Source organism: Lutjanus erythropterus, chromosome 8 (assembly GCF_056507025.1).
Source record: "Lutjanus erythropterus isolate fLutEry1 chromosome 8, fLutEry1.hap2, whole genome shotgun sequence".
Taxonomy (NCBI): domain Eukaryota; kingdom Metazoa; phylum Chordata; class Actinopteri; order Lutjaniformes; family Lutjanidae; genus Lutjanus; species Lutjanus erythropterus.
The window spans coordinates 13785605-13929783 of record NC_139324.1 but is presented as its reverse complement, the minus strand read 5'-3'; the positions used below and the strand labels follow the sequence as shown (position 1 = coordinate 13929783).

The window sequence follows — 144179 nt, the reverse complement described above, 5'->3', positions numbered from 1 at the left end:
AAAGCAAGAGGTGTGAGTTTGTTTCCAGAGTCAGTTTTAACATTCAGTGACAGTTGTTCCTTATGACTAACTATAGACCAAGCTCCTGCTGCCCTCTGCTGTCAGGAAATAGTCTTGTTATTCAGATGTTTTTGCTTATTGAGTGTCTAAATATAAAGAGTGCAAAACAGGGGTCTCAGACTTCCCCCAACCCCTCCAGCCTGAGACATGATGTCAAAAATATAATCTGGCCTGCAAAATTTTATTTCATTTTTTCAAGTTTGTTCGTACCAATTTGAACTGTCCCTCAGTTTAATACAATTTAAATAAGAACACAATTTTTTAAAAAAGTGTATGTTTGTATATCTGAGGGATTATATGTTGCAATTTACTGATATTGTTTTCCCAGAGAAGAATAGCTTGTTCGCTATCAACAAACCCTGTGTGAGAGCAGATTAACAAGTTATTAAGTGACTTTTCTGATCAGTTACATCACAAACCAAATATGTATATAAAAATGTATGTATTGTGACAAAAATATGTTAGTGATGGAAACAAAAAAGTAAATTTAAGAAATATTGCAAGTTTGAGTTTGAGAATTTCCCTTATGTGCAATTGTTACTTCTTTTCTCGTTCTATGACAAAAAAAACTGTGAAGGGGAAAGAATTAATCCACCTCTGAGACACTGACCTTCTCCTCTCCTCTCCTCAGACGCTGGAACCAGGAGCGTACCCCGGCTTCTCCTCCCTGTCTCCACCAGAGCAAACCACCCCCGTCCAACCACGAAACCCTGAACTGGAGCAGAGAGCAAAAGCTATGAGAGGACGAATGTGAGTACATCACTACTACCATCAGGTTGACTTAAACTGTGACTGCTAACACAAGTGCTGCTTCTTCTTCAAGAGGCCGACTGTGATAACTTGCCCTCAGCTGATGTAACAGTGCTGTGTTTATTCTGCTCAGGTTTGTTCTGAACGAGCTGATTCAGACAGAGAAGGACTATGTCAAAGACCTGGGTATCGTGGTGGAGGTGAGACACCCACTGCTAAGGGAACATACACATACACTTCTGTGCTTATCTATCTGTCCTGCATCCTCCATTCAGCACTCCTGATTCTGTATAGACAATGTGATCCCATTAAGTAGACTTTCTTTTTGGTCATTTGTTAAATTGGCACCTTACACTGTAATTGGTAAACTTACAATGAGCCCAGAATCTCTGAAAAATGAGACTTTGATATGAACAAATATGGCAAAAACCTTAGTAATCTCTCTGCACAACAGGACTATTCTGTTGTAACGAGATGTAAAATATTCCTCAGGAATTTTGATGTTAATTTGTCATCACTAATTTGGATTATGACATGATGACTTATGATGATATATGCATGCATGTGGATTCGGATAAACTCAGCCCCGTTCCATGCGTCACTAGAGCAGAGCAGCCTGCTGACCTTTCTGTGACCCTGCAGGGCTTCATGAAGAGGATTGAGGAAAAAGGCGTCCCCGATGACATGAAAGGAAAAGACAAAATTGTCTTTGGGAACATCCACCAGATATTCGACTGGCACAGAGAGTAAGTTCGGCTTTGCCGTCCAGAGGCTGGAAGAGGTGGGGAGGTCAAGAACTGTTTGTACCTGCTCACTAATAGCGTCCCTCTCATGACTCTGTCAGGTTCTTCGTGGGAGAGCTGGAGAAATGTCTCGAAGACCACGAACACCTTCCTGAGCTCTTCATCAAACATGTGAGTAAAACTGTGTGATGATAATGGTGTCGTCGTTCTTCACAATTTATTTAACCTGAAAAAATCCCTGCTCTCCCTGTGCTCTGCTGTCTGAAAAATGTATTGTGTTTGTGTTACAGGAGAGAAGACTCCACATGTATGTGGTTTACTGTCAGAATAAGCCTAAGTCAGAGTTCATCGTAGCAGAATATGACACATATTTTGATGTAAGTGATGCTTTGACTCTATGTGCAGTTGTGTTCTGTTTAAAATTAAAATGGTATCTCAACTAAATGTTCTGAGACTTCAGTCTTCAGCCCAGCTTTCTAATTATCTGTTATCTGTTTTTATTGTTAATGTATCTGTGCAATTCCATTAATTGACTGAAAAGCCTGTTCTGTGTCATATCTGGTGTATTTGATACTCAGACACACCCAAACATTTCACAGAAAAATGAATCAGACAAATAGATGAGAACCCTGTTGGTGTTTGCATTCCAGGGAATCCAGCAGGACATCCAGTCCAGGTTGACCATCAGTGACTTCCTCATCAAACCAATCCAGAGAATCACCAAATACCAGCTGCTACTAAAGGTAACACATTCGGTGCACAGTATTTTTAGAGAGCTGACTGTAAAGAGACAAGCAGTCGTGTGTCGCAAACTGTGGTAAAAACTCTGCCTGAGACACATATTCTGATTGTGCTGTATATATGTCCAAAAACTGCTCCTGAATATTGGCCTATCCAACATGTCCTTATTGCAAAATGTTACATTTGGAATAAGGCCAATTCAGTATATCCAAACAGAATAACCGGTTTACATGACCTGTATCAAATTTGAAATATATATATATTATTGTGTTAAATATGATTTACCATAGAACCTGTTTCAATTTCAAGTAAAACAGGAAAGTGTGCATATTTATTCCACACAGCTGTGTGAAATTCAGGATAAAGAATATATTGAAACTGTAGTGAACAGAATTTTCAGTGTCTTGAGTGTTAAAGTTGTGGTCATGTTTCTTCTCAGGACTTCCTGAAGTTCAGCTCCAAGGCAGGCATGGACTGCGAACAAATAGAGGTAAAAACACAATTTAAAGTGCTGAAATATCACAGTTTACACGACACATACAGTATCATTTTTTTTTAGTCCTGTCTAAATTCAGAGCTGAAGAAGATTTAATTTTTTGTGTTATTACATGTTGATATGGGTGGATGTTTGTTCCCATGCATTGTTCTCCCCATATGTGAGATACACACCTGAAATGAAAAGATAATGGAGAATTTAAATCCTTCTCTGTGGCTCTTGCAGAAAGCAGTAGATTTGATGTCTCAGGTCCCTAAACTGTGTAATGACATGATGAATTTGGGTCGGCTGCAAGGATACGAGGTACGTTCACTTCTTACACATTCCAGTACATCCTCCACCTTTCTTTATTTTTTTTTTAATCTTTGTTAACTCCCCTGACTGTAAAACCACATGATCATGTCAAAAACTTGGGTGTGATTTTAGATGCTGATCTTAACTTCCAGAAGCACATCTCTAATATTTCTGACTTTTCTGACTGCCCTCAGAAATATATCAAAAGTTAGATGCTTCTTGTCTCAGCCGGACTCTGAACAGCTGGTTCACACTTTTATTTCCAGTAGGCTAGATTACTGTGATGCACTTTTTTCTGGACTGACAAAGCAGACAGCAGCTCCTTCCCATGTTGTTGACATGCTCACTGAGTGAGAGATCCCTTAGATCATCAAATAAAAGTCTCCTCACTGTACCTAAAATCAACTCCAAGTCAGCTTATGGTGCTTTCAGTCATTATGATCCTCTGGAGCTCTCCTCCACATGAACTGCGGTCTGCTACAACAGTGTTCTCTTTTAAAAACAAACTAAAAACATATCTTTTTTTCAAGCTTTTAGTTTTAGGAATTTTATTTGTTTTAGGAATTAGTATTATTATTGCTATTATCTCCCAACAATGATAATAATAATCTTATTTTGTTTGTTTTTATCATGTTCTTCTTGTTTTTATATATGTAATACGCTTGTTGTATAAAATGTGCTATATAAATAAAGTTGACTTGACTTGACTTATTACTGCCAATACATTAATTGTGTCAACCAATCCAATTTCTCTGCAGGGTAAACTGACTTGTCAGGGCAAACTGCTGCAACAGGAAACCTTCTTTGTGACAGAGCAGGACGCCGGCGTCCTGTCACGCTCCAAAGAACGACGGGTTTTCCTCTTTGAGCAAATTGTCATCTTCAGTGAGTTGCTCAGGAAAGGATCGTCCACACCCGGTTACCAGTTCAAGAAGAGCATCAAGGTACGCAGAGGATGTGCTTCTTTTTCTCTGACATAACATTATGATGCACATTTTACAGGTATAATGTGTAACATTTCTGCATTAAAATATCTCAAAATGGCAAGATTCGTGTTATATATTTAGTTGAATTGTGTGCTTAACATTATCTCAATGTTAGGTAGCAGTGCGTTTCATTTGGTCACCAGTCAGTGGCATCCCCTTTACCTCCTCTAGTTGCTTTAACGTTCAGGAAATATGGGAGACACCAGATGATCCATCAGAATGAAACAGGAAGTCGGCAAATGTGACAAAATGTAATCTGAATAAATCTATTAAATTACCTCCGTAAACATGATTTCAGTCTGGGTCACATCAGATTTTAATCATCTATGGTGGCTGTCTAACAAAAAAGACAATCGCTCTCCATTGATCCTGCCCTTTCTGTGATATAATCCATTTGAAAAATCTATAACACAACCTGAGACACTCTGCTGCAAAAACCCTGCTTAAACAGGGTATTAAGTTGATTTTTAAATAATTCCATTGATCTATAGTGAATAGTTGATAGTCGTTCAGCTTAAATTTGTTCTATAAAGGTCAGAGAAAATACTTGTCCTGACTCCAGTCTTTGAAAAAAAGTTTTCCACCAATTTCCAAACACATTGGACCAAAAACTGTCTCCGTGTGAGAGCAGTGTGTGTTTGGGCAGCTGTTAAACAGGCAGTGAGTGAGAGGATTTCTCCTCCTCTATTATCCTCCTGGTGGCTCTGTGATCACTGAACTATCTGGTGATGTCACCCAGGAGATATACAGCCACCTGTGTGCCTGCAGGCAACAATGGTCATTTACTGTTTGTAAGTTATATTGTACTGTTGTAGGGTTTTTAACACCCTTTAATATTTATCAAAACCTAGTGCAAAATATGGTTTATACTACAAACAAAATGGGGTCAGTTTGGCCTAATTGGAGACTGTTCAATCAATCAAACTTTATTTTTACAGCACATTTCATACAGGTGAGTGCAATTCAAAGTGCTTAACAGATGATTGGCAAACAAATAAGACGGAGCAAGTGAAAACCATAATAGAGCAAAATAAAAACTATAGATGACATGGCATTTAAAATCAAAGAATAAAACTGCTGACAATTACACACAATGAAATAGATTTAAAAGTGAAATTAATATAATGGAGTTAAATAGAGCCTAGACTAAGAACTAGATGACATAGATTAAAAAGATAAAAGAAAATAAGAACAGATAGAAAAATAAAATACAGTGAATGTCAATTAATCACTGTTAATCAAAAGCAGTGCTGAAGAGGCAGGTTTTAAGTTTGCCTTTAAATTTCAACACTTCCTGTTGGCATCAGATCCTCAGACTGTTCCAGAGGCTCAGAGCTTAAGTGCTAAAATCTGCCTCACCAAAGGTTTTAGTCCTGTACTTTGAAACTATCAGTTTAAAAAAAAAAAACATCAGTTATATGGTACATAAAACAAATAAATCTATAGATTATAATCACACTAGAACTGCTTTGTCTTTGCCTGCCCTCACCCACAGGTATCCTACTTGGGTCTGGAGGACAGCGTGGATAATGATCCCTGTAAGTTTGTCTTGTCGTGTCGTGGCTCGTCGGAGCGTTTCACCTTGCAGGCCGCCAACGTTGACATCAAGCAAGTCTGGGTCCGACACATTCAGGAAGTCCTGGATGCTCAGAGCAACTTCCTGTCTGGTGAGAAAACACACACACACCTCTACAATATTCTCGTCTGAAGTACAACATCCTTTTCCATCCTTTAGCTTAGCATTCTGGTGTCTGTTAAAGAAATTGATTTTATACATGAAAGAAACCTTTAAGATGCTTATTATATTCATCTTGTTTAGTATTTACTGATATTATTCCATAGTTAGTTGTGTTTCATGGTTCAGCTGTTGTTCCACTTGGATGCTCAAAGAAAATGTTTCCTCACTATGACCTCTTTTGAGCAAATCTCTGCAAGTACATTTTCATGCAGTTATACAAACAGGTCAGCAGAAATGTAAAATGTCTATGTAATGGGTTAAAATATGCTAAAATATTGTTGTACTGAAGCTTCGACCCAACAGACAGGATCCAAAACTCTCATTCTTGTCCAGAGGTGGAAAAACAACAAAACATCTGGAGAGTCAACAAATGTGAAATGAGGAAATGTAAGTGAGGAATCTGAACGTTCTACCTGTGTGTGTTTGTAGCTCTCCAGTCTCCCATCGAGTACCAGAAGGAGAAAGGAGGAGCAGGCAGCAGTTCCTCACTGACCAGGAACCGCTCGTCCTCGGGGAACCGGCCCACCATGTCCTCTCACAGCCGTCCGTGCTCAGCAGTCGGGCTCAGCGACAAGGAGGGAGAGAGGGGGAGGAGCCAGATGAAAGTGTCTACCTCCAATGGTGGTTCGACATGTTTCGACTCCAGGGTGAGTTCCTGCAGCCTGGACACACACCTGCTGGCTCTTAAAGCCTTACACTAGCACTGTTTTTCATTTGTTTAGGTTTCTTAGTATATGTATAAGTTTTCAGACTTTTTAAGGGTCTGTATTTGAGATAGACCAGTCCTCTTCATTTTGCACTAGCATTGTCTTAACTTCGCCTTTAACTGCAGAGTGCAGCAGACAGCTGGTGAACTAGGGCATGAAGCACACTTTTTCCCTTTGTGCTGTCTGTGAGTCTGTTACTTGTCCCTAAAAGCCAAGGGTAAAATCTGGGCTACTGCAGGTGTAGCAGGGTACTGTGTGGAGTTATATATATATATAGACCTACGCAAGCTGTTCTTTTTTTGGCCTACTTCGACTGAAAAGCTTTTGCTCTCTGCAGGAGGCTGGATAGCTCTGCTCACTCTGTCATTTACAGCCTGCCAAGTTCTACATTGAAGTACCTTGACCCTTGTCAAGAGAGAGTTGTTCCTAAGAACAGCCACGAGTTCAAATGACACTCACCTTGAATAGAACAAAAGACTACATTATTAAAGGCTATTTAGTATGACAACCTTTAAAAGTTGTGCCCCTTTGCTGAGCTTTTGAGACAGAGACAGGTGACAAATTAAAGCAAACAACTTTGATAAATGAGTGAAGAAACATAACAAATACAAATCTTTCCACACAAGAGCACAGCCTGGTCCAATTAAGCAATTAACATCCAATCATGCTTTATGGTGTGTGTAAAATACTAAGCAGGCCGAATTGATTCTGATTTTTTTATCGGCAGGAGGAGACATGACTTTGAAAGAGGGTTCATTGTTCGATCATGGATGGCAGGAGCTTCAGACTCCAAAGACCACTTTAAATGGCTAGTGTTGTGATAGGAGCAGAGATTAAAGCAACATCTGCATTTAGATCTATGTGACAGACAGTAGAGTAGATAGTTAGGGTAATTCTTTTTGACGGCACACATTTTAAGACCGTGGTGCTCCTGCATTAGTGTGATATGTAAGCAGTCCTCCCTCAAGTGACTGAGAGTGTCAGTGCAGGATGTGATCAGACTGTTAGCAAGAACAACCTGTCTACAATTACATCTAGAGGGATGTACAGGGTTGTACTTCGCCCAGAATCAAAGAGGTTTCCTCTGAAAAATGGCACACTTGCACTGACACTCGTTTTTGTAGATGGAAGTTGTTGGCAACCAGGTTCTGCTGATTATCCGGGATAACCAAGACACTGTTCCTGAGGAGAAAAGTTCCTGTTGCAAACTGGAGCATGAGTATTACTTACAGATTGCTTGTTTGATATTGTTGAGCAGGGGTCTCAAACTCAGATTGGCTTGGGGCCACTGATGGCATTATTATCTCACGGAGTAGTTTCTTTGTGTTTTTATATACATTGGTTAGCTGTGCATTGGACACAAGCTCAGCAACTTTTGTGTTACTTTGAAATGATCATTAACACCCCTAATTAAAAAAATCATTAGCTGAGCAGTCAAACACAGCTGAGTATGTGGTGAAAACTGCAGCTCTGCTATGTAACTGAGCATTAATGTCACTTGATAATCTGCTCTGGCACTGTGTTTGCTGATAAAGAAATATTGTTGAACAGGCCATTCTTTTCTGGACATAGAATATCAGTGAATTGCACTATACAGAAAAAACATACATACAATACATTTTTAAAAATGTAAAAATGAAATGAATGTGTTTGTATTTCAGTTGTATTCAATGGATTTAATTGATGAGTAGTTAACATATGTTATTAACATAATGTTAGCAGGTTGGAGGACCACCAGCAGTTTGAGACCCCTGTAATAGAGAGTGATCATTTAATTGAGGGATTACTTTGAAAAGACACCTTGAGCAGAACTATGACACTCTGACTGTCATTGTTTTTCCTCCTCCTCCTCGGTCCTGACCTCCCTCTGCTCCTCCTCAGGTTTGGGTCGGCTATAACGGCATCATAGCCGGCAGGACTGTTATCCAGCCCACGTAGACACACCATAACCTTGTCCTCAATTGTCCTCATCCTCTTTTCCCTTCGCCACTTCCATCTTTTCTTCGGCCTCCTCCTCTGTGTGTTTTCCTCTTGTGTCTTCTGTGTCCTCTTTCTGCCATCCTTTCCTCTCCTCCTCAGGACAGTGACGGCGGCTGCAACGGCGTCTCCTCCACCATGCTGGTCACTCAGGACTACTCGGCGCTCAAGGAGAACGAGATCTGCGTCAGTCAGGGAGAGACTGTTCAAATCCTGGCCACCAATCAGCAGAACATGTACCTCGTTTACCGGCCGGCCAACACCCAATCGCCTGCAGCGGAGGGCTGGGTGCCGGGACACGTCTTGGGTCCGCCCACAAAGTCTATAAAAGACTCTTCTTCTACTTCCTCCTTCTCAGCAGCAGTGGCTGATGCCAACAACATCAAGTAAGTCCCCCACCCACCCAGCACTTGTATACCTGCAGACAGACGCACTTCTGGTTGGGCTCGACACCAAGCACTCGGATGGGATGAGAGAATTGTGGAGACAAAGCTCTGTCTACCCGTTTTTGTTTGTTTTGTTTGTTTTTTTGATAGTCTTTTGAATCAGCTCCTATCCCTAGTTCCTAACTGCTCACTGCCCTCAACCTCAACCCCCACCCACAAAAAAAAAATCTATACTTTCCCTTCCTCCTCCCGGTAAGAATGAACTCTTGGACCTCATAGGAGACTTTTTCTTGTTGCTCCTCAGAGGTAAAAGGTACAGAACTGCTCTCTTACTGTCCGTCAAGCTGCTGCAGTGACAGTTTTATTTCTGAGCCATTGTCACTTGACGGCTCTGTGGCAACTACATGAAAACCGAACACAAACACACACACATACACACACACTGATCATATTCCATGTAAAACGAGTACTGAGGATTTATCCTGCAGAAATAGACTGGATAGAAAATCTTGTAACTTGTAGCTGACTCTGGAAACCAGAGAGAGAAAACACTCATGTGGAGCTAAAACCGGACTCTTATTTCAGTTCCTAACACCCTGCTTTTTCTTCTTTTTTGTATATATTTTTTTCTTTTTACTGTTTTTGGAAAGAAAGAAAAAAAACTCACCTGGGGCATTCAGGTGGACTCAGCCCCATTCTCCGCAGTGGAGAAGATTTATTTTGTTGTCTGTGGCAATCTATACAGAAGTTTGTGTTTATTCCTCTTGTTGTTCTTGTTGTTGTTGTTGTTGTTTTTCTGCCTTGTTAATTATTATTTTATTTTACGGACAAAGTTGGATTTTTTTCCTCCTTCATGTTGATTTTTGTTTATGTCAGCAGTTCACTGTACAAAGTAAATGGTTTTTCAACTGAGGCTCTAGAACATTCCTGTTTAAAAAAAATCCCTTTTGCACTATTTAAGATAAGAAAAAAATATGAATGAAGTCAGGCTGTGCAATATGTTGCATTTAATGGCAACGGTCAGCATTGTACTGTTGGTAGTCTAATAATATTGATTTTAAATGTATTTTAAATATGTAAAATAAACCTTTTGGACTTGAGCATGAGTTAGCAAAGCGATGTGAAGGTGAAGTTGTTTTGTTCTGCGTTAGGCTGAAGATGATTAACAGTTTGTAGTTTTTAATATTTGTAAATAAACTACAACACTAAATGTGAAACTGAGCCGTCTGCCTACTTCTGTGTGCACTGACATACCATCAGATTAGATTTTTCTGTTTAAGGTGAGAGGGAGAGATTCAGGAGTCAAGTGACTAAAGGTGTTGGCTTAGATTAGTAGAAAGAAGACAACAAACATAAAATCAACAATTATACAGTATTATTATATGTTGTATTTTAAAGGTTGTATTATATCTATAGAAGGAAAGGTGAACAGATAAAGCAGGTTTTTATATATTAAGATTTAATGACTCTAAAGTGTAGAAAACATCTAACATCAGTGAGGGTTTCTTCACTGAACACCAGAGCAGATATAAAAACTTTGTTTGCACCTTTTCCCTGTATGGTTCATTTCAACTTTTTGTATTTGTTGTTACTGTAGTAACTTTTTTTTTTTTGACGTTCTTTGTTTCTGTTTTTACTAACCTCAACGGTTTGACACTCCACAGAAAGAACAAACTCAAAAACATTAAAGTTTAACAGTAACACTCGAAAATGTTCAAGTTAGTCTGATCTTGTTTTCTCTCCTGTGTTTAGGACTGAAGAACAGATGTAACAAAATGTTTTGCCGGGATAACCTTTTTTTTTTTTTTTTTAATAATATGTAGGATTACAGTCGTGTCTCTTTTTTTCGGCTATAAATGTATTTAGATCTGTGCTTAAGTCTGCCAGTTCCATTAGTTAAACTAGCCAAAATGAAGACATGGCAAATGTTACATAATGTGCTAAAACACAACATGTACTTTGTGTTTATAGTGCATGGAGAAATTAAAAATCACCTGAAAGAAAACATGCATGCTTTTATTCCTATTTAGAACATGTGATAATAATGCAATTCAGCATCTTGTGACCAAAATGAGTATTACACAACAAACACTCCTGACAAAAACGCGTTTTTTTGTTTTTTTTTTGTAACTTGGCAAATTGGCAATTTTTTTCCACCTTTTTTTCCAAAACAAAAAAAAAGATAAAGGAACGTAGAGGGATTATCCTGGCAAAAATATTTATTCACCTGTTCTTAGGTCATAAACGCAGGACAAAGAAACACTAGATCAGACTTGAATGAATGAATCACCAGATTTTTTCTCACTTGCCTCTCAGGGCTTCTGTAATTTGGCACAAACTGTGGCAAATTCATTTTGGAGACATTTTCTGAAAGAAATAAGGGTTTGCCCTCATTTCTTCACTATTCATGTACAACAGTAGATATGTGAAACATAAATGAACATAAAATAGTTACCAGTCTACAAGAGACACAAGTGTTGAACTATTAAAAGGTTAGAGTTTTGTCTCTGGTTGTATTAACAGAGAAGGTACAGTATGTTTCTGTTTCTCTCTCCTCCTGCCTAACTTCATCTCTGTCTCAATAAAACGAGTCCTTCTGTCACTCTGTCCCTCCTCTCCTGTATCTTAACGGACCAGAAGAGTCTGGCTGCAGCCTCAGGCATCAGTGACTCTGTGAGGACCCTCTGCTACAACACATGACAAAACAAACATTTACACATAGTGACAGACAGGATAGAAGCAGTACTGCTAGCAGTAGTTAAAACCTTGGGAAGTTGATGATGAGACGCTAACTGATAACTGATCCTAACAGTACGTTCCTTTGTGGCTTTACACCCCGTCCTCATCGCAGGTCATCAAATACAGATGTCTTTATCACACCCCTTGGTGTCTCACACTGATGTGCAAGGTACCCTTTAGAGATAAACGTGCCTCTGTCTGAACTTTTTTCAAATTAAGATTATATATTTATTTATATTTAATTCGGAGTTTATATTAACAAAGTTGGTATCAGTCTGGACTTTAAATATCTTGTTATTGTACTATACTCAGGTAAATATGGGTCAACGTATTCATGTCATATTTACATTTTCCATTTTATTTATGTTAAATAAGTAACTAAAACCAAGCTTATCTGAAAAGTGAATATTTGAACATACATCAGCATGAGAAGAACAACCTAAAATGACAGAAACCTCCTTTGGGAAACATTTAGCTGACGTCTGCTTTGATTTTTAGTTTAGACCATGTCCCATCTGCTAACATGAGAGGGTGGGTTTTATGATGTATTCTGCAGCCAGCCACCAGGGGGTGATTGAGATTTCTTTGGCTTCAGTTTTGAGGAGGCTGTTTTTGTTTAGCCCATCCTTTATACATGTCAGTGGAACTAAACCATCATTATTGTATGGCAGACCAGTGTTTTTTCCGCTATGATCCAGTCAAAATATCTGCTATGACAGTGATCTATCTTACCTTTGCATGTATAGAGTGAAAATGCAACAAGATGGCAAGAAAAAAGTTGGACATATGAGAAATTTTTTCAGAATAGATATTCATTTCATGAAACTTGATGCCACAATAACTTCTAGCAAACTTCCAACCACTTGATATCTATAGAGGGTTCTGAGAAAGTCCTGACCTGACAGCCATGTTGGTTCTGTAGCCAGACTAAGCTGGACACCACTGACCTCCTCTCTGATTGGCTGGTTGATGTTTCTCGTTCCTGTACCGTACAGGAAGTCTCTGTCGTGGAATACACTGCGTGCCAGGAAGCGCGCTGAAGCCAAGGACGTCTCCTCGGTGGGGATCAGAGGTCAGGAGAATGGCCTCCTTCGTAAACCCAAAGAAACCACGCCCCCTCCCCCGCTCGCGTCCCCTGCCACCAGGGCGAAGGGCAAAGTGAGTAAAGCAGGCCGACGGCGCACGCTGGTGGTGTCATATGTGTGTGCCGAATCCCCTCACCTGCCCCTTGCCCCACTTGTTATTTTAATTTTTTCCTCTTAACCCGTGTGTGTGCACGCGCATGAGTGTGTGCAAACCTACAAACACACACAGTAGCTGCTGTGTCTCTATTTGCCTCCAGCAGTGGTTCTCAACCAGCATCAGACATGAGTTTACTTTTATTGACAGTACTGGGTTCAGTGCATTTTGTATCTGTGGATCAAGTTGCTGGTAAAAGCACTGTGACTGATCCGTACTAAGATCCAACTTTCTCCTGTCTCCTGTCCTCTTTGTTGAAAAGAAAACAACATTTTGCAGGTGGTTAGAAATATTGTTGAGGGCCTGTTAAAGTGACATATAATCACATCTAAAGCCAAAGCTAAAGCTTTTGTTAGCAAAACCCTAGCAAAATGATCATCAATATTTATCAAGCTAGTTACATCTGATAGCTAATATTAGCAAACTGCTAGCTTACTAGCTAATCAAAAGTTTGCTGACAATAGCCAACTTAAGATGTGTCAATATGTAGCTTTTACAGCAACATCTTTTAAAAATCTGGTTTTCTTTTCAACATAGACGAGTAGAGCACGTAGCATATCTAAATACAGGAAACAGGAAAGGAGAAATTTGACCAAGGACAAAAAGGGGCGGGACTTAAGAAGGGTCAATTACTCAGCCAACCCGCACATAAAGGTTGTCATAAAAAGATGATTATTTTGGGTTAAATTTATGTTAAAGAACAGAAAGAATCTATACAAAAGCTGTTTGTGGATTTACTTACCTGTGAGCAAATCCACCAGTCATAACAATTATGCTGCATTTAATTGATTCTGGTGCAAATTTTCATGCTATAAATGTTGGTGTGAACAGGCCTTACGGTTTAAGATGGCTGGGGACAGTTTAAATAAGGTTAAAAAACTAAATATGAAAAATGAAGTATAAAAATATGCCGACGGTTGAGAACCATGAAAGAACAACATTGCAAGTTTTGTTTACCCCAAACCCTCAAATGCACTGACTGGAAAATAAAGTCTGATTTCTTTTTGTGTTTTTGCGTTGTGATTTCTTTCTCCTTCCTTGTGCATGGATAGAGGTAGAATTCAATGATTTACTGATTTAAGTTTGAATTTGTTTTACTCTTCTGTGTTAACCAGTGTTTCCTGTAGTGATCTAACACGGAGCTCACCAAAAAAGTGTTGCGTGTATGTGACATCATCCAACAACAGCGTGAACAGATGTCAGTCCTCATGATATTTACAGACATTTCTGACATGAAGGATGTTGGTGATGTACAATACAAGGTTTAATTTGAAAGTTCCCAATGTGAGGGAAACAGATTTCCCATCATGTATCTAAATTCACAGCATTTGTTCATCTGTACCAGATCCTTTCATTTTCTATAGCCTGAAAGGGTTCCTTCATGACTGAGATCTGCTTCAGTATGTGCAACTAAGAATGCCAAAGACAGGGACGAGCTCAGATCATGCTGATCAGTCGAATTTAGAGCACTTTTATCCTTTAATGTGATGCTTAGAGTTGTCTCTGGGTTTAGTCTTTGTTCCTTTTGTTTGTGTCAACAGAACATGGGTCCTTCTTTTGGCTGAGTGAGAGAAACTTTGACATAGATATGTTAGACTCTATGGAAAACATGTATGTTTGGTCTGTGACATCAATATAGATGTTTCTAAGACATAAACTGTAAATAAAGATGGACAACGCAACTCCACTTCTACTGTAAAGGAAAAAAAATGAGTACGAGTGCTGCCATCTTGTGTTGGTGATGTCATTTGGAGCCAGAGTCTGCACAATAGATGAGTCTGGAGCCGTGGAATCGAGGTCCCATCCATATATCTGACCCACTTAATCATGAGCAGAGCTCAGTTGTCAATCTTGATGTGAAACCCCCTTTTTATAGCAACTAAAACCAAGATAAATAAAAACTTGAACACACATCAGTGTGATAAGGACTACCAAACTACTAATATGACAGAAGCTGTTTTTGGTAAAAATTTGTTTGACGTGTTTAATGTTTTAGTTTGGCCCATGTCCCATCTGCAAACATGGAAGGGGTGGGATTTATGACCTATATAGCAGCCAGGCACCAAGGGGTGATCCAGATATTTTGGCTTCACTTCCGGGGAACTGTTGTGTTATTCATCTTTACAGTCAATGTTTGAAGCCAACAGATGTACCTCTTGGCAGCGTCTTTGTAATTTAATGGAATCCTTTTCTTTTTTTTCATCAGCTGATATGAGATGAATAAGCATAAGACTGCATAGGTGACTTGTAGGGACACTTGTTGGTCAAGCAAATTCTACACCACTCTTTAAGCCTTAATATTTTTGTTGTGGAACATTAATTGATCAACATTTGTTTACTTAAAATGGAGCTTAAGGGTCAGATTCCTTTGGTAAACCTTGAATGGCTGTTTTTCTAGATGAGTGCCATTTCCTTGGAGCCAGCATTTAGTGGCCATAAGGGGAATTACACTTTAAAGAACTTCTGTATTGACTGAATCTGTTAATAGTGGCTGATTGCTCCTTGACAAAGAGTGATGTTAAGCCATTCTTCCCAAGAAGGAAAGGAAAATAGAGAGGATAATGGAGCTGTGATGTAAAGCTAAGTAAATGGCTCTCAGGTGAGTATCAGCCAAACCTATTCAGAAACCCTCTTCAGCAGACCAGATTAAAGTATTTCCCGTTTCCTTCTTTTAAACTACAGAGTAAGAATCACACATACTCCTGATATTCTCTTCATCTGCATCACTTCATTTTTCCACTTTTTTAATTTCCACTTTCTCTCATACTTACCTCCATCTTTGATATTTCTCCTCCATATTTGAATCTGAATTTCTTCTCTCATTCCTCTCCTCTTGTTCCCCCTCTGCTCTCTTCCTCATCCTCCTCTTTGAGCTCCATCCACTTATTTAATTTTTACTCCTCATTTACTGCCATTATTCTCATTTTCTTCTCTTCTTTGTTACTAATTTCTTCCATTTTCTTTGTTTCCTTTTGCTCCTCCCTTACTCTCTACCACTTTTTAAATCCTGGATCTCACTCTCTCCCAATCTTCTGCTTTCCTCCATCATTTCCCACCAGGAGGTTCACACTTCAGATGAGTCAGACTGTGATGATGATCTTGACCCAAAGACGGGTATGGAGGTATGCACACACAACTTATTTATTGAAAAGTCTTGTGACTTGACTGTGGGAATATTGCATGGAGTTTATGTAGTGACATTACAAAACCAGATTATTTTGTCTTCAAAAATGTCTCAGACGGGGAAATGGCAGAGAATAAAATAGTTTAAGAGTATTAATGTGGACACAAAACATGAACTACAGCATTAGAAATAAAGTTTTAAGAAGTGATACAGTTACAGTTTTTTTTGTGTGTGTTATGTGTTAAAAAACTAAATCTCACATACATTTTCACTTTGACCTCATCTGTTTTGCAGCTTCTCAACCCAAACTTCATCCAGGAAGGTAAGAGACACATCTGAGTCAGCTTATCTTCCAAAACATTAGGGTTTTTTTTTTCATTTTTTTAGCTACAGCTACTTCAGTTTTTGTTCCTGGGTGTTAAGAGATGCGTGATCCAGAGGTGTGAAAATTCAAAAGCTTCTCAAAAACCTAAACATGAAGTTGAAACAGATGCTCCAGCACACATCTTAGCAGCTGCAGAGCATAATGTTGTTTAGCTTCCTATATCCACAATACTCATACCCATAATATTTCCAGTTATTAAAGCATGCCACAGTTGCCAATATCATGTTTTAAAGGGATAGTTTTCATTTTGTCAAGTGGGGTTGTATGAGGCACTTATCCAGAATCAGTGATTTACTGACTGTTCATGTCAGAATGCCCCCAATTTGGACAGGCAGCAGAAATACCACCACAGAAGCTAACCAGAAGCAGAAAACTGTATTTTAGCTACCTAAAAAAACTGTATTAGTTTAAAACTACAGCAAGGAACATTCATATTTTGTTCATTTTGGAGACCCCAGTGAACAAAACTGTTTCCACCACCATAACCACAAAATATACTGTCAAAAAATAAATATCTCTAAATGAAAATCCCCTCCTGCATCATTTTAATTGGCTAATTATACTCACTGTAACTTTGCCTGGGAAAATATAAACATGGACTTGTCTCATCTAATTTCAAAGAGAATCTGACCGGTGGCAGCCATCAAGAAAAACTATATAGAATTGTCTTGTGGATAGTCTCATTTGTTTATATCGGTGATATGGAGGCAACAGTCATAAATCAACAGACATAAGTCTATTTCATAAGCATATTATATATATATATACATACATACATATATATATATATATATATATATATATATATATATATATATATATATATATATATATATATATATATATATATATATATATATATATATATATATAATATTAGATGTAGCTTCTTACGCTGCTTCTCCAGATTGGGGGCATCTCAGACGCTACCAACTGTAAGTAATAAGCTGACTATATATAAGTATCTCATAAAACTCACTGTCAAAACACCTGAATTACCCCTTTATATAGCCTGATTCATTTACATTTACATTTACATTTATGCATTTAGCAGATGCCTTTATCCAAAGCGACTTACAAAAAGAGGATTAACAATCAAGCTGATTCATGAATTACACTGGAAGACCAGTGATGAATTATATTATTACACATTATACTGGTCTGATTCCCAAAACTGGGCCATTAACTAGGCTGACGGCCACATCCCCAATGACTAGCCAAACTTGGCAGCCATACAAGCCAAAACCAGATATCATTTAATCCATGCAGTGCCTTATTTTTATTGGATACACATAGTGTATTCAATGAATTAAGGTACATAAAGTACATTTTTAAGGTACATTTCTAAATAGACATTGGTGTAAGAGCTAAAGAGCTGGTATTTAGTGGTGTGTTTTCTGTGTGCAGTGGCTCCAGAGTTCCTTGTCCCTCTATCAGACGTGGTGTGTGCGTTCGGTGAGACTGTAGTCCTCTGCTGTAAAGTCTGTGGGCGCCCCAAACCCTCCGTCACCCTGAAGGGCCCTGACCAGAACCCAGTGACCAGCAACAGCCGCTTCACCATAGACATCAGGTAACACCATGTGCTTGAGTGTTGTAGTTTCCTTTGTTTTATACTGACTGTAGTTGGGGGTTTAATGTAGTCATCATCATCTTCTTCTTCTTTCCCTCTACTATATCTTGTCTTCTCTTTACGCCCTACTCTTTCTTTTCCTCGTTCATCTCTAATCCTATTCCTTCCTCCTCCTTTATTCCTCTCCTCCAGGGATACAGGTGACATCTTGTTGAAGATCTGTAATCTGATGCCTCAGGATACTGGGATCTACACTTGCGTTGCTGTTAACGACCACGGCTCTGCCTCTTCCTCCGCCTCCATCAAAGTGCAAGGTAACGTGCGTGGATTAAACTGAGCATCTCACCTTAATAATCCTGGTCAGCGATACATTAGTCTTGGTATTACTGTTTGTATACACTTTTGTTGTAGTGTGTCCCTAATTACCTTCTAATTACATCAAATGATATTCAGTCCAAACAGAGCAGCTGCAGTGATTTGCTGACTGTGTGCTTGTCTTTTCTGTTTCCTGCAGGTATCCCAGCAGCCCCTGGGAGACCAGTGGCCCAGGAGGCCAGCAGCACAGCGGTGATGATCCACTGGCCACCTCCAGCTTCATCTGCTCACTGCGCTGTCAGCAGCTACACTGTGGAGTACAGACAAGAAGGTCTGTGTGTGTGTGTGTGTGTGTGTGTCTTTGTTTGTGTGAGCAACTGGATGGAATTAGAAGATGATGTCCGTTTGTGAAACATTCAAAGACACTAAACTTTTCCGCCTCTCTTGCCCCCTCAGACTCATTGCTATGGCAGCAGGTGGCCACCAGCAGAGAGGAGTGTGTTCAGATAGATGCTCTGATCCCCGGAGGTCACTATCAGTTCAGAGTGCGAGCCTCCAACCGCTGGGGGGTCGGCCCACCATCTGAGCCTTCAAACATGGTCACGCTGCCCAGCAGCAGTAAGTCTGCTCACATACACAGCTCTTCTAAGGAATAGTTTGACTGTTTTGGAAATATGTTTTGTTATATTTTTTGATTTGAAATGAGGTTTATTTTGAATCCATTGTAACACTAAGCTCTAAGTTGTCTTAAATGTGAAAGCCATTACAGTTGTTACCAGTTGCTTACAAACTCTAAACACAAATACAAAAACTCACACAAAAGACCCAATACTCCTCAAATCTCTTGCAAAAGCAAACATCACATTCATAACAATGTTATTTCTTCTCAAAGTGAAATTTTGTTTTCAAATTAAACACACACGCCATCAAATGAATATCTTCTGTCCAGACACTGGATATGACGGAACAGGGATCCAGTGGAAAGAAAACTTTGAGTCGACCTTCTCTGAGATCTGCGAGATTGGAAGGTAAATGGAGGCAAAACACTGACTTTAAAAATCAAAATGTTTTCCACAATCCAAACTTGATATTTAGCCCAGATGTTGCTCCCTCCTTTCACCAGGGGAAGATTTTCAGTGGTGAGAAAATGTCTCAACAAGTCAACAAAGAAAGAGGTAGGGCTTCCCCAACATCTATTGTCGGTCATAATTACATTAATTTTTTATATCTTACCAGCTGAAATTTATCTTGGTGTATTTGTGTGGTTTTAGAAATGCACTTCAGTGAGGTTTATTTCATTAAATATTAACAAGTTTCAGTGTTAATTTGCAGTAGATTTTGAGATCACTTTAGTTATATGGTTTATTTTTTATGCATTTCAGTTTCAGTTTATATTTTTCAGGTTAAAGTGAAATATTTATTTTTCCAAACAGCAGCATATCTGTATTTTTCATGTGGAAGTAGTAGTGTGCTGTTACATATAACTTTTTTCTGTTCAGGTTGCAGTTAAGTTTGTGAGTAAGAAGATGCAGAAGAAGGAGCAGGTGGCTCATGAGGCAGATGTCCTTCTACATGTACAGAATCACCAGCTGGTGGCGCTGTTGGACACATACGAGTCTCCCAGCTCCCTGATGCTGGTCCTGGAGCTGTAAGTCAGATTGAATTGAAGGAACTTCAACTGAACTATTAGATATTAGATTATATTCGACAGAGATGCATAACTTTCTGGAGCACAAGCTCTTTCCATTCAAGTAATTTAAAATAATTTCAGAGAAAATATCCATGCTTAAATTGCAAAACAGCAGAAACTCAAATACTCCTGAGTACAGCTGGTTGAGAAATTTTACTGAATTTGTGTGTGTGTCAGGCTGGAGGATGGTCGTTTGCTTGATTACCTTGTCGCCCATGATGAGCTAATGGAGGAGAAGGTGGCTTTCTTCATCAGAGAAACACTAGAGGCCCTGCAGCACCTTCATACCTGCAGAGTAGCACACCTGGATCTGAAAGTAAGAACTATGTGTTTGCCACATTAAGGAAGACTGGCTTGAGTTTTACTTTTATCCTTAATTGGGTGCATTTGTGCATCAGAAATGTACTCTATTTGGACACAAACAGAATTATTTATATTATTTATCATTTACAACAAGGTTTCCAATGAGATTTTGAATGGGGGGCAGTGAGCACACAGCCCTGGGGGGCTCCAGTGATGAACACTTGTGTGGAGGAGATGAAACTGCATATCTGAACTGTCTGGGTCTGTTTGTGACGTACTGTAATCCAATGGGCGATATTGTGTTGAATGCTGCGCTGAAATCAACAAACAGCATTATTTTGTTCTTTCATACTTCCAGTGGTGGACAAAGTACTCAACCCCAGTACTTGAGTCAAAGTATAGATACTCCTGAAGTGAAAGTTGCTCAGTCAAAATTTTACTTGAGTTAAAGTACTAGAGTTCTTGCTTTTATAAATACTTAAGTATTCTGAAGTACAAATTACAAAGTACATTTTCTAATATCAATGCATGCTGTATTGTTTTCATGATGCATTTACAGAAGCTTGTAACTCTCTGAAACCATCTAATGATGCACTGACTTGCTTGTAGAACCACTCTGCTACACAAAGCCTATAGAAACACCTATAAAAACTTCAGCATAGAAATACAATCAAAAACAAAAAGGACAGCTGTTGTCATTTTCTGATGTAACTGTATTAAAATCACTGCATAAAAGCAGATTGAAGCTAACTGTAAGGAGTTCTCCAAGTCTTATAAATAACTGAGATTTCTTTCTGTCTTCAGAGGCAGTATATACATGAATTATGTTGTATTTTTTAACCGGATAAAGACAATCCAACTTTAAAAGCTACCTGCAATAATGAATAATTATAATAACATGTTGAGATTTAATTTTGTCTTTCTCCTGCCGTCACCATTACCGCTTTTTGTTTGAATGACAGAGGGAGCGCTTGCTTGTTCTTGTTAGTGCGCCTGGACGTATTTCTGCTTTTATATCAGTCCCATTTGAGAGGAGCTACTGTGATTGGTTTCCTTTTGTGAGGAACACAGTATGTGACCAATCGCATTTAAGAAAAGAAAAAACAGCAACAGCTGACTTCAAAGCTTAGTCGAAAAGTAACAACAACCTTCCTAGAAATGTAGTGGAGTCAAAAGTACAATATTTGACTTTGAAATGTAGTGGAGTTTCCAAAAAAACAAATACTCAAGTAAAGTACAGATACTCAAAAAATGTCCTTAGGTACAGTACTCAAGTAAATGTACTTGACTACTGTCCACCACTGAGCAGGTCCCATCTTACCCTAACACTCTTTTGCAACCTGCCCTTGACCGTCATCCTGTAAGGGAACGGGTTGCGTTCAGCCAGAGGAAGGCTTAGACTTTCCTGGTGCAACAGGCCCCTATGAGTGTTCTACACGGAACACTCAGGCTACGAGTACGACCATCGTAGCCACGGGGCCTGTTGGCAACCCGCCCCCCAAGTCATCCTGTAAGGGAGCGGGTTGGCTTGAACTTAGTCTATAATCATCTGCTTGACCTATATATACTAACTTTTGCACCTGTGACATCACTGTGACGTCATCAGCTGTGACATCATCTGTGATGTCATCATCTGTGATGTCACAGTACATGCTGATGCTTTTGAACTGGTGACATCATCTCTGAGCTCATACAACCTAAAAAAAAATATGTGAACTGTAACGTCATCAGTGAGATAATAAAACAGGCCAACCCTTTTATTTGGTTGGGCACCTTGTTCTGTATTAGGCACCCTGCTAAAAAAATATTTAAATAAATAAATAAATAAATAAATAAATAAATAAAACGCAGCCTGTATGGCTGTTTCTGACTGGGTGTAGGATTCACGCCTGGTCTTAGAGAAAGGCTTCAACATTGTTGGTGCAGCAGGTCCCATCTTACCCTAACACTCTTTTGCAACCTGCCCTTGACCGTCATCTTGTAAGGGAACAGGTTGTGTTCAGCCAGAGGAAGGCTTAGACCTTCCTGGTGCAACAGGCCCCTATGAGTGTTCTACACGGAACACTCAGGCTACGAGTACGAACATCGTAGCCACGGGGCCTGTTGGCAACCCACCCCCCAAGTCATCCTGTAAGGGAGCGGGTTGGCTTGAACTTAGTCTATAATCATCTACTTGACCTATATATACTAACTTCTGCACCTGTGACATCACTGTGATGTCATCAGCTGTGACATCATCTGTGATGTCATCATCTGTGATGTCACAGTACATGCTGATGCTTTTGAACTGGTGACATCATCTCTGAGCTCATATAACCTAAAAAAAAATATGTGAACTTTAACGTCATCAGTGAGATAATAAAACAGGCCAACCCTTTTATTTGGTTGGGCACCTTGTTCTGTATTAGGCACCCTGCAAAAAAAACAAAAAACATAAATAAATAAATAAATGAATAAATAAATAAATAAAACGCAGCCTGTATGGCTGTTTCTGACTGGGTGTAGGATTCACGCCTGGTCTTAGAGGAAGGCTTCAACATCGTTTAGTTGAAAAGTACCAACAACCTTCGTAGAAATGTAGTGGAGTCAAAAGTACAATATTTGTCTTTGAAATGTAGTGGAGTGAAAGTCAGAAGTTTCCAAAAAAACAAATACTCAAGTAAAGTACAGATACACAAAAAAATGTACTTAAGTACAGTACTCAAGTAAATGTACTTCACTACTGTCCACCACTGCATACTTCTGATATTATCTATTGTGGCTGACATAAACATAAGTACAAAATTGTCTTTTTTGTTAAGTGTTGTGTAATTTAAGGAAAGCAAAGAATCACATTTCTTAGTAACATAAAAATAATTTCCGTTTCTCTCTCGTGCAGCCTGAGAACATCATGGTCGACCTCCACTCTCCGACCCCGTGCATTAAGCTCATTGACCTTGGCGATGCTGTCCAGCTGTCCGCCCACCGCCGGTATGTCCACCTCCTGCTTGGAAATCCTGAGTTTGCTGCACCTGAGCTTATCCGCGGGACACCAGTCTCCATTGCTACAGATGTATGGAGCATTGGCGTGCTGGCTTATGTGATGCTCAGTGGCGTGTCCCCGTTTCTCGATGAATCCCCAGAGGAAACTTGCGTCAACATCTGCCGCCTCGACTTCTGCTTCCCAGATGACTACTTCCGTGATGTGAGCCAGGCGGCGAGGGATTTTGTGTCCTCTGTGCTGCAGCAGGATCCCAGGAAGAGGCCGAGCGCTACTTCTTGTCTGCAGCACCCGTGGGTGGGCCGCGGGGGTGCCCATGGTGGGGAGTACTCCAAGACGCCCCTGGACACGACACGGTTGGCCACATTCATTGACCGAAGAAGACAGCTGCATGACGTCCGGCCCATCACCAATATCAAAGGGCTGGTGAGCAGCAGTATGGGCAACACACTGTGACTGACGCTCAGTAACAATTCATCTGCGACCACCAGAGCGCCCACAATAATTCCACAATACATTTGAAGCATTTCATTATGTTTAGTATTTATTAATGTGTGAATGGCAGAGGGATTTTTGTGGTGCCTGGATCCTTCCTGTGGTGTTCTGTCACTGCTAGACCAAACTTATAAGCAGAAAAAATCCTTGAAATTTATGGCTGCACAATATGTAAATGGTCACTAACACTTCGTCTGATCTTTGTTCACCTGGTATGAAATATTACATATGAAGCTGTTCCCCTAAACTGCATAGATACCCCATAAGAACCCAAAGAAATTAGCTCAAAGTTGAGAAAAGTGAGCATTTGAAAACACACTGTGAGCAAGCATGATGGCAACATGTTTGTTTATATTTGTAATATTTATTTTTCCAGGGACAGATGATATATTGGAGGCAAGTGCCCTTTATATTAATTCCAGATTTCAGCTACCTTGTTTCTTTTAGTTGGACCTGCAGAACAGCTCTGTGTCATGTTGTATTTTACCGGCCATCTCAGCTAACATGCTTTGACCAACATAACTGAACATATTAAAAGACGCTAGGGGGAAAGTTTTGCTAGACAGTGACTTCTGTGCAAAAGTGGTTATGTACTGTTAATGTATTTGCTGTTATCTAGTCTGATTTGCATTACTACCATGAAAACTCATGGAAAGAGTCTAAACACTTTCAAAGGTAATTGAAAACTCCTCTGTGCCAACACAGAACCAATTCTGTTCCAGTTTGCCCAACTAATTTTGAACCGTTTGGAGCAGTTCGCCAAATAAGTTGGTTCTAAACCTGAAATGTTGGTTCCCAGCTGGAGCCAGAAAATAGCAGTTTTCTTTTACCTGAAGAGTGAAGTGCGAACCAAAGTGGGCGTGTCATATTTTGTGCTATGCTCTCTGTTGATGTTGCATCCTTGATTACAGTGCTTCACTAGACAGCTGCCCTGGCATTGGCAGACAAATGCAAATGTGAATTAGTCTGAAAACTCAGTTTTTTTGATTTCCAAGGTGCATAAGGGCCAACATGCACCTACAACCAATCCAAGCAACATAACATGTGACATTGCAATTCTTGGTCCATTTCAAAGCAAAGCACAGTATGGCAGCCACCAAGTTGCAATGTTTCTCATATTACAGCGAGGCAGTACACTAAAATATGTTTCTGAATACATTTTGGATGAGGGATGAGTAATCCAGTGAGAAAATCTTGATCCATATTTGATCAGCACTGCCTATGTTGATAGTCCGAACTGAGTTTTGGGAGCCTGAGGCTTTGCACTGCATTGGACCATCTGAGTAGACACAGTCGAATAGACTTGCAACCACTCAGAGCAGTGAAATGTGTGACATGTCACTTCACAAATCTGGTGCAGTCAGGTTCCTAAGTCAATTATCGTATAGAACCTGCCTCATATTAAATGGTTGTGACTGACTGAAAGAGATCCAAGGCTGGTGAAATTCTACATGGAAGGGAGGCTGAATGTATCTACCAGAGCAAATGAAAACATGAGCTTGAAAGATTTGTCTAGTTCCCAGGCTACTAGATAGCACCAAGACTATGACTCTTGAATGGAACCGGCTCAAGAACCAGATCTAATTTGGTGGAAAAGGATGTGACTACTCCCAATTCATAGATGTATTAGCAGAGTTAGAAATGTGTGTTTTAAGTTGTGCCCTTATCCTAGGGCTTCTAATGAGCCATGGTGGGGTCATTGTCTTGCTCAAGAACCGTTGACAGCCCTTGGGTTTCTAGTAACTGTGGTGGGGTTACTAGAATTCAGGGATTTATCATGCATATTACTTGAAGCCTGCCTCACACAGTAGCTTCAGTGAAAAAGAAGACTGTTGATTAGGAATACTAATATTCAGGAGCAGAGTGATGAGGAGTCAGCAGAGCCATCATGAACCTCATGAATGAAATTTGGGTGCAACAAGCAGACACGTCACTTGATACCATGGATGTTGGATGTGTGGCGATTAGTTGAAGAGGAAAAAGGAATTTACCCACTAACAGAAAACATTATAAATTCTTCTTGCTCATCCAAGCTTTCTGCCGTCAGTTTGATCACAGATTGGAAATCCTCTCCACATGGAAATAATCAGTTCAAAAAGTGTCTCCTAAATGGCAGCAAGCAAGAAAACCTGGACAAGGATACAGATAACATCTGCCACCACAGAGGATTCCTGGATCATTGCAGCTTATATGTTTTCCAAAGGTTACGTGAACATTAACAACTGGAGCTGTAATTTAAACCACCAACATGAAATGTGTTTTGGACTAGAGGCAACAGCACTGAGGCTTGTTATGATATTCCTTTAATTTATTGAATGTTTATTTATTTCAGGACTGAGGTTGAGAGCGAAATCCTTCTTGAAATGATGACCTGGACCAGTTTGGTCTTTGCTAAGTGGAGTTGACATAGGATGACTAAATCAAACCGCACTAAACTGAGCAGAAGTCATAGAACAGCTGTTGAACTGTGTGGCAGAGTTTACTGTTGTAGTGAACTGCTGGAATTTACATCAAACCACTGATGGATCTATGCTGAACAGTGCTGCACTGGACATGAACATGAACTACAATGAACCGGGTCAAAATGGGCAGTTGTCGCAGGTGGCATCACTACATGGCGGGTGAAAAAAAAAGAATAACCTCTAAGAGCAAACGGTGGACTACTGGACCTTACACGGGATTCCTGAACACAGAAAAGGCGCCATGGAGAGTGAAATACTTTCTTTAGGACACCTATTGTTTCTTTGTCTCACTGTTTACAAATACTCTGTCCAAAAATGCTTAGGTAGTTTACAAAAAAGTAGAATAATCAGGGAAACCCTGCATGTAAATTCACCATGGATGGTTTAGAAATCAGGTTAGAAATCTGTCTGTTTCTAGAACAAAAACCTGTGAGATTTGGTGTAAAGGTGGGAAATAAACCCCACCCTTAAACTTTCCTGTTTGTACATTTGTCCACCAGCCTCTGTGGCAAGTAACCAACTGTAGTGTTTGGGTCTCATTCATTCGGCTTGTAAAATAGTTCATGTGGCTGCTGAATTGGTCTTGGATTTAGACAGAAATGTCAGTTTACGCTCCTGTTTGTACTGATGAATGTAATTTCTTGTAGAATGTGCTCTGCCATCACAAGTGCTGTCCTCTGCTTTCACCAAATGCTTTCACAAATGCTCCCTCTTCACCATTTTGCATCCCCTATCCCCCACAAGCATTTAGCATACTACAATAGTAAGCATTTATTTTCATGCAGCGGGGATGCAGAACGGTGCACACACAAGCAATCCACTGTTCTGTAGAAGTAACTTTCATCTTTGAGGTCTAGTACAGCAACATTCATGCAAATGTGCAAGTGTAATAGTTTGTGTTTATCAGTGCAGCTGTAATGAGATCTATTCAGGTACCACTGGAACAGCAGTGTTCTGCTGTTTCTTCTCAGTGTCATCTTCTCAGCAGGGACTTTGGATAAGTAATCGTGGAAACTGCAGCTTTCCATTGGGAAATATGCAACAGAGTAGCGCCCAAGGCCACAGTTCAGGTAGGAAACACAAGATTTCTCTATCCTGAGGGGTCTGATATACAGTTATCTCATCAGTATGGGCACATACTCTGTAAGCATTACACAGCATTACTTGTAACATGTTTTAATCAGCTCCAGCTGTTACGCAGAACAGCTTTGTGTTAAAGGATTAGAAATGAACTAGTAAAGTACTTAGGTCTATGGTTAACTGCTAGCTGTTGACAACATAAGTGCTGAAACAATCAGTACATTAAAAAAAATACAAGTTGAAAAATTTCAGAAGTTGCAGAACAGCAGTATCAGTTGTTGTTTTTCATCTTGGTCTTTGCTATGGGGTCTCAAGGTGTTCAAGATTGGAGAATTAGATGAGTCAATGAGTAAAACGATCACGAATAAGATCACACAAATAGTGTATTTCAATCATGAAATTGTGAAATAATCCAATCAGTTTTTGAAACTCAGGCTTTTGTCTGAATGAGTGGAAAACCAGCCATAACTGTCTTTGCCCTGTGACTTGACTTACCATGAAAGCCTTTTCACTGTAGACTTGTACAAGCTTTCCTTTGTCAGTGATGTTTGCTTGGACAAAATTATCAAAACACCCCATGTAGATGGTCCACTGTTCTATATTTTCATCATCAATATGACCAACTTTCCCCATCATGTTAGACTCGTTAGCAAATTAATACCTGTTTTAAAACCTCCAGTTAGCTTGACTATGCTCATGACTCTGTTGACTTCACTGCCGTGTTGTGTCATCTTCCTGACGATAGAGCTAAGTGACTCTTCCAAAGTCCTGCCCCTTTTTGCTATGTAGTCCAATAAAGTTAAGCAAGGTCGGTGCTCTTTTGGAACCTCTGTCAACTTTCTCCTTTGCCAGTTTATGTACTTAGATATGTGATGTGCTAGCTTGTCAAAGGAGAAAAGAAAAACAAATTCTGAAGATGGTTAAAAGACGTTACTGGAGGACCTATAAAGGTGACATGTAGCTAGTTACTGTCATTGGAACACAGAGCAAAAAGGGCCAGGGCTTAGGAAGGGTCAATCAGATAGCGTGCTAGCCTCCGACAGGTTAGCTGGTTTATTTCAGCCTTATAACTTTAAGAAATAAAACTGCCATCAGAAAATGTGAGATAAAAATTATCTGGCAAAAGTACATTGAAAATAGGGAAACTAAATAAAAATGGCATGCTATAAGCTCTGTTATGTTGTGAAAAGAATCAGGATGAAATAATGTTTCATAATAAAAACTTATAGCATTATTTCATAATTTCACAGTTATATTTTATCTTGATTTATTCATATGATACACTTCTTTCACATGAACACTTTGGGCTCCCATACTTTGCAACCTTAGCAACCTTAGCCACCTGCTAGCTAATAAATTTAGAGGTGTGTATCTTGAATGGAAAGCAGCCTAGGTAACATAAAAAATGACCACTTACAATGTAAACCACACTGGGGCAGAAATGTGGAGCCAACATGGCTGCCACAAACCAACTAAAATCACTAAACTCTCACTTGTGCTTTTGCTGTAGGAAAATCAACAAAGAGGAATGTTTATCCATCGTTAGTGTTTCTCAGCTGTTGCTAATAATTTAACTGAATAAAGAATGCCTAAATGTATGTTTACAAATTAAAACAATAATGAAGGTGAAAATCAGATTGTTGGGGCCAAATGCAAAATTCAGTTGCAGTTTGGATTAAACCGGTTTCAGGTCTGTTTGCCCTGGTTTCACTGCATTTCAGCAAGCAATGGATCACATGGCAAACTCCGTAGGTTTGGTCTCCACATGGCATAAGTACCGTCTCTTTTAAAGAGCCTGAGCCCTTCATTTACTCTTTGCTCACATTTCAAATACAAGTCCAATCTGCTCTGCATTCGTAGTATTTTAGCCTAGCACTCAGGGTCTTCATGAGATATAACCCAGCCTTCAAAATGCATTATATTTCAGCAATTCACCAGAATATTTAAGCTTTACTGAGCTCTGTATTTCTGTCTTGTTAAAATTGTTAATAGTTTCCTGTAAAAATGACGATTCATCTGCAACCTCTGAAGTGAGATTTTTTACAATACTATTTTCCTGTTATTTCATGATCAAAATCGATGACTCTCCAAATGTTTCCCAGTCTGCCCATCAGGATTCAAACGGACAAATATGAAATTATGATAATGCAGTAGAAGTGTACAGTATGTAAAGTAGTATTTCTGTCTAAAGCCAGTACAAGCTTCACCCTCCAGTTTGCTTCAGTTCTCTTAACCCAGGTCTGACCTTGAGGCTTGATTTGAACTCTCTGCAGAACAGATCTGCTGGTTGCCTGAAACACATGAAATCTCATAATAAGCGACACTCCAGGCAAAAACATGTCCTTGCTGATATTGATGATAGTGTCACTGTCCAGTTCAATCAGTCGGGGTCCTTTTACTCACATTTTGTCTTGGGGTTAGGGATACTGGAAATATTTAGGAGTTTAGGAGTATCTTTAATCTATAGTGTAGAGAAATCCCTACAAGGCCTTTCAGTCAGCTTCTAGACCTACTCTTGACCTACTTCACACATGTGTTCAGCATGTGGATTATACTGAAATACACATAGATATGAATTTACCTAAAATCTATCACAAACATAATCTTATCACAACAAAAAATTAGCAGGTATAAAATGGTCCCGCATCACAAAACCACAAAAATTTTAGCATTTTGGCTGAGATGCTTTCAACCCAGATGGTCAAGATAAATGCCAGTGCCATTTTGTGCAGTACTCAGGTCAGTTCAGTTTTATTTATTAGGTGCCAAATCATAACAGAAGTTATCTCAGGGCACTTTTCATATAGAACATGTCTAGACTGTTCTCTTTACAATATTATTTACACAGACCCAACACTTCCCAGCTATAGCAAGCACTAAGGCAGCAGTGGTGAGGAAAAACATCCTTCACATAGGCAGGAACCTCAAGTGGGAATAGACTCTATGGTGGGCAGCCATCCTCCACCACTTGGCAGAGAGTAAAATATTACAAATAAAAGTCCTGTGGTAGTTTTTTTCATAAGTAAAAAAAAAATGCAATATTAGCATCAAAATATACATAAAGTACCAAAAGAAAAAGTACTCATTATGCAGAATGGCCTGTTTTTACAATGGTGTATTTAGGGTCATTGTATATTTTAAAAGAAAGAAAGAAAAAAATAAAATACACAGCCTGGGGAGAGGGGTATGGAATAATTTCCATAATACATTAATGGTGACTTCATGCAAAAATCTCACAAATTTATGTGCAAAAAACTCAAATCCTCTCTGTGATTATTTGCGAGAAAACACTCAGAAATCCTCTGAGATTTAAGTCACAAATTAATGAGAAAAAATTGTGTTTCTTGTAAAGGAACCACATCACTTCACTTTGTGAAGTTGGATCGACCTCATTATGCTTGCCATGTGTTAGATTACCTAATTAAATTATACTTTGCAGTCAGGAGAAGGAAATACTGAGGATGGATTAATTTGATGACCTATATAGTATTGCACCACAAATCCGATTTGAATAGAATGTAGCCAGTGATATCCTTGCATCTGTCCATTGCAGTGTAGTTCGTAACGCACAAAAGCTATCACCTAATCTAAATTAGCTATATATTTACCAGTGGTAAATGTATACATCTCTCTAAGCCACAAGACAACATGTCTGACTATTTTGCTGTCCAGTCCACTTGACACTTTGTAGTCAGCTTCAGCCACTGCTGTATCACTAAACCTTCTAATCAGACATCTTTTGTTGTAGAAACAACTTCAGATCTTCTTCTCCAGAGAGTTCAGCTTCAGGCCGACTGTCCCAGTGTCGATTCAGCCCCAATCCCACAATGCATCTGTCATGGCTTGGTGAGCCACGTAGCACCATGGTGGCTCCACCCTGTTGAATGCTAGTCTGTGCTGTATCCTGGTAGTGTCCATGCTGAGCTTTGTTCATAGAGAAACATTATGCTGATGGCTTCATGTTGCTGTGTGAAGCAGCACACGTCTGTATAGGCTGCCTCTTCTTACTCCATACAACCCGCTGGTTTGTTACTCTTTACTAATAAAGAACCTGCTTGTTTGTATTTTTTTCCTGTCCTATTTTCTTACAACACTGCGTGAATGGGTTTTCTGTGTGCAGTTACATTTTAGACTTTAGGATTTGACAGTGACAACACTATTAGCATAATACTTTTTTACTAGTTGGATATTAGTTAATTTATTGATCTTTGAAATAAACCTTCAATTATAGCACAAACAGGATACTGGAGCTAATCTTTCTGTAACTTTTAGCCAATTTACTGAGTTCAGTAAGTTTATAGAAAAGTGAAATACATTCACATGACCTGAACATTTTTAAGCTGGTGTCAAGCCTCTACTTTAACATTGTTTTAAGAAGCTTAATTTAACAGTTTAGTAGATTATAACAAAACCCTCCAAAAGTAAAAAGTTGTGTGTGCATTCTTTCATGTTAAAGCTAGAAAGGCAAGACATGAGGCAGCACTGATCTAGAGGAGAGTTAAAGCTAAAAAGACCAGCAGACAGCAGTTATATTCAGTGGTCTAGAATGGTGCATGCAAAAATGAGCACAGCAGTCCAAATAGCAAGTTGGAGCCATAGATGGTAAATTAAATAGGTTGAAATCCTGTTTAATACAATGTACTGTATGTAAAAAGCATGTTATTTTGCCCCAGCCCCTGTTCCCAAGACAAGGGGGGGACTGGCTGCAGGGGCGCAACACGTGCACAACGTGTGTTAATTGTAAATTGACAACAACAAGCGATGATGAGTCCCATACCGTAAATTGATCAGCTGTTTATAACTGTCAGTTGTCTGTCAATGTAAAGCCCATGCAGGCCTAAATGCCTCAGTGTGATACTTCAACAGTTTGTGACTTTCATGATTTGTATAATTAGTTTTTAAAAAGACAGTTCAAACGGGATCAATACATTTGTGAGTCTTCTCTCCATGCTGCATGAAGTAAAGAGATTTGATTCATCACACTGTCTTGGTAATTCTTCAGAGAACTAGCAACTCTCACTATTTAGACGAAGAATTTTTACAACACACACAAACATATTCTCTCTCTCTCTCTCTCTCTCTCTCTCTCTCTCTCTCTCTCTCTCTCTCTCTCTCTCACACACACACACACACACTCACAGCCCCGCTCACAGGTCAATGCAAAATGCTGACCACATCTACTTTAAACTCAAAGCTCAAAACACAACAGAAGTGTGTGTGTGTGTGTGTGTGTGTGTGTGTGTGTGTGTGTGTGTGTGTGTGTGTGTGTGTGTGAATGTGAGTGGAGTCACTCTGACTGGCTTTTTACAAACCATCACAGCAGGTTAACCTCCCAGGCACTAATACAGCGCCGGCTAATTAAATAGTTGCCAGTAATCCTGTAACTACAATGTGTGTGTGGCTTGCAGTTGTTCTGCTGCTGAAGAAGTGAGTTTTACAGCACAATGAACTGAAGACTGGAGGTGAATCAGATGGCAGATGTCACTGTAAAGAGTGGAAGAGGAGGAAAAAGAGGAGCTGTTAATGTTGAGGTACGTTCATTCACTCTTCTCTGAGTTTACAAAAACTAAATCTTTGCTGTGACACTAAGTCTTCTGAGAATTCAGAGAAAACACATCCAAAATGAATCAATTAGTTTTACATGTTTTTGATTATGTTAAAATGTGAGAGGGTGCACTGTCAGTTTGTTAAAGGACAACTTGCAGTAGGAGTAGCCGACTACTGCATATGTGTAAAAAGTTGTGTAAAGGCTTTTGTGGCACTAGATCATGCCGTGTGAAGCCTGATAAACTGAGCGTTGGTCGGGAAGTTAGAAAGAAGCAAGGTTACCAAAGTTTATTTTTTAAGATTTTTTTGGCTTTTGTTTTTATTTTTGATAGTGACAGCTGAAGATATGACAGGAAAGGTTGTAGAGAAAGAGGGGGTGACACACAACAAATGGGCCTCAGGTGGGAGTCAAACCAATAGCTGCTGCAGAAGGCTGATAGCCTCAGTACATGGAGCGCACTCTTCACCAACTGAGCTGGGGAGCCCTAATAAAATCTATTCAAAGGCAAATTATGTAACTGGTTCAGGCGATGTAGATTACTGAGACTTTGGATTAGTGGTTTGAAGATGGGTGATTGTTGAGTCTCATGGCTGATACACATGTGACATAAACGTGACGTGTCACATGGGCAGAACTTGGAACTTAAAATATATTTTGATACTAATACTTTGTAATTTTTTTGCTTAAGTAAAAATTTGACCTGTCTGACCTGTCAGTCTGGTTCCACTTGAGGTTTCTGCCTGTTAAAAATGAAATTTTTCCTTGCCACTGCCACCTAAGTGCTTGCTCTTGGTGGGAAGTGTTGTGTCTCTGTAAATGATAATATAAAAAGAACAGTCTAGACCTGCTGTACAAGAAAAGTGTCTTAAGACACTGCATGAATCAGATTGAATTCTGTTGAATTGAATTGGTATTGCTTGAATACTGTACTAAATGGTCCTGGCACTTACGATTAAAGACCATCGAGGCAGAATTCATCTCAGCCAAAATGCTAAACTAGTTGTGGTATTGTGATGCGGGACTGTTTTATACGTGCTACCATGAACGTTGTCTCTGTAGCATGTGGTTGCGTGCCAGCTGTTTTCTGTGGAGACCATAGATTATGGTTACATGTTGATTCGATTGATTTACAATGTAAAAACACCCACAAGGTCGCTCTGCAAGTGGCATTGTGAATGGCACAATAAGGTATTTATTTGGATCACTTTAAAACCTCTGAACTCTTTTACCGGTTCGTGGGCCCCATGATGCACATGCAGGTGTTCATGGCTTCCATGGTCAGTGTAAAGGCTCCAGCTGATTATAATGGATATGCTCTGCTGTGGACATGCTGCAGTAGACATACGGCACTGCCTCTATGTCACATGTTTGGCTGTCATTTCTCTGATCATCAAATACTGATGTTTTGGGAATGTGACTCTAGCTTACTGACCTGTGATTGGCCAAAGTCTCACATCACAGGCTGGATTTAGAGAGCCAAGAGAAGAAGTAGAAGTCAGTAGGGAATTTTTTGCCAATTACACCAAAAATCCAAAAAACAAATTAAAAAAATTAGCTCTCCCCAGCTTTAAGAGGACTCTTTGGCTGCAACTGCATTTCCTCAGCCGTCGTTGCAGTGGTTGTTTTCTGCTTTCCGGCCACAGGGCAAAATACTGAGCTTTTCATGGCTTGAATAGATGAAGATTTATTGGTTGCTACGTAGCCAGAGCTGTTGATTCATTGCGGAAACTCAGCAGTTGAAATCGCACCAGTAAAGCAAGGCAAAACTTCACAATTTAATACACACAAAAAACAATATGTTAATATAAAAATTCCCTTACAATAGAAATGATGATAGACATAATAAAAACCCATAATGTTATCACACATTCAAATTTTATGAAATTTTGTATTTTGTGCGCACTCTTCTTCTGACCTCTTGACCTTTTCTATCCTTCCAGATCCAACACTCCTCCTCTCCCTCCTCCTCCTCTTCCTTGCCATCTGTCTGGCAAGGCTTTGGTAGGAAGGTGAGGCTACTGCTGCCATACGTCTGGCCCAAAGGCACTACAGCTCTGCAGGGACTCGTGCTGCTGTGTGTTGCCCTGCTTGCAGCAGAGCGACTGGTTAATGTGCTGGTGCCTGTTTACTCCAAGAACATTGGTAAGTATCTGTCAAGAGAGAAGCTGCTATAAAGAAAAAACAAAGATTCTGGTCTTTCCTATATCACTAAATGTTTAAATTTAAATTTAAATCTAAAACTTGTGATAGGGATAGAAAGAGTCACAACCTTTAAACCACACCCACTCCAGGAAAAAATGTAAACCAGACATAAACAAAAGTATGGATTAATTCATTATTCTTAGTATTGATAGTAAAGTAAATTCTATTATTTAGGTACACATCAAATGTTAGTATCAAAATATGACTTCTAAGTTGTCCAAAAAACCTTAAATGCATTTCATCACCTTTCTGTGTATCACAAGATTTGTTGTTTTGTAGCAGTTAGATTTGTAAAGTTAAAACTAAGGTAGCTGTCAAGCCCATTGGCTGAATTTTACTATCCAAACTATAGATGGCAGTGTGCTCAAGTGTTTTGAAGTGTGGTCTTTCTTATTTTCTCATGTCCTTAATTGATTGTGTCCTTTTTTCTTCCAAGTGTCTGGATCTGATCTTTACTGATTTCAACAGTGATTGATAAGTTTTTTGACAACATTTTATTTATTTATGTTTTTATTGACTTATTATTTCCATCTTTTAAAAATCAGTAGCCATATTGGCATTATGGTAACTGTGTGACCTGTCATCAAGTGCAGCTATCATCCCACTCACTATTTTCTGTTTCTGTTGTTCAAGTGGCTTCTGTACCTGTCTGTGAGAAAACTGCACCAGCACCAGACACTTAGTGCTTCTGTGGATTCAGAAAAGCATACTAACTGTTACTTTGTCCCTCTATACTGTAACATGCCAGGTAGACACAGCACATGCACTTTAGTTCACAAGACTAACAGTAAAAAAAAACAAAAAGCTGATCACAGAACAACTAATTTAATGTCTCATATCTACACATAATTGGAAAGGCCTTTGGGGAGTAGGTAAAATATGCCTGTCAGCCACATTTAACAGTGGAAGTACACCAGTTAAACTGCTGAATTCTCTCATCTATACTGGGAAAAAAAATGATGCATGATTGCTCAACTATTATTGGAGGACAGAGGAGAAAGGGGCTGGGCTTAAGAAGGGTCAATTTTAGAAAATTTTGATATTATCAAAACACAAGGCATCAAAAGTAACTGGATGACAAATAAAAATACTGACAAAAGGTTATTCACTTAATGCCAATTAAATATTTAAAACAACAACTGAATAGATCAACAACGGACACTCACACTCATTCAAAGTGAATAAGCCTTTAATAATGTCATCCAAAGACTTCATACACATATTGATTGGGTCTGGTAATCAGTATTTAAATATTAATTTGTGCTGGTTTACTCATTTGTTATAAAACAGCTCTGACACTGCATAATAAAATCATAGGATTGGTTCAAAGGAAGAAGCGACCTTCATTTTTCAGGCAGTGTCATCATTTGCCAGGGTCTTTTGTACCCTATTTTGTACACAGGACTGCACCCACCACAAGGCAACAACCCAGAAGTCTCCACTTCAGAGGAAGTCAGGATTCAGTTTGTCTTCAGCTACTTTTCCCTTTAGAGAACGGGCCATTTGGCTTTTGGAGCAACATGAAAGTATAAGCCAGTGCTGCCAGAATGAAGCCGACCGCTGCTTTGTGTGATGAGGAAAGCGTCCCAGAGAGGGGGGTGAGGGTGGGGGTGGTTGTTGTTGGTGTGCATGTGTGTGTGTGTGCGGAGGTTTTTCTGGGAGGTCACCCCTCCTGCCAGTCATGCTTAGCCGGCATTAGCGGCCTTTTTCGTGGAGTTAACACACCGGTACAACGGACGTTTTGTCTCTGGGTACGACCCTGCCTCCCACCCTCCGACTCCAGGACCCAATGCCAAAGAGTTGAAAATACCCCCCAATGAAAACACACACTAGAAAATTAAAGAACACAGAATACACACATTTCTTTATTCATCTCTCTCTCAATGTTTTTATCTTATTTTCTTTCCTCTTCTCTCACCATGTCTGTCTCTCTGTCGGAGCATCAGTTTTTCTTCTTCTCCTCCTCATCCTCCTCCCCTCATCTCTGTCTGTTTTTTCATTTCATCCTGATTCCCAGCACTTGTACAAAAAGGGTAATGAATGTGAATGAGTGTGTGTGTGTGTGTGTGTGTGTGTGTGTGTGTCTGTCTGTCTGCGTGTGTATGTGACAGCAGGAGGAGTGTCTGAATGTGGTCATGACTGTGAGTGACTGTGTATGTCAACTTTTACTTACTACAAAAGTACCAGCATCAAAATATACTTTAAGATGCAATTTGTACCCTTTTAGAGTTTTATTTTTAAAATATTCAGATAGTAACTAAAATTATCAACAGAATATGAAGACATAACAGTTTTAATAATATGTCAAAGTGGTCTATGTATTGTACATATTTACATACTTAAGTTAGCATGCTAACCAGGCAGCAACAAAATAAGCTCACCAAATGTCAAACAAGGAAATATTCTTACACCTATTTACCTTGTTAAAAATAAGAATACAAATTGTACTTCTGACCTCAAGTTATAGAACACATTTCATTCATACTCACCCAAACCATCTTGGTTCTTCTTTCCACTGCTCCAAAGATTGCCAACTCTGGTTTGGTTGAAATAAGCCCTTAATTCACAGAGTTAGCTGTGAAAATATTCCAGCTCAACATGCGGTTTCTCTCCACTATTAATGTCTGAACTCCCACTTGCTCCTGTCCTGCTTCTTGTTTCTCTTGTCCCTGCTTGCCGTGTCTTTGTTGTCCATCGTCATGGTTTGAACCACTGTAAATCACCTCTGTACTGTATTTCCTGTTGTTAAACTGGCCTCCATCAGTCTCAGTTTGGTCCTGGTCAGGCCGTGTTCACTGGCAGGCCGCTGGGCCTAGTTCCTCTGCCTGTCCAACTTGCTCTGTTTGTGGTGCCCATTGTGGCACTGCTCCCTGCCAAAAACTTTGTTCTCCCACAGGTCCAAAGCTCCTGTGCTAGCAATGTAAACACCAGCACTCCCCCAGTGCTCTGAAATCCCAGTCCAGACTTGCGGCAGACTTTAGACGGCAGCTAAAGTTAGCAGCAGTTAGCGGTTACTCTGGTGATAGAACAACAACTGTCCAATGATAGTTTAGCAGACATAACTAGAGCTGTCGAGCTTTCCATTTGTCTACATGTTGAAGGTGTGCAAGAGGATCTAAGGAGAGCGATACTCTGCGATAGTCTGTACTTTTTTGTAGTTTGTCAGTTACATGAAACACATGAGCACACACGTGGAGAACGGATTAAACTTTGTCTTTATCTGCTCTAACGTGAGCTGCAAACATTTGCATGTCTGGCTAACTACATGTGCAGCTGCAGTAACTTTACCTACAGCCAAACTTGTTAGATACCACTGCATCTTCATTATGTGGGGGTTTGAAGAGGAGGATGTGGGCTGATGCAGCATCAAAATGGGTTGACGACAATGCATCGCTCTCTGGCTCCCTGTGTCAGGTCTAAGCTGGGTTAGCCTGTCTCTTATCCTGGCTGTCTTCTGCAGTTGCATTTCAACCGGTCTGCCTTGGTGACCCATCTCAAGGTCTGCTTGCACTAATAGATTCCCTGTGCTTCCCTTTCCCATGTTAATGAGTGCATTTCTGTCATCTATCATGTAGATACACCATATTTCACCATCCGACCAATTTGCTGAGATGTAGCTAAGCTAGATTTGGCCTGTGTCTTTTAGCATTAACATTACATCATGTACGCAGTTGTTGGGTAACTTTACATGTACACTTTCACAGGGTTCTTGTTTTAAAACGTATCAGATGGAGACTTCTCAGCAGATTCAAGGAGTTATCAGTAGCTTACATCATTTATTTTAGCTGACAAAAACTACCATCATCAGCTAGAAATGAGAATCTGTTTTTGTTTATGTCTCCAAGGGATCACAGACCTTGTGCTTCAACAAATGCTTGCATAAAATGCAAAGATTGGCAGGCATAGCAAATGTAACTAAGGAGGGTGGATTAAAGTGTTTTCCCTTCCAAAATCCTGAGGAAATCCTCATTGTGTTTTTATACAACTTATATTTTCTTAAGGCATCCTTAAATGAACATTTAAAAGGATAGTTCACCCAAAAATGAAAATTCAGTCATTATCTACTCACTGCCATGTGAACTGAAGGTTGGATTTAGCTTTTTAGAACACTAGCTTTAAGGAAACCTCTAAAGTGGTTTTATACAAACAGTTACAGTAACAAATGGGCTTGTTGGCCCACAAGACTCCACTGACAAATACAGTAATTTTACCTTCCAGATCATCGAAAAACAAAACCTGTTGCCTTTAATGTGTTTATACTAAAAATATGAATAAAAAAACATAATGCTGTGTAATCTAAAATAACTGAGATTACTGGGTTATTATTGTTCTAATGTGAAAACAAAAGTTCATGATGGTCAAAATGACAAAGGAAAATGTTTTGGTTTTTTTTGTTTGTTTGTGTGTGTGTGTGTGTGTGTGTGTGTGTGTGTGTGTGTGTGTGTGTGTGTAGTGAATGAGCTCTCTGCTGGTGGTGCCTGGACTTCGCTGATTGCCACCGTCTGCATCTACACACTGCTCAAGTTCCTACAAGGAGGAGGGGCAGGTGCGCATGTGTGTGTTCATATATACAGGACTGTACAAAATAAAACATATTTCTATGTTTATGTCAGAGAATATAAGCTGCAGCCTGTGTGGTTTGAAGTGGATTTGAGTGTGATATTCTTTAGCTTCTTCCTGTCTAATTGTTCTTTCTCTGTTCCTTGTAGGGACCTCTGGTTTCATCAGCAACCTTCGTCAGTTCATGTGGATCAAAGTTCAGCAGTTTACCAGCAAAGGCGTTCAGGTACCACTCAGACTTCTTTTACTTCTTTCTGTTTCCTGAGTCTTATCATTCTGCCATCTTCACTTTAATGTCTTTCTTTTGGAGTCTTATTTCCAATAATTTTGATTCACTCATGTACTGTAGATTCTACAGCATGATTTAAGGATAATTATGGTTTATTACAACTTTGGTCATGTCATATCTGTCATAGTAACATTGTCCTCACCAACATTAGCACTGAGATCTGGGAATAATGCAATCTTCACCATAACAAAATCTGTTAGGTCTGTTTATAGACGATCAGACAGATTGCTAAGCCAACAGTTTAGCCAGTAATTAATCCAAATTCTATTTCAATATAAAAACCAACGGTGAGCCAATTTAAATATAATTACAACAGATTGTTGGATCATAATTTCAAATTTCAAATACAATTTGGTTTTGATTAATTATTTTAGGGTTAAGGTTAGGGTTGTGCTATAAAAAGGGGGTTTCATGCCATGATTGGCAGCTGAGTTCTGCTCGAGATTGAACTTGAAAGCTTGGTCACTACTGCACAGACTCTGGTTCCAAATGTCATCACCAGTGCAAGATGGCAGTGTTCCTATGCGGTATATTTTGGCTTTGGTTTTGCATGGTGGGAGGAAGTGGAGACTCTGTGTCCATCTTTGCCAATGCTATGCAGACTGCTGAAGCCACTGGACAATGCTTTTTAAAGCCACATCAGTGTTTTCCTTTGTTCTCTTACTGGAAAAGTAGCGTCATCCCATTCCCATTTGCCCATTTGGTAAAAAGTCATCTCTAAGATAATTGTTTTGAAACACACTAGTTTTTGGTTGACAAAAAAAAAAATGTTTATTATAGCTGTCTTCTTGAGTTCTCCCTGTTGAACTAAGATGATCTATAACATTCAGTTACTTATTCCATTTGTACAGACAAGGATCCTCCAATGGTCAGTGGAGGTGAATAGTTCTTTTAGACACACTACACATGTTTCCATCAGTGTATTTTATGTGCATTTTAAAGCACTGCATTAGAAAAGAATGATGTTAATGGAAAATTTTGAAAAAAAAAATTCACAAAAAGAAAAGAAAAAAGGGCACTCTATTGATTTATAAAATATAAAGTTACACATAGTAGCATGTCTTTTACTTATTTTATTTATTCCAGTACCCATACACTCATGCAGATCTTTACTACTTGTGTGCTGTATTGAGTGTGTTAACTGTTGTGACTGTGAAGTGACAGAGTGTGGAGCAGAGGGTTGTATGGTACACTATGGGCCAAATTTAAAAACTAAAATATAAAATTAGAAAAAGAAATAAGAAAACTGTCGCCTCTCTATAAACAATGTCTGTAACAGACATTCTATTCTATTCTATTCTATTCTATTCTATTCTATTCTATTCTATTCTATTCTGTTCTGTTCTATTCTGTTCTATATTAGACTATGACATCATGATTTGCTTGAGGCTCAGCCAACAGTAAATCCTTTCAGTGTAGTTACCATTTTACTCTTACAACACAGACAAACACAACTTGAATGTAGCTGGCATACATTGGACATGGTACAGTGAGTAATTCCTGTAGGTGTTGTGTAAAGTGACATAAGTGGAGGTCTCCTTCTGTCCGTATCCCACCATCCTTTAGGTGTGTTTGTTTTCACACCTGCATGGTTTGTCTCTGCGCTGGCACCTGGAGCGACGCACCGGAGACGTGCTGAGGAGCGTCGACAGAGGCACCTCCTCCATCAACAATCTGCTGAGGTAGGACAGGGGGAGGCTCTTCTTGGGTTCAACCATACTGACGTAAACAACACACATGTAGTGCGTGACGAATAACTTGTGATTGTTTTTGTCTTTAGCTACATCCTGTTCAGTATCCTCCCCACCATCTGTGACATCATCATTGCCATCATCTACTTCGTCTCCTACTTCAATGTCTGGTTTGGACTCATTGTCTTCACCTGCATGATCCTCTACCTCAGTGAGTTAATGTGTATGTGAGTGTGTGTATTGCATGTGTGTGAGTGTCTTTCCATTTCCGTTTTCCATTACTTTCTGGTAATCTAGAATTTAATATCTCATTAACTTAAAATATCAAGCATCTAAACTTTATCATCTATCATAGCTGATTTTATCATTTCTTCCAACTTTGAAAAAAAAATGTGCCAAAAGAGAACAGATAATAATAGCATACTTAAACCATTTAAACTACAATTATAAACTGAAGGTGTCTGACCTGCACAGCAGTAACAGAGTCACAGCACAGATTAGCAGGAGAATGGTGGAGGATTCTAAAATGTCTGGTGACATTTTAAAAGAAAAACTGATATTGACCAGACTGTACGTTATATTTGCAGCCAGCACCATCTTGATCACAGAGTGGAGGACGAAGTACAGGAGAGAGATGAATGATCAAGACAATAAGGCCAAGTCCAGAGCTGTAGACTCACTGCTCAACTTTGAGACGGTAAGAAGAGATTTCCTGTTTATATATTTTTATTGAGGAAAAAACTGATTTGTATTTCCGAAAGATTTAAGTCTGTTGAACAACTGACCACACCCAACATCACATACAGGTGTGTCCAGGTATGGTCTGTTGTCAGTGGTGGAAAGAGTGCTGAAAATCTGTACTCACGTACAAGCACTGTTACATTGCTAACAAGAAATGGCTCCACTGGACAAAACAATGTCAAATGTGGTGCCATTAATATCCATGAATATATTTTTAATTGGTTTAATTCTTAAAAGCAATTAATTGATTAATGATTAATCATTAACATCCTTGCTCCAGATGTGTGCTGCTGCAGAATTTTGTTTTGCTTTTCATTTGTATATCCTCTTTTTCATTGGCTCGTTTGTGATCAGATCACCTGATTGGCTACAAAAATGCAGATGAAAGGTTTGGATATTAATTCAAATTGTGCTCAGTACTCATCTATGATGTTCAAAGTAACTAAGTAGATTACACCTTGTAATGAATACTTAAGTAATAGTAAAAGTACAGACTTGAAAATCTACTCTTAAAAGTACAAGTACCGCCCCCAAAAACTTTAAGTAATTTGAGTGTTTGTAATTAATTCCTTCCCCCCCTGTCTGTTGTACTTGTGAATACACAAAGCTGTGATACAGCATCGCAGGGAATTTGATGGATATGACATGACAAAAATAATAATCTAAATCCTATATTCAGAATATGAATGGAATTTTCACTTCCAGAATAGTGTTGAGCTCTATTCAACTATATGTACATTTGTTTCCAGATGTTTCAGAATGTTCCAAGCTAGTTTGAATTATCATTTCAGGTTGCTGTTTAGATGATTTTTCAGGACGTTTCAGTCTTCACTATCTGGATTCGATATTTTTTCACAGGTAAAATATTACAGTGCTGAGGATTATGAAGTCTGCTGCTTTGAGGAAGCCATTCTGAAATATCAGGTAAGCTTGAGTTGCTGTCCAGTAAAGACTAACATCATCAAGTACCCTGCTAAACTTACATGCTTCGATTCAAAGACATTCTGAAAAAAATCTGATCTGAAGTTGTTTGTCTATGTATCTTACTTTCAATGACTTGTGTGTTGGTTGTGTTTGTGTAGCACTGTGAGTGGAAGAGCTCAGCATCCCTGGCTCTGCTGAATCAAACACAGAACGTCATCATAGGATCAGGTCTGCTAGCTGGATCTCTGCTCTGTGCCTACCTGGTCTCTGAGGGACAATTCCAGGTATCAAAATCCTAAGTCTAGACAAAGACATAGTTACAGACGATCACTGTTACATAAAAAAATACGGTGTGATAATGTGATGTTTCAAATTTGCACCTGATTACTTTATTGGTTAAAAGTATCAGTATGAGATCAGTATAGGGATCTTGATCTGATTAAGACTGCCTGACTTCACTGACATGGATTTCTCTGGGAATCTTTGGAGGAACCAAAGAGGACCGTGGTCGAAATTAAGTTCAAGGGGCATTATTGTAGCCCCCAAATGGTCCCTGCTCCAGGGGTTGTACTTTCCAAAAGTCCAGGAACTTTAAGGATGAGACTTGAAGTGGTGAACCTTTCTGAATGGTTGATTACTTGCATCATTTTATTTCAGCCACCATTGTTTAAAATCTGCAGCCACGAACGACTACTGTTTTCATAAGTCAGCAGACTAATTTGCCTAATCTTGGTGGCTCTTAAGACTGAGGAGGAACAGGCTGAAGGAACATTTAAGTTCCTTGAAAATAAGTTCCTGGGACTGAAAGTTCCACATACTTTTGGAGGAAATGCAGCTTTGCTCAGTCAGACATAACAACAATGACTTTGACATGACCCTTGTGACTCTGACTTGACTATGACGGTTTGGACATAGCCTGAATGTCTTATGCACAATTTCGGCCACTTCAACACGACCTCTGTGACTCTGCCATTTGCTTGACCACAGTGACATGGACTTGACAGTGATCTAGATATGCAACTTGAACATAATCTCTGTAAATCAGATATTATGTTGAGGACATGGCCTCAATGACATGACATGTGCGTGGCCTCAGTAACTCAGACCTCAGACTCTCAGATCTGACTCCAGTGACTTGGCCAGGGGTTTAGTGACTCAGATTTGGCTTCGGAGACATGAGACTCAGACATATCAGAAAATTAGACAGTACCATGGTAATATGGCATTCTGTCTCTGACTTAAACATAATCTCTATAAATGGATATCTTCGTATGAATGCAGAATCTGTAGTCAACGGATGAGATTTTGGCGTTCTGGTTTCTGCTTATAGTCCATTTGTAGTCTGTTGAATAATCAGGTTTGAGTGAGGTAAATAGTCCATTTAATTTTGGAATCTGTCGGTTATTGTCTGATGATGATTTAGCTTTGAGTTGATTCTGATGAACAGTGTTGGCTCCGGTGCGATGTTATCCTGTTCAGAAGCTTTGTAATCCAGCCCTGAACTGCAGCGTCTTTTTTGGAGGTGTGGTAAAATAAATCTATAATGATAAATCCAACACCAAATGTCTTCTATGATCATTTATCCAATTTTCTGTCTCAAAAATAATTGCTGCAGCTCTTTCCATGCTGTTAGCTCCCAGTTGACAATCCCAGGATGCCTTGGGTTGAGTCTGTTGACCAATCAGCTGCAACACATGACCACAACATTGTGGTAATGCAGTTAATGTCACAGCCCTACTGACACTTCGATGTCTGTTTTGTTGTCATGATCAAGAGACACTCTTGTTCCGAGATATCCAAATCCTGTTTCGTGGCATGTGATTTTTCAAGATAGAGAAAGTGATGTTGCCTGCATGCTCTGTCAGTAGCTGTATGTGTTTACTTTCCCGACAGGTTGGAGACTACGTTCTGTTTGGAACCTACATCATCCAGCTGTACACTCCTCTGAACTGGTTTGGTACCTACTACAGGTGAGACTGATGCACAGTACAGGAGGCCACTGACCCACTGACAAAGATTTATGATTCATACTATTTGATGAGACTCCATTACATCATTTTCAAAGCTACATTTAAAGTCTGGGAGAGGGGTGTTTTAATAATGCTTTTTGGATGCTGGCAATTGGATTTTCAGAAATTTCCTTCATCTTAACATCTTAACTGGTATTCTAGCTCAACATGCTGTACTCACTGCTAAGATCCTTGGAGTTAGATTGTTTTTTTTTTTTTTACTTTCAATGGTGGTTATCCATGCTTTTATCACTTGTCTGGATTATTGAAATGCTGTATTTACATGGCTTGGCAAAAACATGATTAAACATCTACAGGATGTCCAAGCCCACAGAGTTTTGACCAAATCATGAAAGCATGATCATATTTCCCTTATTTTAGCTTTAATTGATAATTTTAGTCTTGACTTTTAAGACCCGGCATGGTTTGTCATTGAGCTATCTGGCAGAGTTTACCAGGTTTTTTTTCATTTTATCTGTTACCTATTATCTGTTCTTTTATATTTACTTTAATCCATTATTTTATCTCTAGCTGTTTATTGTTATTGTTATTGTTATTATTATTATTATTATTATTATTATTATTATTATTATTATTATTATTGTTGTTGTTGTTGTTGTTGTTGTTGTTGTTAGTACCTAGTTTTATTACTTCTTTTAGTACTACTGTTGCTGTATCTAATAATACTGATTATGTGTCATGTGTCGGTGCAGGCTGATTCAGAGTGCATTTGTTGATATGGAGAACATGTTGGCACTGTTGACAGAGCAGAAAGAGGTGAGTCTCAAAGAATAATAACTTCTCTTATTACGGGTATAGTTCTTCTTCTTCTGCTAAGTTTAACTCATTTTGGACCACCTCCTCTCTAGAAGTAAGAATAATTACAGACTTGTTTAAAGGGACAGTTCACTCCAGTTTCAGCCCATTTACCCCTGGCCTGTACTACAATTAACATATCCATCTAGATATTTCTGTGTGTGTGAGTTGGAGAGTTTTGGAGGTCTTGGTTGTAGAGATGTCTCTCCATTATAACAGGACAAAATGGCACTTGGCTTGCTCAAAACACCAATAAATAAATAAGTTTAAAATCTCTGTCTCTTTCCAAAAAAAATTATGACCCAGTTACTCTCAAGCCTTGTTGTAAACAATTTAATGTAGGAACTACTTTCTTTCCTCTGTAGAATTTATGAGAACTACTTTTTTCTTTTTTTTTTCTTTTCTCCTACTAGAAAGTAGTTCCTACATGAAACTGATAACAACAAAGTCAGTTTATGCTGAGTAACAGGGTCATGATTTTTGAAAAGAGACATTGGTGTTGAATTTTTCGAATGTATTCTCTCACACCAAAAACATCTAGATGGATAAATAGCAATACAGGCGAGGGTAAAATATGTATTTTTGATTTTGGGGTGAACTGTCCCTTTAAAAAGAAATGAAAGTGAGAGGTGTGTGTATAATAAAATATATAGTTAAATATTATAATTACTGATAAATAGTTAATAAAAGCTAAAATCTTATTAAGTGTTAATTTCTGATCAGCATCACTCTGCTTCAGTCCTGCTTGGAAACACAAACTCACACAGTCAGAGGTCAGCGGATTAGGAGGTCAACAAGTGTTTGTGTGTGACTTTGTGTGCTAGTGTGTATTTGTGCGCATGCACATACTAAAACACAGAGTTTGCGTGTATGTCTGTGTGTGTACGTCTGTCTTTTTGTGTGTGTTTCGGTGGGAAAAGGCGTCCTCCGGCTGCCTCACTAAAGACTCCGACATTCACAGGCCCTTGATATGGTAAACAGCCACATGAATGTAGACAAAAGCATTAGAGCACCTTAAAAACACAGCGGCTCTTTTCTTTGGCTTGGGAAGCTGCAGACGAGGGGGGAGTCAGGGAGGAGGAGGACATCAGAAATTGGTGAGGGATTGCACATGCTGATGGTGATAAATCATCAAATTAGGATTAAGAATACATCAAAATATCAGGCTGCATAACTGGATAAAGATTTAGGGAAGGGAGGAGAGGGCAAGAAATAAGAATGGTATGAAATTAGAGAAGAGGAAGTGAGTGAAAAAGGGAGAAAAGAATATGATGGGAAACAGAGAAAAGGGAAAAAGGGGAAAAGAAAGACCCGACCCTCCGCATAGCCCCTCCTCCAAATAGCAACTGTCCAATGATAGATTAGCAACCGTAACTACGTACTGCAGGCCTGTCAACCTTTGTTTTTCTCTGCTTGTTAATACGATGTGCATGTGGCTCTAAGAAGAATGATACTCAGTGTCTCATAAGCTTGGAGGGTGGTGTCTTTTTTGTCATCTTTCAAAAACAGAGAACACAAAAGCACACCTGTAAGGAATTATTTAACTTTTGTCTTTATCTGATCAAACATAAGCTACAAACGTTAGCATATCTAGCTAATTAGCTTCCTTTGTGCAGTATTCACTTTCAGCCAAACTTGTGGTAGATAAACTCATGGCTTATTCCTGGGGGTTAAATTGGGATTTGTTATGTCGGGGGTTTCTCTTAGGTCTCTTCCTGGGGCGACTGCTAGGGCTGAGGGTGCAAAAGCATGCATTGCACCTCCAAATAACAGCATTAATTTGGAACTTCAGATGATGAAAACAAACTCAACTCATGGTCATCCCACTTGCTTTCTCCAGAGCTTTTGGCCATAGCACCTGGTCTTCATCTGCAAATTGATTCATGGAACTGCAGATATTCAAACATTAAAGTGGGGTATGTTATTCTAATTCAGTACCCTTTTTATCAAACCCTAACCCACACAACAGTATTCCCACCAGTGAGTAGCAGGTGACATTTGTACTCATACTCAGGGCAGGAAGAGGAGAAGGGGAGATGAGGGATGAGACTGACGGTGTGTGGTTCCCCTCTAAAGTGAGGTGAGGTGAATATTTGGCCTGTGTTACTGTTGCAAGTGTTTATTCACCCCAAACAGACAACTGTAAGCTAATGAGCAACATGTCAGCAGTCAACATGGACAGAGAGACTCATTAACTCGCTTTAAACAGTTGAATGTGGTTGGCTTGTACTTGGGCTGCAAACATGTTGAGAAGCTCCTCTGAGATCCTCTTGCCAGTAGGAGTTAGATCTGTCCCTGGCTCTCTCCCCTAAAGCTCCCCGGCTCTAAGCAGCTGTCTGTCGGCTCTGTGTCTCATCTCCTCCCTGGTCCTCGCCACATTTGTATTTTCGTAGTGATAAAATATTACTTTCCCTCAATGGGGCTATCAGTAACTTTGGGCTGCAGACACGCTGGATTCCCCCATATTGCTCAATTGTTACTCGGCAATGTGTGTTTGTAAATTTGACCATCTGAAGGAGCACTGAAGGGAAGTGGGTTTGTTTGGCTGTTGTGTCCAAATTTCAACTGTATTTCTAGAAACGACCTCACCACACCTTTAATCTTAACCTTTCATCTATGTTGATGTAAATGTTGAGCTTCCTTCTCAACATTAAAAACAGCAAAACTCCATCTGCTAATGAAAACCATGTGATACGACTTCAAGCACTGAAGCAAGCATGTACAACAACATGACTTGAGATTGATTTGGTGTTTTTCTGGTATCTCAAATGAAAAACTAAATCCCATGTCTCCTCCTGTGTTCCCTGTCTCTCATCTCTTGGTTTCCTCCTTTCTTTCAATCTTCTCCTCCTCCTAACAGGTGCAGGATGCTGAGGATGCACAGGACTTGCAGCTTACAGCAGGTCAGGTGGAGTTTGACAGAGTCTGTTTCAGCTACGTGCCTGGGTGTGTAGGCAAAAACAAATCTGTTTACAGTTTAAATTCACCTTTCTATGATTTCATCTGATTTGATTCAACTATACATACATACAATTACCTACACTGCCCTACAGAGGCAGACAACAGTAACTACTGAAACACTGAAGTTGAGAGAAAAGTTTTACGATTTTTCACCAAACTGTGTACCAGATAAATAAGGTATAGTTATAGGTGACTGCTTGGTGTGTTTTGCCATCTAGCAGTGCTGCCATTACTGTGGTGACACGTTGTGTGATGGCACTCTGTGTCTGGTTGTCGTGTCCAGAAGGAATCCAAGATTTGCGAGTCCTTCTCATGGTTTGAGTTAAAATCATCACTCTCATGAGATCTTTTCGATGGTGATATTAATGTTTTTCAAATTTTACATGGTAGGTAGATGTGACAATAACCAGAAGGAGATAATGGAGAAATACAGAGAAATAAGGCCACCTCTGCCACATTTACGTGATAAAATACTGTCTAATATATGTTACTGTACTAGACAGCTTGCATAATGAAAATATGAAAAATATGAACTCAGATTTTCATAGGTATTCAAGTAGGTAGTCAATATTTTGTTCGTAGTTGAACTTTGACACTACTGTTGGATCAGCCAAACTGTACAGGTTCTTCCTGACTTCATAAACATCATTGTCAAAAGTAAACATACATAAAAAGTTTATGTATTAGTAGAAATTTTTACACTTCTTATGACAGCTTGCATTCAAATGCACATACACTGGAGGGAGAGGCCATGGCAGCAATGGCGGCTTTGATAACAGAAGCTAACAATAGTGTTTTCTAACCCAAACCTAATGAAAAGTGTGATAAATGCATCATTTAAGATCAGATATATTTTTGGAAGACAATGGACAGTATATGTTGTTGTTGTGCTGAATGCTCATGTGGATCATTTTTGAGGAAAATGGCAAATAACCTGTTTAGTTCTTTAGGCTGGATGACATGTAGTTATGTAATAATATGAGAGAGCGTAAAAGGGAAACCAAAGATTGAGAAAACTAAAAATGTGATCCAAGCATGTTCAGTCACTTGGATGTATGTTAAATTATCTGGGGCACATGCACATTCAGAATTATGTCATTCAAAATTAAAAATGGTATTCTGGAGCTTTAATTTTGAAAGACTTCATCTGTATTCTGAAGTAGCCCAGCTGTTTAGCAGGAGGACTATCACTCTAAAAATCATATTATGTGAGCAAACATATACTTTCAAATTTTTCATAGTTTGCTTGTTTTTTTTTTCAAATCCACAATCTTATAGGAGATCCTACCAAATTAAAGAAACCCTGGTATGAACAGTGATTAAGTCAAGTTAATTTTGATCCTGACTGTTACTGTGTTACTGTGTGTGTGTGTGTGTGTGTGTGTGTATGTGTGTGTGTGTGTGTGTGTGTGTGTGTGTGTGTGTGTGTGTGTGTGTGTGTGTGTGTTTGTGTGTTCAGCATTGAGGTTCTTAAAGATGTGACCTTCACTGTGGAGGCAGGACAGACAGTCGCTTTGGTACGTTGTATATTGTTTATTACATCTATATTCCTATTGTCTAAACCAAAATGATACATCATAACTTATTTGTTGATTATATTTTGTAGTTTCAGTCTGAATCTGCACAGTAACTAGTAACTGAAAGTATTTATATAATCTTGTGAAGTAAAGAGTACCATCTAAGTAATATTTTTTTGTTATTTGTTGGAACCATTTGAATTGTGACTGCCATGTGTCATAAACACTAAAAGAGTGTGTGTGTGTGTGTGTGTGTGTGTGTGTGTGTGTGTGTGTGTGTGTGTGTGTGCAGGTTGGTCCATCTGGATCGGGGAAAAGCTCCATCCTGCGTCTGCTGTTCAGATTCTATGACCCTCAGAGTGGCTGCATCCGCATCGACGGTCAGGACATTTCCAAGGTAAACACACACGCATTAAAACACATAGCACATTCAATTCCAATTCAGTTCAGTTATCCCAAATCATAGGCACCATAGTTTTTCTCATGAACTTAATTGTATATTCTTTTATTACTGCCAACAATCATTCCAAGTTTTTAGATTTATTTTCTTCCTTCCTGGACAATACAGAACATCTGTGAACATGTGCGTAACATGTGAACAGACATCTGAGAGCCAGAGTCAGCAGGTGAACTGCATAGTTTTGTTTTGTTTTGTTTTTTTCTTTTTAAACAGCTTGCAAATGTAGTTCTTTAAGTGCTTGGCAGCTGATGATAGAAAGATCTGAAAATAGTTTGCAGCTGCTTCATGACATGACAATAATGTGACAAAAAAGGCACTGAGATCTGTTGTGAATTATCAGTGCATTCAGATTGTAGCCACTTCCTGGTCAGTTTTATTATGGCAGCATGATGAGTAGAACAGTTCATGAGTCTATTTCTAGTGACACATGTCTGCGGCAAATTATTTACATTTACAAGTTTGCAACAACAAATATGTAGTTTAAGGTTAAGAAAAGACTATCGTGTGGACATTAACAGTAATACAGAAAAAAGTTCGCAGTGACTTGAGACATTAACGTTTAGAGCTCCAGTGTGTAAGATTTATGGTTTATAATCACCTGAAATCACCTGTTGAGTTGCCTTTTGTTACCTTAGAATGAGCTCTTTATATTTTGGACATGGGTCATCTTCTGTGGAATCGTGCCACACCATGTTGCTAAGTTACTACAGTAGCCTAGAACAGACAAACCAAGCACCAGTGGCCTTTCACGGTTTGCACAAGTTTCAAGGCCATCGTAGGTTCTCCTACACACTTTGACGGGGAGACTGAGACGAGGTGTTTGAAATCTGCAAGCTCTTGTACATGCCACTAAATCTTATACACTCATCCTTAACTTAAACCACAATCCTTCCCTAACCTCAATCCAAGTGCTTTTATTGCCAAAACCTGACTACAGATGGACTCAGTGAACCCTGGGTTTTGCTGTCAAATGTCTTTTGCTTACTTTCCACACTGACCACCTTCTGGAGACACTGGTGCGGTAAATCAATGTAGCTCTTCATTTACTCATAAAACATCGCCTCTGAACATAATCCAGCCAGCAATTATTGCCATACAGCGAAAATTGGGAAAACAATTTAGCAATATATAAACACAATTTCTAGGAGTCAGGGTTCAGCATTTATAAAAGAGTGTGTCACTTCCAAACAGCCCAGTCAGTTTGCATTGAAATTTTGTTCAGCTGTCTCTCAGTCCTGATTAGGAGTCCGGTAATTAGGTGTGTAAGATTGATGGCACTTTCATGTCTTTTAATATGTTGCTATGGTCAGCAGTCAGTTAGCGTGGCTTAGAGAAAAGGCTGAGCTGTGGGCCCTTTTCCACCAAATACTCTCAGGTTCGTGAACTGGGTCCATTGAAAATCCTTGGAACATTGATGCTATCTAGTGAACTGGCCCACGTTCCCACCACTTTTTAACAGAACAATTGTAATAAAGGATCAACAGTTATCAACAGAGCACGCAGCACAATGCTCAACAACCAGTAGAACATGACATGCCCACATTGGTTCCCAAGAAAAAAACTGCTGTTTTTTTGGTTCCAGGTGGAAACCAACTTTTCAGGTTCTGAACCACTTTGTGGAAATGCTCAAAACAGTTTGAAATTAGATGCTTGAACTGGAATGAAGCCAGTTCCATGTTGGTGAAAAGGGCCCTGTGCGGGCTATTTCTTGGCAGGGTGCCGAAATAGTGTAATGTATAATGCCATGCAAAATTGCATTTTGTTTTTTTCACTTACTTTTTTTCACTGCTTCAGAGCTCATGGTGGGCAGATATTTGAACTTAAGACAGAGCCAGCCTATTTCCATGTTTCCAGCCTTTGTGCTGAGCTAAACTAACCCAGGAAGAGGTGGAAGAGGTGAAAGATTTCAAATATGTTGGATCTTCTGTAAGTAATGATGGCAGCTCTACAAAGCAAAACCATGACAAGATTTACCAGCATCTGGAGAGGCATCAGCTTCCCTGTGAAGAGCAAGCTCTTCATATCATTGGTAGTCTCCACTCTTGTTCATGGATATGAGAGCTGGATACTCACAGCATCTTCTGCATCTTGTACATGAAGCACAGGTCAACAGAACTTTAAAGACAGCTAATTACCATCCATGCTGGAGACCAGGAAGCTACTTGTGACTGTTAAGAACCGAAAACTTATCTGGTACAGACAGGACTCATGACACACCTCCCTGCCAAATATCATCCTACAGGGGACAGTAGAACGTAAATGACAGAGGCAGACAGAGAAATCCTGGCTAGACAACATCAAGGAATGGACTGGAGAGCTGGAGTCCCTCCCCTTCCAGTGGATGACCACAGGGGCTGACTTTGGGAGAATTATATATAGTAGTCAATGGCGAATTTTTTGATCCAGTTGTGCCACATATTATACATATGATGGTGCTAACATTTAAAAGATAATTTTACAAGCCAAGAAAGCTGCAATTTGTCGTAAAACTGTGAAGCTACTTAATTAAAAAGACTGCACACCAAACGGTTGTATATGTGATGTCATGACTGTCTCCCCTTGTTAGTCAACATTAGTTGCATCAGGCTGTAGTCACACAAACAACGCTCGTTCTTTTGCTTCCCGGCTGATAAAAACCTGGAGTCACTGGATTAAACACTTCAGGTGAGATAATGTTACAAGGGTCAGGGATGTTGGTGATGTATTTTGTACAAGAGCAGAGGTGTTTCATTGAACGGTTTCACACAAAACTAAACTACAACAAACAAACCGCAAACTTTCTTAACTTATAAAATTATCTTTTAAATTGACAAAAATTATATGTATAATTCATGGCACAATTCAAATGGGATTAGGATAGGTCCCTTGGGGCACACTGGAAGGGATGTGACGTCACCTCTCTATTACTTCTCTACCTTAAAAGCACAGCAGATCAAGAGCAGTGAAGACCCCTGACTGCTCAGGCATCCATCACGCACCCCTACAGCCCCCAAGGTCAAGGGATGAATGAGGCAGTAACCAGCTGCTGGTTGTAGCTTCATATTTACAGTACAAACATGAAACTGGTATTGATCTTCTTCTCTAACTCTGTCCAAGAAGGCAAATAAGCATATTTTCCAAAATGCAAGACTCTTGATTTAAACTGCAGCATCACAATCCTTTTTACAATGAGTGTGAATGTGTTTTGTCTGACTTTCTGATTCATGTGTCTCTTTCTCTTTGCATCTGTCGTTATTTCTCTTTTTTTCTATCTCTCACTCATCATTGCTGTTTTCTGCCTTTGCCTCACGCACCTTGACTTCCACTTTGCCTCTCTCTTTCTCTTACACACACACACACACACACACACACACACACACACACACACACACACACACACACACACACACACACACACACAGCTGGGCTGAGTGAGTGAGCTACAGTCACACTGTGAATAAATCATAGTAAAAGGTTCCTGAATAATGCAGCAACGAGTCCAGACGCCAGATGTGTGTGTGTGTGTGTGAGTGTGTGTGAGAGTGTGTGTGTATGTCTGTGTGCGTGTGTGTGTGTGTGTGTAAAGATAGCCCATTTATTGCACTTGTAGTTAAAGTAACTCTGTTTATGATTTGAAAAGTCACAATAAAACACAAACAGTATGACACACTTAACGACATACTCTCACACACTCATGCACACCTGTTTTAATACGACAAGATGCTTGTTCAGAGGAGCAGGCTGGTGATGATTATGAGGAACGCTCATTTCTAATTACACAGCAGGAGGATTGTTTAATCACCACGCATGTACACACACGTGGTCATCTCTTTAATCAGACTCAGATTGTTTTCTCATTCTGGGTTTTTTGATCCCCTCCTGGAGGAAGAGGAGGAGGACGAGGAAGTCGTAAAACTCCCCAGTTTCCTCTGCCAAATGATCCATTCTGTTGTTGTGTTAGGGCCCGTGTTCACTTAGTGTTATTTTTCTGTCAGAAAGCTGCTGGCAGGGCACTGGGTAGCACTGGGATGAAGCGTATGTGCGGTGAGAGATAAAATGCCTGCTGCAAGGCTCTATGAAAATCAGTTGATGAGTTATGAAAGGGAACATGGCTAAAGTATAGAGGGGGTGGCAAACCATCACCTATGAAAGATAAGTCCAGTGATCACTCCCCAAGGTGCCTAAAACAAACAGGGGGCGTGGCATGCACAGTTTGCGCATTATGGAGGGGGTGTGGTTAAACTGTAGGGGGTGAGGCATATGGCACTATGCAAAAAGAAACTCTGATGAGTGTAATGATGCCTCCCACAAGTGTCTGTGACCCATGGTTCATTAGTTTGGTGATGTTACGTTAAATCCATTCAAGGAGAAGTTATGCGCCTTTTTGTTATAGGCCACTCCCACTGCCATGCCCACTTTTTGCCAGTTGCCATGAACAGTTAATCAGCTGTCCTTTGGCTCATGGCCAGCTTTTCCAATAAATCTTTTGCAAGTCTGTGAATCCATTTGGAAATTATGCGCCATTTTGCAATAGGCCTCTCTCACCCCACACCCCCTTTTAGTCACTTGGCATGAACACAAACAGACACCTTCACACGCACACACACACACTTGACCTCCATACCAAATTTTAGACTCCAACACCGAAAACTGTGGCCACCAAGGCTGGGAAACATTTGTGGACCAATTGATCGGCAGACAAACTGACCAACCGCCAGAGTGACCTATAGACCTGCTGGTCACAGTTAAAAATCATTTTATTTCTCCTCCACAGTATATGATGAGAACTGTGTCCATAGCAACAGTTTGTTCTTCACAACAGTGGTCTGGTATTCAGAAGTAACATACCTCAGAATGCTGTAATTTACATATTAGAACTGAGTATTTATCAAAGCTGTGTAATAAAATGAAAAGGACTATTTAACTCGGCGGTAATTCCTCAATCACAACTAATTAAATTACATTTGAAAAGAGGTGAGAGATGAATCAATAAATAAGAATTTGGATCAGATGGTGGTCATAAAGTCTCACCTTTGTAACAGACTGAGAGTGAGAAGGACAAAGAGAATTTTGTGTTTTGGATTTGATGCAGCAGTTTTTACACGCCATCTGTTTCACATGTTGCCTGTTGTCACTCCATTAAATTCCAGCATGCTTTTCATGATGTATCCTATAAATACCTTTTTAAAGTCACTATCAGAGAACTCATTGGCGTGTTTTACCCAGTATAATCTCTTAACAAGTCATCAGTCTCATTTTATATGATAGTTATGTTCACATAGTAAAAATGAGTCAGCATGGTGAGATGTGTTGAACCAGGGCAGTGGATGCAGAACTCTTTAAAGGAAGAATTCCATTTTTCAGAATGAGAAGCAATGAAAATTCTCATCTCTATAGACCTTTTTTGGGCCGATGTCATGACTATGTCACTGTGTTAGCTGGAGGCAAAACAAAGGGAAAAGTGTAATGAAACATATAGGAGTAGGCCACAAAGCCAAGCAGCTAAAATGTTATCTTGGTGTATTGTTGGGTGCCAGAATTGAAGTAGTAATGGGTCAGAATTGAAGTTTTATCACATACCAGCAGCCAATGTTGTCGTGTCACAATGAAGGTCCAGGACAACAACAGTCTGGTATAACTGTTTCTGGTATTCTCCAACAGGCACATATGTTGTTTTGGGAGTCACTGCCAAACTACCTATTGTTTTGTTTAGATACGAGGACATGGTTCTCTTTTATATGTGAGTTTTGTTGCCTTATTGCCATGTGGATATATCAGCTAAAATATGTCTTGGCAACACTTTCTTGCTTAAACTGCACACACTGTGGACACAGCTTGGTCTCTTAGACCCCTGGGTTTGTGTTTGGCCCATCAGTCCTCTGCCACTCTGTTTGTCCCTGCGTATGGCAGCCACATGCAGTGAAGCTCTGATGAGTCAGACCCTGCTGGCCTTAATACTGCAGGCTGATGGCTGGTTACTGAAAGATGGTGTGAGTCATCTTTCTGTTTTTAAGGGATCAGTCAGGTTTCCCCTTTTTTTAGATTTAAGGGATGTAATTCTTGGTGTTGCGTTTGGTTGCGCACATGAAAAGAGGCAGCTATAGTTGGGGGGGTGAGGGGAGGCAGCAGGAGCGATTGCCCACCCTGGTTCCCCTCTTGTTCAAAAAAATGTAGCAAAAGTGCCCTCTTAGATGCCCCAGTGGTAGGTAAAACATGATAAAGTGCTCTCTAGAGCAGTGGCGGCTGGTCAATAGAGGGTGCTAGGGTGCCGCCTCACCTCTCCCCACATCTTAAAGCTTCAGTGAAGAAGACTTAATTACTTTAAAATATATACTGTATATTTCTTTGAATGAGCAGCAATAATATTGTGTAGTTAGTGAGTAAAATGTATAATCTGCACTAAAATGTGCTGTTAAAAATGTATTTTGATGTCCAAAGTTACGGATAGGTCACGTTTTTCCAGCTTGGGGCGCAATTTTTTCGTCCATTTACTTTCACTATAAGTTGTTCAGTTGTACAGTGCAGTTCGATCCTCTCAATACAAGAGATAGGATTTTGGTGGGGCGCACAAAACCTGCGCCCTCAGCATTCATCTGAATGCTGCCAGTTTACATGTCCTCAACCTCTGAGCAGCAGCAGCGAGCAACTGGCTCGATCTACATCTGATTATTAACACAGCAGAGTGAGATGTGGTGATACTCGGAGGAGTTTACCACGTCAGCTGCTACAATGGAGACATAATATCTGTGAAGTCACCATAAACAAGGTGTTTTGAGAGGCAAACAAAGAGAAGCTGAGAGTTAAAGAACCTGATCAGCTGACATCATAGAGCAACAACAATGAAAGGAAGATGATAAACTGAGGAGAACATAGTGACAGTGGAACTCAGCCTCACACTGAGACCAGGTGATCTTCATAGAGGTGAGCCAGGCAGGATGAAGTATTCACATCATTTACTTCAGTAAAAATACTAATACCAGACTGTGAAAATACTTCACTACAAGTCATTTACTGCATTTTTAGCCTTACTTGAATAAAAGTATGTAAACATTATCAGATGTTATCAGTATGAAAAGTAAAAGTAACCACTGTGCAGTAAAATGTTAAGTAGAACTATAAAGTATGGATAATAGTATAGTATAGTATGGATAATATGGATGTAATTCGAAATTGGACTTAGGTAAAGTACTTGAGTAAATGTAATTAGTTACATTCTCCCACTGGAGATGACAGAAGCTGAATGTGTGGTGTTGGTCTTTTACAAACTTTTAAATAGTTGCTGTTTTGCGCAGAAAAGTGTGTGACACACCTTAAAGCAGGTCATTTATATAAACCTGTTAAAGACAATTAACTGCAGAGTCTCTGAGAAATTTAAATCTCTCAGGGAGAATTTATGTACAAATATTCCATTGTCTGAAGGTTTGTGGTATCAGGTTTCTTTCATACTTTTTGAGGTATCTTTTGCTCACTTTAGTCTTTCAGCATAAATTGTAAAATAAAATATTATTACAATCATTACAATTATTATAAAGGATTTGCACAAATTGAAGTACCTTAACTTACCTTAACTAAGCAAGTTCCATCGGGTTATAAGACATTTACACATTTACAGTACAAATTAAGGTCCTTTTAGTATATTAAAATACACTGGTGCGATACCTTAAGATGTTTGCCTGATTTTCACTCTCTCCCCCCTGCAGAAAAAATCACCAGCTGCCTTTGCTCTAGAGTGCCTTTTCAGTAGACAATATCTGATAAACTGCTCTCTAGGGTGGCCTAATATCTAAGACAACATGATAAAGTGCCCTTTAAAGCATCACAACTTTCAGTGTGCTGGTGATCCATTGAATACAGGTGGTGCCCTTTTTTATTTTTTTTTGCCCCTTGCACATCAAACAGCCTGAGTCTGCTGCTGGGCTACAGTATGTAAAGAATAAGAACAGGGTGGGTTGTTTAGTCTGGATGAATTTATCCAATTTAACCCCATTGATGTGGACCAAACAACTGCTGTCTGCTGTCACCACACCACTGAATGTGTTATTTTATTGGTTAGAAAAACTTTTCTCTTCTTGTTTTGGTGACTGGTGAACTTTTCTACCGAAGTGTGGACTGGTAGGGGATAAACCTTGACTCACAACAAAGTGAAAAATGACTGTATTATTGAATTATAAACAGTATGCGCTTCAATACCAACTCAAACGTGAACAGACCCTGACAATGCAAACTGGACCAATTGAAAATTTACACAATGTATCATCCTTGCATTGGTTCGATTCAGGAAGTGGACCTTTAGGTGTTAACCTGCCCTTAGACCTTTCTCACCTTGCTACACCTTCACAGTCACAATCACAGCATAATGTGAGCATCTGACAGTTGAATTGTAGGTTATAGGCTATAGGTCCTTGAGAGTTTCAGCCAGAAAAGGGGGGTTATCAAAAAGCGGTAGTCAAATCCCCTCATAGTCTCAGCTGGAAGATGCATGCAGGCAGTGACGCTATTACTTTCACAAGTTCTTAGCTTTTATAGCCTAAGAGTCTAAAGGTTCTCTCTTTTACAGAACTAAGCTTTTAAGATGAGCTTGTTTTTTTAAAAACACAACTCAACAGGAACACAGTAAAACTCACCAAAAAGTGATTGTTATTCTCTCCACTGTCCAGTCACTAACTCTGGTTTGGCTGAAATAATTCCTTAATCCACCATGTTAGAACCATGTCCAAGCTCCATTTCGCTCCTCTTCACTGCACGCCTCTCCTATCCCCACCTGCCATGTTCATCAAGAATCCTGATCAGATGAACTGTAAATCACCTTGGCACTGTGTCCTTGGTGCCCCATTGTTCTTGGAGGATGTGTTGGTCCTGGTCCAGCTGTGTTCACTGGGAGGCTGCTGAGCCCACTTCAGTTGCCCGTGGTCTAAACATAAATACTCCACTGGTGCTCCTAGCTGCAGGTCTGGCTGGATTTGAGGCTTAATAGGGCATTTAGCTGCACAGCTACTTGAGCTACAGTAGTAGGCTAGCTACAGCCACAAATAGTAACAGCAGAGAGTATAGTGAGCAGCACTTACCGGTCATTTGGTCATATGCTGCATTCTGCATTATCATGCATAAACCTATGTCAGGTCATGAAGGAAAAAGTTTTTAGAAGGGCTTGGGTAAATAGCATTTTAATGGCAACATATGTACCAACATTTTAATGTTTGGATTTGAATACATAATGAACACTACTGGGAAACTACAGAAAATCTCTGATGTGCCGTCAATTTCTATCATTCATCACTTATCAGAACGTAAATATGATGCTCACTCATCCAAGTAAAATCAAGTGATTTTCAGCAGCATACTTAACTCTAGAAAACCTAGTTGACGGCTTTTATTTTCTTTTTAATGGTTTTGTTTTCGCAACTCAAAGCACATTGTTAATGTTATAGAAAGACTGTGGTCTTAGCATTGGAAAAGTCTATAATGACTAAAGCGTGTGTCGGAACCTGGGACTTTCAATATTTAACAAAAGTCTATCTCTAACCTTAACTAAACATTTTAGTAGTATTAGAGTCCGATGCTTTGACCCACTTCACTATGAGCAACTCTGTTAACTGCTGAAAATATGTGGCAAATTATCAACACATTTAGTAGAAAACAGGTTTGGTGAAGAAAGTCTTTAATACCGCATCATCTAACAGGTTAACGATAACGTTCATTGTTATTTCTTGTGAGTGAGGACAGCTGCGTTACACTACTATTTTCTCCTTTGTTCCTCAATTGCTGTTTAAACGAAAAACATTAAAAGCCTCTTTTTTTGTTTTGTTTTTTCCCTCATTTTTCTCTTCTCTCTCCATCTGTCTCTTAACATTCGGTGTTAGATCTCTGTCAGCCCTCCTCTATCATAAACAGATGTTGTGTTGTTCTTGAATGAAATAAATACCAAAAGTAAACTGCAAAGATCGAATTAAAGGAAAGTGAGTGATTACCAGCCAAACCGAGCTGTTACAGGAAATGGAATTTGTATTGTTGTGGCTGCAGAAGAAAGCTTTCCACAGGAAGGACTCAAAGTACTGCACACTGACCAGAGAGTCATTGAATACCGGAAATTATTTCTGGAGAGATCAAGAACCAGATTCATAAAAAACTTGGGGGCGAGGGGGGGCTTATGACTATTTCACTGATACCAATATGGTTTGGATCTGAACTGATCAAATCAAGTTGGACTGAGTTTCTTGTGGTCTGGACCATCTGCTCTCGAGAGTCTGGAGGTGTAACTTGTTTAATCCTCATAATGCGACAATCTGTTTTAAGTATAATGTATCAGTGTGTATTTATCAGTGCTGGTGGTGTTGATCTTGGTTTATTATCCCAAAATTGTACTCTTTGATTGTAAGGTCATCCTAGAGCTACTGTTGTTTTCCGAAGCCCTAGTACTTATACAACCCCACTCCCTGCCCCTCACCCCTTTACGTACCCTATTTAGGTTTTTTGCGTGTTTTTTAATTGTTTGTATCTGTCTTGCAGCAAAACCGATTGCTATTTAGGGACAAATAAAGTTAAAAGTTGGTTAATTTAACAATACAGGAAATACGTTTTAAAAGTCTGTCTCAAAACAGCAAGCTAATGGAAAACAGTTGTGTGTCACATGGTAGCACATTTAAAAGTCAGTTGTTCCAGGTTTTATTACAATTACTTCACTTACTTCTCAGCTCTCTTTGAAGTATTAATCGTCCCTACGGCACACATTTTTTCTTTCATCATTTCAGATAAATTACCTTTCCCCTCTTCCATTTATTTACAAATTACAGCATGTTCAAACCAGCTTGGCAAATTGATTGCATTCATTCACATGAGAATTTCTGTTCTTTTTGTCAGCTGCTATTATTTCAATGAAAGGAATGACCATATGGACAGTATGCTTTGGGATGTGTGATATAAAAGAAAATAACAGGGTATTGACATAATCAGGCTAGGCAGGAGGATGGACATTATATTTAATCTCCTAAAAAAGTAAGGCCCTCCATGACACTATTAAAGAGACAGTTCACCACAAAATCAAACATCCATATTTTTTCTTCTTACCTGTAGAGCTGTTTATTCATTTGGATAGTTCTGGTGTGGGTTGCCAAGTTTTGGACTTACTGGCCATAGAGATGTTTGCCTTCTCTTGAATGCAATGGAACTAGATGGCACTTGACTTGTGGTGATCAAAGCGCCAAAAATACTACTGCAACTCAACAGCAATTCCAGTAATCATGACTCAGTTACTCAGTTACTCAAGTTAATCCACAGACCTTGTTGTGAGCAGTTTCATGTAGGAGCTACTTTACTTCTACTGAGCTATGGCCTAACTTTATCAGTGCACCAAGGGAAGTGTGCACCTACTCATGGACGAAAGGCTCGTGGTTGTGACAGCACAGGATGTAAATTTTCATGGCGTCTTCAGCTGAGCTGTGATGTCAGCACCACTGTTAGTGCAGTGATGTGGTTAGCAGGTGTAATTCGTTTGAAAGAAAACAGTAGGTCTGAAACCTTCTAGTTGGTTGGTTGATTGGTTGGTCATACTCTTGTCCGACCAAATTGTTACTGGTTAGACAGCTGCTGGTGTTACTCTCATAAGGAGAGAGGTGCGTCTTAATCCTTTAATGTCTGGGGGAGGGACATATACTGACCTGCATTTTTTGAGTTGCAGGCTATTAACTGAACATTTATTGGCTAACTGACTAACACCACATCAGAGAAGCAGTTTATTTCTGTTTTTCTGTTCTTTATGTGTGTGGCTTTTATGCTGCCTGAATGCAAACTTGAAGGTTGTAAGTTTTGCCCTGTTTTATGTTTTTTTACGAATTTGGTGCTAGCACGTTGCTTATGTGGCTATTCCCACGTTAAAAAAAACAGGTCAACTTGCAGGATTTCATTTGCTTGGTAGCGCTATGTAACTTTGATTAGCAGCCAATTAGGCCTTATAGTATGGTGTATAGTGCATTCTGGACTGCACTGTGGCTGATTAATCTAGAGGTATTGTGCAGTTTTTTTGCCCCACTGGCCAATCGATTGGTTGAAGAGTATAGAATTTAAGTCAACCAAGATTTTCTTTGACTACAGCTCTAGAAAATAATATGAAACTGCTGATGGAAACATTTTTTTGATCACCCTAAGCCGAGTGCTATCTAGTTCCATTATTTCCATCATATTTGTTTCTATTACATCACCACATACAAGGCTCCACTATACACACACATACACACACACTAAAGAACACAATATTAGAGGCTTGTGGTGATATTGCTAGAAAACACATGGAAATATTTGAACCCTGAAACATACTTGCTACAGTGTGCATGATTAACTAATTAGTAGGGACATTTAAGGTGTCGAGAAGCAGAAAGATGGTAAATGGGTAAAGTCAGATATGTAAAAGCCCGGGCGAAAGATGGACAGACAGGGACAGAAATCGGTTCAGGACGTGTGCTGTCTGTGACCTGGGGCAGCATGCATTATAAAGTATAGGATGAATTAAGCCATGCAACATTTATGCAGATGTATGCTCTGTGTGTGTCTGCGTGTGTGAGAGAGAGGAAGAGAGAGAAAGAGCAAATAGAGAGAGAATTCAACCCAGTTCCACACAGACATGTGATAAATTTATATCATGAGCCGCAGTTTTGAAGAGGGCTGTTTTCCATTCCCAGGTACGACATGATCTGTAAATCTGACATGAAATAAAGACTTATATAGGAGTGGGTTGCAATGCTGGCTCCAATTTGAATCCAGGTGAACGAAACAACTGTGTTTGCTTAGTACCAAGGCTAACAGTTTTGTCCCTTTCTCTGTGCAAGGTACGCCAGTCTTCTCTGAGGTCGTACATCGGCGTGGTTCCCCAGGATACAGTTCTTTTCAACGACACCATCGGCAACAACATCCGCTACAGTCGAATTACAGCCAGCAACCAGGAGGTGGAGAGAGCTGCCATGGCTGCTGACATACACGCCAGGATACTGGAGCTACCTCAGGGTCAGGCTGGGGTGTGTGAGTGTGTGTAGATGATAGTGATGAACTTGATTTTGTTGCTTGACTTAAGCCAAGCTACTAGTAGCCCAAACTTTTAGTCCCAGGAGCTACTTTTCCAAGAACTAAATGTTTCCTGCAGCCCAACATCTGTGTTTCCACTGAAGTCTAAAGATTTCCAAAGATAGGGCAAATTACTTTAACTCCATGTTGGTGTGTTGAAGTAAAATCAACAAAAAACAAACTAGTTTGCGGCTAGTTTTTTTTTTTTTTTTTTTTTTAATGGTGGCTGAAATGAAATGCTGCAAATAATGAGTAAGAACTATTCAGTGCTGTAAGCCTCACCTTGAAAGTTTCTGTACTTTTGGAAAGTACCACCCCCCAAGCTGAGATGTTTTGGGCAGTAAAATAATCCCTGGTCCCTGTGGTGGACTGATTTATCATAATCTTGTAAAATTTGGGCTCACAAAGTGAATTATGCTGATGATGGCATTGTGTCCCAGCAGGGTATGACACAGATGTGGGGGAGCGAGGTCTGAAGCTCAGTGGTGGGGAGAAACAGAGAGTGGCGATTGCTCGAACCATCCTGAAAGAACCTCGGATCATTCTGTTGGATGAGGTGAGGATACAGGGAAGCCAGCATGTGCACATGGGGGTACAACACGTAAATATTTTAACAGCCTTCACAACTGTACAACATGCGCCTGACCACACCTCATTTTAAGACCAACGCACGCATGGGTGCAAGTAAGGGCGCAAGTACATTTGCTACCTACGCAATGCCTGGAGTCTGCTGAGGTTAACAAAATACTGCTAACATTATCACTAGCAAAATACTGTCTGAGTGAATATGACAGTTGGCTAATTACTTCACCAGCTAATGTGATCCATGATATTTGATTATGTATTATGACAAACAGTGTTGATTTTTGCAAATATTCGATTCATTTAATTGTACTCCTTATTACTTAAATGATACTGTATTTCCAATAATATATTGTGTTTGATCTACCAGGCCACTTCATCACTGGACACCCAAACTGAGAGGAACATCCAGGCTTCACTCGCCAAGGTCTGCACCAACAGGACGACTATAGTAGTCGCACACAGGTGACATTACTACCAAGCTATGTGTCATGTGATAAGGGAGTTTCCTAATAAGTTAGGAATGTTAATGAAACAGCAAGAACTTAACATTGTATCATACCAGATTCATCCATAGTAGGGGGGGGTTAGGGTAAAATAATACTTCCTGTTGTAGTGTACCATGTGGAAATGGTTTGATGAACAGTCAGGTGAAATTATGTTATGGAAATAATCACCACACACCCCAGGTATCACTGAACACCTTGTCAGTGAACTGAAATATCCACCAGTCATCTGTGGAGATTCAGGTGAAGCGTGGATATGTTTGTTAATGCCAATACCACACTGCTTTTTTTTTTTTTTTTTTTAACTTGCTGTAAGTATCAGTTGTTCTGGGCAAAAGGTGGTAAATTATGGTACTGGACATGGGACACTTTCTGCTTTAGAAATGACTGTGGTATGTTACAATGTAATTAGACTTTCAGTGGTAATACACGACCAAACTGAAAAGGAAAAACAAATGTGAGTAAGAGAGATGAAAGGAAAAGAGGGATGTGGTGAAAGGAAAACAGGATTAGAGCAGACACAAAGAGAGGGATGGAGAGATTAAATGAAAAGCTGATTGGAGGATATGAGATGACGCGTGATGACAGGTCAACAAAAGTAAAAGAAACAGATGTCTGGTTATTCATCAGTCTGAGTGATATTGAAAAAGACTTGAAAGGGTCTGACACTTGCATACATTAAAATACACCAGGAGTGATGAACCCAGTTTTTATCATGTCCTCTGTGTTCTATATCATAAGGATAATGGATTATTTTTTTCTTGGCCCATGACTAACATTATTAAAACATGGTTTCTGCCCATTATCTACTACATAGGAAATATCTAGAAACAATATTTTAATTTCCACATTCCACTGGCAACATGACCAGATCATACAGTATGTTGCATTCCATGAACAGTAATGCTTTTTGTTCTCTAACAGATTTTGTTTTTTACCAATCACTTGCGGGTCGTAAGGAGAATGATGACCTATTCTTGTGCAATATTTTTTTTTTCTACATTGAGCTTAACTGACTGCTTCATATTGTTAGACCCAGACCCCAGTAGCTTTAGGAAGCAAACCATAAAACAACAAAACAAAAATTTGACTAAGCTGCAACCCAACGAAAACATATTGAAAGTTTGATTCATACATTTTCATGATGAATTGTCATTTTGTATTGGCTCATCGTCAAATTTCCAGTGTATCTAGTACTTTTATGTGTTTATGACCAAATACAAGCAAAAGTACTGTCATTTCCATCAACCTCAGCTGTACTTGTTTAGTGCTAATCAGTGAAATCTAGCATACAAACTAAATTAAGATTGTGAACATGGTAGCTGCATCCAAAATTCTTTACTAACATGCTTTTTAGTATGCTGAAACAGGAGGTGAGATTTTTTTTAGTATGTACAAAACCTTACTATGCAACCAATAGTATGAGGAGCATGCTATTTTCAGGGAAACATCACAGTGGGCACGCACTGGGCATAAATATCCCACAATGCAATGCAGTAGTGATGGCAACAAAATCAACATAACAAAAAAAGGCAGACAGCGACCAAGGCAGCTCTGGCACATTGTAAATAATGCTTCAGTTTAAATGTATGTAAGGCTTCACTTCACTGTCTGTACCATATTTTTAAAAGTGGTTTGTCATTGGCAGAGGTTACCATGGTTATGCATTTCCAACCAGCAAAGAGGCTGTCAGGAAGTGAGGTGATATGTGCTGAGCAGTGTGTCTGAAAAGATATATTCTACTGGTTATTTACGCAAAGGTATGTACAACGATAGTACGCATTTGTGCATAACGTGTGATTTCAGATGCAGCGTAGGCCTGGATATGTCAGCATTGTTGTTTTGAGCATGTTGTCATGCTGATGTTAGCATTTAGCTCAAAGCACAGCTGCACCCAAGTACAGCCTCATAGAGCTCCTGTAGACTTTTACAATGAGGTGGATACATTTGTCCATTTAAACCCATTAAAGATGTGTGTCCCTCCACCAAAAGAAAAACAAACCTGGCAGGGGGACGTGTGCACCTGTATGGAAACTCTGACCCATGCATAAAAACATTGTTTACAGATGATGACTGTGACTACTCATCTGTTAACACCAAAGCTGCGAGGCATTAGTCAAACTCTTTGTTGCTAGAGTGCTGACCATTGCTCTGTTAAGACAAACATTATGAATTGTAACTTCTGAAGTAAACTGCACAAACAAAAACTCAACAAAGATGCTTGAGCAGATGTCAGTGTCCACTACTTGTGCTATTGATTGACTGTCTACAATCGGGTTTAATTTATGTATTCGTGTGGAAATCATATTTGAATATCTTTAACCAAATAAGTATTTTGTTTCACTACTTATTTTTACTGTTTCACAGATCTCTCTGACAAGCATGAGCATATTTGTATATTGAGTGTACATTTTGTTGCAGTTTGAGTCAGCGGTGCAGCCAATTAGACAAATCAAGTGAATAATCAAACAAAAACTTCATTAATTGTGTTCATTTGTTTTAGTTTTTCATTTATTCTTTACTGGTTCCAAACACAAATGATCCAGATAAGACATCTTGTGTTTTTTTTTTATATTATCTTCCTTTAAAAATGAATTGTATGGGGCTCATTTTTCTGTCTCTTTCTTAGACCTTATATTGAACACATTGATCCACCAGCCTCTTAATCCTTCAATAACAGCAACAGATGGAGTCTGGTGGTAGGATCAGGACTGTTTATTGACCTAATCAGCTGGGCCTTAAATAAAAATAAAACACACACACACACAATCACAACAGACAGCTCATGATAACTTTGGAGGATGAGCTGAAATCTCTCTTTAATCAACTTCATTTATTGGATGGAGGGATTTCTACCCTTCTGCTGAATATGGTGGCAGTCTACTGAGATGTTTGGGAGGTTAAATGAATTTTCATAAGGTTTCATGGGTTTAAAAACCTTTCTTTACCTCATTAGATACTTTCTTTAAATGTAAGAGGAAATGAAAAATGCCTTTTTAACGCCTTCAGGTCACATCTTCAGTCATATTGTGCATCTACTTAACAATGCATGCCCAAAACGATGCAATCCATTTTTTTAGTTTTTAGTCCTGTAAAACAAAATATGACACTGCTTATATCAGCTAGAACCAACCAGTGATGTCATAACATCAACCTTCAGTCAACATTTACTGTGTCAGCTGAGGAGAAGAAATGCAGTAAAAAGTTTATTCTAAGCCTAACCTCAAAAACAGGACATGCATATATACACTGACTATACTGCCTGGATGTAAACACTTTCTTTTCTTGCTGTAAAGCCTGAATGAGTGGAGAAAAAAACCCACTGACGTCTGCAGTCTCTGGGGAGAGATATTTCTACCTTTGACCGAGGTTTTCTATCAAATATTGAAGGTGGACGTCCAAAGATAGCCTTGATGACATTAAAGCAGAGTGGTGGCTCTGCTGAAGCTTAAAGTGACATTCAGCAGTTTGGAGAGGCATGAGCTCTATGGTCTGCTGAACCTTTTTTTTTTGTTCTGCACACAGCATTGTATACAAGGGAATGATTTCCACTGGAGATGTGGGCGACGTGTCCGTCTTACTTTTAAAAACCTATTTTCAGATTCAACCATTTATCTCACAAATGTTTGCTTCTTAAAGAAATATTCCACGCTGAAAATTATGCATCCATGGACAACTTTCATGTGCGTCTTCCAACACCTTGGAAATAATCTTCTGATTCCTCATTGGGTCACATCACAAAGTTGAGTCCAGAGCTGAGAGCCATTTAAATTCTAGAGTGTGGCTTTAATCAGACTCTCATCAGAGACCGGTCATAAATATTAACTTTAATAATTTACAGACAAGTTCATACAGAGTTCTCCAACCCACAGCGACATACTCAACTGTGTGTGTCAGTTTGTTGCACATGTGTGTCAAAATGACAGAACTGAAGTGAGTGAGTGAGTGAGTGAGATTGTGTGTTTCTGTTAGTGATTATTGAGGAATGACAGTGCATTTTACTTTTATAAGACAGCTGAACGTATTTAACATCCAACCACACATTATGACCTCCCCCCCGAACTCTCTCTTTCTACACGCCTCTTCATCTTTTCCCATTTCCTCATCTTATCCCCCTATTCCCGACTTCTGGCACCACTGGAATTACTGTCTCTGTAACTATCTTCCTTTCCTTCGTCCTTTCTCTGTTGTTCCAAAGCACTGTGGAGACACTGATTGGTCTTTGATCGGCTGCCTCCTGGAAACTTTGTGACACTTGTAACACACATATGTGTTTAAAGAATACGTCTGATTTATTACAACTTTTGTTACTTTCTTTGTAGTTCTGACCCTTATTTCTTTTGTATTGGTGACATAACAAACATACTGGTTTAATAATGATGGATGTAGATGATATTTGCTTTGTTAAATTTTCTTTTAAATTTCACAAAACTAAAAAGCAAACTCTTGGACGCTGGTAATTTTACTATTATGCTCTCTGTCTTAAAACTATTAAAGTTATTATGCTTTGGCTTTTATTTTGTGCCTGGTAGATAACAGTACAAAGAAGTACACATAATATAATAATATTTTTATGATGTTACAGGTTGTCCACAGTTGTCGAAGCAGACCAGATCCTGGTGGTTCACAATGGACAGATAGCAGAGAGAGGGAGGTAAGGTTATCTCCACCGGTGTGTGTGTGTGTGTGTGTGTGTGTGTGTGTGTGTGTGTGTGTGTGTGTGTGTGTGTGTGTGTGTGTGTGTGTGTGTGATTGACTGACACACCTGAATGATTCTGTGTGTCTTAAGTGCTTGCAAATTTGTTATCTGTAGATCAAAACCTCAGAGAGTGTTTTTGTATTTGACCCTTAAACCTTCTGGTATCTTTCTCAGCCCTAGAGGCTGATGAACAACACCACACACACACACACACACACACACACACACACACACACACACACATAGAGTGGGGTGGGCACTCAACTGCTGATGCGTACAGTCCTTTGATATAGGACCTGGGTATGAAGACTTCCTTTGTCACACACTGAGGTCACGCACAAACACACAGTGGCAATCAGAGGGCAAAGGAAGTGATATCTGACTTTCTAAAGTAAATTCTGAAAAGTATATAACATATAACAGAATAATACTGAGGTATATCGAAGAACACACCTGAGAGATGAGCTGGTCACATGCAGGGCTGTAGTCCAGGGTAAACACATGCAGGGACTTTAATTGTCCCTGCAGGCATGTGTGGGGAGCGCCAACCAAAACCCATTCATCTTTTGATCGACACTGTGATGTAAACACAAGACAGGCCCATTTCACCTCCGGTGTCAGAATACCCACAGCTTCTGCTACAAAGTGTGGGAGTGTATTATGAAACAGAGTCAGGAAGAGGCCTTATCTTGTCCTCAGGCTGTCCCTGTGCTTAGCATTCTTTATGAGGACTATGTCCACACTAAGCTGGCTAGTTCTGAAACGCTGGTTATATGTGAAGACAACGTGTGTCCAAACCATCCTGTTAGTTAAGGGGGGTTTTGTGAAGGTCTTCAACCACAACGAAAAGTCTTCTCCTTTGTTACCTTTCAGCCCACATCGGTTAAGCAGTGGGGAAGACACAACACATTTACTCTGCTGAGTCTCAGATGGTTAAACTTTGGTTCTGTCTCCTCTCGTTGAGTTTTAATAGAACCAAACTCCTGATTTTTTTTGTTCTCATTTCTGTATTTTTCTGACCTGTTGTCACTTATCTGATTGTCTGTGTTTTAAAAGTTTGTGTAAAGTGACAATAAATGTGTGTTCTGAGTTTAAAATTGGAAAAAAAAGTAGTAAAAAACATTTCAAATATATAAAATTAGGTCTCAAAATCATGAAAAATCAGCAATTTTCTCTGCTGTGAAACACTGGGGATGTGTCTGCTTTGCTGTCAAACACCACTACAACCTGAAAACAACTTGAAACATGGATGCTCCATCTAACAGATTGAAGGGTGGGGCGGTGGCATCATTCATGGGACTTATGTAGTGTCATGTTTCATGTCCGCCTAAAAAATCGTGAACAGCAGTTTAACGGTCTAACTCCACAATACCACGCTAGTTCTGAGTGTTTTCAGCAACTATTTTCTAACATGTATAATGTTTTTATAAGAAGAATCCAGAATTTTCTTCACACAGCCTTTAAAAGAAGGTGAAAGAGAAAGTGATTGACCCACTACCATGTCATTGTTTTGATGGCCCGCTATTCTGAAATCCCAATAATATGAAAATTGTCCCATTGGATCGAAATCCTATTTGTCCAACAGCTTGTTAACCTGAAAACAAATGCTCTATGCCCCAAAGGCCCATTGCTCTGAAGAGTCACACTGTCCCTGCAATAATAATAAGAGAAAGAGAGAAAAGAGTGAAAGTAAAATAGTGCACTGGAAAAATGCTGCCCTTCACCTGATTTTTTTAATGTCTGTGACTTCTTGTACACATATAGACATTGAAAAAGTATTTTTGCAGGGGACCGTGCCCATCACGCTAAAAAAATAGGCAAGACCCCAAATCTCTTCTTTTCTTATTTGCGTTGTGCAAAAGGAGATAAGTTGAATGCCATTAGTGGCTGCAAACCACAGGTTAGAAAATGACAACATCTGGGGCTTTAATGTTATTTTTTTTTACTCAGAAGAGTGAATTCATGACCCACATTCTCTGACTCTTAATGGCTGGCGCTTGTCGCCTTTGTTGGTTGGAGTCATTTGGGTTGGGTAGGTTTAGGCATCAGGATTGATATTGGGTAGGGCAGGGTAAACCAATCAGAAGCAGAGTAGGGTGGGTCATGCCTTCACCATCCTACCGGACCTCAGTTGCCCGCTCAGATTGAGGCTACATCAGCCACTACTGGCATAACACACCCAATTCTCCAACCAAACTGTTGGTGGCCGAGTTGCATTCTGGGTAATGAAGGTGCCAGGTTATGACAAGGAAGTATGCATAGAATAAAAATGACTATATCTCTAGTTCTGCTGCATTAGTTTTGATTCTTTATTTTACAAAAAAGTCCATCATGAGTCTGATGATGTTTTACGAGTGTAATGTTAAACCAGAGGAGAAACTCCTTTAGAATAACATTACACAACCCTAACATTTTTCTCTTTGTTCAGTATTTTTCTTTCTCCTCTTGCGCTTTCCTTTTTTTCTTTCCTCAGATTGTCCTCTTGACCTTCCCTTTCACTTTCTCTGCCCATTTCCCCTTCTTTGCCTTTAACACCATCTCTGCATTTGTCCTTGTCGTTACATTTCTTCCGCTTCAACCTGTTCTTACTCTTAACCTCTCTATCCAGCTCATTTTCTCCGTATCCTCTATTTCTGACCCTCGCTGTCTTTCTCTCTCCCCCTCTCTCTCTGTCTGGCAGTCCAGACGGTAACAGACTTGTGGTTTTATTAATTCATAGTAAAGTTGGTTAAAGTCTGCAGGAAGATTTTAGACAGCTCAACTTTGTTTTTAAAGCAGCTCTGGTGTCACAAGACATTATGAGTGACCCACCTTCTCCCCTGCCTGCTCTACTTTTCCTACAATTTCTCTAATTTCTATCCCTTTTTTCAACAATTTTCCTTTTTTAATCTTTTCATTCCTCAAGACAATGGATATCAAACAGGTATTGTAAAAATGCAAATTTGATTTATAAAACCTCTGTTTTTAGGAGACAGACTTGTCCTCTTACATTTTCTTCACTTTTTTGTTTGTTTGTATTTGTGTTCAAGACCTGGTTGGAAATGTCATGACATTTTGAATATTAAAGTAAGGTTCTTTGCTGTCACAAGCTATTTTATTTTTTAAATTAAAACAGAAAACTCTATCTCAACCACTTTATTAAACATTTGCAAAGTAAACACAGCATTTCTTTGCTGTCGTCACCCACTATTACAAACCTCCCCTTTTCTAGAAAGACAGAAAATCAGAAAAGCCAGCCTACCCTCACCAGAAAAACAAACATGTGTGGTTGTCAGCTCAAGCATCTTATTACAACCTCTTTATACAGTTTATATTTACTGCCAGATCTGTGACCCCATTGAAATCTAATAATTATGATGGCAGCAAAGGAGAAAGTCAGGTGGCGTAATATAAAGACTGACAAAGTCCACAAATGGAGAAAGTTGGGGTGGATGGATGGGTCAAACAAACCCAGACTTTCATCCCAACTCCAGGAGCCTGCTGTACGTGTCCTGTACAACCAAAAGTCAACATTATCTTATTTTGACTTAACTTATGTAATGTACTTAACTTATGCTATATACCTAAGTTAACTTAAGTAATATGCATAGTTGATCCCAAATTATGATCTTTTCTGATCTGAGTAGTTTTGGTGCCTAAACAAGGATTTAGGCTGGTGACCCAAGATTTCAGTGTAGTTTTCTCTAGACTGATTGGTTGGAATTAGTTGAAGAAACACTAATATAGAAGAAACTAATCTATATTCTGGAGTGCTAAGGATGAATTAAACAGCCTCACAGCATGAGAGAAGAAGCTGCTGCAGGAGTCTGGTGGTACGGCAGCAGATACCTCTGTATCTCCTGCCAGATAGCAGCAGTTAACAGGCTGTGGCTGTGGTGGGTGTTGTCTTTTTCTATCCTCTGGGCTCTGTGCAGGCATCTCACCTCCTCGATGTCACTGATACTCGATAGTTGTTCTGAGCACTTTTAATGAGCCACTTTAGCCGCTTTCCTGGGCCATGAACATCCCATGCCTATTTGTGATGTACAATTGTATGTACAATGTACAATTACAAATGTAATGTCTCACTCCATATTCTCCTTTTTGTTCTTCTTGTAACCTGCTCTGTTCAGGCACGAGGAGCTGCTGGTCCAGGGAGGTCTGTATGCAGCCATGTGGATGAAACAGCAGAAAAGTCTTGACATGACAAATGAAACACAGATGGCCAATCAGACTCAAGACACTTGACACTTGAGCGAATATGAACATTATTTGACGCAATACTCACTTACTTTTGTATCATATTGGATGTATTGTAATCTCATGTATCTGCACCTATGGCTAAAGTAAAGTCTGGAGAAACTGACACTGACACTGATCTATTGTCAAGATCCATACCTGTCAAATAAGGAGCTACAGGAGGCTCAGTTAACAAAAACAACATAACCACTGTTGTTACTGACAAATTAATTTCACTGCTAGCTGACTCCCAAGGATTTTAGTAGTTTCATATCCAGCATTCATTTACCATGGTAGCAAAAAACAATGGGAAGACTTTACTAAATGTAGAGGCGAAAACTCCTCTGCACCAGAAGAACCTGGCAGTGGTCAGATGTTCTGCTTGTGAAACCGAGTCGTTAGTAGCTGAGGCGATTATGTTACTGAGATTGTTTTGCTAAAAACATCCTGGATGGGGTGGAAATGCTGGTGTCAAAGGTTGCTGTTTAGAGTAAAACTATATCAGCAGCCTGAGGGCAGGAGGGAGGAAGACAGATGGACAGTGCGTTTTAGCTGGACTTGTGTCTTGTTTGCAATAAAAGCCTTTGAAACAACAACTGTGCTATTGCCTTTCTGTGTAAAATGACATTTCATTTCTAAGGGCTATACATTAGGACCTATATGCATCATAGGCCACTTTCAGATATGCACCTCCCCCAGGCCACAGCAGCTCAAGGTTAAAGGGGCTTTATGGAAGAATTAGCCACCTGTCTAATTTGTACTTAAAAGAACTTCGGGCAAAAATATTTCCCAAAAGTTGAAGTGTCCACCCCTTTTGTCAGAAGCACAGTCCTTCCCATAGGTCTTTTTTCCTTCAACAAACAGCTAACTTAGCAAACATATTAAAGTTGTTAGTAACGTTATACAGTTAGGTACATTCATAAACTAGTGCTAAATAGCCAACATTACTATTAACCCTTTGATGCACAACATGGGTCTAAAGTGACCCGACTGAGTTTTTATTTGCTGTATCTTTGCAATTAATTAATTTTATTACTCAGCATTCCAGGTATTCCTCAGTTAACTTGTTTTTGATCATAATTCATCCTTCTTGTATATTTTTCTTTTTTACATTTTGAATAAAAACACTTTTTATATCACTACCCCTCTAATGCGCAACATGGGTCTAAAATGACCCATATCCATTTCCCATGTTATTTCATGTATGGCTGAGTGTTTCAATGCTGAATGTTTATATTCTATGTATGTCATCATTTATTTATCCAACTATTCAGTAAATTTTAATTGTTTTATTTAGCACAAATCATCATATTAAGTGTTCTGTTCTTCCTTTATGAATAAGCATAGCTTTTGTCAGTCTTCATGAAGTTTTCACACATGGGTCAGAAATGACCCACATTTGTGTAACATACAGTATTTACTGTAGCCCACTGTGGAGAACTATTTGAAGACCTGAAACATGTAAGTCTTATTTTACAATAATTATCATCTTACCTGATAAGAAATTTGATGTGATAACTCTGCATAATTATTGATTATGTTTAAGGTAATTTGAAGACTAAGTAGCTCCATTTCTTGTCAGAAAGGGAAACATTTTCAATAGGCTACTGTTAGTTAGATGTTGACATTTGATGACTTGTGAAACATAAGTATATGATAATTGATAAGGGTTTAAGTTACCTTGAGAATTAGTCATACAGTCTATTAAATAAGTACATTAGACTACTTATCTCAGAAAGAATAATAACTGGCCTATTAGTTAGCTAGTTAGACTTGTCAAAGTAACTGCTGCTAGCTAGCTAGACTTGTGAAATATAACTGTATAATAATTGATTAGGTTTAAGTTACCTTGAGAAAAAGTACATTACTTGTCAGAGAGGAAAATATATTCAATACTATTAGCTATATTGTATTATAGCATATTATATTTTTTTGGAAACTTATTACTTTCACTTCACTACATTTCAAAGACAAATATTGTACTTTTGAGTCCACTACATTTGTAGGAAGGTTGTTGTTACTTTTTGACTGAGCACATTGTTGAAGTCAGCTGTTTCTTCTTTTCTTAAATGCAATTGGTCACATGCTGTGTTCCTCACAGAAAGAAACCAATCACAGTAGCTCCTCTCAAATGGGACTGATGTAAAAGCAGAAATACGTCCAGGCGCTCTGTAACAAGAACAAGCAAACTCTCCCTCTTTCATTCAAACAAAAAGCGGTAATGGTGACGGCAGGAGAAAGACAAAATTAAATCTCAAGATGTTATTATAATTATTCATTATTCCAGGTAGCTTAAAGTTAGCTTAAGTTAAGTTAAGTAGCTTAAGTTGGATTGTTTTTATCCGGGTGAAAAATACCACATAATTAATAAAAATACTGCTCCTGAAGACAGAAAGAAATCTCAGTTATTTAACAGACTTGGAGAACAACTTACAGTTGGCTTCAATCTAATTTTATGCAGTGATTTTAATACAGTTACATCAGAAAATGACAATAACTATCCTTTTTGTTTTTGATTGTATTTCTATGTTGAAGTTTTTATAGGTGTTTCTATAGACTTTGTGTAGCAGAGTGGTTCTACAAGCAGGTCAGAGCTTCATCAGGTGGTTTCAGAGTTACAAGCTTCTGTAAATGCATCATGAAAACAATACAACATGTATTGATATTAGAAAATGTACTTTGAAATTTGTACTTTTGAATACTTAAGTATTTTTAAAAACGTACTTTTGAAAACTTAAGTATTTTTAAAAGCAAGTAATCTAGTACTTTAACTCAAGTAAAATTTTGACTGAACAACTTTCACTTGTAGTTGAGTAATATTTGACCAGGAGTATCTATACTTTGACTCAAGTACTGGGGTTCAGTACTTTGTCCACCACTGGTTATGTTAGTTTAAATCAAATCGGATTACATTGTTAAATTATCAGTTCAATTTTATCTGCTGCACTGTGATCAATTGTGTTTTATTGTATTTGGTCACAAATAAGATTACAATTGTTAAACTATTCAATATGTACTGTGATCAGTTGTTATATTTTATTTGGTCACAAATCAGATGTTAAAATGGTTAAAATATCAACTGTTCAACTGTTATCAGAGGTATGTGTCTACAGAATGTCCATGTTTGTGTACGACAAATAAACACATTTCAAATATAAAATGTACGATTATTTGGCCCAAAGCATTGCTAAAGTGATTAGTTGAAGCAAATTATTGTTATAGTATGAAGTAATTTAATTCAAAATCACACTTGGATAAATGGGTCATTTTTGACCCATGTGGTGTAGTAATCCAAAATCTATTTTTATTCCTAAAATAATAAACAGACAATGGAAGCATTGACCTTATACTAATCAAAAACAAGATATTAAAATTATAATTGGGACATTTAATAATAAAATAAATTGATTTTAAAAAAATACAGCAAAGAAACACTCACTCAGCCTGAAAACACATGGAAAATGAATGCGGGTCATTTTTGACCCATGTTGCGCATTAGAAGGGGTGTTCATATGTTGTGCATCAAAGGGTTAAGACCTTTTTACTTACATTCATAGAAATGTTGCAGTTTCAGCATCAAACTTCTATATCTATCACTTCTTTCTTTCAATGCAGTGAGCTAAACACGCTTAGAATAAAAGTTGAAGAGAGGAGTTGGCCATCAAACTGAGTGAAGATGGCAATATCTAACAACTACATAATTCAGTCAAAGCAATGAAAAGGTGAGATACCATAGGCTAAACAAAGTTAGACCAAATGCATTGTATACATTGTTTTGTGCAGTAGAGCAAACTGGATTCACAAAACTGTCTAATTTGTTACATTTTCCATTACTGGAGGCAGAAAGCACAAACACCAATTAATTGTAGAGAATTTGGGACATTGTGTAAATAAAAACAGAATGCATTGATTTATAATGTTCAAACTGATTAACTTAATTGCTTTTTGTAAATATACACATTCTTTATTTGATACCTGAAACATGTTCCAAAAAAGTTGTGACAAGGTAATGCATACCACTGTGTTACATCATTTTTTCTTTTAACAACACTCAGTAAGTGTATTTCGTAATGCAGCACATATTTTCCAATGAGAAACAGGTCTGGACTGCAGGAAGGCCAGTCTAGTACTCAAACTCTTTTACGATGAGGCAATGCTGTTGTAACACATGCAGAATGGTTCTTCAGATATATTTTAAAATTATGTCATCTGGATAGCAGCATATGTCGCTCCAAAACCTGTATGCCCCTTTCAGCATCAATGGAGCCTTCACAGATGTGGCAGTTAGCCATGCCATGGACACTAACACACCACATACCATTACAGATGCTGAAGTTAGTGCTGGCTACAATCTGGATGGTCCTTTTCCTCTTGAGCTCAGCCGAAAACAGAATAACTGCTATCTGCTGCACACTAGGTGCTGTTAGCTCGGTTAGCTATCTGGATAAAGGGAGAGTGGGGGAGTTTATTTAGATTTTTTTAGTCAAAAAAAGCTAAGAGTTTGTGAAAATTGCAATGTCACCAACGGTATTCATCTTCCAGCTGAGACTACGAGAGGATCAGACTCATTTCTTGTGTGTGGGAGAGGAGGGGAGGGTAAGGAGAGCATCAGCACTGTAACCTGCGTCACTGCTTTTTGTAACAGCTGAGTGGGCGTTTCCATTTTTTAAAATCCCAGAAAAGAACAACGATGGAGTCGCAGTGCAAACTGCTGTAAAACTGCTGTAGTGGTTGCTACGAGCAACAAAATGTGCAACTGAAACAGCTGCTGGTTGCAGAACACATAGGGAGATGTTACATGTTACATGTGCTATTACATGCCATGTAATAGCACAATAAATTAGCCATTTATTGATTAAATCATGATTTCTCATCATCAAGTCAGTGCTGTACAGTTAAAGCCAGACAAATGAATCTCATGTGCTTCACTGGTTTCTAAAAGTACTTTATTGACTATAGATTTTTGTGGTTTGCAGCATGCAACTAGAAACATTTCTGCTAAATTACATCTCACACTTTGTACAAATGATTACACAAACTGTGAATATGCACGTCAACTTCTTGGACACAGTTCTGGTCCCAAACGTCCCACACATATGGAAGGTTCTTCTTCCAATCAACTTCCGTGTATCAAATAAACAAATCTCTAATGTCAAACAAATCCAGTACAACAACAGACATAAGTACAAAACAGCATGAGATGTACACTGGGCTGTGGTATATACTGTATGGTTACTCACATGAAGAAAAGACAGGAGGCAATGTACAGACAAATATCACAAAGTACCACCAACAGTAGAGGACAGCATGTACATTGTTAGTGTGGGGATGGGTTAATATTAGAACGTGTGCATGTTTCATGTGATCTAGCACACACACACACACACACGCACACACGTACATACACACACACCAGCAAGTTGTGCCCTTATTAAAATGCCATAGCCAGTCTGTGTAGCAGTGAGGGCAGTCTCAGTGCTTCATATCTTAATCATGATCACAGTTTCTGTCTCTCGTTTCCTAGCTGTCTCAGTGTCTCTCTCTTTCCCTCTTGCTCAGGTTAAGAAGCCTAAAACGTTCTCCATCTCTATATCTTAAAAATACATTTCCTGACTTCAGACACCACCCTGCTTCTGTTTAAAATTATTTTGGATTTCATTTTATGGAGATTTGGCTATCATATATATCAGCCATTATAATGAGCAATTCCCTGTGTTCACTTTTATGTTCACCACCAAAGATGTGGGTCTGTTGTCTCATCTATCACGTTGTTGGCCCTATTTCAAAATGAATTTTGGATCAGGAGCAACTGCAGTAGTAGTAGCATTTGGAGTTTGTTCAAACCAATAACAGAGATCAGGAGACCAGATTTTATGTTTCTTACTGGTTTCTGACAAGGAGCAATGTGTAAAATATGGCTACCTGTTGCAGGTCAGTCCAAATAAATAGGGGAAGCATATCACCAGAGTAACTGCTCCTCATTTATTATCTGATGTAACTGTCTTTGGCTGTAGCTAGCTTACTAGCTGCTGTTGTTACCTAACTTTACCCTAGTCTAACCAAACCAACAGAGGCATCAGATGAGAAATGCTCATGTACATCACCTTAAAAATGTGTCTCTGGGTTGTTTCTGAAGATTGATAAACAACAAATTTTGTCATTTCTGTGTGAAGACTTCAGTCATGAGAGTAGTAGAATATGATAAAACAGGCTGATAGGGTTTTTAAGGGAGGTTTAAACTACAATAGAGCAGTTTGGATGACCCAAGTACTGACTTTGGAAATTTATTTGTAATTAATGGTAGTGCTTAGCAAGTAAATCACAATAATGACCCAGTTGCTGTGTATTATCCCACTTATAGCATGGCTACTTACAAAAAAAAAGATCATTTAACAAAATACAGATTTGAAAATGAAAAAAAAAATCATTGAGAAGCTATGATCAGAACTGTGTTGATACAGAACTGCATTCATAGCAGCAGATGTACTGAACGGACACCTGACAGACAGAACAAGAAGCAGTTTGGGTCAAAAGACAGGTTTATGTATGGGCCTAATCTTCAAAAATGTTGCAGTACTGGATGTGAAAGTTTATTCTTGACCTCAGACACATTTGATTGACAAAAAATAAATACATTTAGGAGCTCTTAACCATGGCAACAAGTAGCAAGTGGACCTTGAGTTAAGATTTTTAACAAAATTTTTGAAAAATTTGTTGTGTTTTCGTGTGTGCAAATTCTGAATGCAGGTAAACTCATCTTATGTTTAGTATTCAGCATTTTCAAAGAAGAGAATAGAAAGTGAGAGCCAAAAGGCAGAGGAAAAACAAAAGAAAAAGAGGTAAATAAAATGTAAAATGATATATTGAAAAAGAAGTTGAATGCCAGCAAAAGAAACACAGGAAGAAATTTAAGAAAGGAGAGTAAGAGAAAAGGAAGGGCATAGGAAAGGGGAAGAAAGGAAGAAAATGAGATATCCAAGTAAGAAGGAATGAAAGCAGAGAGGAGGAGGACATCAGGAGAGGGAAAGATGGGAGGAAAGTATCTGACAAAAGGTGAAGCAAAGGACAGAATGAAGAGGAGAAGGAAAGAAGACAGAGAGACAAGAAGAAAGAAATAACTGTTATAAAGATAAAAATAGAGACAGATGATTGGCTCTGAAAGTTTCAGTGCCCAGGAGATGTTGCGCGCACACACATACACACACACACACACACACACACACACACACTGACCCCAGCATAAGTTAGCAACGGTCTCTGAGGGTGGTTGTCCTCTTGCTGAACTCACAAACACACACAGACACACACACAAATACACTCACAAATGCACACACTGTTCACATGGTGTTCAGGACACTCCCATTGGGATGAGCTGTCATCGCTGTGGTTACTGTCTGAGTTAGGACAGAAAACACACACGCACACACACACACACACACACACACACACACACACACACACACACACACACACACACACACCAGTGTCCACCAAATACACTGAAACTAAGTCCTAAGTTAAAACACACTGGCAAATATGCATGTGTGCATACGACTGTGTATGATCTGTGTGTGTCCGTAATTAATTTGTTTCACGCTCAGTCATTCTCTCCCTCTATCTCTCTCTCTCTCTCTGTCTCTCTGTCTCTCTTTCTCTCACTCTCTCTCTCTCTCTCAGTCAGTCTCAGTGTCTCTCTCTCAGTTGGTCCTCCTGTGTTTCTGGTGCCAGAGCGCAGTCGGCAGGTTCTGGCAGCCCTGGTACTCTCGTCGCATCTCACCATCTGTGAGAGGCGGCGTGGCATTGCAAGGGGCGCCTGCCAACGTCACATTTAAAAGGCCGGCCCATGGATCCAGGAGGCGAGACATCCCAGGACCCTAAAAATATCAGTGATGGGGAAGATTAAACGCTTATTTAATACATTAACAAGATAAAAATGTTTCGTTATGCCAGTCAATCAACCACTCAATCAATCTATTAGACTTTATTTATGTAGCACTTCTCATGCAAACAGAGTGCAACACAAAGCACTTTACACAATAAAGACAATAAAACACACACACACATAAAGCAAAGACTTTGTAATGGTAAAGACTAAAATAAGAATCGCAAAAAAAGATGGGAATTGAGGAAACACTATCATAAGCATAACCAACTACCTAACAACCTAACTTTAAATTATGCTCCACCAAACTCATTTGAGGAGGTTTAACTTTGAAAATGGCTGCCTTTTAGACGGAATGAGCAAAATAATAAAGACTTCGAAGAAAGTTTAGAGACTCGACCTAGCTGAATTTTATGATGGTGTCTCTTCTTTCTTATTCAGGCAACAAGTTTTTTAGTGGGCTAGCAAACAATATAACCTATGTTTTTAAAGGACCAGTGCTCAGGATTTCATTGCATGTAGCAGTGAGCTTGCAGATTGCAAACAGCTCGCCTCACTGCCCCCTTCCAAGCACGTCAGAGAACCCACTGTGGCTGTGAAACTCGTGCAAAACACTAAAGGCAATATCTAGAGCCAGTTTGATTTGTCGGTTCTGGGCAACTGTAGAAACCAGGCTTTCCACCATGGCAGGCTCCACAGAAGAGGACCTGCCCCCTCTTTAGATACAAGTAACAATTTCTGTCATTTAATGGAGCCTTCTTAGAGGTGAAAGTTACCCATGATGCCATGGGCACTAACACACTCCTGCACCATAACAATCATGTCAATCATTTGTACAAAGTGTGAGATGTAATTTAGCAGAAATGTTTGTAGTTGCATGCTGCAAACCACAAAAATCTATAGTCAATAAAGTACTTTTAGAAACCAGTGAAGCGCAGGAGATTTATTTGTCTGGCTTTAACTGTACAGCACTGACTTGAACATTTGCTAGCCAGCAAACAATATCACATTTGTTTTTAACAGAGAAGCATACAGAGTAGATAGCAGTTTTTACTCTTTTACTTGCTAGGTCCTGAAAGCACTCTATTTTTTATTTCATTATTTAGTTGTATTTATTAATTTATTTTATTTGGGTAAGCAAGCATCTCCATATTGATTAAACTGTTTGATTTTGGTTTACATCACTGAACTGGGATTTACTAAATTGATATTAGTTTTTAATTGTGCAATCAAGCTCAGCTTTATTTTAAACCTGGATTTATTCATTTTAAACCTAGTTTTGCCAAACTCCGATTAGAACTGTTCTCAGATTAAATTAATCTTTGTTAGTGCAACCCAGACTGAATGTGATAAATTACCTTCCCCAGGTGGTCTAACAGGCAGGTCGCAGAGTTGATATAGGACCAGCTGCTGTCCTCCCAGCCTGGATTCAACCTCTGGTGGTTGTGGGTCTGCCGCGTCTGACTCTGGATCAGAACCACGTTTAAGTGTTTCTGGGACCCTCGCAGCCTCTTGGACAGTACTCCACTGTAGCTCTGATCCACAAACAGCAAAACGCGAGTGGCTTTGCAGCCGGCCAGGTCGGCCAGCAGCTCGTTGACCGAGTATCGCTCCTTCAAATCAGCCTGGCAAGAGAGACAGAGAAGGAAGGGACAGAGTGTCAAACAGGCACTAGTAGGACTGAAACTCTTGAAGGATGCCTGTTTGGTGAATTGCTCAGGTAACCAGCATGCCATGTTCATGTTATATTATTCAGACCATAACTACAAGCAGCTGAGTGGGAAAGACTATTATGGAAAAAATTCAGTTTGTCACATGCAGTTGTTACTAAAATGTCTTTATATTGCCTTTGACTACCTGTTTGTTTCTGATAAGGCCTTCTTCTATGGGCGGCACCATTGCAAACGGCCCACAATTATTATAGTTATGATTATTATTGAGCATCTTGGCTCACTGAAAAGACTCTGCTACACTAAATGTAACTGGACCGTAATTAGTATCATTGTTAACACCTGTGTTTACTCTACTGTTCATATCAATATGGCTGCTGTGATTAGGTCTATTGTTTTTTCGACAAGTTTGATGTTTATTGCACATCGCCAGTAATAGAATTCTTACCAGGATGTGTGCACAGCCCGCTGGACGCAGTCTGACTGTTGACTGGTGTTAAACATTTCTCTGTAATAACTGCCTTCAACCAGATGAGCTCATATCCTCATTTTGAAAAACCTAAATGTGACGAAAGAAATGCTGCTGTCTGGGTGGTCCCGCTGTGCGTGTGTGTGTGTGTGTGTGTGTGTGTGTGTGTGGTGAGAGGAATCATCTTATCAAGCTGATAATGGCTCCCATGTGTATCAGATAAATGATTTTCCATTCAGTGTCTGTTTTAAAGACACCAGTCTGTTGGTGTTGTTGCTGTATCTCTGTGTGTGGTACATTCTACTGCATGACACTCCCTATACACGCACATATACACACGATATAGGAGAATAAACCATTGTGACAAGAGTGCCCACAACAATTATCTTCTTTTCCATTCACCTGTTTTATGCATATTTTCAAATTGTTTTGAGTGGAATTGATGGAAAATCTGATTTTTTTTTTAAGATTATTTTGTGGCTTTTTGCCTTTATTAAGATAGGACAGCTGAAGATATGACAGGAAAGGGGGGGGGGGGTAACACGCAGCAAATGTGCTGCAGGCGGGAATCGAACCAGCAGCCGCTGTAGAGGACTGATAGCCATATATATATATTATATTGACATGTGTGATTCCAGTGAGAAACAAACTGTCCTCACTCAGACTATTTTTTCAGAGTAGTACAGAGAGGACTGATAGAAAGTTGAACATTATGATGACACGGTGAAGGTGACCTTTGTCATCGCCTCGTTTGTGTGAAATTTTGTCATAATTAGTAAATGCATTCTTGAGTTTGTGAGTTTTGTGTGACCTTTGCCATTTGACAATCAAACTCAAATCAGTTTATCTTTGTGTCCAATTAAGGTTGAGGTGTTTTTGAGATATTATAGCCACAAGAATGGAATGGACATACGGTAGCAGTGAGCTTTGACCTTTAATCACCAAAATCTAATCAGTTCATCCTTCTTTGTTTGTTTGTTACACAGAACCACCTGTGAAGTCACCCTTAGAAAAGGGCAGGTACTTTCAGAAAGCACTTTTTTGGATTGGAATGGGAAGGACAGACAACCCACAAACATAATGCCTCCAGCCACAGCTGTTACTGGCATAACAAACACAAAAACATCAAGTTTTCTACTTTGTCTTCTGTTGTGTGAAATTTGTATTTACTTGACAACAGTTGTTTATCTTGACGAACCAAACTCCCAGTATTCTATAACAATAGAAAAAATGGAATCACACATTAATTTAAATTTTTTTTACTGTCTTTCTTTCGTACACACACTCTCTCCATCAAATCACTTTACTTAAACCCATACATGCTCAGTGTCTGATCACTCTGTGTGTCTGTGTTTGTCTGTCTTACAATGCCGTTGAGGTTGGCGTCCCACAGCAACATGGTTCCATCGTTACGTGTCGGCGAGTTCAGGTAGAGAACTAGTGTGTCGGCGCAGTGCTGCTTCCTGCAGACGTACGACACGTGGTTACGAATCACTGCTTTCTCTGTTGCAGAGTATACCCCCTCTACATCTTCTGTGGGAGTGAGGAGACAGGAGAGAGGAGTTTGGACAAGTTATAGACACGGTCAGTTGGTCAGGCCCGTCTTTGGTGGAGTTTTGCTGTTTTAGCCAAACCCTACTCAAAATTAACTTTTCTTTGTCTACTGAATCTTGTTTCTACATGGACACATAATACATTCTAAGCTGCTTCTTCTAAACTTTCTCAAGATGATCTTTTGCTTTTGCCCCTAACTAAATTGGAGAAAAAATAAGTGAAAAATATAAGGGAGGCAGGAAAATAAAATGCACATTGTACTATTTACATTCTGTAGAACCTGTGCTAAGTTTAGACAGGATCAAGTGCACAATTACAGCCACATGATATAAATTATGAGTCAATAAACTACTTAATTGAGGCCAAAAACACAACTCATGCTTTAATGATCTAAGTTACGCTGTCAGATATTTAAAGGATTGTTAAAAACATGGCAGTTTTAATGCTATGAATGCCTTTTAAAAAAATATTTTGAATTTATGCTCTGTGGAGATTTTTGCTCTATCTGAGAAATCAATGACAAACTGAAAATATCCTTGCAAAAAATACAGTGAAGTAACAGACAAAGTATTACTGAGGCTAATTGGACTCATGTAGTGAAATATGTTTTGCTATGTTTCACTGAGAAAGTGCATTGTAGAACTTAAACTGATGAGACAGATACATGAAAAGTTGATAAAGCAGCATCGTCTTACCAGGAAGCTGTCCACTGCTGGCAAAGAAGGTCTTGATGTGATCTTTATGGAAGCCATTGTTCTGCAGCATTCTATAGAACTTCTGGAGATTCTGTACATGACGCTGGAACGTCATCTGCTGCTGCCAGCCACCTGCAGTGTACATACACACATTTTCAGAGGGCACTGTGAACACAGCACAGGACTCTTAGTAGTTTGATTTTGATTTGCAACAACAGAGTGACTTTCTATTAGTCACACAGATCTGCATGCACTTGCTCCTCGGAAAGGAGGTTGTTCTTCTGACTTTGGTTCATGAACTTTGAAGTCTTTATATGGAAACAACATGGATGCTACAAAAAGTAGGGTTAGGTTATTTTTGTTTAAGTATCTGTTGATGGTTGACTGAGACCACCACCCCAATGAAGATAATATTATTATTGAAATATGCTGAAACACTGAAGCTTTATATTACAAAGTGATTTTTCACACATTTCTTAAAACCACTAAAATATCACTTTATCTGACTTGTTATCAAGGTTAATGATAATATAACTAATCTAACGTCAATCTAATTGGACAGCAACTAAGGATTACAATCTAATACCATATCATGAATTATATGTGAGCAAAAAATGGATCTGCAAAATGTAACTTATAACACTAGTTCGAAAAAAAAAGAATGCAATGATTTGCAAATAAGTTTTAATCTATTATGAGTTGAATAAAGTACAAAGACAAGAGATTTAAACACTCATTCTTTTTATGATATCTGCAACATATTCCAAAAAAGGCGGGACAGGGACATGTTTACCAATGTGCACCAATGTACCAAATCGCCTTTTCTTTTAACACCCAATAAGCATCTGGGTAAAAGACAATGTTTTTTTTGTAGCTTTCAAAGTGAAATTCTTTCTCATTCTTGCTTGATGAATTCAGGTGCCCGACAGTCTGGGGTCTCAGTTGTCACATTTTGTGCTTCATAACGCGCTTCACACATTTTTAGTGGGACACAGGTCTGAACTGCAGGCAGACCAGTCTACTACCTGAACTCTACAAAGCCACAGTGTTGTAACATGGACACAATGTGACATTGTCTTGCTGAAATAAGCAGGGACATCTCTGAAAAAGATGTTGCCTGGATGGCAGCGAATGTTGCTCCAAAACCTGTATGTGCCTTTCAGTATTAATGGAGCCTTCTTAGAGGTGAAAGTTACCCATGATGCCATGGGCACTAACACACTCCTACACCATAACAATGCTTGCTTTTGAACTTTGTGCTGGTAACAGTCTGGATGGTCCTTCTCTTCTATACCCTGGATGACACAATGTCCATGATTTCCAAGAAATGTGGACTGGTCAGACAACAGCACAGTTTTCCTCTTTCCATCAGACCATCTCAGATGAGCTCAGGCTCAGACAAGTCAGTGCCATTTCTGAATGTTGTTGATATATGACTTTTACTTTGTGTGGTAGAGTCTTAACTTGAATTTGTAGATGCAGCAATGACCTGTGTTTACTGACAATAGTTTTCCAAACTGTTCCCAAGCCTGTGTAGTAATATCCTTAAGACAATTGTGTTTTTTTTTTGATGCAGTGCTGCCTGAGGGATCAAAGGTCATGGACATTTATTTATGTGCCCACTGTGTGCAGAGATATCTGATTTCTGATTGAATCTTTTTATGATACGATAGATTGTAGATGATGAAATCCCGAAATTTCTGCAGTTTTTTGTTGAAAAACTTTGGTCTCCACCTATTTGCTCACACAGTTTTTCACAATGTGGTGAACTTCACCCCAGCCTTGCTTGTGAACAGCTGAGCCTTTCGAGGATGCCCCTTTAATAACCAATCATGATACTGTCGCCTGTTAATAATTAACCTGTTTACCTGAGTTTTTTGAGCATTCCACAACCTTTCAGTGTTTTGTTGCCCCTGTCCCAACATTTTTTAAACATGTGGCTGACTTCAGATTGTTTTCCACAAAGCAATAAAGTTTAGCAGGTTATTAGATATCTTGTACTTGTACCGACTTCAACTGAATATAAGTTAAAAAGGATTACAAATCATTGTATTCCATTTTTATTTATGTTTTACATAGCACCCCTTCTTTTGGAATTGCTGTTGTAATAAAAAGTTAGGAATCAGATAACAACTCAGCAAGTCGTGTAATAAAATTTTTTCAGACTTTTCTATGAGGGAACTCATTTTTTGAATTATTCGTACACCACATGAATGCAGAAAGCAGCACCAGAGAACCAGGCTCTTGCTCAAGCTACTGTGGTCATGTCTTGCTAAGCTAACATTAACTGAGGCACATGGTTTCTGAATGCTGAGTTGTAACATTTACTAATATTTGATCAGGGTGCAAAGTTAACTGTTTTGTTCAATGGCCAAATTATCAGCCACTCAACAGATCATTGTTACCTTACCTTGTCATGAAGCAAATCTACCTTGTATATTTACCAGCATTTGGCTGGTGATAATTTTGTGTCATGTATTTCATTGTAGTAATGCAGAGATAATGTTGAGCTACGTGGTCGAGGCACACAAACTGTCCTACCTGAGATGAGCACGGCATGGTCACAGGTCTGGTAAAGTCGGCAGGAGAGGTGAGTGGCCAATGGCTGTTGGTGGCAGCGTCTGGTATTTTTATTTAGCTCACAACTTGAGACGGGTAAACTGGGAGGGCCCATTGGCAGAGGCTGGGGGCACCTTGCAAACTCTGCATGTTCTGTTGCAGGAGGAGGAATGCCAGAAATAAAAAAAAAAGTATTACTATCACAGAAAATGCACGGGTGCTTCTCTGGAAAACAACTTATAAATAAAGCAGAGCCACACTGCTGAACATGTTTCCTGACATCAGGTCCAATCAAAATTGGCTTGCTCATATACTCAGCGGCAAGCGGGTTTAAATAGGTCACAATCAACAATTAAGGAATATTTTATCCCAACATATTTATGGTTTTATCTAGAGGATTGTCTTATGTTTGCCATAACAACATGATGCCATTTGCCCTGCGGTTTTTCTCACAAAGTTGCTGGCAGAGCCTGCAGGTGTGGGTGGTCTTGGCATTACATGAGAATAATTGTGCATTTCACTCAGAAAACCTCCTACCAAGAACAATGCAACAGAATGCCACTAAACTGTAAAGCTCAGGTGGTGTTTAACAACCTTCATTTTACTAAGATGATTTGGCATGTTTTCTTCACATCTTAAACTTTGGTAATGTTTACCCTTGCAACACCATGAGACCCTCCACCTTTTTGTTACTTAAAAGGAGCTGGCTGGATTTTGTTCAGATCAGTGAACTTGATAGAAGAAGCGAACGACCCACCAACACATCTGAGTCTCTGCGTTCGGTTGCTGTCTCCGACTCCGACCACCAGTGGAAGGAAGTGGACTTCACAGAGACCTCCAGCGGCTCGTTCCACCAGACGGCTGCTACTGCTAGTGGTAATACTGCCACTGCGTAGTGCCCCTCCTGCCAGACGGCTGTGTCCATTACCCATAAGCCTCTCTGGCCCGGCTTGCCGACGCTTCAGCTGGTTCTGACAGCGACCCTTCAAAGCCAGAGTCAAACACTCTTCACCTGAAGACGCAGGGAGGGAAAGACGTGATTTACTTGGAGACAAGTTTAGCAAGCTTTTATACTTCTATATTCTCTTCTCATTTTTTCCTTCTCTTCGTCCCAAACCTCTCTTTCCTGCCTCCTTCTATTTTCACTTGCCTGCTGGCCTCTGGCTGGTTAAATGAGGTCTAAAGAAAGTTTCGCCCTAAAAGACTTTGGTTCAAAACCATTTACAGGACCCAGCAGGGGGCACAGTGCAGTGTGTGTGAGTATGAATAATTGACAGGTGTGAGTTCGTGTAACATGGAGCCAAATTCACCTCAACATCTGGCCCTAACCCCTCTCACAGCGGGAGGTCAACAATTTGCACTTTCAAACACGTCTCTTTGACTCAAATAGTGAGGACCGTCACAGAATACATTCCTCTCCTGTCCCTTTGGACCATTCCTACATGAATAAAGCACTTTGAAAACACTTATTTTACTGGCCTTTTGGCCTTTTATCCACTGTAAAGACGTTGTTTGCCACCACCAAAAGTGAACCTTTTTAGAAACAGTGATGTTTGATTGTCAACCCTTTTACAACTATGACCAAAATAGTCTCACTTTGTCATTAGTTTCACGAATCCACTGTGCAAAATTGTGACTTCATTTATGGCCAAGATTTAAGATAAAATAGCTATAGAATATATGGATTACAAACTTTGAAGATGAAACAAAGACATTTTTGTATTTACCCACAAGCGTGAGGACTTTAATCAAGCTTTCAGACCTGCATACATTACCTTAACAGTTAAAGTTCTTTCAAGTTTAGAGCAAGGGTTAAGGCTTAATTTTGCTCTAAACATTGCAAATATCATCATTCAAAGTCTAACACTCAAGTAAGTTATCACAAAGGTAGAAGTGCAAGAACAAACACAGGCAAAACCATATGAGATGTTGGTGTGGGCAAAAAGTGCGTGAGGACATGGCTGGGTCAAAAGCCTTCTGAGCAGGAAAGTGTCCTGCATCAGACAATGAGCTAAAAATGGAGCTTTCAGAGGGCGAGACCATGCACAGTCAACTTTAACTTTCCCTTCTGCTTGAGTTAAATGCAGAACTTTGCACACACACACATACACACACACACACAGTCATGTGGACTTTGCAGGCAGCCTCATATTGCTGCTACCATTGTTATTGTAAAACAGCACTTACAAGGTCAGCCAACAACAACCAACAATCAAGCAATAAAGTTAATAAAAGTCTGAGAATAAAGCCTTAAAATGTTCTGTTACTCAATCTAGCTTGAGCAAAGTTTGCAGTTTATTGAACAACACAGTGAAGACAGACATACAGATGTTATACAGAATGATTGACTTTTAATTTTTAAGCCAAAATATTCTTGAATGACAGTCTGCTGTCAAGTATCTGTGTGACTTAGCTGGGGTGATATGGGTACCATAAACAGTTTTAACAGCAGGATAATCAGAGACTCTGGTGGATGTGGACACAGAGACTTGGTCTTATCTTTATTTTCAACAAGTCTATGACTAAGAAGTTGTATTATAAAGCATCAGAGCCAGACTGAAGATGAGCTATGTTGTAATAGAACTGGGAGCATACAAAATTGAATCATCTGCATAAAAGTGAACATTTCAGTAGTGATAAGGAAGAAAAAATGTTTTTATGAATGAATGAATTATGAATAATCTAAATTGTGATGGACAGAGAACTTTTGACTCTTTAAGACCCATTAATGATTATTACTAGTACTTTGTCTACTTCATCAGCCCTCTCCCCATAGAAATTACATTTATAAACAACTATTTTGCAAAGGGAAATGTAATGCTGACCAGCTTGCCAAGATGCAAAAAAAAAAAAATGTTCAGCAACAATGTATTTTATTTGTTTTCCACCAAAACAGGCAATCTCGCAACACACTATCCAGTCACAGTGACAACAACATTATTCAAAAGTCAGCAGTGACTTGAGACATGAGATTTCTTATTAATATTTAACTGAAAGGTGGTCTGTCCTCAACCTTTTGTTCCAGGAATCTGGATGTGAACTGGGCTATTAATATACCATAATAGTATTGTAATAACATAATTTCTTTGGAACAGGATTGCTCTTACCACTACTATAACAATACCACTACTACTGATACCACTGCTATTACCACTGCTATGTTATTGTTAGTACAAATACTAATGCTACTGCTGTAAATCTAAAGCTCCTATCACTCCAAAATTAACAGACATTTTGTATATTTTAATGTTTGTTAATGTATGAAAAAATGCCCTTTATTTTTGATTATGATGACTTAACATGTGCAGAAAGACTGTCAGTGTCTGCTGACTCACCCAGGTAAATGCCATCCAGATGGGAGCATCTCTTCTTCGTCACATTCACGTCCACATAGAAGAGGACCACCGGGTGCCCGAAATTCTCCCCAGGGCTCGGATCCAGCACCAGCACGGCATCGTGGGCCGTCGAGCCCGGGAAGGGTTGCTGGAGTCTGTGTGGACCTTCCCCTCCATTCAGTACCTGACTGACGCTGAAACCTCCCCGTGGTTTGGAGCTCATCATCCCACCTGAGGAGTCCGGCAGGATGGCCAGAACTTTGTCTGAGTTACCTGGAGGGTTTTGGAAGACGGTGTCCACAGGTATCATCAGTGATACACAGAAACACTGTTACACTCAATAGCTGGACTTCATATTATTGAAATATTACTCTGATATCATCAAAGGTATAATATATGTACCATTTCAAACAATAACTTCACTTTGACTTTAACTATATTGAGTATCACAGTGATAGTACAATACTACATGAGAGAAACAACTCCTTTAAATACTCTGAAATGCTTTAAACTCAGACTGAGTAAAATCTGTAATAACATTTTAGGAGAATTTACATTATCTGTTCCCAGTTGCATAAAACCACTATGGTAAACTTTTCCCTTCAATTTTTATCCAAGGATTTCTCAGGAAAAAATGAGTTGCATAAAATCACCGCAAGGATTTCCTTAGGATGATGTAACCCTTTAACTGTTTGTAGAAAGTTCTTAGCAACCAGTTAGCTTAAAGCCTAATTAAGTGCGCTAAGCTCGCTAATATCTGACAATGATGCTAACTAGAATGCACATGTACGTTCATAGTGCCATAGTCTACAAACCTGGGCCAGGAGACAGTTGAAGAGGCTTTATGCAATGCTCCCAAAAGAACTCCTCAGCTCAGGGAAACATGTTGTTTAAAGGACAAACTTAAGTGTGACACTCAAGGCAGTTTATGGAACCAGGCACTGGTAAACTCTGTAGGCCTACATGATGTTCTTTTTTTTATATGGGTTTAAAATGACTTGTTGCATAACTTGCACATGCAATGATTTTGAGTTTTTACTCCAAGGCCTTTTGGCCAGACATTTTGACATAGTAGTCATAGTGCTGTCATAAAGCACATATGTTACTAATAACATTAACAAGGGCTCTGTTCTATTTAAGTGTCCCAGTAAGCATGACAGTGTGACAGTGAGCCAGCATGCACAATAACAGGACACCAAAGCTGAAACAACTAATGAGTTCATTATTATTACTCCTGTGCTTTTTCTATTGTCAAATGTTTTCTGTGGAGAAAAGGGTTGGTTTTATTTACCCATAAAGACCTTGTGGTATGCTTTTGGCCCATCTTGTCATTTACGACATTCAGGGGTGTAAGTAATGAATTACTACTTGTGTTACTGTCGTAGTACTGTTTTTGGGTACTTTTATATATTTTATATATTTTTCTAGTTTTTTTTTTTTCCAAGTCTGTAAGTATACTCATAATTGAGTACACATTACACCATGTAATCTACTTGGTTACTTTTAAAATCATAATTAAGCGGTGAGTAGGCCTACAATTTGACTTAATATCCAAACTGTCATCTGCATTTCTGTAGCCAATAAGATTATCCGATCCCAAATGAGCCAATGAAAACCATGACATACAGACAAAAACCAATATAAACAAAACGCTCCAACAGGCTCAGGTTTGGAGCGTGACTGGTGTCCAGAACAGCACGGGAGTTGTGACTAATTTAGTCTGGAGATTTGGAGAAAAAGAAACCCCTTTGATTAAATGCCTGCTACTGATAATGCCTTAAACATCAATGCTTAAAAAGTAGCCAATAATCTGATTAGTTCTTGAGAAGAATACATAAATACTTTGTACTTTTACTTAAGTATTTTTTACTCCAGTTTTACTAGTTTAGTAATATTTCAGTAATGTAACTACTACTTGAGGACAGATTTTCAGTACTCTTTCCACCACTGATCACATTGCATTTTGGCTGAAAATGTTTTATAATGAAAAACAATAATAATACTAATTAAAACAAATAAATTAACAACTATTTAAAACCTAAACATTAATAGATTCATCTTTCTCTGGATTTCAGCAATATAAATTGTATCATTCAAGTAGTAAACAACAAATTCAGACTCTTTCAGTTGTTCTTTTTAAGGCAATAGACTGATTTTTGCACCTATAAATCAGTATGATCACTAAAATCTTTTATCAGATCTGTGTTAGTCATTTTTAAGCCAATGCGTTGATTTTCCTTATTCCTTTATTATCATGAAATTGATTTACTTATTCCTTATTCCTTACTTACCTCTCCAAAATGGACAGCTAAACATATATAGAAATAGTCTGACTGAAAAATTTTAAATTAAAGCTACTACAAAGAATTTTTAACTTGTTTCTCAGTGGACGCCAGGTATTTGTATCATCAAGTATACTATAATTATAAACTCCACCAAACCATCACTCACGATTAAAAAAAACAGAAAAACAAAGAAACATAAAAGAAAAAAGTGATGAAAAAGTGATGGGTGACCTTTGGCCTCCCTACCTGCAGCTGTGCGTGGCTCCGAGACGTAAACGGCCACAGCGGACAGTGGCAGGTGGGCGAGCCGCCTGCACTCGGCCTCAGACAGCGCAGACATGCGGAGGCACCGGTCCAGCTGGTCCCACTGCAGTGACTGGAGGCCTGAGCGGACCCAGCGCTCCAACCGGCCCGGGGCCATGCTGCCCGCTGGTGGGGCCGCCACCGCAATGTGGAGGACGAGGATGGAGAGAGGAGCTGCAAGAAGCACCAGGAGCCTCATTGTCACACCTTCTGGTTCTGTACTTGTGATGTGCCCTTTAAAACTTTTGTCCTCCTTTCCTGGATCCTTTTTTCTGTATTTCTCCTTTATTTGTTTTTATTCCTTTGTTTTGTCCTTGTGTTGCTCTTTACTCTCACTTTTCCTCTTGGTTCATCCTTCTTTTTTGCCTCTTTGTTGTCTTTAAATCTCCTTGTCCTCTTTTTTCTCACTTTTTTAAAAATATTTAATTGTCCTCTCTTCTTTTCCCCTTTATTGCTCAGTATCCTAATTAGTCCTTCACTTTTGACTCTTTGCACCTGTGTTTCTGTAGCTTCCTTTCACTTTTTTGGTCGGACCTTGAACTTTTCCTGCTCTTTTTCAGAATAATTTATTAAAATCTTCAAAATCTAAAAGGTGAAAATGAATTTTGAATGAAATTTCCTTGATTTCGTCAGCTGATGTCCCTCCTTTTCTTCTTTGTCTTCCTTTAAGTGAAGTTCACACAAATGTTGCTCTACAACATCTTTGATCAATAATAGGTTGACAGAAAAACATCCTCTTTTGGTTCTTTTTCTGCTTTACTCCTCCTTTTTTTCTGGATTTGGGAAAAAACACAAAACTTTGTGGTTGCAGTTTTCTTCTTTTACTCAACCTTTATTTTCATCTTTGTATCTCCTTTTATTTCTTCTTGTCTTTGCATCTGAGTGGATGTAACAGACACCGACATCCTCTTTTAGTTGTTGTGACAATTAAGCCCCTCTTCCTGCTTTTCCTGTGTCACTTTTTCTTCTTTATTCCTCTTTTCTTCTGGATTTCAGAGGGGACAATATATCCAATAGACAATAGTCTCCAAAGGCACCAATTTACACTTTTTTGGTGGTTCTCTTCTTTTGTTGATAGACTTTTCTCCCACTCCTCCTCTTCTTCTTCTTTAGTCCTTTTTCAGAGGAATAATTTATTCAGTTTACCAGAAGAAGCTCCAAGCTCTGTGTTGGTTTGGAAGGTGAGAGATCATCCTGGAGTAATGAGAGGAGACAATGATGTCCTGTTGAAGGAAACTGAGAGAACAGAGCCAGTTTCTTGCTTTACTGCAATTTGTCCTGCAGGAGACTCTTTGCTCTCAGTGACACTTGAGACTGGATGGTCCACAGCTCCGGGGACAGACTGGAGCGCTCCTGCTGCTCTATACCCACCCACTGCTCAGCTTCAGTCTGCTCGCTCTCTCCTGCTCCTCTCTTTATCTCTCTCTCACTCTCTCTCCCTCTCCCTCTCTCTCTCTCTCTCCTTCACACACACAAACACACACACACATCCACACACTTCTGTGTTTGCAAGCTCTGACATGTCAGAATGAAAGAAGGAAGGACAAGAAGACAAAATCTGAGTGAAACAATGCATGAGGAAAGAGAAGGAAGTGGGAGAGGAAAGATATAAAGGAGGAATGAAGAGATAAAAACATTGTAACGGGAAAAAGAAGTAGTGAAAGAAGATAGAGGAGACAAGAAGAGGAAGAAGAAAGAAGAGATGGACAACAGGAAAAACTAAAGGAGTAGAGGAAAACTGCTAGGAAAGAAAGGAATAAGAGAGGAAGGAAGTGGAAACAGGAAGGAAGTGAGAAGAAAAGGGAGGAAAATAAAACTGTAGAACAGGAGAAGTAAAGAGGAAAGGAGAGAATGAGGAGACCGCATAGAAACAAAGGAAAAAGAGGGAATGAGAGAGGAAAAGAAACAGAGGAAATGGGGAGAAGAGGCAAAAAGGGAGGGGATAAAGAGGCAGAAAAGAGGGAAATATGAAGAAGAGCATGCAGGGCAGGAGAAGAAAGAAGAAAAGGAAGGGAAGCATGCAAATAAAGAAAGAAGGGACACAGGAAAGGAAACTGTTGGAAGTGAGAAAAGAGGGATATGAGAAAAACAAAGGGACATGGGAACGAAAGAGGAAAGGAGGGAATGAGGAGAGCAAAAGGAAAAGAAGAAAAAAGCAGAAAGGAAAGAAAACAGGGTGAAAGTAAGAGGAGAGGAGAGGAGAGGACAAAGAGGCAGGGCAGAGGAAACTAGGAAAAGAAAAGTAACAAGGAGGGAAAGATGAAATAAAGAAGAGAGGGGAAAGAGAGAACAGAGGATGGGAAAATGTCCAAATGAGAAGGAGGAGAGGAAATGAAAACAAAGGGCATGATGGAACAGAGGAAAGAATGGAATGAGAAGGGAAACAAACAAAAGAAAGAAGAGGGAAAAGAAGAAGGAAACAGAAATCAGAAGAAAAAGAACAGAGCTGGGGAAGGAAGGAAAGGAGGAAAGGAAAAGTGAAGAGGAGGGAGAGGATGAAATAAAGACACTAAGGAAACAAGAGGATAGGAAGAGAACAAGGAAACAAAACAAACAGGGGGGAGAGGAAGGGGTGGAAGGAAAGGAAAAAAGATGAAGAGGCAGTAAAGATGAAAGTAGGGGAGGAGGGATGTAAAAGTAAAGATAAGGGAAATTATGACATAAAGAAAGAAGGAAAGACAATGAATGGAAGGACAATGAATTGGAGGGTGAAAAGGAGGAAAGAAGGAAATTAGAGAGTACAGGTAAACTGGAAAAGAAAGAGAAAGAGGAATAAGAGGAAAACTATAGGTCAGGGAAAGAAAACAGGAAAGGAGTAAGGGAGGAGAGCAAGAGGAGAGGGAGGCAAAAAGGAGGGAGAACGGAAAACAGGGTGCAAAGAGGGATGGGAGGATTGAGAGTAATGAAATGAAGAGGCAGGAAAGAGGAAAGTAGGTGAGGAGGAGAGAGGAGAGAAGAGAGAAGAATAAGAAAAGAATTGAAGTAGGAAAGAGAGAAGACAGGAAACAGGAAGGAGAAAAAGGTGGGAGAGGAAAACTGTAGGACAGGGGAGGAAAGAGGGGGAGGGAGGGATGAGGAAAATTAGACATAGAGGCAGGATAGAGGAAAGGGGGGAGCAGGGAAGGAAAAGTGAAGAGGAAGGAAACGATGAAACAAGCACAAATTTGCAGTAGCGTGGACCACTGCAGTGTGTGTACACACATGCATTCACACATACACACACACAACCACTTGACCTCCAGTGCTAAAGGTTCATTGAGTTAATAAAGCTAAGGTATAGAGGTCGAGGCAAACCCCCAACACCGAAACAAACAGACAACTAGTTACAGAGCGGTCATGGCTGAAATATTTGGGTGAGGCTAACCTGAAATACTTTCTCATGAGATATCTGATGCCTCCCACAAGAGTCTACAACAAATGCTTCATGAGTTATGAAAGAGGGCGTGACTAAATGTAGGGAACGGATCATAAGTCACGAATGAAAAACGTAACTCTGCCTCCCACAAGAGTCTACCACAAACGGTTTATTAGTTTGGTCATGAATCCATTTAAAAGTGCTGCACCTTTTTGTTACAGGCCACTCCCACTGCCATACCCCCTTCTGCTGGTTGTCATGAATCCACACACACACATGCACACGTCAGAAAAATGTGATGGATCAGCCAGTCGATGGAGTAACTTATAGAACTGCTGGTCACAGCTGATAAAGAAAAGATGGAAAGGAGAGAAGAAAAGAGAGAAAACTGCAAGAAAGTGTGAAACAAAGTGGGAGAAGAAGAGAGGGAAAGGGTGGGGCAGGAGTAGAAAGAAGAAAAGAGGAGAGAGGAATAGAAAGGAAATAGGCACATGATAAGAAGAAGAGGGAAAGAGAGGGACAGAGGAGACAGAAGGGGTATGAGAAGAAGGACAGGAGCACAGGAGGAGAGGGGTTTGTTTTTGCAGGCCTTGTCACCAGTGAGCCCTCTAGTGATGAAAATTGTGCTGTACAATCCTTTTCTGGTCGTGAAGGCAAGGAACCAAAGAAAGATAAGAGCCAGCCACTACTAAAATTAAGTGTTGGTATAACTGATATCCTCCATTTGAGTGCATAAAAGCAGCTTTGGTGCACTTCAAAAAGTTTTCTTTCCAGTCAGTATTCTGAACAAGAGAAGACAAATAAAGTTTTGCTTTTCAAACTGATGGAACGTCAGCAGAATAGAAATTAGAAATGGAACTATTCCTTCTCATGTGCTCCTCTTTTTTTTAAGATGATTAACTGGGTATGACTCCCTAATTAAAATAAGTAACACCCATGTTACTTAATTTCTTTCTTTCTTATACAGCCAGGTTTACCTTCAGATTTAAACATTTAAATATCAATGTTCATGTGAAGCCAGGTGTCACTGCCATAGCCAACCCTACAACACCTACCTCAAACAAACTTAAGACCCTTAAATTGAACTTGATTATTTCGTTTCCTTGTTTAAAATTACCAAGAACAAAGGAAGAGAATTACATTTTCAGGCTGGGGTATGCAATTCTGGAGAAGCACTCGAATGCTGACTCCCATTCCCAGGTTGTCACATCTTGACATTTTGGGTTGAAAGCACAGTCTTAAGCACCTGCGTTAATGTATGTGTTTGCAGGATCCTTCATTTCCATGCTTCCCATTCTTTGTCTATGTACACAGCTGTGCAGTGTATTTTGGTAGCTCCAGAGCCTTTCCAGAGATGGGTCATTACTTTTGCATTTGCATAAAAGTGAAGCCTAGTTTACTTTATGCAAATCAGGAGCTTACAGCAAAACCTTAAAACCTTAAAACAAACTGTTGTGGATCTAAATTAAGGACTAAGGTTATTATTATCATTACTGAACAAACTGTGTCAGTAGTGGTTGGTACTAACAACAGAATGTTCAACTAAAACCATCTGCTGGTGGCAGAATATTAATTTCTTTTTAGGCTACATTTTTTAATTTGGCTGACTAATATTGTATGTATTGGGGGAAAAATAATATTGATGATGTCAACCTATATGTCCTATATATAATATATAGGATGGAGGGTTTTACATAGGCTAAAGATGGCATTTCCTACATGTAATCACTTGTGATTACTTTATCATCAGTGGTCCTCTCGGGGTGTGCTCTGGATTACAGCTGCAAATAATTTTCTTTTGTAAAGCACAGAGTTGGGACAAAATAAAGTAAGAAGTAGGCCTAAATGTTATTGATTTTGCGTTGCCTAAACTTGCAATCAAATTACAGTCTTGTTTTTCTGAGAGTGGTTGTATTTATTTCCACAGTTACCTTGTGTAAGATTACATAACTAAGAACTACAACTTTGTAAATTATTTGTTCATGTATATTTATTTTACATACAAGTGGCCTAAATAGGTTGGATGCCACAGAGAAAGAAGCAGATAATGAAAGCAAGTAATACAAAAATGTCAAATCATTTATTTCACATACATCATTTCCAATGAGTAAAATATTCAGAACAACTGTTAAAACACAAAAAGCACACAGAAATAAATAAGTTTTGTGTCTGATGTTATTGTGAGGGTATAATAAAATATATTAACTAACTATTACAATGACAAACTAAAAGGAAACTTATTTAGTGTGATGATGATAATACAACACTCATTGAATGTTGGTGCGGTCTGTCGGCCAGTGGAGGGCGCTCTGATCCCGCAGTGAGACAGGCTCGTATCCTAATAGACGATCTTCGGCCATGATGTTTCACTCGGACTTTTCAGCGAGCTACTGCAACGTGAGAAAATCTCACCGGTAGCCCCTCGACAGACCAACGGAACAACATGCTCGGGGCATTACAGGGGACAACGTAGGTAGGAATATATTTCACTAAACTGATAACATGGCTGTGTTGTATCGTTGTCACCGGGGGGTCTTTCAAACAGCCAATGACAGTTAGTGTTGTGTTGGTTGTTGCTAAGCTAACGCTGTCAGGACGGCGCAGCGGTAAACAGAAACGGACATTAACTAGCACGAGGTAACCGGTAACTAGTTCGCTGTCAGGACCGTACTATTAAACCGTAGCGATGAATATACCGTTTTTAAGAGTACACTGGCCTTACGGTCAGTGTGACACGAGTTAACACGCTGTTGTTATTTGTATTTGAGGTAATTACAAAAGGCTTCATAGGTCGCTAGCTAACGTGAAGCGGTGCGCACACACGTGAAAGTGCGCTGTCTTGTAAGAGAGCAGCTGTTACAGTGACAGCAGTGTTGGCAAGTTTTAACATACGGTAAAATGCCTGCTGAAAATACAGTTCAAACGAGGCAACTGAAAGAAAATGGCAATTCCGTGTTTGGTACTTTCCCTTACCTAGTAATTCAGGCTAGCAAACTCACGTCAATTACTTGGCTAGCTCACATAGCCGCGATTTCAATGGTAGGGTATGTAGCCTAGGCAAGTGGTTGTTCAAACTGGGTCCGGTGACCTTACAGGGGTCCTTGAATGGTTTAGAGGGGTCCTGGCAAAGGTCGCAACATATCATTTTAACTTCTAGCGCATTTTTCCAGTTGGAACAACAAGGGAAGAGGTGTGTTTGATTGATGATATAATAGATAATTCAGATCTGTGTTTTTTTCCATGACAATGTGAACAGCACGTCACACAGAACCTGATCCTTTTTATTCTAATTAGAGTTAGGGCTGCACAATTAATCACAATAAAATCGCAATATGGTGCAATATTCACAACCAAATGGCTTCTTTTAAAAAAAAAAAGAAAAAAAAAAGAATGAGAAAACGGCATTAGTGTGAGGTTTTATAGTGTGGCATAGATGACCTGGCTTAAAAATCTTGTTTTCCAGATAAAAGAACCAGATAAAAAGACGTTTGTCGGTACAGACCTTAATAAATCGCATCATCACGAATATAAGAGTTTTTTTCAGTGAACATGAACAAAACTGATAATTTCTTCTTCTTTCATCTTTTTTTTTTTTTGCCAAATTGTGCAGTCCTACTTTGGGCCCAAGGTCAAAAAATAACACTTGCCATCAGCCAAATGCTAGTAAAATATGAAAGTGGCTGGTAGATTTCATGATAATCATAATCTAAGACAATGTCAAATCTCACATCACAATATTGATATGATATCAGTAGCTTACATTTCCCAACCATTGGTCTCATCACTTTGGAATTTGGAAAACAGTGATATCAACACCATTTTCTGGTTTCTCCATTTACCATTCATTGATTTTGAAGACATTCTTTTTGCCAAACCTGAAAAAAGTACTTAGAGGTGCCCTCTCAAACTGGGGATCCGTGGTAAAGATCTGCAGTCATCCATTAGTGAATTAATCATCATCTATTTTGATAACTGATTTATCATTAGCATAGTCATTTTTTGTAATGTTTTTTTTAAAGAAACAAAAATCTAATTTTTTTTAATTACAGCTTTGTAAAAGTATTTTCTTGCTTCTTTACTCCTCTATGACAGCAAACTGAATAACTTTGGGTTGTTGACAAGCTGTTGTTGATCTACCCCACTTTATATTGCTCAACACAAATTTCCACACTGCAAGTTCTTAAAGAGCTGTTAAAGGGATACCAAATAACATTTGGTGTAGGTTATTGTAATTAAAAGGTTTTGAGTAACTTTCTTTCCATACAAGAAGGAATGCTTTAGGATTTATGATTGTCAGAAGACTGGATGCTCTGGCTGATTCTGCTTCTCATCTTGTGTAGTTTCAGTGGTGAAAGCTGTTGGATTATTGCTTCCTGTGCATCAGCTGAGGAAGATATGAAAACTCCAAGGATACCACTATCCTCTCCAAGACCTGACACCTTTGTGTGAGCCAAGTATGCAGTCTCAGTCAGCTTGAGGCTTATATTTTATCCTCAATTGTTGAAAAGAGGAAGAGAAACAGCTTCTGGATCAGTTTGCATTAGCTAATGTTGTCAAGACTACTTGACCCGGCGTCGGTTTTATATTAGACTTGTAGTGTGGGAACCGCTTCACCTCAGGAATTAAAAACCCCATGTGCCTGCCTGTCTGAGCCTCAGGAGAAGGCCCTGCACTGCTACCTAGATTTAACAGTGTCCTGCTGACTTGCAGTACAGTTGCTAGGTCCACGCGTTGTGCTGCTGTCACTGCATCTGTGGCGGCAGTTATGTTTACTGTTGGTCAGGATTTATCAAGAACTTGCAATCAACCTACAGTGACCAACAGAAAACTTCCAACTCCATTCAGCTGGAGCTGACATCTCAGAAGTCATTCCTATAGAACAACCACTCATTGAGAGGGGTGCTACACAGAGGACTCTTTTAGGGAAGAGAACCTTCCTCCACCTCAGGCTTTGGTATTGTCTCGACTGTTAATTCCTATTCTGCTTATAAATCTACACCCAGGACCTCTACCCCTAAACATCAGAAATAACTACATCATCGTTGGCAGTGCCATGCCCACCAACCAGTCCTCCCCCTGGGGTGGAGGGAAGCTTCGGAGTTGCTCCAACGCGAATAGTTCCACCACTACAACCTCTGTCAGTACACATGCCAAGACAGTTGTGGCCACTAAAGTGCCTTTTAGTCAGACTTCCGTAGAGTTAGCTAGGAGAAATGATCAAGCCAAACCTCTCTCCTCTAATGTTGCCTCATCTGCTTCCCCATTGAGGCAGACGACAGTGGCCCCATCTCTGGCTTCGGTATGGGAGAATGGGGATAAAAATAAAACCAACACAGAGAGCCAATTCACCTTTGTGCCAGATGGGTCTTCATACTTGCCACAACAACTTAATGGAACTCAAAGCTCAAACCAGGTACTGGCAACAGGACTGAAGCCGACTGGTAGCATCCTCATGGATACCACGGCCCTTTTCTCTATTCCCAAGAAGGAATGCCAGGATGGGTTTAATGTCCAGCTGACTGGCACCATGCAGAAATCCATGTCACTCCAGACCTCTCAGCCTGGAACCAGTTTAGCAGTGAACAGACATCAGAGTGCTGCATGTGATTCGCCGTTGGGTTTGGAGCCTCTTTGTTATCAAGACCTGTTCATCAAAGGACAGCCCTCTCTACAGCAAACTAACAAGGTGATGGTGAGTATTGATGTTTCTCGATGTGGAAGCCACAGCAGAACAGTGGAGCATTTTCACACAACAAACATGGATTTTAAACTTTTAAAATTAAATATACACATTACTGGTAAAGATGCATGCTGTTGGATTTTTTCCAATATGCCAGTAGTTTCCAACTGATTTTGGTCAGATGTACATGTTGATACTAATATGTACACATTTTTTTCCATCTACTTGCAGAGAATAGTAGGTCTCTTGAAGTGGAAATAACTTCTTCTTCTTCTTATAATTATTATTATTTTTGTCATTATTATTAGTAATTATTATAATTATTCTTACTCACATTGTAACAGTCCACTGGGAGATACATAAACTGTGTACTTCTTCACTGCATATTATCGTGCATCCCTAATTGCTTGTCTTAGTACAGATTGACCATAACAGACTTTGGCTGTTTGAGGTTGATTTCTGGAGCTCCTGCTGTCCATTTAAAACTACAAAGGACACATGCAGCTGAACCACTAAGTAATACGGTGGCAAATTATGGTGTCATAGAGCTGATAGATTGGTCAAGCCTGGCTGATGTATCAGAAGGAATCTGTTTCAAGATTGTTTGTTAAAAAAAAAAACTTGGAAGATGAATAATTGCTTGCTTTTTTAAATTCCCAAATATCCGTGTCAGTGTTGGCCTTAAAAATCCAGTATTTGTTGGGTTATAGTTTTGTATATTGAACAGTGAGTATTGAGATGGTAGTTTACTTGAAACAAAATATTATTTTGTCCCATGAGGTTCACTTGAAGGGAACAATTAAACCAGTCAGTCATAGCAGTGTTGTTATTATCATCATAATAAGATTATTATTTATTACACACTTGCTGATGAACTCAGCTTTTGTTTTCATGACCATTACCATAGAGCTGAGCTTTGTAATTACTGTGGCAATACCAGGACTTGTAATTACTGATTATGTTGCCATAGTTGCCAAGTTTTATGTTAGTCTGCTTATAGCTGCCTCCTCCACATCTGACCTTTTCTTGTTTTGTCTACTTAGCTTGAAACTGCAGACTGTTCCTCCCAGCCATCAGTGCCTCCTCTCTGCCTTACTCTTTGTGAACATCAGGGGGCAGCATTGGGAAAGGATTCCTCCATCCTTGCCAGCACAACAGTAGAAATAAGAAGCACAACAAGAGAAACAACAACTACAAGGAGGAGTCATTCAGCTAAACAGGCAACAAAATGCAGTCAGACACAAAATGGCTGCATAACAATAACTGCTTCAAAGAATCAGTTGTTAGTAAGAGGTGGTCCTCCAGCAGTGGTGGCAGCAACTACAAACAGCAAGCCCCAAACTATAGCATCACTAGACCAAAACAAGCAGGCCCTAGAAAGTCAATATCCACCAGAAAGCACCTTGTCCACATGCAGACAGAGCAGTCCTCCTCCAGCCAGTTCCTTTCCAAATGGCCCTGTGCCAAGTGTGCTCAGTGCCAGTGTCAGTGCCACTCAGGAGAAGCAGCCCACACCGCTGGATGCCATCACAGGTAATCAGAATGATTGGTTACGAACTGTAGCTGTCAACCAAAGGAATACTGAGGTTATGGTTAGAAGCCAAAGCAATAATAACTCTGTTAAGAAACTTTGGTAAAGGTTAACTTTAGAGATATCATTTATACATGGCAGTAGGTTATCTTGCAGATTAGCATACCTGCACATCTCTCAGTAGTTTTATTTAGAATGCTGTTATGTTGATTGTAAATATTTGAGCAGTAGCTAAGACTATATAATGACAGTTTTGCATGGTTAGAAGTTTTTTGTCATTAGGTTGTAGAGGAAAGATCTAAAAGAAATCTTTCTTTTTAAGCTTTGGAGAAAGCTGAAATGTATGCATTTAGTTCCCATCTCTGCAGCACATACGCTTCTGTAGAGCTACAGTTTTTAGCTTTACACAATGTGAAACCATGCTTTTTTCTTAAGGCTGTTTTATTATGTGTATTGGGATCCTGCATGAGCAGACTATTTTCTTCCAAAATTAGAGTAGTTGAGTTTATATCGCACAACAGATTTTAATCGTTTTTATCTCACATACAATCCAGTTAGGATTTAGGTAATTCTGAATGTGATGACTGTTGTTAGGCCTGTCACAATTATCACGATTATTGATGCTGAATTTTTTTTTTTTTTTTTTTTTTTTTTTTTTTTGAGCGGGCTCAATCGTTTTGTGTAATTGTTAGAATCATTTCCATTCATCCATATAAGAACACCTGGATGAAACAAACAGAAATATCATATTTCCATCACTGTTTCCCACTATTGAAGGTTTGCCTGGTGCTGTTTTATTAATTTCATTGCATCCTCTGCTTCTGCTATTGTTTTATGGTACCTAAGTGGAGAACCAACTGTCTATCTTGAGGTGCTTACGTCTAATATTTGCATAATGGTTGAGGATGGAGATGAGCATTACTTTGAATTTTCTTTTGCCAATTTTCTGAAAAAAGGTTTAAATTTGTACTACATGGTAGTGGGTCACAAGGATATGACCTGTTGTATCCATAGTGTGTTGTTTATTTACATTAGTTGTACCAGTCATTGTCAGTAATTTCTTATTATCTCCGCTTGGCTTAAGTGTAGAGGGGATTATGCAATTGCTTGGATGTATGTACATGCTTCTGTAACAAACAGACCAGAAGCTTGTCCACAGTTAATCTCATGTCATTTTTTGTGCTTGTTCTGTGTACGGTTTACTGAAGGACCTCTGTTATTCAGAATTTTTGAAAAACCGACAGCTGTGGCCACAAGCTTTATGTTTTCAGCTCACTCCATACATATGAACATCATATTACAAGCCTGGAGGGAATTTCTCCACACCTACCAAAAATGACTCAAGGACTCAAGGATGACAAACTGAAACTCTGGATGTAAGACTGTTTTTTTTCTCCTAGACATGGCTTCCTGTCCTGCAGGAGCCTTGGTGGGCTCTGTGACCACTCAGATCTCCACAATCCACCTAACCAGGCAGGGACAGCCTGCCCCCCTGTCATCTTCATCTCCATCCCCTTCCTCACCCTCGCCAAGAGAGGAGTGTCTGGCTGGAGAGACTCGGCTGTCTGGGTGAGCAACAGCTAATTGTCTCTCTGATGCTCAGTTTTTTTTCCCACACTTGCAAATCTGGCTCTGAATATTTGGCCTCATATTCATTGTTCCCAGCCAGGAATGTGTTATGCAGGTGGATGGAGCAGAGGAAGAGCTGCCTGATGAGCTAGAAAATGCCTGTAGTGATGACGGTAAGATGTGAAAATAGACTAAAACACACCAACACTTTAAATGTAAACTGATGACACTCAAGCTGCTTTTAGTCAGCAGGCACTTTGTTCAGTTAATGTTGTAAACTGCTGTTGTTCTGTGTTGCTTTCAGATGATTCAGACTGTTCGTCCTCATCCACAGCATCCATCGCTCTCCTTTCTAGGTAAGACTATAACCACATACGCACAAATTTAATTTAATTTATGACATGTCAGATAACCACTAGAACACAAACACTGACTGATGCAAATCTGGAGAAGACTGCGGTTTTCTTTTTGTTTCTAACAAGTCACCCCAATCACAGTGTTTCTGGCGTGTCTTTCAGCAGTGTTTGTGGGCACTCTTCTGTTTTTTTTCCTCACAGAGCAAATAGGCTTCTAATTTTACAAATGTTGAAATCCATGCTCACTGAGAGAGCCACAGTCTGTTATTTTATGCTTAGTGCACTTTTTCCTCTCATCTAGTGAAGCATAATCAATGGTGGCAGCCATTCACATCATACAAATCTTGAATATTTGAACTATATCTACAAGTGTCTTTCATCCCCCACTGTAACCATATAAATAATTGCTAGGTAGAGAATAAATTCATAATTTAAAATAGTGTTCATTATGTAATATACTTGCATTTTTGCTACATATGGTGTTAAACCGATTTAGACTTTTTTTTCTCAACTTAAACAACTTACACAGGTTGGCTATAAGTCCATAAAAATCATAAAATTTCTTAAATTCACATTTACTAACAAAATATCTTAAAAAGTATTAAAAAATCTGTTTGGGACCATCTCTAAAATCCACATCCCAGCCCAAGAGTTGAATTGAAATGTCTGTTATCTTCGCAGTCTTTTGTTTCTGCTATTTGTGTTAGAACACTTTGTCCCTTGTTGACCACCACAGCCTGGATGGCATGAAGAAGCTAGCCAGTTTGCTAACCTACAAACCTCCAGTTTCTGTGGGTTTACTCTCTACCCAATTTGAACCCTGTCACCAGTTGTTCACCTCCAGTATTTAACAGCAAGTTCATTCATGTCATTGAACCTGTGCACTTGAACAAGGGATTTCAGAATACAAGGAACAATGAAGGGTAACTAATGTGTAGGAAACATTGCCAGGTAACATGATTGTCCAGCTCCACTGATGTTTGAGTAAAAAAGAGGTGCTGTTTAAATTAATCAATCCAATTGACACAAGGAAGCTGACTGGATTAATAATGACAAGGATGACTGTCTGTAGGCTAAGTGGGCCAGGTTGGCATTTACCTATTAATTAAAAAATGTAGAAACTATAAAAGAGAACCACAATGATAATACAGATTCTAAGTGACTTTCTGCCTGGAAATTGGCATTCTACATGAACGTCCTCTGTCCGTCACATTCTTGGGAACGTGATATCTCAAGAACGCCTTGAGGGAATTTCTTCAAGCTTGGCACAAATGTCCACTGGGACTAAAGGATGAGCTGATTAGATTCTGGAGGTCAAAGGTCACAGTGATTTCACTAAACACATTTTAGCTATCATGCAAGAATTCATATGCTTATTATGACAAAATCATGTATCCAAGCCTTTGTGTGAAGACGGCATGTTTGGAAATCATTCACTGGTACCATACATGTCAGTATAGTGATAACGTCCACTTTGCCAAAAAAATACACATAATACTTAAAGTATTATGTGTATTAAACTACATATATTTTGACTCTAGACAAATATTGATGCAAGCTACAACTTGACTGGTTGGTGGAGGCATACAGCCATGAGGTAGCAATTTAAGTAACAGCCGTACTCGGACAAATAACTCAAACAGTTATTGTCATTTTGCCTTATTTATAATTTTGAACTGACAGTGTGAATATACTCAGACAAGTGTGCCTATATTTTTCCATTTCATACAGTCTTATATTTAACTTGATACATGCAGACATCCTGTTTCAGTTCAGAATGCCAGTGTCCTTTCCTTGGACTGCCCAACATCCAAGCCTGGTTTCTAATTGGTCTCTTCAAATGGCATAAAACCTATGTCCATCAGATCCTGTGGACTCTTTGTCTCTCTGTCTCTTTCATTCTCTCTCACTGCTTTGTTAAGAGACTGAAAGCAGCAGAGCGTGGTGGAAAGGTCTGCTGTGTATCATATTGTTCTCCACTGTAATGGCCTCAACAGTAGAACTCCCTACCAAAGACTCGGAGCTGATTCTTTGCTAAAACAGCCTGGATAGGGACCACTATTGTCACCTTTTTTTCCCACAACCAGCTGATTTGTTTATGTGTTCATTTACATACCCCCCACCCCACCCCCCACCCTTTCCTGAAAGCTATAGCTCCTGTATGTATAGTATAGTGTAAAGTTAGCTGTAATGCCATTGTATAGCTGTCTGTGGTGGTGGGATTTGATTTGATTTGGAAGAGGATAGTGCGTCCCCTGTTCCTTCATCCATCTGTTAATCCATCTTCCCTTCCTGCCTATATGACTGTCATGTGAGTGGGTTTCTCATTTTGTGTTCCTCTGATGTGATTGATAGTGTTATTTTGAAAGAAGAGCTCAGGAATTTGTTAATGTTGGACTTCACTTGCATCTGGCTGTTTGAGAAGAACCTTTTATGGCTGCGTGAAAGTACATGTCCCTGATACAACTGTCTCTCATCTTGCTAGGGCACTAGTTAGGGGTGGAGGAAAATGTTGATACATCCGTAGTATCACATGGCAATATTGTATCGATATACAGTTGCCAATTATTGGCCTTTTATTATACAAATTATTAGTAATTCAAAGTCCAGGAGATGTCTTTTTTTATGTTTTTTTTTCGAGTGAGGTCAGCAAAGTTCTTGGTCAGTGGGATTTATTTAATGTCATTTTTCAAATTACATTTTGATTTTATTTTAAGTGCCTAAAAATATTAGCTCCTCTCCCTGGTAATATTACAGTATGGAATGTGAGAACATTCATTTCAAGTAAGTCAAAACGTCCTCTTCTAGAAGGACCCCTTCATTTACTCAGTGTCAGAATGTACTTGTACTCTCTGGCTGATGTCTGTAACCCCAAATTCACCCAAGCATCATGTTACTGGCACTTAGTGCAAACGGTCACCCATCCCATCCACATTCGACTTGTGTTACAAGCCAGAGTGGTGACTGGATGCCAACTTCCGTTAATTAGAAGTCGATGAACGTAACTCTAGCTGCATTACTTTTTCATTTTGTTGTGAGACTGCAATTTGCTTGTTTAATAGTAACAAGGTAAGAAGAGCTATGGTGCTGACAGAACAAGAACCAGACAGTCTTCAGCAGAAACAGACGCTGTTGTAGATGCAGTTTGCCAGTTTGCAACATATAGAAAGTAAATCATTATTATTTAAATGTGTGTCTATAGATTTCATGCTTCATTAACTACACAGTAATAAATTGTTGCTTCTTCTTGTTTCTCAGTCAGTGTGGCTCGATGTATTTGTTGCATATGAAATGAAGTATTGTCCATATGGATTTGCTTTAGTAAAAACAAACTTGTTTTGATTAGTGATGTAAATCAAATTTGTCACTGATATGAATTTTTATTTTTTCAACAATATGTAGATTACAGTTTTTAATCTGACATGCAGCTCTTTTGTGACACTCTGTGTGCATTTGGATGCCCACCAATCATAAATGTGTTTGTCTTCACTCTCTCTGTTTCTCTCAGTATTGAGGAGCCGATGTCATTGGGGGCCGAAGATGATCGAGAGGAGAGACCAGCTTTGGTTCCCAGTTTGTTCCCCCTCATCCCTCCAACTCTCTACTTCAGCACCGCCAATGAGAAAGGTATAGTAGCTAGAACAGTAGTTAACTGAGGCTTAAGTCCCTTTCAGACATGCACTGCAACCCTGAACTTATTTTAGACATTACCTAGAGGTGCTGTATGTGAGAACGCAAATGTCCAAAGTAGTTTGGTTGAACATTGAATAGACTTTACCCAACTAGCTTCCTAGTGCAGAGTCTGTGTAATGTCCAATGACGCCCATGTGTGAATAGTAGGGCTGCAACTGTATATTATTTTCTTTATTGATTAATCTGCCAGATATTTTCATGATTAATCACTTATGATTTTTAGAGATGATGGTTTGAAAATTTCATGTCATGATTATAGTGACCAAAATTGTTAGTATTATCACAGTAATATTAAAACGCACTGAACATATTGAAAAATGTCTGATATACACTGTCATCATCTCACAAAGTTTATGGAAAAAAAATCACAATTTCCCAAAACCCACAGCAGTGTCTTTAGAGTGCTATTTTCTCCTTCCAACAGTCCAAAACCGAGAGACTCATTTACTATCATGAATGACAAAGCAAGCAGCAAATCCTTACATTTAAGAAGTTGGAACCAGCAAATATTTCACATTTTTGCTTGAAAAATGACTGAAATGATTAATTATCAAAACTAATTTTCGTTTGAATTGACTGATCAATTTATAATTAATTGACTAATTGTTGCGGCTCCAGTGAAGATAAAATAGAGCTTAAAAGAATAGAGAGAATGTTATTGAGAATAGAGCAGGTCACAGCAAGCGAGTGGGCATGTTGATGACCTGTGAAGCTGCTTTGTACTCTTGTCCGTTTGTCTTTAGTCTATATTGTTTTTTGCTTTCTTTTGTTGACATTATAAATATATCCAAATGTTTGTAGTTTTGATATCAATGCCAAACTGTCATCATATGTCCTGTAGGTGATACCACGTTTGATGCAGACATGCTCCTTTGGGGTGCTACATGTGTAAAAGGGGAACTTCAGACAATGTCTGGACCCGATTTAGAGTTCATATGAGCTCTAGGGTGTTAAACCTGCCAGTTTTCAGTTTATTACAATCATTGACCAAGGTGTTACTTTAGGAGACGCCAAGCCCAAGTAGATAAAAATTTGAATCTTTTAAGGACCCCAACACTTTTTTCTAATAATGTGAGAGGAGATTGTGTCACTATGGGACTGATTAACAGACTGAAGGGAAGTCTGTTACTGAAGTTGTCATTCAGCAAAGATCTTAAAAGTCACCACACAGGTTAACATATTGACAGCTGAGTTAGGTCAAGTTTGGCTGTTTTAAAATAATGTGATGAAATGGCAGCCCAGAGATGCTACTCAAATTTCAGTGGTTGTGATTAATTTGTTGTTTGTCTGAAAACTGTAGGCCAAATTTAAAGTTTCGTTTAATGCACTGATACACTGGTTGAAGCATATTCCTCTTTGAAATGGAACAAGCTGTGTTTTTTTTTTGTTTAAGCCATTTTAAATGTTACTGCAGTTTTATTTTACTAATTAATTTACTGAACATCTTCTACCAGCATATTGATTCTTTGAATTCTAAGTGCTGTGAATTTTTTCAGTATTTGCATTATACTTCAGTCTATATAATTGGTATTGTGGAGAAAATATGGTTGTAAGTTATTTACAAGTTTTGTGTTCATTGCAGTGGAACTGCTGCCTGCAGAACAAAGACGACTATTAAAATGGAAGATGAGCACCGTCACACCAAATGTTGTCAAACACACCATTGCCAGATCACACTTCAAAGTCACCAAGAGTAAGTCATTGTGTGTGTGTGTGTGTGTGTGTGTGTGTGTGTGTGTGTGTGTGTGTGTGTGTGTGTGTGTGTGTGTGTGTGTGTGTGTGTGTGTGAGTGTTGCTGCTGAGACTAATTTTCATTTACCCCACACAAGTTAGAAGCAGTTAATTCAAAGACAGACCATGATCATGATCCAAGAAATATATCTGCAAAGCGTGAAACTGGTGAACTTAGTCTTTGTGGATTTAATCATTAGGGCTCACCATTTGCTCATTGTTTAGATATAATGCATAATAATACATACTTGCCTTTAAGACAGTCCCTGTTGACCCTGTATATTTAGATTCATGTTGATTAAATTATATTCAACTGTGTCTCTCACAGTGACTGATGTCCTATGCTGTAACTAAGATATGGTTCCATATTTCTTGACAAAATGTATACAAATGATTGTGGACATTTTAGCCCAAGTTAGGACTGTCAGCGAATATTCCAAATTCACTTACATATCTCAATTAAAAAGCAAAACAGGCATTTGAGTGTAAAAATTCATATTCGGTTGCAAGTTCTCACCTGGGCTGCTGCACTGAATGGTCTGCATGACTTGTGTAAGAGCAATATGCACAAGCTGAACTGTTAATGAACTGTGAAAAACTGTCTTGATTGATCAAAATCTGTTATTCTGTTTGTGTAGAAAGCCATGACTGGTTGGGCTGCTGGGGACACCACATGAAGTCTCCTGGCTTCAAGGCCCTTGCAGAGCACCAGAAGGTGAGAAACTGTAGATGCACTACTCATTCCAGCCTTCACTGAAGGAAGGTGAAACGACCTTTTCTCCAGAATAACACTCAACATGCCTGTGTTTCTTTTGTCCTAGCTGAACCACTTCCCAGGAACATTTCAGATTGGCAGAAAGGACAGGCTGTGGAGGAACCTGTCTAAGATGCAGGTTCGCTTTGGCAAACAGGAGTTCAGCTTTTTCCCCCGGACCTTCATCCTTCCTCAGGACATCAAGCTGCTTCGCAAGGCCTGGGAGGACAGTGGCTCCAGGCAGAAATGGATCATCAAACCTGTATGTTTAACCAGATAACTTTCTCAGTTTAGTTGTAAATATGTCAAAGACTGATCAGTGTCAGTACACAGGAAGGAAAAAAAATTGACAAATTCTGAATTTTTGTTTTTTCTGTAAGCATTTCTTTTGACTAATCCATTCATGATGCCTCATGAAAAATAGGACTGTACCCAGGTTAGAATTTTGTCAGTTGAATGTGATTTGGCTGTTCAGTACAAAGATTTTAATATTTGTTCCTGAAGTCCTATATCAGCCTACATGAGTGTAATGTTTTAGCCTACCTCATGTTTTATGCCTTTGTTGTTCATCTGTGATGTGAAAACATCAGAAGTCCACACAGTCAGAGAAAGTTCAAGTGTGCGTCCTGCTCATAGTTGAGTTATAAAATCCCAGCACACCGCAGTGAGTCTGACTGTCCATCACAGTTAGTTTTGTCGTCATTGTGAGACTTGGGTTTGTGACGTTTACAGCTTCTGTGTACAGTGATGCAGTTAAAAAATGTGTGCAGAGATTGACTGCCAAAATGAGAGTAGCCTGAGTGGCTTTTCAACTGACTTGAATCATTGAGTTTTCAGATGCAGCCATAATAAAAAAAATGTGTTCAAGTTTAATTTAAAAATATGTGAAATTTTTTAAGACGTTTGTTTAATTTACACTCTTTTATCCTCCTCTCATTTCTAACAGCCTGCATCAGCCAGAGGAATAGGAATCCAGGTCATCCACAAATGGAGCCAGATGCCCCGCAAGAGACCACTACTGGTCCAAAAGTAAGTAGCCCAAAATAGATTGCTAATGGTTTGAAATAGGGCTGTCACAGTGTCAGATTTTCACTTGACAATTATTGTGGCCAAAAGAATTCATAACAATATTATCATGGTAATAAAAAACTGTCAGTCAAATTTATCTTCAATTTTGTTTATTGTGCATTTTGTGTGTTTCTTTGCAAATGAATTACACTCAAAATGTAAATGTAGAGAGTCTGTACTCTTAACTGTAACTGATTTAAGAGCATACATGTTTAAGAGGATTATTTACACAATAGGGACTTGTGCCAAGATAGAATTGTACATTTTTTTAAATGATTGAAGGTGATTTTAATTAACTACCTATTAGAAGATGTTCTAAAAATAATACTCTCTCTTTTCCATGGATCTGACTCTGCATATCCGTTCTTTATTTGCCTCCTTACCAAAACTCTGCGCTCCGTAGGAGGACTTAATGTTATGGATGTAGTTTGGATTGTGATATTAATGATCAGATAATAATGTTAAACAAAACATGATGCTGTGATATTGTCACACTAAGCCGAGGCACATGGACTTGACTGTATGCTTTCATTTTAATCTGTGCAGCTGTCTGCACTGCCTCCCTGTATGGTCAAATCTCACATATGTCTATTTACGCTTCAACTTTATTTTTTCATCAGTGTGCACATAAACGCAAGGTTGATGCCCAATAAAAAGACACTGAATAAATATATTTAAGCAGTGTGTCAGTCTCTCTGGACAGAGGCAGAGAAAGAGTAGCTGCGGCCCACAGACTCACAGCCTCCACTGGCCCGTTTAATTGTCGCCAATAATAGAAATAATCTACACTTAATTGCAACAACAATTAGTGTTGGTAATAGTCATTGTGGTGCTGGTTTATAGTTAGGACCATGAGTGAGGTGGCTGTTACATTTCTTCACACTGCTGACATTTCACTGGGGATGTGGGTCATTGGTGATGCCCTGTCTGCCACCCCCTAGCACTTGGATAGTATATTTACCGTTAAGCGTGACTACCACTGGATGATATGAAATTAGGGATCATCACTCAACCCTAACACAATTTTATTGTGTATTTTTACCATGATATCAATATCATGTTTTATTATTATATTTTATTGTATATATTTATTATATTTAAAAGTTTGTAGCCCAGAGATAATTTCCCAGTACCTGACACTACTAAAAACATGTTTTGCAGGTACCTTCACAAGCCCTACCTCATCAGTGGTAACAAGTTTGACCTGCGGATCTATGTCTATGTGACATCCTACGAACCACTCAGAATTTACATCTTCTCTGATGGACTGGTTCGATTCGCCAGCTGCAAGTGAGTTTTCATGCCATTCATTACACTGACAAGTCCAAATACTGTAGTAAGTCTGTCATTTAAGCAAACAGTAATAGGATCTAGTAAAATATATATATACAGATATGATCAAATAAAACATAAATCAATGTTGCTGATCAGTGACACAAAAAGCTGATCATTGAGCTCATATTTGATTTAATTCCATGCTTGTTTTTCTCCTCTGTAGGTATTCGTCTTCCATGAAGACTCTGAGTAACAAGTTTATGCACCTGACCAACTATAGCGTCAACAAGAAAAACTCTGAATACCAGACTAACAGTGATGATAAGGCCTGCCAGGGCCACAAATGGTAACTTCAAAGAGACAGAAGGGAAAAATTTATGTTTTGAATCATAGAAGAATCGAGGGATCAGAGGTGGTTATTTGAAGAGGTGAAAGCAGGGAATGAAGGACAAAGAGGAAGTATAGAGGAAGCAGAGGGAGTGGAAGGAAGTAATATCTGTGTTTGAGTCTGTGTGCGAGTGTGTGTGTGTGTGTGTGTGTGTGTGTGTGTGTGTGTGTGTGTGTGTGTGTGTGTGTGTGTGTGTGTGTGTGTGTGTGTGTGTGTGTGTGTGTGTGTGTGTGTGTGAGAGAGTGAGTAAGTGAGAGAATGTCGTGAAAGCCAGGCCAACACTTGGTAAAAGAAGTCATTGACTCTTTGAATGAGAGGATGAGAAGAGTGAATAAATAAATATTGGATTGTCTTTATTTGGCTTCTTACAAAGAGTTTCAGTAAAACAACAACTATAATTCTGCCTCAAATGTGGGTTATTTTCCCATAAATGTTTGTAAAAGCTAAATCCAAATCTGCAACACATTTTTGCTACTATTCTTTGTATGTGTCTGAACATGTGTTCCCCAACTGTGTGTTTGTGTTTTTAGGGCTTTGAAGGCCTTGTGGCAGTATCTTGGATTAAGGGGAGTCAACACCACGCTGATCTGGGAGAAGATCAAAGACATTGTGATCAAAACCATCATTGCGTAAGTTTACCCATTCACTCAGTCATTTCTTGCAGAACTGCAGGGCAGTTACTGTTTTCCACAATTCATATTGTTCTGTTTTTATTATTTATTATTTATGAAGGTTGTAGTGAATTGTTTTTTGAAACACTTTAATGAAGCAATTTGTTTGACCTTTTTTATTCTAATGTCAAAAGTCAGTCTTCAAACTAGTTTATTCATCAGAATTCCTGTCACTTTGTACTTCTAGATACTGTATCAAATAGAAGACCAGTAATCTCACTGTTATCAAAGTAGATATACAGTATTTTCAAAATTGACCTGTGATAAAAGGTTTTGGGTGGACAACATAAGATTTTCTTTTCTTAAGTTTAGGAATGTCTGTCCTGCATTCAAAAGTTGGTACTGCAGTCCAAATTCAAGATATTGGAATGTGTTGTTTCCCCCTGCCTTCTCCTCCTCAGAGAAGGCATGTTGGGAAGCTACAGTCATTGGTCAGATTTGCAGTTGCCGGGGCTCTGAACCTACATGAGTGCAATATAATACTTAAACACTGACAAGCAAGGAAGACCACACTGATGTTTGTGGAAATCTTTGTATGTGAATTTGCTTTGCTTTGTCTTTGTAATGTGGTGAAGAAAAGTCATAGAACTGTACATATTTACAGACTTTCTCAGTTAACTTCTCTGCACTTTGGTCCAGGTTCATTTAACTTGCATAAAAGGAGTGGATGGAAACAGATAGGAGGAAATTTGATGCTACCAAGTGACCCAGTTACAGTTGTTGTGGTCTGTGTCTCTACGACATGTAGTCACATTTTTGGGGACGTTCAGATTTACTGCAGGAGTATAAACCAGACTTAAACTGAAACTGTTTGTGGTCACTGGTTGGATAAAATGTAATCATTTAAATTTTGTACGTTGCAGCTTTAAAGCTGACTAAGGGCTCTTTGAGTCTGTGTTTTTGCCATAACCCTCACTAATAAATATCAGGAATCTTTTTTTTTATTCTGGGTGTAGTGGAGAATGTAGAACTCGGAAGTCTCAGAATTGTATATGACATTTTGAAGCTTTAGTGGTGAATGATTAGAGGGTCGTTTTAAAATGGTGAAATAAGCTCTAATCGGTCCCTCCAGGTTTTGCGGGTCTTGTTGGCATTGTTGTGGCCTAAAACAGCAGCTTTTCCAAAAAAAAAAATTGTGTGTTGTGATGCCTTTTTGCGGGACCAAGAAATTGCCAAAGAAAGTTGTGATATTTTTTGTATAATTCATTAAAAATAAAAGGCAACTTGTTCCAGGGAGAACAAAACTGCACTCTGTTCTGAGTGTTTTAAGTAACGTTACCAAAAAGACTCCGAATTATAAAGAGTTTCACAAAATATGTTTTACTTGTAAATGAAGAAGTGCACCTGGGGACTATTTCACAAAGCAAAATCTTTTTGGAATTCAAACTCAGGTAGCACAAAATTATTAAATAAAAAAATCCACAGAGCATTGATAAAAATGACAAATGTGATCTTTTCAGTACCCATGACAAATTAAAAACATATGGATGCAAAAATTATTTGGTTGAACTCACAGTAAACTATGATCATTGGTCAGATTCACGGAAAGGTCATGGGTATTGGTTGAATTTCCGTGACTTTCGTGGAGGCCCTGTCTAATCTCCTGTGTGTTGGTCATCAGCTCAGAACCGTACGTCAACAGTCTACTGAAGATGAACGTTCGGACACCTTACAGCTGCCACGAGCTATTCGGCTTTGACATCATGCTCGATGAGAACCTCAAACCCTGGATCCTGGAGGTCAACATATCACCAAGGTAATATTAGCACACACATGAAAACACACATAAGTTTTCAAAGCACATCTTGTAACCTTTGTGTTTCTGGTCCAGCCTCCATTCCAACACAGCACTGGATGTATCCATTAAAGGTCAGATGATCAGAGACCTCCTGAACCTGGCTGGCTTCCGTATTCCTCGACGAGAAGACGTGATTGCCCCCTGCAGTAGTGCTTCCAGCTCCACCAGCAGGTAGGGAGGAGGTAGTACACCTTACATGTTCTGTAACTGTACTAGCTTTTTAAGCCAAGGGGTGCCTGGTCAGATTGAATCCATCTGTAGTTGCTCTTTTAAAGCACTGACTGAAGTGCTTCAGTCCTATCGAGTGTCAAAAATGCCTTGTCATTTGGTACTAAATTTTGATAAAGGATTAAGTCTCATCAACATCAGTGAGCAAATAAGCATGCAGCTTGCTTGTGCCAATGCTGGCGATTCGCTGTGATATGTTACATTATGTGGAGGCATGCAGGAAAATGCTACACTAATGTTACACCCAGAGAATCAGATAAGCTACTTATCAGCACCAATGATCTGCACAGATGTGCTGCTTAATTAACCAGTTCAACTAACCTGTTAGCTCGTTGGTGAGTCCGTTCACCTAAATGTCCACTCAGATGGAAGTCCCAGTGTATCTTCTCTTTGCCACTGTGGGAATAGATAACCTGGGTTCAAGGCAGAGCATTTATGAAGGCTAACATGGTGTTGCTGACAGACTGACAGGTAGAAGTACTTAAAAGTAAGAGGTTTCACTCCGCCACTGTTTTACAGTGCCGCACACATAACTCACACAGTTACTGCCTTCTTTTTTGGGTTAGGCAGAGTACTGTTTATTATTACTGTTCCTTTTGGCAATCATTTTTCATTTGTTTAATACCAAAAACAGTTTCTCCAGCTGCTCCCATGTCATTGAACAGCTTCCTACTTTGAAATGAGTAGTTGTACAGTAATGTGTAATGTAATTGTCTTTTTCTTGAAATAGATTTTTTTTTATAAAATTGGTATTGATAAAAGTATCTTTTAGGAACTGGTATTGAAGTGGAAGTATTTGTACCACTATTAAAATATTTTGATTGATACCAAGCCCTTCACTCAGCCATCCTCACCAAAACTCCAAGTTTTGAAGTAGCCAAGTTCAGAACATAAACATGTTTATATCTGTCACAATACAGCCTGAAGGAACCGACAGCATTGTTAGAGGTGATCATAGCCTTGAGAACTGGGTTTTTAAATATCCAATTATTGACTTTTTACTTTGATGTTATAATATTTCAAGAATTGTGATGCATCTAACAATTAATTTTTTTCCCCCCACCCCATCTCTCTGTGTCTGTGTGTGTATAGTCTGTGTGGGGGTAACAGGGAGAGGACCAGGTCGGATCTGTCTGCTGATGAGAAGGTGAAACGGGCTTTTTACCTCACACAACGCTATGCTGACCAGGTACATGAATGCAAAACTCTCTAAAAATGCTAAATAAATAAGTGCATTTTCAGGTTTCAAGTTTCAATGGTAAGCTCAAGTGCAAGGGACTCCACATCAAAAGGTTTAAGCCTTCCAAAAACTGCTTTATCTGACTTATTTTAAAACATTTCCTCACTTAATGCCAAATTGCACAAGATGAGCATTGTCAAGAAAAAACAAATGTTGTTATTTTTCATCTAATTTTATGTGCTGCCACTGATGGTGCAAATGCTGGTAGTGACGATGAGTACTGGTTTTACTATCAAAAATAAAACAAAAACTTTTGTCTCGGTCAGGACTTCCTCTCTACAGTGTTGGACGTCTTGACACCAGAGGACGTTCGTGTTTTAGCAGAGACCGAGGACGAGCTGAGTCGTATTGGACAATTTGAGCGAGTTTTCCCATCACAGTCATCGTCTCGGTACCTTCGCTTCTTTGAGTGTCCGAGATACCTCAACATCCTGCTGGACCAGTGGGAGCAGAAGTACTGGAACAACAGGTTGAAAGGTATGTGTGTTCCTTAACTTCACTACAGTGTCATGATGATGATATAGCTCTCTTTTTTTTTAATTAAGGATTTGCAATGCTTTTTAAACCCTTAACTGAAGTTCAAAATAGTAGTAAGGAAGCTTTTAAAATTGTTTGTGTAGATAAATGAATATGTAAGGTCAGTGTTTTCCATACATTCATTTGTAGCAGCCCACCACAATATCAACACCACATACTGGCCACCACATATTGATGTTCTGTTCTTGGAGCTGCCCCTCCACCTCTCTCTGTCTCACTCTCACAAACAAATATACTTTATTTTAGCGGCTGCCCAAGTGTATTTTGCAAACCATTTTGGCATTAATTTTTTTTTTCAATCTGTCCAAAAGAACGACACCTTCTATGATTGATTAGTGGGCAATCTGCACTCGCTTTACCCCTCCTTCACCTGTTTGTTCTGCTATGTAATAGTTACCGACAGTTGCACATGCTCTTCAGAAAAACAGAGCGAGAGTCTCCTTCTTAATGTATACACCTGCTTATGTAGGTGTTCAGTAAAAGCCTGTAAGTATAAGTCGGTATCAGCCATTAGAAAAACGCATATCGGTCAACCACTTATTACAGGAAGTTATAACATACAGAGGGCAGAAGAAACACTGAAGCTGCTGGAGTGAAATGTCCATCTTATGTGCAGGTATCAGTCTGCTGAAGACTCTCTGTCAGAAAGGAGTCCATCTGGGAACCACTGACCCTGCTCACATGGTGAGGAACTGTGGAAAGACCACATTTATTTGTCTGAATAAACAATGAATGTGATATTTTTTTTTATAATAAGAAAAATCAGTGGTTTGATTTTAAATGTTGAACCTTTTTGTCTCTGTAGTGGTCCAAGTGTAGCTACATGTCTAAGTACAGACAAGACCTTGTCAGCCCATCCAGATCCAGGTACACATCACACATCACACACACACACACACACACACACACACACACACACACACACACACACACACTTTTACTTACACAATTTTAATTAATTTTCACAATTAGAGGTTCATTTATTTCTACATCTATTTATGTACTTTCTAACTTTTTTTTTTTCCCATATAAACTTCTTTTATGTATTTTTAGATGCAGGCCTGCCCAAAGCCAGTTATTTATATACAAAGTATAAATAAAGATTTTTTGCAAAACTAATAAATAAATATGTACAGAAATAAATGAACAAAAAAATGTAAAAAATCTAACTAGTTTTTATATATTCTCTGTTTGTTTGCACATTTATTTTCTTATTCTTTTATAGATAATCATGGTACCCCTATGACTCTACACTGATTCAATACAGAACTTATAAATAATATAATAATGTATGATATTTATTAGTATGATTTACATATTTGTTGGGAATTCTTCTTGAGACCTCCTTGTGTGTGTAAAGTTGGGTTAATAAAAAAAAATGCTGTGTTCAGTAACTTAGCACAATAATATGCATGGAACATGATAAAATGATTTTTATTTTCATCTTTGTTTTAATCTGGTTAATTAACTGTACAGTGTGTGTAATAAATCCTAATCCTAACCTGCTCTTAATAACTTTGATACTATGTTAAAGCATGTGGCAAGTTCTAACATATTGTACAAATACCTGTGTAGGTTATTAGCAGGTATTTGTAGAATAAACATTATGAAGATGGTCTTTAGGCTAAGTAAAGCACCCAAGAAAGGATTTATTTACTGAACCATCTTGCTGCTGCCCTCTCTGGTCTTGTCCTCCAGGGTGGTGGTCACCCATCAGCACCACTCCCATCATGACAACGATGATGGCCCGGACAGGGAGGTCGCCTCGGTCTCCAGCCTGCCTGCTTCGCCAAGTCCTGGCTCTAGTGTCACCAGCAGTGCCTGTACAAGTCCTCAACCCAGCCTCTCCCAGAGCCTGCTGCCCCAGCAGTTTGCCTCACTCTGAGACCCGGTTTGCTATCATGATGTTCAGTACCTCAGAGGAGACACAAAGCTCAGGGCCTGGGACTTAGCCCGAACCCCCCTCAAAAACCCTTCTATTGATCTTTCATGTGTAAATGGATGAGTACTGTACTTAGATCTATAAGCTTGGGGCCCAGTCTTAACAAACACTGTTGAGGGGAGTGAATTTTGTTTTTCTTTTTTGCACACCTATTTCAGTCCTGAAATCAAACTGGCAGTCAGTTCACGGAGGATTATTCTTAACCACCATTACCGCAACACCAGTAAAAATATGACACTTAAAGGACCGTACAAGTGTTTTATTTGTTTTATGCCAACTGTAGTTAAAAAGTATTCTTACTTTCTGAACAGTGATTTCCATTCATCTCTTTGCGGTATGAAAATTGTCCTGCTGAGACTTGAAGCTTGATTTGTCAAATTTAAGTTGTTATACTGTATGACAATGCAGTGCAGACTGTTCAAATCAGTCAGCAGCTTAATCGAGCAATGCTAATGCAGATTTGACAACAGAAGCTGACATAACAGGTGTGACATTTATTTCAGCACTATGTCAGAGTACTTTAATTGCATGAACATTATTAGCGCGTGAACATGCTCAATAAGGCCATGCACAGACTTATATTAGTAGTGCTGCATGATACAGCTTACACAACAGTAGAAGCAGGCAAGACATTAATTTCAGTAAGACCACTATCTTGACAAAGTGGTGTCAGTGCACCACTATTCTCCAAAGCAGTGTTGTCCAGCAAGGCAATGCATCTGTCAATCAAGTATGAGCTAGCTACATGTCTGGAGGATACTTAAAGGGATTGATTGTTTGTTTTAACCGCCATCTACTGTAGGTGATACACTGACTGGATAGATAAATACCTCATACAACCCAACTTAAACTCATCCAAACTATCCCTTTAATAGCAAGAACTGCATTATTCTGCTGTTTACCCTGCGATTGTCCTGACAGATAATGAAACAGTTCTTGATGTGACAACCATTCAGAGTTGTTTCATAGTGTTATAATCTACTGTGCGGTGTTCGGCTTTGGAGTCTCAAAACTCATGAATGTATTACTCAAAGTGGAAGGTACTTCATTTGCTCACCGGCGCCTCTAGTTAACCCCAGCAAGCACAGAACCTTGTTTTTTTTTTTTTTTTTTCCCTAAATGCCGTGCCATTTTCGGCAAATGCCGAATTAGACCCTCGGCTCTGTTTCCACATGTTGGTCCTCGCTGACCTTTGGTACTAAAGCTATACTGTCAATAAGACATTCTGGGCTTGATTGGTTTATAAATTCACATTAGTAAGAATGAAACCAAAAAGCCAACACCACCTTACAGAATACAGTTTCCCATAAACAGTGACAATACTGTGATTTTTTTCTCTGATGTCTTGAATCTAAGACTGTTGTTAGTTTGGTGTAAAGAGGATAATCGCACAAGAGTTACATTCCTAGCCTTCTGGACTCAAACTTTGTATGTGTTTTTGTGTGGAAATGGAGACAAAGAAAAAAGGGCTCTGGACAGACAAATGAAGGGAGAGGTGGGGAGTTGCAGAAGAGAATTACTGCAGAAAAAGAGCAGAGTGAGCTCACCAGACTGTGTGGTGTGTTGAGATCTCTGCAGCTTATTTCAAACTTCTAGTCAGTAAATGTCAGTAGTTAATTTTATTTTAACTGGTTGTTGGTGTTACTGGTGTGTTTCACAAAACATTTTGATTAACAACAATGACTTTCATGTTAGACATGCATGTTAGTTGGCAAAAAAAAAAAATTACCACCAACACTGAGAGGGCTTTTATTTTTCAGCGTGACAATAGACAAATAATAGTATATAGAATTTTTTGAAAGCTGCCAAATGCAAATCCAGCACCAGAATTTAACACTGCAGACAATTAATGTTCATTAATGCAAATGTTTCTCTTTTGAGTTTTCCTAAAAAAGATAATATCACTTTAACTCATTAATACTGTCAGTTGAGTGCTGGTCTGGTGTTCAGTGTTTGCTGTTTGAGGGGAAGCAGTTTTAGATTTCTTATTTATCCTCAGGAAAACAAACATATCTTATTTCTGAAATATTCATTTACTGCAGAAGCCCTGAGAGGCCGGTGAGGAAGAAAGAAAATCTGGTGATGAATTTTTTAAGTCTGATCTAGATTATTTTCTCTTTTTATGACATAAGAACAGATGAAAAATAGGTTTTGCCAGGATAATCTGAAGTTTCCTTTTTGTTCATCTGTGAAACAGGCGAGGAAAAAAGATTTGGCAGGTAACATTTTTAATCAGTTTATTGTTTGTAATACTTATTTTGGCCACAAGAGGCTGAATTTCACCACTGCCTCATGTTGTAAATAGGTCTAACAACATTAATGTTATCTTACAGGTGAATTTTAATTTCTCCGTGCACTCTAAAACAGAGGTTTACAATTTTTCTCTGCCAAGGACCCCGTACAAGATGAAAAATATACTGGAGACCCCCTCATGTACGTCCCTTGGAATAATTTCATGCATCCGTTTGTGAAAGGACAGCACAAGAGAAGTGTCTGTGATATTAGACATAGATGTATTAACAATATTTGCACCATTTCAACACAGAATACCCATAACATAAACACACATCAAGAGAGTGTGCTTCACTCTTAGTCTGTGCATTAAATAAAATGTGGATTTTGATTATTTTAAACATACAGTAAGATATAAAATGTAAGTAATAGAAAATATAAAGTTGGCCTGAAAACAGAAAAAGAACAATAATAGCTTGTTTGATTAGAATGTAATCTTTGACTTGAATCTTTTATATTAAACAAAAAAAGAGATTTGTTGGTCTTTGAACTCCTTTGGAACAAAACAATAGAAATGATAATCTGATAATCATGATCATTTAAATGAAAGGTCAGAGTACCTTGACCCCTGGGCTTCCCTGGACCCCTGTTGATGAACCACTTCTGGACAACACAAGGTACATACCAGGGACCCAGATGATTTTTGGGGCTGATGCCAAAACGAATAATATTAGGAAATTAAAAAAAAATTATGATCTCGATATATCAGCCAGTATTGCAATGATTACTCAACTGTGCTTATTAAACACTTTTAACAAATGCATGTTATGACTGCAGGATATTTTACAGTTTAACAATAAACAGTACAAAATGACATCAGTTCACTGAAACAGTGATGATAATTCATAATAATAATAATCATAGATAACTATAAATTAAAAAAAAATAGAAAAGCAAACTTGAATTGAAGAAAACAAATGAAATATACATATGCTTATAAAACTGAAAGTAAACAAAAATAAGTCTTAAAAGTGAAGTTTTCATATCTGTACAACATATGATATAGTTATATATCATATAGCTATGATATAGCTGTGATGGGCCAGTATTTTGTGTTGGCAAGTTATATAAAATAAAAGTCATGTCTGTCTTTTGGCTAGAAATGTATTTTAACATTATTGGCAGATTAGAATCAATTAAATTTAATTTCTAGCCAAAAGAAAAACATGACAGTGATGTTACATAACTTACCAGCGCACTATTAGTGTACCCTGTGTTTGGGTGCATGGATAAATTAAAACTCACCTGACAGAAAACATGAATACTTTTAGTTCTGGGATAGTGGTGGACTTCAGCCTCTTGTGGCCAAAATGAGTATTTCAACAACAAATGTTTTTTTGTTGTTGTTGTTTTTTTTTTCAAAAATGATGAGACCATAATGCTTTTTTATCATCTGTTTCACAGATGTAAAACCAACTAACAATTCAGTAAAATTATTCTGGAAAAACTTATTTTTTTCACCCATTCTGTTATAAATTCAAGTCATAAACACAGGAGAGAAAACCAACAGATTTTTTTCTCACTTGCCTCTGTAATATACTGTGAGGACACTTCAGAAAATGAACATTGAAGTACTTGAAGTTGAAAATGTTTCTTAAAACCACAATTTCTACTGTTAACAAACTGACAGAGCTGGTTGGATACAAGAAAACTGTAGCTGTGCTAATTCTTTATGTGGTCCTGTTTTATATCCTAGTGTACAGTATTTGAAAAGTATTTTTTTTTCATTCCTGCTGTGAGAAGTTACAAGAAAAAGTGTGGAAGCTAACTTGTTTACAGTTTTATTATGCAATTTACTAACAGATGCCAAACTGCTGTGCAGTGTCAGTATGTAGCAGGCAATTCTATCTTCATTCAAGCTTTGACTAACATTTAATCATTGCACATAAAACAGAGGGAGAAAGAAGAATATAAACATAGAAAAAGGATAATTTTGACATAGCTCATTGCATTTAAACAAAACAGGATATGATGTGGAAGCACAATGTGGTACCTAAAGGCATTTCTCTGCTGTAAAGAGCTCTGATGCTCTTCATGGAGCTACTCAGAGCTCACACTAGGGGTCCATTCACACAGAGAAGCATCATTTCCTTTTCTAATAATCATTTTATTACTTTGTGTAATAACTGATTTATCATTTAGTTTTTATAATGTGAATAAAGAGGAAAAAGACATGCCCATCACAATCTCCCAGAGCCCGAGGTGGCATCTTTAAAGTGCCTGCTTGTCCCATTACAGAAATACACAGTGATATAAAACTAGACAGCCTATCATCAAACTTTTTGTTGACTAATCAGTTACTTGACCAATTAAGAATGTTCAGCGCTGCAACCCTCACCACCAAAATGTCTTTACTTACAGAAAGTACAGAGCTTTGGGGGATAAATTGTGTCCTGGGAACTTAATTTAGACCCTGGTCCCTGTTCCTCCGAAGGTTTGTAGTCCCTGGGGAAAGTTCCTGCAGTGGAAAACACAGCTAATGAGTGACAAGCCCTTTGGAAATACATTTTTTTCATTGACGCTTCTCTGTCTGAATTCGGCATCACACAGTATTAGCTTGGCATCTCTTACCATCAGGCAATCATGGGTGGTTTTGTGTGTGGGTTTTTTTTTTTTGTATTCATGACACACATTAAATATATTACATGTATTAAAACTTATTCTACATTTATCTAAAATATAGGTTAAATGAACTTACTAAAACATACAAAACTAGTGGAGTCATTTAACACAGCTTATCATCTGTTAAGCTGCTTTTAAATACTGAATGATGGGATTTCAGGGGCCCTTGATGCATGAAAATGTTTAGTTTCTTAGTGTCAACTTTGACTTGTATTGGGGAATATCATTCTGGAGTCTTAATGTTTTCATTTGACAGCCTGCCGCATGTGGCAGATTCTTCTTGACACTACAGTCACGCCACCGTCATGTTTATTGGCTGTGGTTCAGAGTTGAGATATATATATTACAAAGTTAAATAATAACATTGTGTTTGAAGTTGTTTTTAACTTAACAGAAATAATATGAGAAAGTGGAGAAAAAAAGTATTTTTTACTAACTTTAAGTTGTAAAATTTCCATGTTAAAGGGCTGTATGAATTGCTCAGGATGACAATTTCAAAATAAAAGCTATTTGAGGTACAAGTCTCATGATTGGATCTTTATCTGGCTAATTTAAAATACTGTCTTTTAAGTTTTCGTGTTGTTTTGTATGTCATAGTTGTTTATTGATGATGGTAATAAGGAAATTATTAATTCTAAATATAGCGTATATATTGATGTCTTTTTTTTTTTTTAGGACGCTCCAACATGTTTTGCTGCCAACTCTATCCACAGCAGTACTTTTCTTAGCCTCCATGCTGGTACATCTGGTACAACTTCTCCAAACTGGGGGTGTGCTGACTTTCATCTAGTTTGGGTACTGCACAGACTGTGGATAAGTATCTCATAAAACCCTGTCTCTTTAAAATGCTGTAATTAAATGCTTAAAATCTAGCAAAGTACTGTCATTAGTTATTGTTTCATTCAAATGCAAATTTACATTATGTCTTACAGTACCATGTAAGTAAAAGCTGACCTTATAAAACAGTATCTGTTTGAAATACAAACACACACACACATACAGCTACAGAGGGAATTGCTAGATACACTGTGAGAGTGAAGACACAGACAACAGCCTGTCATAGTCTGAACATGCCTGCACTCCAAGCAGTTGTTAACTCTTAATATCTGAGCTGCTCTCTGTAACCAGCACCAACATCTGGGAGATTTGGATAGCTGCATTTCTTTTCAGGAAGATACTGTTGCCTTGCTTTATATCAGAAATGAAATCTAAGCTGTCATTGATCAAACTAACTCCTCCTGGCATGAGTGAAGTAAAGCCTTTAACCCAACAGGTTTCATCATCAACAAGTTGAAGGGAATAGTTGGGATTTATTGTGCTCAGCATTAAAATAATTTTCATAGGTTCTTTTTCTCTACACAATTTTGACTTGGTAGAGGATATTCTGTTTGAGTTAAAGAGACAACACATAATGAAGGGAAACGGAAACTAAATTTACAATTGATTTTAAAGTTGTGTTAGTTTTAGAGAATTTTAAGGCTGCATGTAAGCACATAACTGTGAAAAGGAGGGGATAGTCCACCCGGGTTGTTCAGTGTGTCTATTAATAGTTTGACATGTAATGACCCAATGAAACTTGAACGTCTCTCACAGTAGGACTGGCAAAGCCTTAAAGCTGCACTGCTCTATTTATTTTTCTTTTTGATAACAAAAAGGTACGCAAGGGCCTAGCCTCTCCCTCGTGTCAAAGCGGGTGTCAGTGTTTACAACTTTGATGAGAGGATGAAGCAGAACTGAAGAGAAAATAACATAGTGAGAGTGAATGTTGTGAACAGTAATCAGGTAAACTTGTGTTTCCTCCTCTCCGAGTTTATCATTCATTCACAGTAACGTTAAGTTGATGCTCCTCCATCTGTCTGTTTGATGTTAGCTGTGCTGCAGTCTGACCGAGGTGAGAATGAAATAAAACATGTTTGAGCACCAACACGCAGCAGCATTTATAATCTGTAGCTCAGAGAGGATAACTACTTTGCACGTGAACATGTGTTTCACCATTGATTTCCTGTTTGGTTCTGACTCTCTGTGCTGTTTGTCCTAATGTTGCTAAACATTTGTCCTTGGGGCAGTGAGGATCAATAAAAATTTCTCTTAATATACACTAACTTAGTTCTTGGTTCTTTGTGTTATGTAGCTAATCAAAGTGAATTATTAAGCGCTTTATGGTTAAGAAGAAAATGCACAAACTGACAACATGAATCAAACATTCTGTTGTCTTTTGTTCAGCAAAGCTCATCAGTTGTGGTTCATTACCCTCAGCTGTGTGTAATTTCTTCACAAAAATCTCATTCTGTTTATTAAATTAACATTTCAATTTAAATTCAATTTATTTGATCAAATTTAATAATACAGGATAATTTCACAGAATAATAATGTAATACTTACTAAAATGTTTCATAGGCTTAACATTCTGTCTCTATTGTCATTGTAACAAATGTCGCCAGTCATAATTATCAAAGATGACACAATATAAATACATTATAGGCTGTAAATAATCAACATTTTACATGATAATCTGTAAATCGACTCCGCCTGAAACCTTGGCGTATCATCAAAATGCGTTGCCATGACAGAACAGCGAAGGTCAATGTTTTGCCAAAACAAAGAAAATTGCGTTAACTTCCATTTCCTCGGTTGAATCTGACTGAAACTTCACACGTTCAATTCTAGTCCAGGCCTGACCATATGATATGAGTTTTGTTAATGGGCGTGGCCAGATGGCTTGGTCACAACCTTTAAAGTGCAGCCCCACCTGACCTTGTTGATCTCCCGTGGGCTGGCTGGTATCTGCCAGATGCCCAAATTTGCCACGACAGTAGCGGCTTGGCTGGCACCTCCTGTGGTGCCCGACCTTGTCGGGAAGATTTTTGTAGAGTGTGGTCCCAACGTGGCGTGGAATTTTGATGTCTCGCCATGAGAAAGAAAACTGCTATAACTTTAGTATAAATGATTGGATGTTCAACAAACTTCACATGATTGATAAGAGTCCCGCCCTGAACACATTTACTCGACAATATTCTGCAGTAGTCATAATGCCACCTACTGGCAACAGGACATGACAAGACTTTGACATGCTCCTCCAAGCACCATATCCAACTCAAATCTGGTCAGAAAGGCCTTAAGACCCTGGTGAAGATCTTGACTTGGCATCAAATGGCATTGCCATGTCGGCATGGCAAGGTTGACGCTTTACCAAAACACAGGAAGTTGCATTAACTTCCATTTACGTGGTCGAATCTGCCAGAAACTTCACAAGTTCAATAGAAGCTTGGCCGGCGTCTTCTGGGGCTGTCATTGAAGGGAGTGGCCGTGGCCTGGAAATTTGTCTCACCATGAAACACAAATTGCTTTAACTTTAGTATAAATGACCTGATCTGCACCAAACTTCATGTTTGATAACAGGCCTGCCCTCAACACATCTACATAGTCATCAAGCCACCTTCTGGCAACAGAAAATGACAAGTTTCAGACATGCTTCTCCAAGCAAGTTAGCCATACCCAACTCAAATGTATTCAGAAAATGTAGTCAGAAAGGCCCTCAGACTTTGGCAATGCTATACTGTAAAGATCTTGACATATCATCAAACGGTGTCAGTGTTTCACCAAAACACAGGAAGTTGCATTAACTTCTCTTTACTTGGTTGAATCTGCCTGAAACATCACATGTTCAGTAGTAGTCCAGACCTGAATACATGATATGAGTTTTGTCAATGGGAGTGGCCAGATGGCTTGGTGACACCCTTTAAAATGTAGCCCTGGCGACATGTTTCACTAACATGAACAAAACTTGAACAATGCACAAAAAAACTTCTTGGACACATAAGCTAAACTCAACAGGATGTCGGCCATTTTGGTGGTGGATTTTGGTCGATGGTCAATTTTGGCATTTTCCACACATCGTATTTTAACGACCTCCTCCTACAGAAATAATCCAATTGATTTCCAAATCAGTTTGTGCCAGCTAGACTACTTTGTGATCAAAAGTTATTCAAAGATTTGGTCAGCATTGACAAGTGTGGCAAAGTTTTGATGCATATTTTAGCCCATTATCTACACATCATGCAAACATTGTAGGATTTAGCATTAGATTGCTGTTGTTTGTGACTGCATGAGGTTTGTGTTTTCTCTCCAAATGGTGATAATTTTGCCACTGGAAGTTTTCACAAATTAATCATAAAGAGCATACATTTAATGTTTGTCACCATAAAAACATAAAGGGTATGAGTCTGTCTTTAGCCCCCCCAGCTCTCCCTTCATGTTTCCCCTCCTACTCTCCTTCCTCTCCCTCTCTCTCTGTGAATGCCACAGGCCTCTCACCCCTCAGTCCAGATTTAGACCTCAGTCTTTCCCAGACATTCACACCCAGCTGGCTGAAGCTGGCTGGTAGTGCACAGATTCCGCCGTCTCCTTCGTCTTTTGCATCCAATTCCTCCGTCTTTCCTTCCTCTCCCTCTCTGCCCTTCACCACTATGCCTTGACTCTTTCATCACTTCTTTTTCTGACATGGTAGCAGAGCCTGCCAGATGTCTGAGCTGGACAGCGGGACGAGGGCTGTAATCCAGGTTTTCGCCGGTCGGTCTGGTTCCACAGAGGCAGACCTCCTGCTCCTTTTCCCCAGACATGGAGCCTCTTGCAGAGGTAAGACACTCTGCTGACTCACCCACAACCCCCCACTGATCTGTTTGTGTTGGTAACGGAAACATGTGCCTGTTGGTGTGTGTCTGGACATGACATTGTAAACGAGAAGCTGCAAAGATAAAACATGAGGGCTACTTTTACATTGCAAGTTTCAATACCTAGGTTTTTCACAGCATTTTTTTTGCATCTGTTTAAATTTTTACCTTTTAAAGTGAAGCATATTCACAACCTGTGTGCGTACGTTAATGAAAAAAAATATGTGCACTGGGCTCAGCTAGGACAGAGACACTGAGAATCCAAGAGAGTCACAAAGACACAACAATTTAGATCTGAGACATCAGCCACCTGATTCATTATGACCAATGACATCATGATAAATTCCTCAAAACCCTGTTACACAAGTGAAGTCATAAGCCAATACAAAACATCACCCATTTCAAGACCCCTTTAAAGGTAAAAAGACAGTTTGGATTATCTGAAGTGAGGTTGTATGAGTTGCTTATCAGTAGCCAGTGTATTACCTACATGTGATGGCAGTTGACACGCCTCAGTTTGGAGAAGCAGAGAGGAGCACCAGCATGGAAGCTAAGCATTGAACTGCTGTGGACATTGTCAATAGCAAAATCTATTTTAGCCACTTAAAAAAATTAAAAAGATCAATGTCAGTTTAGGTGTACGCTACATTTAGAATACTTTCACCACTTAACCTTGCTGTCAAACAGCCTTTTCTGATGGGAAACTGGCATTTTATAAGCCAAATATTGCTCACTTCAAATCAACCAGACTCTGTTGGCAAAAACTGTCATTTTACCTTGCAGAGCACAGAAGATGCTGTCTCTGCCTTGATTGGTTAGTTTGTGTTATTATATGACTTTGGTGTTTTAAAGGGTTAGTTTAGATTAACCAAAATCAAACAATGACACTAAGCAGATCGAGTTAGCAGCAGACCAGCAACTCCTGAGTTCTATAAGGTTACTGCTTTGGATAGAGTGATATTTGGCTTTTGTAACAATGGTTTCCTGTCAGAAAAAAGTAAGCTGAAGTATGAATAAATAGAAATTATAAAATCACAGTCCAGCTTCCCAGGTGCTTTTGTTGCTGTTGGAAAACCAAAAGAAAACACTCAGCCCTTTCCTGGTCTGCTGCTTGGATGTCTGTCTGAACAGTAGTGCCCAAACAAGTCTCTGTGTGTGCACTGATACTATGTTTGTAGCTGTTAAGTTGTGAGATTTCAGAGTGACTGAAACCTTGATTTTCGTATTATTTTGTTCATTATGTGTTTATTCTATCCTCATTTTGGCGTTTCCTATTCCTATTTTGTCCATGTTAACTATTTGCCTCCAGCAGTTTATGTTGACAATGTTTGTTTACTGCCAAGGACTAAGTTTAAAAATGTAACCCTCAGTTACCATTTTAAACCATGCCAGAGGCATGTAAACACCAGCACAGCGTTGTTTTGTAATCACTGACTAAGTATCACAAAATGTACTAGATGATCCTGAAACATGATGAAGGTGCTATTTGTGGAACTGCTGATCCCATAAAACATGGTATTATTCGCATTGAAAGTATACAAGCAGACAGTGACCTGTCTTTTAAGGTCAACATATGCATAAAAAAAAGAATTTCAAAGTGCGCACATTTGTTGCTTAGAGATACTTGCTGATAAGTGACAGTGCAGGTCCTTAAGTTCATTGTGGCAGCAGTTCAACAGAGCTGCTGCAACTTCCTCCAGCTGTTTTAGAGAATCTCTGGTAGCTACCAGCATTCCCTGACTGACAATTTGGCAATTAAATGCCATATGGGCTGGTCCACATGGGCCGCAGGCCACCACCAGCAATGTGAGGAAAAGAAAAAAAATTACCTGCCAACAGTGGTCCATCTGCAGTCCCAAAATTGCCAAAAGGCTATTTGTGTATACTGCGATGCATGTGCAAGAATTGGTACTAACCATCATCACCTCCCCCCACCCCCTCAAGTGGATGTGTCCCTCCAGGTCAAGCAAGGAATAAACAAAATCAAGACAGAAAGAGCAGCGTTTGAATCAAAAATGCAAATGAAATAGATAAAGGACAGAAAAGCAAAAAAGGTAGAGTGCAAAAGGTCAGAGAGAAAATAAACCTGAGGGTGATGCTGCAAAATGTTTTAGGCTAACCCTATTTTATTCAAAAAATAACATTACTGATGCCAGTGTACAAAATCCTGCTAGCTGCAGTGAAAACATTAACAGTCCCTTTGTCCGGGATTAAAAATGAATTGAGGACTACGATGACACAAAGACGCCTCAAGGGCCAGTTACCACAGGTTCTCCTGTTCACATGGAAGGGGAGAGTGAGATGAAGTGTTTGCAATCTGCACTTTTAACCACTAGATGCCACTAAATACCGCACAATTATTCTTTAATGTTAGTCTATCATGCAATTCTTGAGACATTTCACAACAATCACAAAAGTCAACCTCATGGTGGTTCTAGAGGAAAAGTGATTAGGATCTATCCTTTGGGTTCACGGCATCCCATCTAATAGTTGATGAGACATTTCAGTCTGGACTAAAGAGGTGAAGCAACCAATAAACAGACAGACCTAGACCTAAGGTTGTAACCTCCCCCCAAATTCAAAATAATATTTTCTGATCTTTTAATTTCCTGTTAAGTTGCAATCAGTAATATTTTACTGGTTCTTTTCACAAAATAACCAGTCAAACTTGCCAACTGTTAATGTCACCTAAACTGGTTTCTTTTAGTAGAGGGGAAGCAGCATCATTACTGGACACCCAGGTCTTGTATCTGTATCTATCTCATTTATTGAGCTGAACTCTGCTCTCCACTCAAAGGATGAATCAACCACAGTAGTCCAACCACATAGAAGTTCCATCTAATAACTGGAAGAAGCCCATTTGCCTCTGTCAAGGACTGAGCTCAGACCCCCTGAATCTTCCAAAACCATGTCCTAGCCTAGGAAGCCCTCCAGTCATTTGAGGCCTACATTTCCTAACAACTTTACAAGTCCTCTGATTGTTTCCCTAGTTTGAGGCTGATTAAATTTCATGTTCCATAGATTTGCCATTATTGTCCAAACATGGCTTTTGCCACTGGAGGTCTCTTCACTGACTCTGGAGTCAGTTGTGGCACCCAGGTTCTGAATGCTTCCTTCCCTCAATTCTGACGTCCACCAGCAGGTTCTTGGCTTGCTGCCATGACAGACACCAACCAACGTATAGAGACTCTGAGCAGCTGCTTTGACAACAAATGCTTTTTGATTCAGTCTGTTCCAACTACATGTTTCCAACATCTAACAGAATAGAGACGAGACTTATTTAGCTGCAAATGAAAAGTCACTGAGGAGTTTGCAGCTACCAGTCAGGGTACATCTGAACTTTCTTAGGTGATCTTGTCATTGAAGAAGAAAAACTCCAAAGGGTCTATTATTGAAATGGTTTCATGATCAAATTCTAAATTAAAGGATGAGTGTGTAGGATTTAGTGACATCTAACTGTGATATCAGTGACAGACTCAGGCTGTCTGAAGGGTCGAGGTGAAAAAGACTAATAAGGACACCAGCTACTACACCCCTGTAATAAAAACACACAGGGAACGATTAATGCTGCAGTAGGCAGAAAGCCTAAAAATGGTTGACTGTTGAGTCTCATCAGAGTTAGGTTTCGTTTTCTCCATCCTCAGTCCCTCCTACCAGACGAGTAGCACACGCTTCATGCGTGCAGGCAACAGTTTACCGAGGCAGTCGTGAGTGAGCACGGACCAACAGACATGAGCTGTGTATGATGATGCAGACACCTAGGAGTAAAAACTGCAACAGAGGAGAGAAACTACCTTTCAAAGCACATCATTTCAGTTGGAAACTACAGAGGTAGTGACAGATGAAGAGAAAAATGTCTCTCTCTCTGCTCTCCTGCACACACGAGCTCAGTATCACAACACTCGCTTGTTCAAGGGGGAGAAAAGGAGGCTTGTCATGATTTGGCTGTTAAGTTTAAAAAACAAATGCTGAGCTCTTGTCTGGCTGGTCCACAGGTCCATAATTTTGCAGTTGTTGCTGCCGCAGAGGGACTGAGAGGCAGAAGTGAAAACAATTTACTTTTTTTCCCCTACCACTGTAGAAACATGACTGTGCTACATGGCAGACAGAAGACAAAAGACATTCATGGCCAGCAAACATGGATTGGGGGGGGGGGGTCATTGCAGACCTGTGTGTAGAATTAATTCAGTCTTCGAATTCACTGTTAATATACTTCCTGTCTCAGGTCCCGTTATTTGAGATGGACCAGGATGAGGATGAGGAAGAGGATGTTCTATCAATGAAGAGCAGAGGTAAAGAAGACAAGCTTTTGTGATTTTTTTTTTTTGTGTGTGCGTGTATTTTTTGACAATAGCGCCTATTCCTGTGTCACTACTACCTCTACAGGCTCAACCACCCGCACTGTACTGCAGAGAATGTTACATGTAACGGAAACCATAAAGAAATTGGCCAAGTTTTCACATCCACTGTCATTCCAGGCAGCAGTGATAATGTGCACACAAAAGCCAACCTGATTGGTATTTGGACATCAGCATGTGGTTTCATAATCAACTCAAACACCCATCATGATTACTGGGAAAAAGGTTCTTAATATTTGGTTTAACATCAAATCTTTTGCCAACAGAATTATTATGTTTTTCCAATGTTTATTTTTAGGTGCCTGTGCATATGCAAGACATTCTCTTGCAGCCCCTGCAGGCACAGACCCTGACATGTTCATATACATGAACTTCATGAAGAGTCACTCCTGCTACGATGCCATTCCTACCAGCTCCAAACTGGTCATTTTTGACACAACACTACAGGTAAAGGCCTTTTTTTTGTACTGTTTTTAGTTTAATTTGACAATTTCCCTTTTTTTGTCAGCAAAAAGTTCCACAACTGCAAAAACTACATGACAATTTTGGCATGTCATTATTGAATTATTGATTATTATTGTTTGTTAGGTGAAGAAGGCTTTCTTTGCTCTGGTGGCTAATGGTGTGAGGGCAGCGCCACTGTGGGACAACAAGCTTAAGTGTTTTGTAGGTGAGCCATAATACATCTCCATCTATATCTCCGAGCCTGTTCATATCTGGCATCAACATGTGTCTTGTATGGTTCTATCACAAGTGGACAGTTTGAATGTCACACCTGGCAGTCAGCTAGAATGCACTGTATATTCATGTAAAACAGAGAGAACCGCAATATAATTATGATTGGATTACTTTTTTTCTCCTAAGTTAAAATATTTTTGGCATCTTGAGCAGCCTGGATTTTGTTTTCAATATTTTGACCATCATTCACATATGACTATTTCCTCTTTAAACTCCAGGGTTATAAGAGAGGGAAGGGTCAGTGTCATCATGCAAATTCAAAAATGTCTTACTTCAGTAATCGTCTTTTCTGTTGTGCAACGCAAGGTTGTGGACCATGCAGACCTTTATGTTTGAATTCCATCTGAGTCTAATGATGCAAAGGATCCCAAACATGCTAGCATTTAATAGGCGTCTGACCTACAGCTCGTTCCTGCCCACAGTTTTGGAGCCCAGGTCGGAGGGTTCGGGTTTCCACAGTGGATCGGTGGTTTCAAATGTTCCAAGCCCAGTTTGTGTGGTAACATTTAGAGGAAAGCAGGTCAACTACAAGACATTTGTGTTACATTTCAGGCCCCATCACCTCACTGACCGCACAGAGCTGATCATCATGACACTTAAAAGCTCGGTCCCTGGGTGTTAATTTTCTGCTTGTAATTGAAACTGCAACAGCCTTAAACGTGTGTGTCAAGTGCATCGACTTGGGTTAGCTGACTGAATACCAATGATTAAAAACAAACTCATATATATGTATATAAATACATATATACACATATATGTATATATATATATATATATATATATATATATATACATATATATATATTTTTTTTTTTTCAAAAATATTATTTACTGGTTTACTGCTGTATGATGCCCATTTTTGTGGGACAGGTCACTCCAGAATCAGAAATGCAAAGGAAACTACTTATATCTTTATCTTTTATCTGGATTATCTTGAGAAACTCTGTCCTGATTTGTGGAAAGAGACATTGCTGTTGAGTTTTTTGAGTGACATCTGCTTCCATTATATTCTAAAGAAGACAGACTCTCATAATGAATAAACTTTGGGGGATATATTTTACTGTTGTTGCTTTTGACTTATAAACCCAGGTTTGATGTTTCTAATTTGCCCGTGTGTGTGTGTGTGTGTGTGTGTGTGTGTGTGTGTGTGTGTGTGTGTGTGTGTGTGTGTGGTTGTGTGCGCTCAGGTATGCTGACCATCACTGACTTCATCAACATTCTCCATCGTTATTACAAGTCTCCTCTGGTGAGCTGTGCTTCTGAATTGTATATTTGGAGTAAACATTCATAGCAGATAAACATGTAAGGCCTCTAATTCTGATGTAGGCCATTTGATGTTTTGTTTATGTGCTATGTAACTGATTGTTGCCATGTCAAATTATCCACTTATATTGAAAGAGGTTGGAAACAATTAATAAAAACTACAAATTCCTACTGTCGTTGAGATTAAACAGAGAGATGGCTGCTCAGACTGATCTGAGATTTTGTCTGCAGGTTCAGATCTACGAGCTGGAAGAACACAAGATAGAGACATGGAGAGGTCTGTACAACACAACTAAATCCTTATTAAAGTGTTGATAAAGACAGCAAGGATTTTATATCTACAGTGTGTTTGGTTTTGGTAGTTTCTGTTGGTAACTTGTGTTTCTCTCTGCCGGCAGAGATCTATCTGCAGTACTCTATCAACAAACTCATCAGCATCACTCCTGACTGCAGGTAAAACCGGCCTGAACCATAGCAGTTTGTCATTTCAGTTTAGAACCTCTCTCTGATATCACAGAGGTACTGTTTATGATCATTTTTATCTTTTTTAAAATCTCCCTTAATTCCCCACCCCTTTTTGATAAGGTCTGTTCTCATCCATTTAAATATTATATTAGTAATAAAATCACAGAGGGTCCCTAAGACTTTGTCTGCTCTGAGGTCCTCAACATCAGATTTGCAAAAAGCTTGTACACAAAACTATTTAAAAAGATAAATGTATTTGCCCTGAATGGAAAATAGTGGGTAATTAGTAGGCCATGGCTCTGTGATAATGAATTATTATTGCTCTTTTGGAAATGATGAGCATGTACAAGCTTTTCTGTTGGGTTGTTGAGAGAAGAAATGCTAATTTTATCTTAGAAAAGAGTCTAATAATAGAAACAATTCTAATTGATGTTGAGTTTGGACAGTAAATGGAAGCTTTCCTTAGATACAAGTGCAGGATTTCAATTAAGAAAGGTTGGGAGCTATTGGTTTAAACCATAGACCCTTTTACCGCTGACGTTAACGAAAAGCTTTGTGCACATTTTGGCAACAGAAGTAGCGGTCTCCCCCAGTCATCCAGACTAGTTATTAAGGTCCATTCATTGTGTCTTGTTATTCCATGTTAGACTCTCCACATGTGATTATTATAACCTTAAATCCTGAGTTTTATTGTCTCCTCAGTCTGTTTGATGCCATCTACTCCTTGTTGAAGTATAAGATACATCGACTGCCGGTCATCGACCCAGCATCAGGAAACGTCCTCCACATCCTCACTCACAAACGCATCCTCAAGTTTCTCCACATCTTTGTAAGACTTCTTCACTTAATAATGCTTCTCTGAAGGCCTTATAAACAGCCAAAGGAGCCTGTAACAATGTTTTTAACATTCATCTGCATTCAGTGCTGATTCAAAACCCCCTGCAACAAAACACTTATGAATCAGAGACAGGCTCCATCAACAGATAAAGCCCTCATTTCCCTTCATGCTTGTTTGAGTAGTTTAGTTTACTGTTAGGCCCACTTTTTTGTTGGTGTTGTATTGTGTTCATAAGATGGTGGTGTATGTTGCTCATGGTCATTTTACTTTTGAATGTGCTTTAGTGCTTGTCCCTTGTGTTGTGTGTTTCTTGGCACAATATGTTGTTTTATTTTATTTTCCACAACTACCTGCCAAACCCTGGATATTGTCTTGTGATCCCCTTTTGGCATCTCTATTTCATAATAAAAGTTAATCATTTTATTCTGATTGGATAGAATGAAATACATATATAGAAGTGAATATCTGAGAGTGCAACAGTTTGCATTATTTATATTTTGAACTGATTTTAAGATATTGCATGCTGGTTCTCTTTCCTCCTCTCCCGTCCAGGGATCTATGATTCCAAAACCCAGGTTTCTTCAGAAGCGAATCAGTGAAGTGGCGATTGGCACCTTCAGAAAGATTGCGACGGTCCAGGAATCAGCGACTGTCTATGACGCTCTGGCCATTTTTGTAGAGAGAAGAGTGTCCGCTCTGCCTGTAGTCAATAAGCAAGGTATCATGTTGGATCCATTTTATTATCTGACAGTTATGAAGCCATATTAAAACCTTTCCTTAAAACAAAAGCATTGTATTTAAATGTCCTTAATGCAGAATAGTTTACAGTACACAGCTTGACATCCGTCTCTGTATTTTGTCTGTGTGTACCATCTCTGGTCTGTACATCACTCTCTGTGTCCTCTGTAGGGAAAGTGGTGGCACTGTACTCCCGGTTTGATGTCATTGTAAGTAAATTTCACATGTGCATCACTGCAACAATAATCTACATATACTTGTGATTAACCTCAATCCCCTTGTCATGCTCAATCAAATAGTTTTATGGTTACTTTTCTTCTTTTTGTTCTTTTGGTGTGATAGACACATAGTTTTTCATCATTTCATTGTCCCCCTACTTAAAATAAAATTCAGCAAAAAAAAAATAGGGATGTCAGAGGAACAGCTACTCTGTCCACTGTCACATCCCAGTGGGTTGCTATAATGATGGAAATCATGATCTTAAAGTGGCCTGAAGGTGCTTTATGTGCTTTAAAGGACAGTTTAAATTCAGACAAGGAGTTTTGCATTGCTCTACGACATGAACAGGTCCAGCGATTTTTAAAAATTTACAATAATAAACTAAACTTGGAAAAAAAAACTTGTTTAACACACAGAGTGGAGATAACAGTAGTAGCCTTTAACAGTGTGTCCATTAAACTGGACCTGCAATAGAACTTCACCAGTAGTTGTTGCCACTAGCAACAGAATATTAATTAATTGATATTCTAATTAAGTAATTGCTAATGGTAGAACAGAATTGTTCTCTCTTGTTACATCATTTAGAACCTCGCTGCCCAGAAAACTTACAACCACCTGAACATGACAATGCGGGAGGCTGTTGCTTCCCGAGCCTGCTGTGTGGAGGGAGTCCTCAAGTGTTACCCTTACGAGACACTGGAGACCATCATTGACCGCATCGCAAAGGCTGAGGTAACACACATACACTACAGTCTGACTGATACAGCTTAAATGTATGTTCACATGTGGATCGATATAACCATGTTTGTGACAAGATGACAAAATCATACAGAGTGCTCACTCACAGCAGCTTCCTGTCAAAGTCAGCTTTAGGCTGGGATTTTCACAAATTAAAAATACATTAAAGACACAGTCAACCTGCAGTCAGAGCAACTTTAAGCCTCAAAGCATTTACACACCAACAGCAATGCAAATAAATGGCATGAAATGATGCAAGACACGATGTTGCAAATAAGTTATTCGACTTCAAAAAAAGATGAATCAGCATCAAGTAATGATGACTGATTCCCCTTTTACTCAATAAAAAGAAGAAAAAAGAACCAGAGCTGGTTGACCCGGACCAGCAGCTAGCTGTATGTCTGAGGTAAGATATCTATGATATGATTTGTAAAGAAATCATGCACAGCTGTGTGCAGAGGGCATTTGGTTCATTCATGTTCTAGGACAGGAGGGGGATCGTACAGTTGCATGACTTCCACTGTGATACATATCCTTTTGTTTCCATCTAAAGTATTTTACACTTAATAATGTGGCACACATTTTAAATGGGAGACAGGTCTGGACTGCAGGCAGGCCAGTCTCGTACCCAAAATCTGTTATTATGAAGTAACACATGAATAAACAGGGACATCTCTGAAAAAGACGTTGTGTGGATGGCAGCATATGTTACTCCAAAACTTGTATGAATGTGGCACAAGATGTCGGTGATGACAAATTTTACCCTGATTGGCTACAAAAGCATAACAACCAAATCCTGTTTCTCTGGCAGGTGCATCGTTTGGTGTTGGTTGACAGTGACGATGTGGTGAGAGGGATCGTCTCTCTATCTGACCTTCTACAAGCCCTGGTTCTCAGTCCTGCAGGTATTGATGTACTGTACTCCTGACTCCACCCCTTCAATTCATCCCTTGCTCTTTCTCTCAGTCCCCCGATTATTCATCCGTTTGCCTTTACATCCTTGAACTCCTGCTGCTGCTTCTGCCGACCTATGCTCCCTCTCTTCCTGTGTGCACTCATGTTCCTACTGAACAAACTTTTTTTCATCCAACTTTTCATCCTTCTGAAGACAGTGAGAAGCCAATTTCCTCCCTGTTTGAAATTCCCTGACTTTCCAGCTATCCATCTTGTACTCTTATCAAGATGAACATCTGAAATCTTTTCTTAAATTCTGCTGATGGCCATCTCCTCTAAAATCTGGGGCTGTATCAGAAAATGCCTCCAGCACTGCTTAAAATGTGACATCAGGTATCAGCGAATACACAAGTCTGTGCACCGATCCAATATCACATAATGTATTAGAGTAAATTTTACATGGTCAGTGAAGAAGAGAAACACCAGCAAGGTCTCTGGAGCCTGTGTCAGGAGGAAGAATAATCCGGTGGTTTGTACAGTATATGTCCCAGTAAGAGTTCTTCAGGAGTTGCTGGTGTCTTGGCGGAGTTAAGGCTGATGCTGCAAAGCTGGCTGACTAAATTACTGATTGATCAAAGGTGCTGTGAGTACCTGGTGTGTATATTGTACATAATATCTGCAACTGAACTGCAAATACAGACGTTATTTCACAGTTTACTTCCTGATTTGGTTTGGACTTGTGGGTCTCCGCGATAGAACCTGAAGCGGACTTTTTGACATATCATTGTGAAATGGATTGGACTGAACTGTTCTGGGGTTGTGGGGAAAATGAAACGGACTCTTCACCGAGTGTATTTAAGTCTGAGATTTTTAATTTATTTTTTGTACTCTTACTGGATTAGTATTGGTGGATGCATGCTGTTCAGGTATCAGGAAGGGAAAATCTTCTACTAAAATCTTCTGCTCCCTCAAAATCAGCCGACTACCTCATCGGGAACCTCTTGCTCCTCCAACATCAACTGCATTTCCTCTAAAACTCTCACGTGAAGCATTGCAGAAAATATTCCCAGAGCCTGCTCTGATATATCCTGCCCCTGGAAAATAAACAGAAGCACTACTGAAACCAGCTAAAATCAACTACTCCCCCCACCAAAATCCTGTGATCCTACCTACCAACTAAACAGTTTCCTTGCCCTCTACGTTCCGACACCAGCCCTCCACTCCTTGTCCCAAACATCCCCCTTTCATCAGGCAGCTGCCATCTTCATGCTGCAGTTGCTCCCATGAAATCACCAAGCCACCAGCAACTCTTAGCCAACACATCCCAGGTAGGAGGCCCAATCTTAGCTGCCGGTGGCTGTCTGTCTGAGCTTGCATCTTCACTTTTAAATTACAAGGTCTTCTTGCTGCTTGTTGTGATTCTTCTGCAGAATTATCCAAAAGGACAACATGAGGGGGGATTGGTACTCATGTGGTTATAGCATCTGTCTTGATAAAAACAGATAAAGAAAATGCTAAGAGCTGTAAGGCAACTGGACTTAGCTTGAGTTTCTTGAAGGCGTTCCACCTCTCATCCAAGAGGCTTCTTCAGTTCTAACCGGCGAACAGGGAGTTCCTGATGTTTGACCTCTCGCGGGGTTGTAACGCCTTGAGAGTCATTGACCCACCCTTTTTGAGTTGTTAGCGTCAAATGAGTCCAAGTGTGGGTGGGTGTTAATTTATCTGGGGAGTGACTGTAGGTCGCTCCAGATTGACAAAGATGAC

General features: G+C 39.1%; 5 protein-coding genes across 7 annotated transcripts in view; 4 read left to right on the top strand and 1 right to left on the bottom strand.

The window, feature by feature from the left end:
• kalrna (kalirin RhoGEF kinase a) overlaps positions 1 to 24723 on the top strand; it is a 182055-nt gene extending 157332 nt beyond the window's left edge. The window contains exons 45-68 of the mRNA XM_084724610.1: positions 692 to 810; positions 944 to 1010; positions 1453 to 1556; positions 1655 to 1724; positions 1844 to 1930; positions 2204 to 2296; positions 2734 to 2784; positions 3016 to 3093; positions 3843 to 4028; positions 5566 to 5737; positions 6238 to 6455; positions 8595 to 8878; positions 12613 to 12775; positions 15916 to 15978; positions 16275 to 16302; positions 17773 to 17935; positions 18128 to 18249; positions 18450 to 18581; positions 18707 to 18868; positions 19200 to 19278; positions 19374 to 19425; positions 19750 to 19898; positions 20118 to 20256; positions 23122 to 24723. Of these exons, the coding sequence (XP_084580736.1) occupies positions 692 to 810; positions 944 to 1010; positions 1453 to 1556; positions 1655 to 1724; positions 1844 to 1930; positions 2204 to 2296; positions 2734 to 2784; positions 3016 to 3093; positions 3843 to 4028; positions 5566 to 5737; positions 6238 to 6455; positions 8595 to 8878; positions 12613 to 12775; positions 15916 to 15978; positions 16275 to 16302; positions 17773 to 17935; positions 18128 to 18249; positions 18450 to 18581; positions 18707 to 18868; positions 19200 to 19278; positions 19374 to 19425; positions 19750 to 19898; positions 20118 to 20256; positions 23122 to 23679 (3339 nt within the window). The 3' untranslated portion in view covers positions 23680 to 24723. The remainder of the gene's footprint in view (positions 1 to 691; positions 811 to 943; positions 1011 to 1452; positions 1557 to 1654; positions 1725 to 1843; positions 1931 to 2203; positions 2297 to 2733; positions 2785 to 3015; positions 3094 to 3842; positions 4029 to 5565; positions 5738 to 6237; positions 6456 to 8594; positions 8879 to 12612; positions 12776 to 15915; positions 15979 to 16274; positions 16303 to 17772; positions 17936 to 18127; positions 18250 to 18449; positions 18582 to 18706; positions 18869 to 19199; positions 19279 to 19373; positions 19426 to 19749; positions 19899 to 20117; positions 20257 to 23121) is intronic.
• A 7851-nt stretch (positions 24724 to 32574) lies between these two features.
• abcb6b (ATP binding cassette subfamily B member 6 (LAN blood group) b) lies at positions 32575 to 74589 on the top strand. Of its 2 annotated transcripts, none has more exons than XM_084724008.1 (19): positions 32575 to 32791; positions 34749 to 34950; positions 39464 to 39556; positions 39720 to 39796; positions 41426 to 41541; positions 41640 to 41761; positions 42138 to 42247; positions 43150 to 43215; positions 43374 to 43499; positions 45109 to 45185; positions 45938 to 46001; positions 48901 to 48986; positions 50461 to 50518; positions 50811 to 50915; positions 63776 to 63950; positions 64451 to 64563; positions 64960 to 65054; positions 69681 to 69749; positions 73907 to 74589. In XM_084724008.1, the coding sequence occupies exons 1-19, from the start codon at positions 32732 to 32734 to the stop codon at positions 74019 to 74021; spliced, it is 1929 nt and encodes a 642-aa protein (XP_084580134.1). In that variant the 5' UTR covers positions 32575 to 32731; the 3' UTR covers positions 74022 to 74589. The 2 variants fall into 2 exon arrangements, 1 of the variants encoding a protein (XP_084580134.1); XR_014771270.1 differs by having other exon boundaries at positions 32705 to 32791; positions 63776 to 63961; positions 64960 to 65016; positions 73907 to 73963.
• Positions 74590 to 80221: 5632 nt separating this feature from the next.
• Positions 80222 to 95839, bottom strand: LOC146322587 (uncharacterized). The gene is made up of 8 exons (XM_084724609.1): positions 94708 to 95839; positions 92177 to 92449; positions 89599 to 89853; positions 88824 to 88994; positions 86283 to 86414; positions 85400 to 85566; positions 83253 to 83519; positions 80222 to 81886 (listed from the first exon to the last, which is right to left on the bottom strand). Exons 1-8 carry the CDS (start codon positions 94961 to 94963, stop codon positions 81710 to 81712), a joined length of 1698 nt encoding a protein of 565 aa, XP_084580735.1. The 5' UTR covers positions 94964 to 95839; the 3' UTR covers positions 80222 to 81709.
• Positions 95840 to 100498: 4659 nt separating this feature from the next.
• On the top strand, positions 100499 to 122953 carry ttll4 (tubulin tyrosine ligase-like family, member 4). The gene is made up of 21 exons (XM_084724608.1): positions 100499 to 100592; positions 102460 to 103811; positions 104843 to 105332; positions 106731 to 106899; positions 106996 to 107072; positions 107204 to 107255; positions 110764 to 110882; positions 112531 to 112641; positions 113318 to 113394; positions 113501 to 113695; positions 114380 to 114462; positions 115663 to 115791; positions 116000 to 116122; positions 116695 to 116793; positions 118457 to 118591; positions 118667 to 118804; positions 119954 to 120050; positions 120368 to 120578; positions 121255 to 121322; positions 121444 to 121505; positions 122337 to 122953. Exons 2-21 carry the CDS (start codon positions 103173 to 103175, stop codon positions 122521 to 122523), a joined length of 3261 nt encoding a protein of 1086 aa, XP_084580734.1. The 5' UTR covers positions 100499 to 100592; positions 102460 to 103172; the 3' UTR covers positions 122524 to 122953.
• An 8858-nt stretch (positions 122954 to 131811) lies between these two features.
• The window catches only part of prkag3b (protein kinase, AMP-activated, gamma 3b non-catalytic subunit), a 15423-nt gene continuing 3055 nt past the window's right edge, over positions 131812 to 144179 (top strand). The window contains exons 1-12 of one of the 2 annotated variants that reach the window (XM_084724605.1): positions 131813 to 132129; positions 136390 to 136456; positions 136821 to 136969; positions 137111 to 137192; positions 138448 to 138506; positions 138755 to 138800; positions 138922 to 138976; positions 139691 to 139817; positions 140379 to 140544; positions 140736 to 140773; positions 141369 to 141515; positions 142333 to 142426. In XM_084724605.1, coding sequence (XP_084580731.1) covers positions 132112 to 132129; positions 136390 to 136456; positions 136821 to 136969; positions 137111 to 137192; positions 138448 to 138506; positions 138755 to 138800; positions 138922 to 138976; positions 139691 to 139817; positions 140379 to 140544; positions 140736 to 140773; positions 141369 to 141515; positions 142333 to 142426 — 1048 coding nt within the window. In that variant the 5' untranslated portion in view covers positions 131813 to 132111. Of the gene's footprint in view, positions 132130 to 136389; positions 136457 to 136820; positions 136970 to 137110; positions 137193 to 138447; positions 138507 to 138754; positions 138801 to 138921; positions 138977 to 139690; positions 139818 to 140378; positions 140545 to 140735; positions 140774 to 141368; positions 141516 to 142332; positions 142427 to 144179 lie in introns of both variants that reach the window. The other variant, XM_084724606.1, reaches the window with a different exon arrangement.

Bases quoted from the DNA above. Each gene is read 5' to 3' on its own strand.
- LOC146322587 (XM_084724609.1), bottom strand. From the start codon at position 94,963: ATGAGGCTCCTGGTGCTTCTTGCAGCTCCTCTCTCCATCCTCGTCCTC. The intron at 92,450-94,707 runs GTAGGGAGGCCA...AAAACCCTCCAG, and splicing joins GGAGCCACGCACAGCTGCAG to GTAACTCAGACAAAGTTCTG. The intron at 85,567-86,282 runs GTAAGACGATGC...TCACTCCCACAG, and splicing joins CAGCAGTGGACAGCTTCCTG to AAGATGTAGAGGGGGTATAC.
- abcb6b (XM_084724008.1), top strand. From the start codon at position 32,732: ATGGCAGATGTCACTGTAAAGAGTGGAAGAGGAGGAAAAAGAGGAGCT. The intron at 41,542-41,639 runs GTAGGACAGGGG...TTTTGTCTTTAG, and splicing joins TCCATCAACAATCTGCTGAG to CTACATCCTGTTCAGTATCC. The intron at 50,916-63,775 runs GTAAACACACAC...TCTCTGTGCAAG, and splicing joins ACGGTCAGGACATTTCCAAG to GTACGCCAGTCTTCTCTGAG.
- ttll4 (XM_084724608.1), top strand. From the start codon at position 103,173: ATGCCCACCAACCAGTCCTCCCCCTGGGGTGGAGGGAAGCTTCGGAGT. The intron at 110,883-112,530 runs GTATAGTAGCTA...TGTTCATTGCAG, and splicing joins CAGCACCGCCAATGAGAAAG to TGGAACTGCTGCCTGCAGAA. The intron at 116,794-118,456 runs GTAAGTTTACCC...GTTGGTCATCAG, and splicing joins GTGATCAAAACCATCATTGC to CTCAGAACCGTACGTCAACA.